General features: G+C 38.4%; 2 protein-coding genes across 6 annotated transcripts; both read right to left on the bottom strand.

Moving 5' to 3' along the window:
- Nucleotides 1-39,641: 39,641 nt before the first annotated feature.
- LOC308527660 (cytochrome P450 1A4-like) lies at nt 39,642-95,530 on the bottom strand. 5 transcript variants are annotated; one of them, XR_013996636.1, is made up of 8 exons: nt 94,919-95,497; nt 71,989-72,827; nt 70,592-70,715; nt 70,033-70,122; nt 69,830-69,950; nt 67,779-67,865; nt 45,432-45,518; nt 39,642-43,854 (listed from the first exon to the last, which is right to left on the bottom strand). XR_013996636.1 is itself a non-coding variant. In XM_081103063.1 (7 exons), the coding sequence occupies exons 1-7, from the start codon at nt 94,920-94,922 to the stop codon at nt 43,839-43,841; spliced, it is 1,281 nt and encodes a 426-aa protein (XP_080959189.1). In that variant the 5' UTR covers nt 94,923-95,530; the 3' UTR covers nt 39,642-43,838. The 5 variants fall into 5 exon arrangements, 3 of the variants coding, with proteins under 3 accessions (XP_080959189.1, XP_080959187.1, XP_080959188.1); XR_013996637.1 differs by lacking the exon at nt 94,919-95,497 and adding an exon at nt 75,823-75,994; XM_081103063.1 differs by lacking the exon at nt 45,432-45,518 and having other exon boundaries at nt 94,919-95,530.
- Nucleotides 95,531-113,230: 17,700 nt separating this feature from the next.
- Nucleotides 113,231-113,988, bottom strand: LOC308527999 (ferritin heavy chain-like). The gene has a single exon (XM_081103451.1). The coding sequence runs from the start codon at nt 113,932-113,934 to the stop codon at nt 113,386-113,388; it is 549 nt and encodes a 182-aa protein (XP_080959577.1). The 5' UTR covers nt 113,935-113,988; the 3' UTR covers nt 113,231-113,385.
- Nucleotides 113,989-119,494: the final 5,506 nt, after the last annotated feature.

Genomic DNA, 119,494 nt, shown 5'->3' with positions numbered 1-119,494 from the left:
GGTTCACCAGTTATAACAAATGAATCACACCAATTCAAAATAATAATAGGAAATCAGAGGTCAGGGGGAGGGGGAATATATTGGAACTCTGTACTTTCTACTCAGTTTTTCTGTAAAAATTCTATTAATAAAATAATCCCAGTAGACTATATAATTTCTAAGATTGATAGGCTAATTCAAAAAGTATTATATAATTAAGCCACATGAGTATTTTAAAGTACAGCATGTTCCCCATTAACATTTTTAACCCTCAAGGGTTTTATGGCATGAAGAGCGAGATCCACATCCTTACTTTTAGTAATGATGTTATTTTCATCTTCTATTTGAACTCAATAGATTAGAAACATAATTTAAAACATTTTTTAAATGGAAACAATTAGAAAAACTGGATCTCCATTTTATATCATATAAAAAATATGTGCTGACAGATCTAAGATTTAAATGAAAATTAATATATGAAACAAGAAAAACTTTTTTAAATGTTCTAGAAATAAGATATATAATCTTTGGGTTGGAGGCTGCTCTCCATAATTAAAAGAGAGATATTTTTAATATACACAAATACAAATCCACATGTAAAAAATATAAACAAAATCATTAGGTTCTCACTAAAAATTCAAAATTTATTTTTATGCATTAACAAATGGTTGATCTCTGCCTTATAGCAGAAGCTTTAATAAATTGTTTGGGGTAAGGGAGGAAGCAAGCAACCTAAACCACAACAAAAATGGGTGAAAAATATGAAGATTCAGAGAAGCAAATCCAATGGCCAAATAAAAGGAAAAGTTCAACTTTATAGGAGTGAGGGAAGTTTGTTTAAAGAAACAAAGAATATCTCTGTATAGCCATCGGACTGGTAATGGCTTTAAACTTTCTATAACAACATATTGACAAGACTATTAGAAAATGACACTCTCATACATTGCTGGTGCTTGATTGTTTTTAATGCAATTTGGCAACAACTATGAAAATAAAGTGGATACCGAAGAGGATATTTCAGTGGGGCAAGAAGAAAACCAAGAGAGTGTAATCCTGATGAAGCAACAGCAGAGAAAATTTTCAGGAAGGAAGATGTGAAAAGCACAGCAGCTTGCCAAAGCTTTAGATGGCCGTTTCCAGTAGATGAGGTTTCCTCACAAACCTCAGAAAAAAACAACCCTGATAAGACTTTGATTTTGGACTTGTAGCCTCCAGAACTCTGAGAAATTAAATTTCTGTTGGTTAAGCCACCCAGGCTGTGGTACTTCATCTTGGCAGTCCCAGCCGACTAATACAAACTTATTATCAACTAAGAACATCCTTGGTTAAATCCCCTTGTACGGACTTAGAGCCCAACTAACACTCCCTATATAATTGATATTTCCCTGCAGAGAGTGAAATGAATTAGCAAATTGTGAGTGTTGGCTATTGTCTTTTGTAATTCCCACTAAATTTGTAGGTCCAGTTTCCAGAGATAAAGTACTAGGTGTACCGGTTAATAATAGCAGATTTTTTGCCCTAACCACTTTGGCTCAGTGGATAAAGCATTGGCCTGGGGACTGAAAGGTCCCAGGTTCGATTCCTGTCAAGGGCATGTAACTTGGTGGCAGGCACATCCCCAGTAGGGAGTGTGCAGGAGGCAGCTGAATTGATGTTTCTCTTTCATCAATGTTTCTAACTCTCTATCCCTCTCCCTTCCTCTCTGTAAAAAGTCAATAAAATATATTTTTTAAAAAATAATGGCATATTTTGTAATCAAAGAAAACATGATAATTTCAAGAGAAACATCAAAAGCGCTTTATTCAAAGTAATGTCCATTGCTGGCTATACATTACCCCGTCTTTCAGGGAATTTGTAGATACTGTCCCAATAGAACTTTTCTTGTTTTGAGGCAAACCATTCAGAGACCCAATTTTCTACTTCTTCATATGTTTTGAAGTCCTGCTCAGAAAGTGTGTGTGCCATCAATCAGAACAAGTGGTAATCTGAAGGAGCAAGGTCTGGAGAATATGGCGGGTGGATTAATACTTCCCAGGCAAGATCTTTTAACATGTCTTTAACTGGTTTTGAAGTGTGTGATGATGCATTATCATGAAGCAAAATTACTTTGCCATGTCTTCTGGCACATTCTGGTCATTTCATGATCAAAGCATGGTTCAAATTGATTATTTGTTGTCGGTAGCTATCAGTATTAATGGCTTCACCTGGTTTTAGAAGCTCATAATACACCACACCTTCCTGATCCCACCAAACGCAGAGCATTGTCTTCTTTCTGAAGCAATTTGGCCTTGCAGTCGATGTTGATGGTTGACCTGGATCAACCCATGATTTTGTGCATTTGAGACTCTCAAAATAAATCCACTTTTCATTGCCAGTCACAATTCGATGCAAAAAAGATTTTCTTTCGTGACACTGAAGCAACATTTTACTGATGACTTTTCAGTTTTCCATTTGTCTTTCGTTCAGTTGATGTGGCACCCATTTTCCTTCCTTTAAAATCTTTCCCGTTGCTTGTAAATGATCAGAAATTGTGTGCTGAGCAATGTTTAATCTTTCTGCAAGTTGTTTTTGAGTTTAATACGCATCTTCATCCAATAATGCTTGTAATTGTTGGTCTTCAAACTTTTTCAGTTGAACTGGACTTTCTTTGTCTTTCACATCAAAATCATCACTTTTAAAGAATTTAAACCAGCGTCCACAAGTATCTTGAGATGGAGCATGTTCACCATAAGCTTCCCAATGTATATGAAAACTTTTTTTTCAAAAGAAAGTAATGAATTAAAACTTCCCGCAAATGCTCTTTTTTTGGCATGAAATTCGACATTTTTAAGCATAAAAATATCTATGATGTTAACACTTTCAGCAAATTTGACATATGAAGTTTTGAAGCTTGTTTTCAATACAACAAAATAGCATACATATCAAATCGCATCTATATCAACATATATGTAACTCCATCTATTGAAAAAAATCCGCATTGTTAACTGGTACACCTAGTATACATCTATACTAATAAAAGCCTACATGGTCCTCGTGCCCTTGCACAACATCCTCATGTCATCACAAGATGGCCACCACAAGATGGCCATCAGGGGAGGGCAGTTGTGGGTGATCAGGCCTGCAGGAGAGGGCAGTTGGGGGTCATTGGGCTGGCAGGGGAGAGCAGTTGGGGGTGATTGGGCCAGCATGGAAGCAGTTAGGCATCAATCAGGCCAACAGGGGAATGGTTATGGGACGATCAGGCTGTCAGGCAGAAGTAGTTAGGGGCAATCAGGCAGGCAGGCAGGCGAGCAGTTAGGAGCCAGCAGTCCCAGATTGTGAGAAGGATGTCCGACTGCTGGTTTAGGCCTGATCCCTGCAGTCCGACATCCCCCGAGGGGTCCCAGATTAAAGAAGATGTAGGCTGGGCTGAGGGACACCCCTCTCCCCCATGCATGAATTTTGTGCACTAGGCCTCTAGTCTATATATATAAAAATCCAGCAACAATAACACCATAACGACCATAATGACCAGTCGCTATGATATTCACTGTGGCCAGCAAACTACCTGATCAGGGGGTGGTGCCACCAGCCAACCTCCCGTGGCCCCTCTCCCAGCTGGCCCGCCCCTGATTGTACTCTCTTACCCTGATCAAGGGCATGGCCGGCCAGCCAAACAACCCCTCCCTTACCCCCAGCCAGCCCTGCCCCCAATCAGTAGCCCCACCACAGTAGGTCTGCAGCCCCTCCCCCCCGGCTGGCCCCACCCCTGATCTTACCCCCCACCCCTATAGGGGCTGGGGCCAGCCAGCCAATCTCCTGCAACTCCTCCCCCTGGCCGCCCTGCCCCTGATCATACCCCCCACCCCAATATGGGATGGCACTGACCAGCCAACCTCATGAGCCCCTCCTCCCAGCTGGCCCGACCCAGATGGGCCCCCACCACTTCTCCCCCCAACCAGCCCACAACTCCTCCCCTTGGCCGGCTCTGCCCCTGATTGACCCCCCCGCCCCATCAGGGGCAGGGCCAGCTGGCCAACCACCCATGGCCCCTCTTGCAGGCCACTGGCCCCCAATCAGCACCCCCAACTCCATTTGGGGGCGGGACCGGCCGGCCCACCACCCACAGGCTCTCCCCATGTCCAGCCCCACCCCCAATCGGCTTCCTGACCCCAATTCAGGGTGGGGCCCACCAGCCAATTGCCCCCAGCCAGCCCAGCCCTGATCTGCCCCAATTGGGGCCAGTCCAGCCAGACCCCACTCTTGCATGAATTCATGCATTGGGCCTCTAGTATATTATAAAAGAGAGAAGATATGATGTATGATGGATTTGTGTGAAAAATCTGTATTTGTCCAAAAGGTATTCCTCTTTGCCTCCTACTTACTCCTCTCCATTGACCCTCCGTCCATGATATAACAGAGTTGGACTAGATGTTCACCTGGTCTTACAGGAGCCAACCTAGATGTGTCAGAATGCCCCCTCCCCCATGAAGCAGTTGTCTGGCATGCCTATAGAACTTTAGATAAAGCCCATCAACAAATCCCTTGGTGTGCAGGCCTAGAACTGCTTGCAGTGAAAAAAGAATGTTATCTCAGCAATGGAGAGTAAAGACGAATTCACTTTGCTCTATTTTGGATAAAGAATAGATGCATAGTAGAATAACCCTTTCACTGATCTTTGTTGCTTCATATTCTGAAGTATTTATTATTATGAAGAGTTTTTAAGATATTTTGCCCAGAGTATATGGTTATCTCTGCTTTTGCAATACCAGATGCAACCAGGGTTTTGCAACAACACACCACAGTTTTTCTGCATGTGTAATGATGACTTGGAATTTAAGAACAATTTAAAAAATGGAATGATTTGAAATGTCTTGCAATGCCATAATTGTACAATAATTGTGACTACTGTGTAGCTAGAATATAAAATGATTCTACTAATTTTTTATAGATGTTTTGTATTTATTATACAGCCTTCCAAATGTGGAAGGTCATGAGACTATTGTAGAATAAGCATCAAAAAGTAAGCCAAAAACAGGGGGCCAGGGAGGAAAGCAACATGTTTTATAACCAAGATCATGTGTAAGCTCAACGCCAAACATGCAAATTCTAACATTTCCCCTAAATCTGCTATGTAACAAGGAGTCTTTTGAAGAGACTAAAATAAGCAAAATATGAAAAGGAAATAATTCTAAATTCTCCATGTGATAGCTGGGTTCAGAAGAACCCCAAGAAATTCAAAATTAGCCAATGGATTTACAGTGGTAACCCAGAGAATTAAAGATCCTTAGGCTTCATCAGCAGCCCTTCTTCATATTTTAAACTATATCCTGTTGCCTATAAGGTTTTGCATTTTTAAGAGGCTGAGGCAGGTGCTTGCAATATGCACATTGCAGTTTGATTTCCATCTGGCTGAACAAGAAGTCAGCTGCCTGGAGCTGGGTTATATTTGCTCTGGACACAGGTAAATTTGTTTAAAGTACTCTAAGTGTAAAGAGAAAAAGGCTTAGTTGGAGAAAGAGGGAGCACACAAAAACTCATTGGGATTAGAAATGATGGGTTAGGCAAATACTCTTTGTAGCATTTGATATTTGCAATATGGAAATGAATGCAGATCGGAAGAACTGTCTCATGGACTTCTTAAAATGCATTGTCTCTTAAACTTCCTTTAAACCGAAACATCTAAGTTACATTTTTATGCAGCTTGAGTGTACCAAGTTTAATGTCACTGGGAGATATTTTTTAAAAACTCTATAGATGGGGTTTTGTGGAAACAAGTGCTGCATTGAAGAGAACTATTGTATAGTGAATGTCACGGCCAATGAAAGAGACTTTCTGAGAAAATGAAGAAGGATTTATTTTGTGAAGAAACCTGCTTTGCAGAAGGAGTTACCAATTTCAGGATGTCTAACTATGGTTTCATGAATCATGACTTTAAAGTTTGCCTCAGAGTGAGGAAGAGGAAGAGGAAGAGGGAGCTTTGCAGGGGACTGCCTAGTCCTGTCAGAACCTAAGTAAAGGGAAGATACCACCGTTCCTTTTCTTGAAATAGCTGTATCCCCCCAACCCTCATGGGAAGTTCCGTTTTAACACGGCAGATGCTTAAAAGTGACATGTGAACTGAAACAACAAACAACAACAACAACAACAAAACACAGAAAGCTTTTTTAAAAAATTACTCATTTCACTTTAAGGAGAAGTGGTAGAAAAGCCACAGATTTCCCCATTGGAAGGCACTCAGAGCTGCTTAAAATACTTGTATCTTGAAGACGCTGCAGTTCTTATTAAATTATAGTGAAATTATTTCAGCTCTCTAAACATGTTAGTCTTTATTTCTGAGAAGACTTTAAGACTGATGTCTAGGGCAAGGCATTCTCTGACTTTGAACTGCTCTTTATTGAAATCTAGTCATAGTTTAAAATCCAGCTCAAAAGCCAATCCTCTACAGCAACATTTTCAACCAGTGTGCTGTGGCACACCAATATGCTGCAAGCATTTTTCAACATGCAATATCTACTTAGTCAGGGGCCACTGACCTCTTTTCCCTTATATTGTCAAATAAAAAAAAAAATGACAGCAGGCAACACAGCAATAGCTGTCTGGGGTGAATGAATTGAAATTATACCTATTTTCTTTTGTCAGATCGGCAAAAAAATATATTTTTGGGTGTGCTGCAGAATTTTAGCAATTAGTTGAAGTGTGCTGTGACATAAAAAAGTTGAAAATCACGGCTCTACAGCATAACTTCAAGTCTCTACAGAAAGGGGTGAGGCTTCTCTGGAAAGCAAACAGCTCATTGGTTGGATCTGGAACACAGATTCAGGCAACTTGAATTTTAATACACCTGTTTTCATATTGTCTCTCTCCCCTTCCCCAACTAAATGGCACTTCTTCAGGATGCATTCTTATACCCAGACTGTCCAAGGGCTTCGCACATTGTAAGGGTGCGCACACATAAAACGAAGCATTTATTCAATTATTTGGCAAAATGATTCAGCTCCAACCAGTCTCTATGTGTTAGTTCTCCTAAAAATGTTAGCAATCATAAGTGCTATTCTAGGCCCTGGGGAACTCAGTGAAAAACAGGCCAAAAAATCTACCACCCTCACAGAATCTACATTCTAATGGTGCGAGTAGTTAGGATATGTCAGAGAATCTACTCTGAAAAAAAGGCTTACTTTTTTTCCTCCTGATGGAATTTCCAAATAGTCTACTCTTAAATAATACAGGCTGTCATTCCTACTTTTAAAAAGTTGGTGTTTTTTTTAATAATCCTCACTGAGGATATCTTTTTCCATTGATTTTTAGAGACAATGGAAGGGAGGGGGGGAGGGAGAAAGAAAAGGAAGGAGAGAGAGAGAGAGAGAGAGAGAGAGAGAGAGAGAGAGAGAGAGAGAGAGAGAGAGAGAGAGAGAGAGAAAGAGAAAGAGAGAAAGAGAGAAAGAGAGAGAGAAACATGGATGTGAGACACATCAATTGGTTGCCTCCTGAATGCACCCGGACCGAGCTGGGATCAAACCTGCAACCCAGGTACGTGGTAATCAAATTTGAGACCCTTAGGTGAGAGGGTAGGGCGGAGGGAGGAGAGAGGCTCTCTAACCATTCAGCAACACTGGCTAGAGCAAAACCACTCCTATTTCTAACTGATCAGTTTAAGCAACTACAGTATGATGTTCATTAAGAGCCTGTTGCCCTATCCTTCAACTGAAATACTATTTTGCAGGTTCAGGGAGAAACTCTCCCTTAGTACCATTTCTGTGGAAAAACACAAAACATGTTTTTATAAAGTAAGACTATCTGAGTTTAATCTCTTGACTTAATGTAGAAAAAACACACAACAATAACCAAGAAACTAAAAATGGGACGATAACAATGGTCAAATATTTTGTTTGTTTTATTTTGTTTTGTATTTTCCCTTCTCATCCACAGTTAAGAGCTAAGACCATGATGACTTGCCCCTTCCTCTCCCATTCTCTGCCTCATCCTCACATGTATCTTGAGCCTAACAAGTCCAATTTATCTACCACTTCTCACATAATCTTGAGTCCTCTTGTGCGCATTTGCTCTTCCTGTTCCCAGTAAAGACACTTCCCCTTTTCCCTAAAATCTTTGCATCCTTTAAAGTCCAGCTGCAACATGTACTATATACTCCTTAACTTTCAAACTCAGTCTTTTAAATAATTGATCATATTCTTGTTTTTATTAGTACTTAATAGTTCCATAATCTCAGAAAAAAACTCCTTTTAGAACATCCACTGTGTTTTAATGTCTCTTTAATTTAAACCTAAAAAAATGTCCTGTTAGAAATTATTACCGTCTCCATTTTTCTGTTGATAAAAATGAGATCAAGCTCACAGAATTTCAGACATTTTTTTTTCCTTAAAGGAAAAGTGAATTAAGTGATAAGATTTGAACTCATGTCAATTTAATACTATAAATGACACATCTATCTACCCTATAGAACTGGGGTCAATATATAGTAAGTGTTTAGATTAATTTCTATTCACACAGTCTTATTCATAATCAGAAGAAAAGTTAGAAGCCTATAGTTATGGCTTAAGAGGTTGATTATGCTGAACTACTTTTTAATGAATTAGGTGTGAATATATAGTGATATAGTGATGTATGAGGTTGTCTGTGTAATTATGTGTTTGATATCTATCTCTCCGAACAAACTCTAAGTATCTTGATTTATTTCTTATTCATTCCATTTCCTAGCACAGTGCCTGGCACATAGGAGGTACTTAATAAATACTTGTTAAATGAATAATGAATGATGAGATATCTCTATTAGAATGAGCTCATTTGTTCAAGAAATTCTTTAATAAGTAATCATACAGGACAGTCTGACCTATCCTCCACCACTGGGAAGCTGACAATGTTGTCTTACAGGAATTCAGAGGAAATCTACCAGGAGTGCTTGGACAGGATAAAGGTGAGCTGATACTGACCTGTTACACAAGCCCTGTGATTGAGCAACAGATATGGAAACTATATCTGTGAAATTAATTCTAGTTTCAGTTTCAGCATCCTATCCTTTTTCTCCCTTTCATCTTAAAATGAAATCCATCACTGATAATTAATGAGAGGTTGACAATAATGAAGACTGGCTTTCTTGCTTAATAACCCCTTGCAGACATGTTATTAACTAACAGAATTTGGAGTCACCAGAATGGGATTTAGAATGAACTCATTGTAAGGAAAAATAAGTATTATTTGACTATAATTTTAAAAAACAGGTCTGGGAGGTGGAGGTGGGGTAGGTGGAGAGGAACATATTAAGGGTGAAGGGAAGAAAATCAGAGATAAGGGAAGCACTGTTAACACTGCCTGACTTTGATAAGTTCCTGAGCAAATAAATACTTTACAAGGGACAAGTGCGGAACTCTGAAATTAAATGAGTAAGGAGGGAATTCAGTCCTTCATGGTAAATCTGATTTAACACCCTTGGTTTCTTTAGTGCTCTGGCTATGGTTGATACAATGTATCTCTCCAATCAGTCAACAGTCTTTACTCATGATTCTGACACATAAAACTCTGCAGGGCTTCGAGGGCATGTGGCAAGGAATGATGTGATTGTGTTTGTTTATGGTCGACTAGCTGACTCCTTGTGATTTAAGACTGAAATCCAACAGATCCCACCTCCGAGTGTACTTAGCAACATATTGAGATTCCTGAGGCAGAGTGAGCTTTCCTCAAACAGGCAAATGGAAGCCAAGGCAGGCCAAGAGGGATGTCAGCAGCCCATGCCCGTCCTTGGTAACTTTTAGAGTATAAGCAGCTGTCATGCTCCAGGATTTTTACATTGAGTGATCTACCTTGCAGTAGTAGAAATGCATTAGCTCTTATAACCAGGGTTAATCATTTAAGTTACAAAACTGAATTTGTTCTGTTCTGCTCTAGTATGGATGTGTGTGTGTGTGTGTGTGTGTGTGTGTGTGTGTGTGTGTTCAACATTCCCTCAATGTCAAGGTTCTTACATAGCAATAACTTAAATTCTTAAAATATTTTTTACCAAATAATATTTGGCAGTATTTCATTTGGAAAAGCTTAAAAACACTCGAGTAGTGGATTCTGTTACGGGATCTGGATCAAAGGGGACCACAGATATCACCTTATGTTCATTTTACTCTAGTTTCTGCATAGAAGCATTATTGGAAATTTACTAAACAACATGGTATACTAGTAAGTTTTTTCAAGAATAAGAAATCAAATAATAATTCAAAAAGGTACAGCTAATCATGGTCACTATTTATTTGAAGACCATTTTATATGAAAAATACAACACCAGTACTGTTCTTACTAAAAGTAGAAACAGTTGTTTTTTAGTAATTCTCTATATTTAGAAGACATCTGAGAGTGCTTCAAGCTATGTTGTTGAATGGAATGTATAGTATATCCTATCTAATAATAGACAAAGATTGAAATTGACTGTATCTTCGCTACGCCTCCCATTGGCTAATCAGAGAGATATGCAAATTAGCCGCCAACAAAGTTGTCGGCTAATTTGCATACGTAGGCACAAAGAGGTGGAGCGAAGACTTGAAGGTGCCTCTGGCTGCCAGAGCTGCGAGAGGCTTGAAGGCGCCTCCAGCCGGAGCGAAGGCCTGGGTCCCGGGTGCTGGAGGAAAACCGGTGCCAGCAGCCACGGGAAGGGAAGGCCTATTGCATGAATCTTTTTGTGCAACGGGCCTCTAGTATATATATAAATGTAAGCTTACTTTTGAGTATAGATGGTAAGGTTTTCCTTATGCCAAGAATTATGTCACTGTGCCAATGAAATATATCAATGATCATCTGTAACTTTACCTTCTGATTACCTGATTCTTGAGCTGGGACAGAGCCACCAGAAAGGGCAGGGGCGATAAAAAGTGCCTAGCATTTTCTTCTCAGACATGTAACTATGAAGCCCTTTAAATCCCAGAGATAGAAGTGACATCCTGTCTGCTACATCAGTCAATGGGGAAACCTTCTATTTGTTTAACACTTTAGTGCTTGTAACCTTTTTCACATGGATTTATTGCATCCTCACAAATAATAATGTGGGAAAGGGAGGGCAGGTGATATTATCATTGTACATATTTTAAAAGTGAAACCCAGCGAAGTTCAGACTTAGATAAAGGTAGTGATGAATAAATAGGGGAATTGAATTTCAATCTTTTACCTTCTTTGATTTCAGACCATGGTACCCACATTAGTTTAAATATTTGGAGGCATAAAGTTATCTAAAATTCTAAATTATGGATTGAAAAAACATTATAGAAAGCAAAATTATTGATTAACAATAAAATACAAAATGAGACCAGAATATGATGACTTTAGTGACTATGAACTTATACATGTACTGAAAAGTCACCCAGTAAACTCTTGGCTCTATTGTCCCATTCTCAGAGGATATAGAATCACAGGTATCTACTAGTATTTTGGGAGGGTGTGGGAACCTCAAAAGAACACTGTGTTTCTAACAACTATATCATTATTCCATTTCCTGTATGATTCTTGAAAAACCAGCTTTTCTGGAGTTAGCACTCACAGTGTGTTCATGAACAAATAACTTTTCAAAGTTTTCTTTCTTTTTGAAACTTTTGTGCTTCTCAGTAATTTTTCATACCTGACAGTTGAAACCAAACTCAGTGATGAAATAATGAGACAGTTTGATTTATTCATTGTCTTTACAGCGAAAGAAATGAGTGCAAAGTCATCGTGCACACCTAGTTTTTGTCCACTTAAATCTTTCTCTGGGTTGCTTGTCCTTGAATTCCACTGCTTTTCATAAACAGTAGAATTGACATCGTCTCTGAAATTCTCACCCCTGCATTATTTTTTACCCTTTGGTTCCTATGTTGAAATCTTCATTTATTATTATTATTTTTAAAAAATATATTTTTATTGATTTCAAGAGGAAGAGGGGGAGAGAAACATCAATGATGAGAGAGGATCATTGATTGGCTGCTTCCTGCATGCCCCCTCCTGGGCATGTTCCCTGACCAGGAATCAACTGTAACCTACTGGTTCATAGGTCAATTGGCCCCCTTCCTGCATGCCCCAAACTGGGCATGTTCCCTGACCAGGAATCAACTGTAACCTACTGGTTCATAGGTCAATACTCAACCACTGAGCCACACTGGCTGGGCTTCATTTATCATTTATTTGCTTTTATGCACTGAAATCATCCTTGACTATAAACAACTGCTTAGTTTCCAATTTTCTTAGAATTCTTCAGAAAAAAAAGGTGACTCTCCAGAGAACTTTATTTGTATTTTTGGTTTCAAATAAGTCAGAACCCCTACAAAATTTCCAAGAATAAGTTCTATTGATTACAGAAAATGTAATACAAAATGCCATTATTCCATCTTCAAAACAAACCAAGCAGAAAAATTCTAAAGCATAAACTAAGTCAGATAGTTAAATCAGATATCACATATGTTGGAAAGTAATCCAATTAAATGAACTTCTAAATATTGTTACTCTGTATCTGATATGTATTTAAATAATTATAATACTATTGATTTGAATTCATATTTTAGTCATATTTCTAGAAATTTACAAATTTATAATGTAAAATACTTTATTGCATCAATGACATGAAAGATATAATTTGGAGGAAGTAATAAAAATGCTATCTTTCCCTGCCATTGTGGTTCAGTGGTTGAGCATCGACCCAAAAGTTTCAATTCCTAGTCAGGGCATATGCCCACGTTGCAGGGTTGGTCCTTGGTGAGGGGCATACAGTAGGTAGCTGATCAATGATGTTTCTCTCTCATTGGTGTTCTAGATCTCTATCTTTCTCCCTTCCTCTCTCTCTAAAAATCAATAATAATAAAAAAATTCCATCTTAAAGATCTCACTAATTTTTGAAGAGCAAAAATAAATTATTTGATGGTCATATTTCTCAAACTACTACTCTTACATTAGAAAAACACACCATCAATTGGATTGAGCACATAAGAAATTAAAAAGAGAGAGAACTCATGGACATGGACAACAGTGTGGTGATTGTGGGGGAGAGGGGGGGCAGTGGGGAGAGGTAGAAGAGGGCATGGAGGGGATAAATAGTGATGGAAAAAGTAAAATAAAAATTATCAATATGATGACTCCAAAAGAAAAATATCTTACAATTTCTACAGATTCTGGACTTAAATTATAGGAATATTTTTAAAGAAAGCAACAAAATTTAGGAAACTCCTTGTCTTCTTAAAGAAGTAAATTAGGGAAAGAAAACAAAACAACACTAACCAATCTACCATGAGTTTATCACTCTCAAATAAGTGTTGGAAACTCCTGATGGGTCATTGAAAGAGTGTGGTCACTGGTTTACATTTCAGCACAGTTTCAAATAGAGGAGTGATGCAATTAAATGTTCCAGTAAATATTCTGTGCTGTTTCACATGATGCATGGCTGATGCTAGGATGACCTAAGTCCTCTTCGTGCTAAGGGCAGGACATGTGCGGACACACAGGGAGTATCAGTCTGGAAGTACATTTTGAAAGTATCTGGCTTTCTCAGGTGTCATGAACGGAGGAACGCTGCTTTGGTGAGCAAGAGGCAGAACATATTTTGAATATAAATGATGGGGCTTGTTTCAACTAGCTCATCAGGGTGGGGCCATAATAGTCAACCCAGACAAAAACTAAGTCACACACAGAATACAAACATCAAGCCAGTTGTTGGTCCAAGTCCTGAATATGTGACTCAATTTTCCATCTGTGAAATGTATGTAACAATTAACATTCCATGTACTTCTTAGTGGATCACATGAGACAGTCTATGTAGAAAGCTTAGCATAATATCTAGTACATAGATATTAATATATATTTGCTTTTTTCCCCTTACAACAAAGAAACTACAGACCCAGGGGTCCTCAAACTACGGCCCACGGGCCACATGCAATTACAAATATTGTATTTGTTCCCGTTTTGTTTTTTTACTTCAAAATAAGATATGTGCAGTGTGCATAGGAATTTGTTCATAGTTGGTTTTTTTTAAACTATAGTCCAGCCCTCCAACGATCTGAGGGACAGTGAACTGGCCCCCTGTTTAAAAAGTTTGAGGACCCCTGGCACTAGACTGTAAAAATAAGGATGAAACTTGTCCCTAATTAGACCATATTAAGGAAAATAATGTACTAAGGTAAAAGTGAGTTTTAAAATAAAAAGAGCTGAGGTTTTCTATTGGAAATGATTATTTTACCACTTTTATTTTTTTTTATATAATAACAATGAAGTTATTTTGAAGAATGGAGTCTTTTGTGTGTGTGTGCTTTTTTAAAGTTCTCTGAACTTCCTGCATTTTTAAAGACACATGATCCAATTTCCCTAAGAGTTGGGCCCCTAAGGAAAGTAGATTGAAAGAAATCTTAAGAAGCTGAAATATAAACAGTGACTTATTCATTATTGCATTTCTTCTGATTGTGTTTATGAGCTACCATTCAAAACAAGCAAATGTTTATCAAATAAAAAGTTTATCATTTTATTATCAGAAGACTATATGTATAAAAGTCTAAGCAACTGTTATGGCCAGACGACCAGACAGTAGCTGTGACATGCACTGACCACCAAGGGGACAGATGCTCAATACAGGAGCTGTACCCAGGTGGTCAGTGCGCTCCCAAAGCCAACCTCCCATGGCCAGCCAATCTCCTGTTGTCCCACCCCCCAATCGGCCCTGATCGGGACTGGGCGAGATGGCCTCTATCGGCTGGGAGGGACCCCACCTGTGCACGAATTTGTGCACTGGGCCTCTAGTATGTCATAAAACAGGAACAAGGGGAGTATTATAAGCTATCCAATGAAAAACACTGAAGAAAAAGAAGCAGCATGTTAGAAAAAAGTGCCAGTGCTGCTATAAGATCAGAAATATTACCAATACTAGAAACCAAGGAGGAGAGGAGGACAACAGCGAGGGCCTCTGCGTCTGTAGTGCTTAATACTGGAAACTCAAGGAGATACGGAGCCCTGTGGCTGAGCTCTCAGCACCTCCCCCAGCATGTGCGAGGCTGTGTGCTGCCAAGACACTTCCTCAGCTGGTTGCTATAGAAATAATTATACCACAGAACTTTGAGGCTGCAAAGCAGCTGGGCATTCAAGTAGAAGACATGTGATCTTTGTGTGTTTGTTCTAATAGCCTCAGGATTAAAAAGGAGATGAAATGGAAAATAAAAGGCATTGTTATTTGAATTGAAAATTTCGAAATGTTCATAGTTCAAGCAAGTGTTCCATCTGAACACAACAAAACAGTTGTGAGGGCTGTTTGCTGACACCCTCGCCCTCGGAGTCATCAGAAAATACTAAAGGAAACAGGAAGTAAGAGCTCCTGGCAAATGAAAGACTGATTTTAATCAAGAAACTGAAGATAAGTATATCTTCCAAAGGGTGATATTATCCTATAAATGATGTCTTTTTAAGTTTGTGGCTTATGCTGGGATGCCACTACCATGCAGAAAAAAAGTTAAAAATATCAAAGCCTTTTTTTTTTTTTCTGCAAAAAGCTTTATTTTTTTCATTTGGTCCAATGCATGGTAGAGGGCCTCAAGGTGGCTAAAAAAATGGCTGGTAGTTTCGGGGAGAAGCTCAGGTAAAAGCCAGACACCAGAGGAATGCAGCGGGGACCCTCAAAGGCCTCTGGGCTCCACAGGCTCCTAGTCTTCTTGAGGGGGAGCCTTTCGAAGAGATACCCGCCCCGCCCAGCCTGGGGGCCTCCATCCAGCTGAGGTGAGTCAGGTGTCGCCCATCCTCTTGATGAGTTTCACCTCCTCACCCCGGAAGTGGTTCTCCAGGAAGCCACAGAGTTGAGGGTCTGCGCAGGTAGAACCAGGGCTCCAAAAGGGCCTGGTTCCGTTCCTCCCAAGGCCAGGGCGGCTTCCATGGCCCTGAGTTCTGCCCACTCACCTTGGGGAGGCTTCAGCAGGTCCTGGGAGAGAATGCGGCCACCGCACTGGTTTTGCAACTTTAAGAGAAGCTCAGCGCCCTCGCGCTTCTTCTCCACCAACCCGCCCTCCAGAGCCACATCTTCACGGGGGAAATAGAAGCCCAGAGAGAGGTAGGTGTAGGGGGCCCACAGATGCAGGTTGACCGCAGCCTCCACCTGGGTGGAATAATTCTGACGAATTTGGGAGCTCACGGTTGTTCGACCATCAGGAGTTAAGGTAGAAAACAAACCAGTGTGTTGGCTGGTCTCAGAGGTGGTTCGGAAGGTGGTGACTGGATGAGATGCAGGAGCGTGGCCAGAGGCTGGAAGAAGGGGTGTCCCCAGGGTGTTCCGTCCAAAGACAGATCCGGGACCGCTGAGGGCACTGCACAGAGCCATTTTTTTTTTTTTTTTTTTGCTAATAACACATTCACTTTCTTTTTTCTTTTCAATTTTTTTCTTGCAACATTTTTTTATAAAGAAGATTTAATAAGCTACATACATATGTGTGTATATATGTATTTGTGCATATGTGTGTTTGCATGTGGGTATATAAATAGACAAATATCTTTCTAATTTTTCTATTCTGTTCCATCTATCTTTTGATCTATCACAGAATCTTAATTTCTAAAGTTATATAATATATTTTGATATTGGATAGGAAAATCCCAACATCTTCTTCAAGTCTCCCTGAGCCAAGACACTTTGATAATTTTTAGCAATTAGAAATCAGTCACATTTCCCATTTTGGAATGGCAATGTATGGAAAGATTTTATGATAGAAATTGTGTTTTTAGTTGTTATCACATAATAAATAGAGTTACAAAGGGGCCTAAATTGTAAGACTGTTTATCTTTTCTACAGTGGCTATTAATTTTCCATTGACTTATCTGGTGTTAAAAACTTATAATTCCATCTTACAAAAACCCTGACTTTAATTTACATTATACTCAAGTTAAGCATTCCATATTAAGGTGTCCTATCTAAGTTTATCTCAATAAGTTCAAGTAATTCTGCCAATTAGTCAAAGATAAATATATGGGTGTAATAATACTTGCATGTTTAAAGCACTGATAAACAGGTTCATTGCTAGTTCAAGAGGAAAGAATTAATGCTAAATTAAAAATTCTAATTATGAATTTTTTAAACATAGAGCATTGTCATAAGATCTGGTGTAAAAGATTAATCCTATTGCAAGGGTCTAAGAATCCAGTTGGAAAAATGGACTTTTCTTCATATAGAAAAATTTCAACAACCAATCAAGGCCAAATATACTAAATGTTAAATGAACAGGGTAGTGTTTAGAGGAAGGGGTCATTACCTAGAGATGGAGGTCATTGGGAGAGGCTTTACTGAAGCCTTAAAACAGAGTAGCCCTCAGAAAGAGAAGGTCCAAAAGTATCTTCTGGGAGATGAGAAGCATTATTAGCCAATATAAAGAGGTTAGATGTGCATAGTGTGCTTGCTGATTGTAACTTCAAATTATAAGTGAATTATATGCAAAACTAGAGGCTTGGTGCATAAAATTTATTCACAGGGTGGGGGAGGGGAGGTGGGTCCCTTAGCTTGGCCTGCACCCTCAGGGGATGTCCGACTGTTGGTTTGTGGGAAGTGACCCGCGGGGTGCTTGCCAGCCGGCCCCGCCACCCAATCGCCACTGCCAGTCGCCTCTCTCTTTCGGGGCAGACGCTCAATGCAGGAGCTGCCCCAGACCAGGGGTAGTTCCCGCATTGAGCGTCTGCCCCCTAGTGGTCAGTGTACATCATAGTGATTGGTTGTTCCACTGGTTGTTCCGCAGTTCGGTTAATTTCCATATTAGGGTTTTATTATATAGGACTAGTGGTGTGGTGCATGAAATTCGTGCACATTAAAAGGGAATTAATTAGAGGAATATTTTAATATTGCTATTTGCCCTTTCTCTATAATAGAAGTGTCAGAGATAAAAGAAAAATAGTAAAATGTATATGAAAATCTCCCTCCTGTCAGAGTCTGGGGCAAGCCGCAGGACCCAGAGTCAAGTCCCCACCCACCTGCGCACACCTTGAAATCACACGCGACCCAGACCCAGCCATCCCCACGCTCGTCGAGCCTCGCCGGGTGTGGGGGGGCGGCCTCAGTTTCCCCAGTGCAGTCTCAGGTCCCCCGGCCTGGTGCCAGGGTGGGGGGTGCAGCCTCAGGTCCCCCGGCCCCATCTCAGGTTGATATTTTTAACTTTTTCTGTGCGTGAGGGCACAATGGTGTGAGTGTGTGATGACCATTTGCATATTATCTCTTTTTTTAAATTTTTGTTTTATTGCTTAAAGTATTACAAAGAGTATTACATATGTCTCCTTTTTTTTCCCCCTTGACCTTCCCCCAGCCTCCCATACCCACCTGTGTCTTGTGTCCATTGGTTATGCTTATATGCATGCATACAAGTCCTTCGGTTGATCTCTTACTTCCCACCCTCCAACCCCCCACAACCCTCCCCGGCCTTCCTGCTGTAGTTTGACAGAGTGTTCGATGCTGTTCTGCCTCTGTATCTATTTTTGTTCATCAGTTTATAATGGTCTTTATTATTCATAAATGAGTGAGATCATGTGGGATTTTTCTTTCATTGACTGGCTTATTTCACTTAGCATAATGCTCTCCAGTTCCATCCATGCTGTTGCAAATGGTAAGAATTCCTTCTTTTTTACAGCAGCATAGTATTCCATCGTGTAGATGTACCACAGTTTTCTAATCCATTCATCTGCTGATGGGCACTTAGGCTGTTTCCAAATCTTAGCTCTTTATTATATAGGATATGTAAAATTAAAGAAATCTCTACAGCATATACTTGTGGCATTGTAGGGCCCTCTGTGGGTATGAGGGCTAGCTTAGGTTTTTAAACAAAATAAGGAAGTGATATTCCATGGGTACTAATGATATCAGGCTTTTGCTCATCCAGTTTAATAATTTCATATTATGTATATCAACCCATGCTGTTATCATCTGTCCATATGTTAATTCTTAGAAGCATTTTGGTGTATTAACCATCCTCATAGATGAGCGGTTTTCAACCTGTGTGCTGCAAGAATTTTTAAAACATGCAATACCTGATTATTTAGTCAGGGGCACTGACCTCTTTTCCCTTAGATTGTCAAATAAAAAATGACAACAGCTCATACAACAGTAGCTGTTTGGTGTGAATGAATCAAAATTATACCTATTTTTTGTCAGATTGGCAAAAAATATATATTTTTGATGTGCCGCAGAATTTTAGTAATTAGTGTATATGTTCCATGAGATGAAAAAGGTTGAAAATAGCTCCCATAGCTCCTAATGGTTAAGGATTGCCACTAGACTTCTGCTATTCCCACTGTCAACAGAGAGCCCGGTTCTCTAACAATATTGCTTATCATCAAGCCTAGTGCCGCCACCACTGAGATGCTCCAATTTGCCAGTACCTCCATCACTAGTGCATTTCTCGTAAGCTTAGTGATGAGAGCATTCTCTGGTCCTTCCAGAAATATAGCCAGCTGGTAGGATCTCAAATGTCATAGCATAGAATCATGCTAGCATGCTCACTTCTCTGAGTCTTTTGATCCCTTCCTCAAAACGCTGCCAAGGCAGTTCTGTCATTTCTGTGTAATTTAATCCGAGCCTTTTGTTCCTTAAAGCTCCTAGGAACAATTCCACCAGTATATTAAGACCCTTTTCAGGTGCTCTGGCCAGCAAGTTTTCAGTCATGGGAAAATGCTTCCTTATTGGCCAATTCCCTTTTATTGCACTTCTCTTATCCCACCACCACCCTAAACACTACCAAGATCTACTTCTTAGCATACTCTCTCCCCAGTTTCTTTTGCTACAATTAATCATGTTGTGAGGTTCCTTTGGTGAACAATTCCTTTTTATCTTTAGCTGGGAAGTACTTCCTTGGTTGGTCCATGCTGAAACATGACCCTGATTACAGAACTAGAAGACAGGAGAGGAGTTGGGGTCAGATCTTGAAGAAGAAAACTATTATCCTCCCAGGCACCTATCTCAGCTGAGGTTTTGGCATGGTCTTCTGGCAAGAGGAAGTGGCCATCCTCTAGCAAAATCAAGTAGGCCACTCCTGTAGGCCTCGGGGTCCAGAGGGTTCTGGGAATCCCATGTTCCTAAGCATATGCACGCATGTGTTCCCATTCAATATAGGCCTACTCTTTCCATATCAGGGTTCTGATTTTAGCATAAAAGACTAGCCAAGATGATGAATTCAGCCCTCGTTGTAGTTTTACTATTTTTACAATAAATTGCATCCGCCAGTCCACAGTTCATGCTGCCTTCTAGCTGCAGAAATTTGGGGATCTCTTTAAATGCTTTCCTGCAGGCCTTCAAACTTTCATACAGGGTCCCAGGTTGGTAATTGACTGATTTAGCTTGTCAGTTTTCTTCTCCAAAATAAGAGTGGCGCTTAGCAACAAACAACCCACCAACACAGTCCTTGTCAGTATGAATCCCTCCATATCTCTGAAATGCTCTGAATATCATGCAAGTCATTCCATCTCCTATCACCTGTATCCCATCCCAGTTCACCAGTGGTGAAAGTTATAGTAATCATAATGCTATAGTGAGAGGGAACCTTTTAATAGTTTATCTCTAGCAATAGGATTTCTACTGCTATCCAGATGTCAAATGATCTAATTCCAGAATTACATCCTAAGAATATGCTTCCTAGGACCACTTCTGAAACTACTTAGTGTCAGTTGGGTTCCTGCATTAGTTTCCCAAGGCTGTCATTACAATGTATCACGAAGTTGGTGGCAGAAATTTATTGCCTCACACTTCTGGAGGCTAGAAGTCCAAAACCAAAATGTCAGCAGAGATGGTCCCTTTTGGGCACTCCAAGGGAGAATGTCTCTCTCCTGGCTTCTTACGGGCAATCACGGGCATTCCATGGCTTATAGGTATATCACTCTAATCTCTGACTCTATTCACATGACATTCTCCCTGTGTGTCTCTATCTCTGTGTCCAAATTTCCTGTTCTTCTAAGGGCACTGCTTACATTGCATTTAGGGCTCAGTTTAATACAGTTAAAACCTCATCTTGCCTGGCCTGCGTGGCTCAATGGTTGAGCGTTGACTTATGAACCAGGAGGTCACGGTTCAATTCCCGGTCAGGGAACATGCCCAGGTTGCTGGCTCAGTCCCCAGTGTGGGGCATTCGGAAAGCAGCCAATCAATGATTCTCTGTTATCATTGATATTTCTATTTCTCTCTCCCCGTCTCCCTTCCTCTCTGAAATCAATAAATATATATATATATTTTTTTAAAAAACAACACCTTGTCTTAATGTGAGTACATCTACAAACACCCTATTTCCAAGTAAGGTTACATTTACACATTATGATTTCAACATACCTTTTTGGAAGACACAATTCAACCCATAACCATTTCACAAAGACAGATCCTGCAATGGGAATTTATGTGTAAGTGATGTATTAGTATGTAGTCCCAAGAAAAATACAGTAGGAGAGAGGGGGAGTGGGAGTGGTAAGGAAGTAGACCAATCAAGGGTGTATTATCAGGCGGCATCCAACTGAGGATACTTTTGCTCAACCCAGCCACAGAGTTCTGGGGACAGAAAGGTCACAAAGCCGAGTTGGAAACCAAGCCTGCCAGGCCCTTGATCTGGGGCTCTTAGGCTCCAGAACTGTAAGAAAATAAATTTTTGTTGTATAAGCCACCCACTCTGTGATCCTTAGTTTTGGCAATCCTAACAAACTAATGCAGTACCCACTGACAAGCACACAGGTGCTGTTCGCTTAGGAATAAACTCAGAGTCCTTTTCTTCCTTTTCCTTTAGCAAGGAGTTTTCTCTGCAGCTGCTTGTCTCAGGCTGATGTTAAAGTTGGCTTTACTCACTGACTCTAAACCTAATGCAAAGCTTGTTTCTCCCACATTCCCTCATAAGCAAGTTTTGAAGTGAAAATGAGATAATGCATGCAGGACCGTCTGCACACTACCTCGTATATATAGTAAATGCTCAATAAATATTAGCTACTATTATTATCTAATCGCTTTCTCTATCCTCAATAGGCCTCATAATTTTGAATCTTAATAGTGTTTGCCTTGTTATATTTGCAGTAGCTTCCTGAAAGGCTTTCCCATAACTAATGTAACCTTACCCCACCTTTTATACATATGATGTATCGCCACCAGATGAAATGTCCTCATTAGCCACTCTGGAACATTCAGGGTTCTGATCAAACAGCTTTAATGTGTTCACATCTTAATAAGAAAATTGAGACCTGCCACTGCCTAGATCCTCTTTTCCATTCTAATTTTAGTTCCTTTTATGCTCAGTACTGAACACTGTATTCTGGTTAAAATAACTCATTTGCTGTTCTTTTAAGTGATTCAATATTTTCTTTCTATTTGAAATGCCTCACTCCCAACAGGACCTTATCCACACTCCCCTCCTCCAAAAGTCTCTTCATAATCCTTTCAGCTGAGAAGGCATTTTCTCCCTCCTCTCGCTTTTTTCATAGTCTTTATCACTTTCTACCTTCTAGCACTGTTATTGTGTACCTGCCTTATCTATCCTAGTAGAGTGTGAATCCTTAAGGGAAAAATCCATATCTGGTTCATATTTTTATTCCAAAGTATCCACACTGAATAAATATGTGTTGACTAAATGAATGAATTGACTTTTCAACTCTGCAGACAAGTAAAGTGAGAAAGTACAAGTAATATTTAACTACAAGGCTGGTTCCTTAACCAGAGAGGTCCTGACTTAATTTATGATATGATTTCTGGAGATAACGCTGCTCCAAAATATCTCCCAAAACCCATTATTCTACCAGGAGCAAGCCGCTGGAATTTGATTATCTTAGTCTTCCTAAGGGATTTAGGTCAGTGTAGGTTCCAAAAGACAGGTGCTTCCTAAATAAAGTTGCTTATTCAATTACAGAATATGAACGAGACACGGAAGGGCAAGATAGCACTGGAGGTGGATGCAGAATGGTGCAGAAGACACACTTGGCCTACACTGAATTTATAAACACACGCTTCTCCTTTAGTATTTGCCAGCTATCTCATTTCTCAGTAGAATGTGTCATAATTGACCCAGCATGAGGCAGACCATCGGCAAGTTCCAAGAACCTGCCTGGAGACAGAATTAGTGGATGTGGCTGAATCTGGAGATAATTAGAGGGAGTACAAAGGCAGGCAACAGTCTGTATGAAGCTGGGAATGGCAAGCCTGGGAAATAGAAGACGGGTTCCAGCAATTTCTGTTACCTCACCCAAGCAAATGCAGAAGGCACTGTTGAGTCAAACCAGGCATGAGCAGTCACATGGTGCCCTGAGAAAATCCAGACAAGACAAGGAAATAATTAGGTTAAATCAGGAAGAGAGAGTCACTAGAGCAGGTTCAAAAGGGAAACAACCCATGTCCAGCCAGGATGAATCCTGGTAGTGGCACAGCAGCAAAGGAGAGGAATGAATAGAACCCACATGACCTTGTGTTCGACGTCACATCGCTCCATCCCATTTGTATTCTTCTTCGTTCCACACTTAAAGGTCTTCAGCATGCCTTCAGGAATTTTTACAAATATGAAATATTCTCACTTTCCAGATAGCTCAGATTTCACTGACCTGAGGCCATAGGGAGAATATTTAAGTAATACTTTCTTTTTTGTTCCTAAATCACAATGGCAGCAGTCCCTTCACTCGATTGGTAGGGAGTAATGACCATTAAAGTGTAAAGTCACCTAAGTTGTCTCACATGCACCCTAAGTCAGATTTCAGCTATGGATAGGTTCCATCGCATGAACAGTACCTTGGGTTCAGTTACATTAAAGTGAAAATCTTGGGATGGAATTAGTTTTGATATAGGGATGTGTTAGAAAACCCACTCTCGTGTTAGCAGGATCTTGAGTTGCACATTATGTGGTTGAGTAGATTCCAGAAAAAATATTTTCCTACTCATTTATTTTCAGAAATCCAATACTTGGGATATTTCAAATCAGGAATCAACCAGGATATATTTAGGCTGTCTAACCCTCTGCCCCCAGGCCATCCTGAGTCAGTCATCAAACTAAGGTGCAGCTCGAAAGCTAAAGCAGGCTCCAGACTGAGAAAGGCCACCCTTGCTCTGACCTGCAACCGGATACCGGGGGGAAGATTATGTGGCCTGACTCACTCCTTGTGAAAATGTGGGAAGGAAATGTTTCCTTTTATTGTATCCTGATGACTGCATAGTATGTACAACCTATGTATTCAACTGAATAAGGGTTCTGTTAGTTTAGAATTTCCTCTCTTTCTTATTTTACTCACCTTACTTTATTTACAATTTCTACTTGTTTTGCTTACTGGCTCTAAAGAATGTGATCTTGTAATCCTTTGTTTAAATCTAGTTAAAAAATAATATGATAAAATGCAAACAAAACAAATAAGAACAAAAAATTAAAAAAGATAAAACAAGAGCCCTAGCTGGTTCGCTCCATGGTTATTGTTGGCCAGTGGACTGAGGGATCTTGGGTTTGATTCTGTTCCAAGGAACATACCTCAGTTGCAGGCTCCATCTCCTGCCCCAGTAGGGGCAAGTGCAGGAGGCAACCAGTCTGTGTGTCCCTCTTGCATTGATATTTCTGTCTCTTCTTCTCCCTTCCATTCTCTCTAAAAAACAAATAGAAAAAAATATCCTTGGGTGAGGATTAACAGGAAAAAAAAGATAGAAAAAAATGTATTTACAAGCAATAATGTGAGTACATTAAGGGAAAGAGAACTAAGTTATTACCTTACCCCAACCCCCAGAGGCCCTACCATAATAATTTGAAAATATTAGGATCTCAGTACCTGTTCACTGAATTTAATACAAGTATTCAAAATAAAGTTAAAATCAGAATGGCTATTTCTGATGAACCTCCAAACTTAAACATTTAGTTTTCTTTACACATACCTGAAAATTTAATCTTCTCACAGAACCTTGGTAACTCCAGGAAATACAATGATTCTCTCAAGGATCTGAAGATTACCTAGACAGGATTGTCATCAGAACCATGAAATAGGTAGTCATTGCCCTTGATGCTTCCTTGCCCGGAATTGTTCCTGATGAAATGCAAGCTTATCCACCCGGTGTGACTAAAGGTATTAAAAGCATTGAAGAATATGGACAGAGTAAGCCATGATTAATGGCTTAGTGTGATGAAACTAATTCAAAATGTACACAAATCCTAGTATTTAATGCTCATATAAGAAAAAAAAACAACATCAAAGTTTCAACATACCTTCAAACCATTAATTCAAATATATTATTTTACCTTCCTAAAAATGTCCACTCATGAGCTCTCAACTCAATAATAATAGTTATTCTAGAGAAATTAAACAATCTAAGTTGACCAGGTATAAATTTTCCCAGGTTGTCATATTTATCTGGCATGACCAGTTTTGCTGAGCTAATTATATTACTATTTAGTTAGAACTTTCTATAGTTTAAGTCATTTAAAATATTTCCTGGCTTCTCTTTAGCAAGCAGGAGAACATGTTCCCAGATAGAAGTCAAAACATTAAAGAGCATTGAACTGAGAAGTGACAAGAAAGCTGAGAGTCAGTACCAAGCAAAGTTGTAGCAATAGTTTCTGACAAAAATGAAAGGCGATTTGACGATAGAAATGGTAGAATTTGTACAGAATTGGTCATTGGGATCAGCAAAGTGAGGCAGAAGACATTTTCAATCCACTGGTGTTCTTCAGGATAGGACAGGAAATATGGTAGTAATAAAGTGATCCTGAAACCTGACCCGCTTAATATATCAAAGTTTACGTTGGCTGTAATCTGGTAGCTCTCTCCCTCTACAGCACTGCCCTTCACAGTGGTACCACAGTTATTCAGGCTATTTCTGTCTTCAAATTCTTGCTTTTTCAGTGTGACTGTGTCTGGGAAGAAAAGATCTGGGATTGTCTGCACTTTTGACTACAGAGGCTCAAAAGAGGCACAAACCTTAGGACACATAGGCTATGTGGATAGACAGGTGTCTGTCCAGTTTAGAAACAGTGATACGTTTTACCTATGACAGCTCATTCTCCTAAAAACAGATTTTTATCTTACTCCTAATCAGGTTTGGTTTGGTTTTGTTTTACTTTCCTTCAGGATCTATAAAAACCCAGCTAATATTTTTAATTGATGGCCAACAGATATTTTCATAATAGATCTGAGTGGCTATTTCCTCACAGTAAAGAATAATAAACTTTCATGCACTCAGCTATTTTATTAAAATAGGTCTGCCTAGTTGTCTATTTTTTAAATATATTTTATTGATTGCAGAGAGGAAGGGCGAGGGATAGAGAGATAGAAACATCAATGATGAGAGAATCCTTGATCAGCTGCCTTCTGCACACCCCACACTGGGGATCGAGCCTGCAACCTGGGCATGTGCCCTGACCCAGAATCGAACTGTGACCTCCTGGTTCATCTGTCAACATTCAACCACTGAGCCACGCCAGCTGGGCCCAGTTGACTATTCTATATTTTTAATTGAGCATGATATAGATTACAGAATTGTTGACTCATAATTTCACTCACTGTATAAAAGACACTGTTAGCATTTTTTTTCCTTTTTATTGAATTTGTTGGTGCTACATTGATTAATAGAAGTTTACAGGTTACACTTTTTTCTACAACACATCATCTGTACACTGTATTGTGTGTTCACCATCCCAAGTCAAGTCGCTGTCCATCATCATTTATCCCCCCTTTATCTTATTCCACCTTCCCCACCCCCCTTTCCTTCTGGTTATCACCATACTCTTGTCCATGTCCATAAGTTATAATGTGTTGGCTTCAGATGAGTTTTCAAATATCAGAAGTATAAAGGGCCTGACCCTCTCTAAAATTTGGAAGCAATCCATATCTCCATATCAGATTTTCCTAGCAGAAGCAAGGCCATAAAACTATTTTTGTAACCCTTCAGATTTTAGTTTAAATATAAATTATACATAGTTTGAAATTACTTAAGGAGAGACAGACATCCTTGCCTCTGGGAGGGCCAAACCTTATGACTGGAAAATGTGCAGTCAGAGAAACCATGAAGTGCATTTATAATTTTGCTTTGAGTTTTAAATCCCTTGGTTTCAGTCAAGACCTATGAAGTCAGGGTTATGAGTAAGAAAGCCACCTTTTCCCTCTCATGCAATGAGTCAGAGGCAATGGGCAGTTAGTTAGCGCTAAGCATAGATTAGCAGAGAGAATTAGGAAACTCTCAAGTACTCTCCTTTAAACCTACTAACAGGAAACAAATGTCCAAGTGCTACTTTACGTGTACAGGACTACTACAGACCTACGGGTTTTCAGCACCCAAAACAAAATAAAAGAGAAACCTTAAAGGTCTCTCTTATAGAAGAATATGGAAAATCAGTCACCTTCAAAGTGATTGATAATAATAAAATATTTCTCCCATTATTTATATTTCCTTAATAATTGCTTTTAAATATACAAGTGTTTTAAACATGTTATCCTTTGTGATGATACAGATAAAAAGGACAGATGAGTATTCAGAACCTCTTACATTTCTCACATACCAGGAGGGTGTTTTTGTCCCCATAATTTGGGACTTGGTTGTACAGCCTGGAATAATGAAGGCGAAAGGAAACAGTAAGAATAGGGAGCTGAAACCCATCTGATTAACTTGCATTGCTCAGGGCCAGGAATTATAAGGAGAAAAATTCAAAAGGAGAGGAACAGGACAGGCAAGAGATTGGGCTTGGTTAAAGGAAGAGATTTCAGAAAATTTTGGAAACTGAGGGAGAAAACTGGGACTAAGATGCTATACTATGACGTGAGGGTCTTTGGGGCAAGTGAAGGTGAAGAGGATTTTTGATCTTGGGTTATGTGCTATGAATGGACACCTCCTTTCAGAGAGGATTCAATAAAGATTAAAGAATATCTTTCTGTGTGTGTCTCTCTCATTTCCTTTCTCAATATGAAATGATTTTCCTCAAAGTAATAGATTACTAAAATGGGCCAATCAGTGAGCAGCTTCATAAGTTGTTCTGACTTTTAACAAGATATTTTAATTTTCTAGAAAAAATACAGTTAACCAGACATCATTTTGCTATACTAAACCAATAGGAAAAAAGAAAAAAGAAAAGGTAGATCAACATGGTCAAATCACTTCATGAAAATTCTCAGAATAACAGGCTGAGATTAGGACGTATATTTAAGCAAGAAATGCTTCTACTTGGGAGTAACAGAAAATGTGTCTAACAGAACTTAACAAGAGAGAGATGCTTTTCTCACCTAACAAGAAATCTGAAAATGGGTCTCTGTTGGCATGCGTCCAGCAGAGTAATGAGGGCATGCCTCTCATCTCTGTTACTTTCTTTACCTGTCTCTCACGATTGAAAAGTGTCTGCCACTTGTTTCCAGTGACAAGGCCTTGAGATGAGAGAAAAACTAGTTGGGCCCTTACACCTCATGACAAAGGGAGAGGATAACATAGAAAGTGGAGAGGCCCCAAGAAGGAGGCATGGGGAAGATAGATAGAGGAAAGGCTTTGTGTCATCCAGTATTACCTATGTCACGTTTGATTTCTAGGGGTATCCCACAGAGAGCAATAGTCTTGGCTTTTTATGATCTTCCTGTGAAGATCCGTACCATTCAGATGTTGTCACTAGACTGGTGAATACCAGGCTGAAAACAGAGTCATGGAATAAGGATGTATCTGGGCCTGAGGCATCACTTATCCCTTGCGTCCACGCTCTTCTCAAAATAAAAATCTTTTCACAAACAGTTTTGATATAAGCAATTTGGCACATATTTGTACCACTAAAAAAATAAGGTTCTTTATTCTCAGAATGAACTGCCTCTTGGATAGTAAGAGAGGAGATGCTGTATCACGAAAGACTTCGTTGGCAATATGAAGTATTTTATAATCCTAAAATGTCTAACAAAATTTTTAAAAAAGAAGTTCTGTTGGCATAAATAGAGCTTAGTTTGGTCATGACTCAGACCTTTATATTTCCATCTACATGACAAAGATCCGAAGACTTGAGAGGTTTCTAGCAAAACGGCATAGAGTCAACATAACCTATGCCACCTACTAACTAAATGTGCTTCGGGCACATTTGAAATAATGCCATAGGTTATTGCTTTCAACAGCCTTCCTTTTGTCCAGCGGCACTTTTTTCTAGTGCTGTTGTGGTAGAGTCTACTCCTGTCCAATGGATATGAGACCTTTCATATGAGACATTAAAAGCCTGGGCCATAATGAGGAAGCGTTCGTTAGAGGAACATTTTCTCTTCCTTACTGTGTGGGGTTTATTGCCACATCTGTCACTTAGGGTTGGTTTGAGGTTAGACGTTGATCACTTCCAGATACATTCCCATGAATGTTTATCACCTGAGTTTACTGGTCTCTTGACTTTGAAGAGCTGGGAGTGCCCTGAATGGGTAGGCTTAGCATCAACAGAAAGCTGAGATTTTTTTCAGGTGGCTCATCAGATGGGAGAAAAGTATCCCACTGTGAAAAAAAGTATCTGATTACACAACATGCAAAAACTCGTATTAACTTGTGTAGAACAAGTTTGATAAAACACACCCAAACCAAGATACATAACATACAATTACCCTATTCTTACTACTAATTCTATCTAACACCCTAAAGAATGTGTTTCAGTTTCCTTAGCATTACAGAAGGTATTGAAAAAACAGTTTTTGGTGTTGTATTGATAAAATCAAAATGTGGCAAGAATTTAAATAGTCTAAAGGTGGTAATAGGTATAAATCATATACAAAGAGGTATTCCACTGATCTAGTAAGCCAATTAAATATAATATATTTAAAAAAACACATATATTCTTTTACCTATTAATGATAATGATAATAATATCTGCTTTTTATTAAATAGCTTAATCAATATCAGATAAAAATAAATTTTAGTTCTTTATTTTTTAAATTAATTTATTGCAATATAATTAGCATACAAAAAGCTGTACATATTTAATGAGCACAACTTGATGAATTTGGGAATAAGTATCCACTTATGAAAGCATCAACATAATCTATGCCATAAACATACCTATCACCATCAATAGCTTCTTTTTTTTTTCTTTTTTTTTTTTCTTTTTAGTTAAGGTATTACAAATGTGTCCTCATCCCCCCCTTTAACCCCCAACCTCCCCCCCACACACAAACTCATGCTCCCATCCCCCCGTTGTCCATGTCCATTGGTTTGGCTTATATACATGTATACAAGTCCTTCTGTTGATCTCTTCCCCTTATCCCCGCCCTCCCCTACTTTCCTTCTGGGGATTGATAGCCTGATCGCTGTTTCTCAGTCTTTAGGTCTGTCCTTTTTCATCAGTCTATGTTGTTCTCTATAATCCACAAATGAGTGAGATCATGTGGTATTTATCTTTCTCTGACTGGCTTATTTCACTTAGCATAATGCTCTCCAGTTCCATCCATGCTGTTGCAAAAGGCAAGAGTTCCTTTTTTTTTACCGCAGCATAGTATTCCATTGTGTATATGTACCACAGTTTTCTAATCCACTCATCTGCTGATGGGCACTTAGGCTGTTTCCAAATCTTAGCTATGGTGAATTGTGCTGCTATGAACATAGGGGTGCATATATCCTTTCTAATTGGCGTTTCTGGTTTCTTGGGATATATTCCTAGGAGTGGGAACACAGGGTCAAATGGGAGTTCCATTTTTAGTCTTCTGAGGTAGCTCCATACTGTTCTCCACAGTGGCTGCACCAGTCTGCATTCCCACCAGCAGTGCGGAAGGGTTCCTTTTTCTCCACATCCTCTCCAACACTTGTTGTTTGTTGATTTGTTGATGATAGCCATTCTGACAGGTGTGAGATGATAACGCATTGTCGTTTTGATTTGCATCTCTCGTATAATTAGTGACTTTGAGCAGGTTTTCATATGTCTTTCTGCCTTCTGTATGTCCTCTTTCGAAAAGTGTCTATCTAGGTCCGTTGCCCATTTTTTTATTGGATTGTTTATCTTCCTTTTGTTAAGTTTCATGAGATCCCTGTATATGTTGGAAATTAAACCCTTATCGGTGGTATCATTGGTAAATATGTTCTCCCATATAGTGGGTCTTCTTGTTGTTTTTTTGATGGTTTCCTTTGCTGTGCAAAAGCTTTTTATTTTGATGTAGTCCCATTTGTTTATTTTCTCTTTAGTTTCCATTGCCCTAGGAGCATTATCAGAGAAGAAATTTCTTCGGCATATGTTTGCGATTTCGTTGCCTGTGGATTCCTCTAGTATTTTTATGGTTTCCCGTCTTACGTTTAAGTCTTTTATCCATTTTGAGTTTATTTTTGTGTATGGTGTGAGTTGGTGATCTAGTTTCATCCTTTTGCATGTATCTGTCCAATTTTCCCAACACCATTTATTGAAAAGACTGTCTTGACTCCATTGAATGCTCTTGCCTCCTTTGTCGAATATTAATTGGGCATAGTGGTTTGGGTTGATTTCTGGGGTCTCTATTCTATTCCATTGATCTATATGTCTGTTCTTGTGCCAGTACCAAGCTGTTTTAAGAACAGTGGCTTTGTAATACAGTTTGATATCTGGTATTGAGATCCCACCTACTTTGTGTTTTCTCAGGATTGCTGCAGCTATTCGGGGTCTTTTTTTATTCCAGATGAATTTTTGGAACGTTCGTTCTAGATTTGTGAAATATGCCGTTGGTAATTTAATGGGGATTGCATTGAATCTATAAATTGCTTTGGGTAGTATGGACATTTTGATGATGTTGATTCTACCAATCCATGAACACGGTATATTCTTCCATCTGTTTATGTCTTCCTCTATCTCTTTTTTCAGTGTCCTGTAGTTTTCAGCATATAAGTCTTTTACCTCCTTAGTTAAGTTTATTCCTAGGTATTTTAATTTTTTTGGTGCAATGGTAAATGGGATTGCTTCTGTAGTTTCACTTTCTGTAAGTTCACTATTGGTGTAAAGAAATGCCATGGATTTCTTAGCATTAATTTTGTATCCTGCTACATTGCCGAATTCATTTATTAAGTCTAATAATTTTTTGATGGAGTCTTTAGGGTTCTGTATGTACAGTATCATGTCATCTGCAAATAAGGACAGTTTTACTTCTTCTTTTCCAATCTGGATGCCTTTTATTTCTTCTTCGTGTCTGATCGCAATGGCTAGTACTTCCAGTACTATGTTGAACAGGAGTGGTGAGAGGGGGCATCCCTGTCTTGTTCCTGTTTTTAGGGGGAATGGTTTTAGTTTTTGCCCATTGATTATGATGTTGGCTGTGGGTTTGTCATATATGGCTTTTATTATGTTGAGGTATGATCCCTCAATTCCTATCTTGCTGAGAGTTTTTATCAAGAAAGGATGTTGGATTTTGTCAAATGCTTTTTCCGCATCAATTGATATGACTATGTGGTTTTTTTTCTCTCAATTTGTTTATGTGATGTATCACGTTTATTGATTTGCGGATATTGTACCATCCTTGCATCCCTGGGATAAATCCTACTTGGTCATGGTGTATGATCTTTTTGATGTACTGCTGGATCCGATTTGCTAGGATTTTGTTGAGGATTTTGGCATCTATGTTCATGAGGGATATTGGCCTATAATTCTCTTTCATTGTATTGTCTTTATCTGGTTTTGGGATTAGGGTGATGTTGGCTTCATAGAATGAGCTGGGAAGTGTTCCTTCCTCTTGGATCTTTTGACATAGTCTGAGGAGGATAGGTTTTAGGTCTTCCTTGAATGTTTGGTAAAACTCCCCTGTGAAGCCATCTGGCCCCGGGCTTTTGTTTGCTGGAAGCTTTTTGATTACTGCTTCGATTTCCTCCATAGTTATTGGCCTATTGAGATTTTTAGATTCTTCCTGGTTAAGTTTTGGAAGGTTGTATTTATCTAGGAATATGTCCATTTCCTCCAGGTTGTCTAGTGTGTTGGAGTAGAGTTGTTCATAGTATTTTCTAACAATCCTTTGTATTTCTATGGGGTCTGTTGTTATTTCTCCTCTTTCATTTCTGATTTTGTTTATTTGGGTCCTCTCTCTTTGTTTCTTGGTGAGCCTGGCTAGAGGTGTATCAATCTTGTTTATCCTTTCAAAGAACCAGCTCTTGGTTTTGTTGATCTTTCGTATTGTTTTTTTGGTCTCTATGTCGTTTATCTCCGCTCTGATCTTTGTTATTTCCTTCCTTCTGCTTACAGTGGGCTTTTTTTGTTGCTCAATAGCTTCTTATATATATTTTAATTTTACTTTAGCCCATTTCATCCCCACATTAACCCTAGTAGGTATTGCTTTCATCAATTTACAAAAGGGAAAAATGAGCCCTGAAAGGAGCAATCATTTGCCTAAACTCAAACTGATGGAATGTTGACTAGGAATGGATCTCAGGTTTATAATACTTCAAAGCCTACTATTTAACTACTATTATTTTCCTTCTCAACCTTTAGAATGTATCCAAAGAAACTAGTGAAACCCTGGCTGGGTAGCTCAGTTGGTTGGAGCATCATCCCATACACCAAAAATTTGTTTCTTGGTCAGGGCACATACCTAGGTTGCAGGTCAATCCTTGGTCAGGGCAAGTACAGGAGGCAACTGATTGATGTTTCTCTCTCACATTGATATTTTGCTCTCTCTCTTTCCCCCTTCCTCTCTCTCTCTAAAATCAATGAAAACATATCCTTGGGTAAGGATTAAATACTAGGCTAAGAATATGGCATTAACTAAACATTAACTATCACTGTACTTGACAAAAATGTATGAAGTGAGCATTGGGTTCAGAGATGTAACCAATTTCTGCAACTAGACACATCAGTTACTAAGATTAAAAAGCCAAAATCCTGAACTAGCGAATGTGTTTTTTAAAATAAATTGGAATACTGTAGAAGCACCCATATACTATTATCATGAGTAAAAAGTCAAGGCATAAATCCTGTCTGTTTTATTCCTGGATATAGCCTTCAAATCTAGTGTAGCTCCTGGAATGTCATTGAGACTAAAAGCATAAATGTTTAGTGACTCTCTGAGCTGCTCAGAATTTTATAAAGTTGTAAATATTTGAGTCAAACTAGATAGTAACAGCACATACAAATATAGCTCTTATTTTGTGCCAGGCCAAGTTATATGCCTTATTCATGCTAACTATTTTAACTTGTCAACCTTATGACAAGTTGTTTTTAGTCCCATTTGATAGGGGAGGAAAGAGAAGGTTTAAGCAACCTGACCAAGTTCACAGAGCTAGTAAGTATTGGATCTGGGATTTAAACTCAAGTGAACCATTTCTGAGCTCTGTGCTCTTTAACAGTGTTCTACACAGCCTCTGTGGAATCCTAGGAATTATCTAATCTCAATTCAAACCTCATCTGGTATTTCAAAACATCAGTGACAGACTTTGTTAGATTAGATCCTCCTTCTTCCAATTCCCAGCCTCACATTCCTGCCCACTCTGTGTTATACCCAAAGGAGAGGCTAGCAATTCAATCCTGCAGGAATGTGGTGTGATGTTTGGCAGTTTAAAATAAATAATAAAATTAATATAATACTATTTAACTATCCTTAAGGAATTGGTCATTCTGCCTGTTGGACATGATGTGGGTCTGGTCAAGCAAGAATTGTTGACCAAAACAAAATGATATTATTTTGGAGATTAGTACATGTTAAAAGTAGGACAAGAATCCACCTATAATAAACAACATCAAAGTACAAGGGTTGCCAATATAGATAGGAGAATCTTTGAGATCAGTTTGTTATGAAATGATGAGTCCTTGGCCAACAATTATATAAATATACACAAAAAACAACCTTATGAACAATGACTTCATTTAAACAGCTTTCATGCTTCTTATTAAAATGTATTTTGTGTGCAATATCCATGAATTAAATGAAATTATTCAATAACTTACTTTCCATTTTGATAATAGAATGTTAATAAGTAAGACCCAACTTAGCTTTTAAATAACATATATTGCTGGTAAACTTGATTAATAAAAGTTTTAGTTATAAAACATCTTTCCTTATACCCCCAAATGCAATCACAAGGCACTTTGTGTTAAACATTGTAGTAAATGCAGAATCAATAATATTAACAAAACCACAGTGGAGATACATGGGTAGATTTTATTTATTGTTCCCTAGTCAGCGTTTTGATGAATCAACTCTTAGCCTATGACAGTTTCCCCATATTCTAGACAGGTGACAAACCACTGGCAACCTCGGGTTCCCAGAGCATTCTGCTGTAAGCCAGGTCAGATCAGATCAGAGCAGAACACAGGGTCTCCTTAGAAAATCTTAACATAAAGACAATAGATATTTTGAGTGATAGCATATGGTGAAATTTAACAAGATTTTTATCTTGAGTACAGGCCTCGAGAGAGGAAGAGAAAATGTATCTCTAAAGAGAGAGTGATCCCATATACTTGGCATATACCAGAGATTAGGTGAATAGTTGATCAGAGGAATATGAGAAGAGATAATTACATGGTAATTACAATCAAAAGACTAGGGTTCAATTGTCAACTTAATGACTTATTAGTAGTATAAGCCTTAAGAAGTATCCTACCTTCTTTGAGTAGTAATTTCCTTACCTGTAAAATGTGATTAGTAAGACTAGTTGTGAAGATGATTTTTGAGACTGATATAAGATAAGGTCAATAAGTGATTAACATAGAAACTTTACATAGTAGATGATAAAAATTTTTGAGATGAATGCTGAAAACATTGTTACATTTTTAAAAGTTGGTTTGTATGTCATATGAGCTTTTCTTTTCCTACATTTTAATTTTTCTCTGAAATGTTTCAGATGGCAAAAGCATGCACCAAATGCAACACAAACGCATACAAATAACCAAGCAAATGGAGTTTATGAGAAAAAAAGAATGTGACGAATGATAAACATTGTCTACATTAGCAATGCTATGTTACATAAGTGTTAATGATTTTCCACTGATCCAAATTATTGCCTATCATTATAGCTTTCTTTTTAAAAAAACATAATATACAATATGATGTGTCTTGTGTTACTCCTTCCTAGGCCTTAATTTGTCTGGCCTGTTGACATGTTTACCAATCAAAGTCTATAGTTTTTATTTCAATAAAACATATCACTGAGGTACATACAGATCTTCACAGAAAATGATTCTGCACCTAAGTCATGCCTGCAGTGGTAGGCGACAGCTCCCCCTACTGACCAACAGTATAGAGGAAAGTATGTGTAGCTGATCCTACCCCTAAAAGCATTTAAAAATTAGCTTCCTTCACTATGTCTATACTTTTGCCAATACCTCACTGTATTAATTACTGTAACTTTATAATCTTGAAATCAGAAACATTTTGTGGGTCTATAAGTGGGACAATATCTAGATAAATACATACACAACCATGCGCGCGCACACACACACACACACACACACACACACACACGCTACTTATCCACATTTTAACTCCTGACTCGCATATATAAGCTTGACAAATGCTGAGCATATGGATGGCAAGAAAGGTACACTTTTGCCCGGCTGGCGTGGTTGAGTGTTGACCTATGAACAAGGGGTCACGGTTCAATCCATTGTCCTGCTCTTTTCCCTTTACCTTCTCCAATGTATTTAGGCTCTGATAAGAAAAAATGATTAACTGATGAGAGAAAAGCAAAATCTCCTTCATCAAGCGAGAGAGAGAGAGGGGGAGAGAGAGAGGAGAGAGAGTGAGAGAGAGAGAGAAGAGAGAACCATAGGTTAAAAATGTGTACTTTACTTTTAATAATTTAGACCTGGTAGAGTTCCTGATAGGGCTTTTATTATATCCTTGCTATGTCATGACTCAAAAGTTCCATTTGCAGTTTTTGTGAATAATAACACTTATTTTTTTCAACCACAATTTAGAAGACAAAGTGCTAGATTCTAGTATTAAGAAGAGGAATGAGACAGGTGTTCCGTGCAATAAAGGAAGTGTGTTCAGAGAGATATTTATGGCTTACTAGGGAAGCATGATGAAAGGGTATCTAATATCCTGGAGAAGAAACAACATAAAGATTGGGGAATAACTTCATAGTAGATTGATGCCTGAGCTGACCACTAAAGCAGAAGAGAGTGTGAGTCAGGCTGTGGGGTAGAAGTGGAGCAGATAAGCCGGGCATAAGGAAAACCATGAGCCAAGGAACAGAGATGTGAGGGAGCCGTTGTGTACTTGTAACTTCAACCTTCCCATCTCAGCTGGTCAATTTCTTTTTATTCTTCATCATTTCAAATACTGATACCACCTCCTCTGAGCAATCTTCCTTAATCAGACTTACCTAATCCAGCCTGCCCAGTAATTCATTACTATGGCACCCTGTTGACTTCTTTATTGGTATTGGTATCCTATATAATAAAGAGGTGATGAATTGACCATCACTCCAACACACAAGATGGCCACCCCCATGTGGACACAAGATGGCCAGCTGGGGAGGGCAGTTAGGGGGGACCAGGCCAGCAGAGGAGGTCAGTTGGGGGGGACCAGGCCTGCAGGGGTGGGCAGTTGGGGGGGACCAGGCCTGCAGGGGAGGGCAGTTGGGGGGGGACCAGGCCTGTAGCAGATGGCAGTTGTGGGCAATCAGGCCAGCAGGGGAGGGCAGTTGGGGGCAACCAGGCCAGCAGGGGAGGGCAGTTAGGGGCAACTAGGCCTACAGGGGAGGGCACTTGGGGGGGACCAGGCCTGTAGCAGAGGGCAGTTGTGGGAAATCAGGCCAGCAGGGGAGGGCAGTTAGGGGTGAACAGGCCAGCAGGGGAGGGCAGTTGAGGGTGATCGGGCTGGCAGGGGAGCAGTTAGGTGTCGGTCAGGCTGGCAGGGGAGTGGTTAGTGGGTGACCAGCCTGGCAGGCAGAAGCGGTTAGGGGCAATCAGGCAGGCAGGCAGGCAAGCGGTTGGGAGCCAGCAGTCCTAGATTGTGAGAGGGATGTCTGACTGCTCATTTAGGCCCGATCCTGGTGGGCAGTCGGACATCCCCCGAGGGGTTCCAGATTGGGGAGGGTACAGGCTGGGCTGAGGGACACCCCTTGCCCCCTGTGCATGAATTTCATGCACTGGGCCTCTAGTTTATTATAAGTTTCAATTATGTTAGTGTTTGTGTTCAGTTATTTGCTTCTCTTCTCCCTCACTATTAGACACATTATCATTGCATGTTTTGGCTCTAATCTAAGCATTCTTCCTGTAGAAAATATTCAATAAATATCAAATGAATGAGCTAAACAATGAATAAGCAAATGGATAACATATACTCTTGATCAAGTCTGTGTTTGTACTAAATTTTTTCATTAATGTTCAGGGATTTTTAATTATAATTTCTTGTAATGTTCTTCCCAATTCTTCTGCTTATTCCAGTTGCCCATAAACTGTAAGAATTCACAGTGAGGCTGGGAAAAATCCAGAAAGATTAGAAACATGCATGTGGCCATCCAAAAGCCACAATGTCCCCAGGGAGGATGATATTCTGGGATTTGGATGTGGAAGCAGAACAAGAATATAAACAAGCTTGGAAATGTAATCCTTTCTCAGGGCTTTGGAATAACTAAAGTAATTTTAACAGCATTAATCTGGTCAAATATACTTCTCATATTTGAATTTGTAATATAAGACAGTGTATTAAAAAGCTGAAACCTTCGTATTGCTTGATATGCATAGGGAATATATTTGAAGGTCTTTATCTCGTGGATATACAAATGTATATATGTCATTTTCTTTCATGGGTTTTTTTTTTCCCTCCTCACAAAGAGCTTTGAAAAATCATTTCACCATGTCATGTGGAGATACAGGCTCTGGCTGTTGAGTAAAGCACACTCTCTAGATTCATTATCATACCACAGTTTGAGGATCTTCAAAACTATGTCTTTGAAAGCAGAGATCTATTCTCTCTCTGAGTTTTGGAGAAAATAGCCAGACATGTCTTCCAATTTAGAATTCTACCAAATCACTGGTTATAACTTAGGCAAAGCTTATCTTGGATGATTAATGATCCAGATGGGATTTTAGGGTAAAACAGCAGAGGAATAATACATTGAAATAAATAAGACACCAAGACCATAATTATCTTCATAAAGGTCTTGAGTTACAAATTGATGAATTAGTAACCTGCATTCAAAGCTCAAGTAATCCATAAATATGTTCTAAGAAACATCACTTAACTTTGACTTTGTAAACCTTGGGAGATAATTAATCTTGTGACAAAAATTAAACAAGTATGCAATTATAAATATGAACTTTTGTGCATTTACCTCCCCCAACCCATGCTCTTATTCTATACTTTTAAAAAACACTAATAATTTATAGCATCATAGCAAGTTAAACATGAGAACAGTTGGTTAAAATCATTTGAATTTAGCATAAGACAATATCAACTATAAATGTAAATTGTGACTTAGAGTATATATAAAAATATGAGTACCACTAGTTGTAATATTAATTGCTGAAAATCTTACTACTGTAGATCTTAAAGGTATATGTTTTCATCATAATAAAAAATAAATTAAAAAGTCTATACAACTAAAATTTAAAGTGATACAGTGATATTCTTATAGCAATTAGACCATTAGTTAAAATAATTGTGTCTTTTTTCATTGGAGAATAATTATATATATATATATATATATATATATATATATAGAGAGAGAGAGAGAGAGAGAGAGAGAGAGAGAGAAGAAAATGGATAATTCAATGGTAGATGTGGTATATATTTTGCTTTTATGAAACTTGTGGACAGACAAGATTCAGGGAAAGAATACAGTGGAAGAGTGTCTTGGAATTATGACTGAATGCAAAATATTTAAAGCCATTTTTTTAATATATTTTATTGGTTTTTTTACAGAAAGGAAGGGAGAAGGATAGAGAGTTAGAAACATCGATGAGAGAGAAACATTGATCAGCTGCCTCCTGCACACCTCCTACGGGGGATGTGCCCACAACCAAGGTACATGCCCTTTATCGGAATCAAACTTGGGACCTTTCAGTCCGCAGGCCGACGCTCTATCCACTGAGCCAAACCAGTTAGGGCCATGATTCTTTTTTATAAGTACATTTTATTGCTGCTTCTTAGGAAATAATGACATAATAGTGTCTGCCTCTACTTCATAGATCAAAAAACATTGTTAGCTAGAAATTAAAACTAACCTTTTTTTTTTTTCAGGTGATTAGCACAGTGGAGGAACAACACACAGCAAGGGCCTTAGTCACATCAGAAAAAATGGAACCATCCTTATCCAAATGAGAAAGAGTGATTAAAGAGATTTTACAAAGTGAAGGTGAACGGGCTATAGGATTCCAGAGCAGGAAGAATAGGGAACCTGATACAGGAAAGTTAGAACAAGGCCAAACAGTGTGGGCAGTTTGCAGCCAGCTTGTAACTAACAAGCCATTATCTTCCGCAGCCAAGGACACTTGTGAGCAAATGGTTACAAGCCTCCCTAATGAGAGAATGTAGAAAGGGAGGGGGAAAGGGGAAAGGAAAAAAGAACAATTTTACTCCCTAGGCAGAGACACCAGCAGTCTCAAGGCTTTGATTTTTGTTTATTTCTTTTGGGTTGCTAGCCAAAAGTTATTTAAATATGTTTAAGTCCACTCTTAGATGTTTCCTGCATAAATAATATTGCTCTCCTTTAGAATAAGACAAATATCATGAGACACCACTCGTTCTAGATGACCCGTAAAACTGCAGAAGAAAAAACAGAGGAGCCAAAAGGAGAATCCTATATAATAAGAAGCTAATATGGAAATTGTTCCCTCAACTGGTAATTTGACCAAGAGTTCAAGCAGGAGTTTGACCAGGGGGCAGGGCTGTCTAGCCAACCACCCGGGGCACCTCCCCCCGGCTGGCCTGGCCCGATCAGCCCTGATCAGGGCAAGCCAGCTAGACCCCACCCCTGCACAAATTTGTGCACCAGGCCTCTAGTCTATATATATAAAAGCCTAAGAGACCGGAATGACGAAATAAGCAGAATGACCGGTTGCTATGATTCGCGCTGACCACCAGGGGGCAGACGCTCAACGCAGGAGCTTCGCCCTGGTGGTCAGTGCGCTCCGACAGTGGGAGCACTGTTCAGCCAGAAGCCGGCTCATGGCTGGTGAGCACAGTGGCAGTGGTGGGAGCCTCTCCCGCCTCTGCGGCAGCGCTAAGGAGTGGTGAGCCGAGTGGTAAGGAGCAAGCAGGTGGGCAGTAAGGAGTGAGCAGACAGGCAGTTAGGAGCAAGCGGCAAATGGTTAGAAGTGAGGGGTCCCAGATTGTGAGAAGGCACAGACCAGGCTGAGGAACCACCCCCACCTCCTTGCACGAATTTCATGCACCGGGCCTCTAGTAGAACAATGAAACAATAAAGAATTCTCTCTTGCAATACTAATTGTAAACTAGGCTAAATTCCTCTTAATTTGGAATGAAATGAGATGGTATAGTCCATAAGCAAAGTTCTTGATACCACTTGGTTAAGCACATAAATAAAACTCAAAAACCTGTTTAGTCAGTTCACATCAGATCCTAGAGATATAATTTATTCCAAGCAAATTCTCCACATTGTTGGGATTTTGGAATTGCTTCTCTAATCTATTTAGCTAACTAAATGCCATACTAGATCTTAATTTTGGACTGTAGCATTCAAACTCTTCAAAACGGAAATAAATGTTATTTGTAATTTTCTGTGCCAAATGCATAAAAAGGAAAAGATCCTATTTCTTTTCTTCTCATCATTTATTTAAAATATTTTTAAGTTTTACAACATGATAATTTACTATATGCATACATTGTGAAATAATTACCACACTGCGGTTAATTAATATACCCATCAGAAAATACATCCATCATCTCACATAGTTACCATTTCATTTTATTCTATTGGAAAATATTTTGTGACTTCCCAAGGAGAAAATATAAAGTCAGAAATCTAGATGAATGCATTTGTAGAAAATTCTAAGTTAACTATATTACTAAAAGAAAATAATTGTATATGTTATTGAACATAATATTATACAAAAAGCATTTGTGCTTGATTATAGAATACTTTGTATTTATAATATAATACTGACAAAAAAATGAAGTGTAAAATATTTTTAAATTATATTACCAGGATCCAATCTCCCTGGTTTAAAAAAAAAAATCCAATTAAAACAGCAATAGAAAACTATAAATGTGTATAACCTTTTGCAAAGTCAAATAATATAATTTCAGCAAGGGTAAAATATTCCACTATGGTGGGGCAGGAGGAGTGCTGGCTCCCCCTCCCTGCAGGCCTGTTCCATCTGACTCCATGCATGCCCCATCCTACCCATTCTCTCACAAAGGCTCTTTCTGCACTTTATGAATTTGGCCCAAGATGAGGCCAAGAAAAAAAAAAAACACAAGTATTTTTATATTTATTTTTATCCTTTCTGACTATTGCATGAAAAATAGTCATTGGGCAAACTAAGATATCAGTAATAAAGTAAAACAAAAGAAAACAAATGAAGAATACGACAACAATAATGCCTAAAAGCAAAGCAGAGTTATCCTAACTGAACTAGTCAGATCTTAGAGGACTTTTCAAAGGAATGCCTATGGATGATTAAAATTTTATTTCAATTATGCTAATTGTCAAATACCTAGAAATTAAGCCTTAAAAATAAAAACGCATACACTGCATCTAAAATGTGCTTTTGAAAACCAGTGCACCCACTTACTAATGTGACTTTGAATGAGTTAACACTTCTGTGTTACAATCTTCTCATGTTAAAATGAGGAAAAAAGAACACCTACATCACAGAGTTGCTACTAGATGACCCATAAAGCGATCTTAGGGGAGCTCCTGGTTGAAAGTGTATGTCCAATATATTTTAGCTATAACCATTATTGTTTTAACTATAAGCTTGCAACTGTATTAAAAACTTCCTAAGGCTTGTCAAAAGTTGGCTTTAATACATTTTCAGAGGTTAGCAATAGTTGTGTTTGTGTGTTCATGACCATTTATTGCCTTTCTTAATCAATAAACATATTTCTAATTAAAATTTTGTTAAAAATTCAGGCATTATTTTATACTTATATTTTTGCAAGGTAAAGACATATGATCTGTCATGGATCTCTTTTTTCTTATCTTTAATCTGTCTTCATATCATAAAGTGCTTGTTTTAGACAGATGTTTATGAGAATTATATTGTAAAAGTCAGAGTATTTTTCTTTTTTCTTTTCTTTCTTTTTGCTGCAAAAAAGCTTTATTGTTTCATTTGGTCCAATGCATGGGAGAGGGCTCCAGGGAGGCTAAAAGAATGGCTGGTAGTTTCGGGGAGAGGCTCAGGTAAAAGCCAGACCCAGGGGGATGCAGAGGGGCCCCTCAAAGGCCTCTGGGCCCCACAGGCTCCTAGTCCGCTTGAGGGGGAGCCTTTCGAAGAGATACCGCCCCCCCCCGCCCCGCCCAGCCTGGGGGCCGCCAGCCTGCAGAGGTGAGTCAGGTGTCGCCCATCCTCTTGATGAGTTTCACCTCCTCACCCCGGAAGTGGTTCTCCAGGAAGCCTCAGAGCTGAGGGTCTGCGTGGGTAGAACCAGTGCCTGCAGCTCCAAAAGGGCCTGGTTCCGTTCCTCCCAAGGCCAGGGCGGCTTCCATGGCCCTGAGTTCTGCCCACTCACCTTGGGGAGGCTTCAGCAGGTCCTGGGAGAGAATGCGGCCACCGCGCTTTTTGCAACTTTAAGAGAAGCTCAGCGCCCTCGCGCTTCTTCTCCACCAACTCGCCCTCCAGAGCCACATCTTCACGGGGAAATAGAAGCCCAGAGAGAGGTAGGTGTTCGCAGCCCGCAGGTGCAGGGTGGCCAGGCGGTTGACTGCAGCCTTCAGCTGGGTGGAATAATTCTGACGAATTTGGGAGCTCACGGTTGTTCGGCAATCAGGAATTAAGGTAGAAAAACAAAACAAAACAGTGTGTTGGCTGGTCTCAGAGGTGGTTTGCAAGGTGGTGAGCAGATAAAACGTGGAGGCTGGAAGAAGGGGTATCCCTGGTTCTGTTCAGTCCAAACATTGTTGAAGCAAGAGACAGTTCTGAGACCACTGAGGACACTCAAGTCAGAGTATTTCTAATAGGTAAAAGGAAATAAAGAAAAATGAATAGAGGAACAACAGGAAATAATACAAGAAGGAGAAAAAGCAAGAAGATAAATGAAAGTTTTGGAGAAAGAATCAGATTGGTGTTTTAATTTCTTGTAATTTGGGACACTATAACCCTATTCCCAGTAGGTGGTGCTGGAGTATATGTATTTTAATCCAAAAAAGGCTGACTGGGTTCCTTTTCTCCACATACAAAAAAAAAAAAAGAACAAAACAAAAGTAACCCACAGCCAATCAAATACTGTGTGTTGAGCATTAAATTAAATTATATCTTTAGCCATATTATTAAAAAAGAGACTGTTTGGAAAATGGTGCTGTTGTGAGGAAATGCTGGAATGCCAACATGCATTACGATCCTCTCAGTACATTCCTCTGAGGTTTAGATCCCTATTTGTAAGAGATGCTCTCCGTGGCCACTTCATAAGTGCAAAGACATTCTCAGTTCCACATAATAAATGCAACATGAAAGGAGCTATATGGAGGCTCACTTCCCCAATCGATTTCTCAGACTGACATACAAAAATGAGAACAATAACATTTCAATGTAATATGCTTTTAGTTAAAAACGCACAGACAGGCCCTGGCCCATGGTGGAGCATTGGCCTGTGCCTGGAGAGGTTTCAGGTTCCATTCCAGGTCAGGGCATATGCCTGGATCGCCGGCTCGAACCCCAGTAGGGGGCGACATTTCTCTTCTCAATGACCTTTCTCTCACGCTCCCTCTCTCTCTCTCAAATCGATAAAAACATATTAAAAAATAAAAACAAAACACCAACAGTTTAAGAACAAACTTCTACATATCTCAACTAATTAGTACAATTATACCTCCCCAAGAAACTAAAGTCCTGATAGAACTAACAGCCATTCCATTACTGCCAGATTTAGTCTCCAAGAAACACTGATTCCTTAAAGTGTCATCTGTGTGCAATCCATGATGCTACACAATAGACTTTCTAGTATGTTGAGAAATGATTGTAATTTTTCAGTACAATAACTTTAATTATAAATGAATATTTGACTGGCATTTATAAAAAGTAAACACAACTCTCCATTGGTTTCTTAGCAGAAGCAACATTCATCTCCCTATATTGTTCCTGGCAAGGTCTTTTCATTTGAGTCTCATGTGCCTATGGAAGTCAAGAGATGATTTCATTTCTAGAATGTCCTGAAGGCCACAGCTGGGTAAAGGGCTTAGAAAGATTGTCAGGGAACATAAGCATCTGCATGTGTAGCAAAGCATAATTTTTAAATAAATGTGTGGGGGCATTTGTAATTTGAATTTCCTTTCTTCTTCCGGTTTCAGATTTCAGGAATAAAACACTGTGGTTGTACACTAATAAGATTATGAAGGTTAGGCCACTGATGGGAGGATTAGGGCACTCCTCAGTCACCCACAGATTGGCTGGTGTGTTAGTGCTGGGCCTTTTCCTCCTTTATCAGGTATTTCTGGTTATGAGGGAAGGGTACTCCCGTAAAAGCTGTGAGACAGCATAATGGGTTGAGATATTAATTTGTCTTTTGTCCTCAGTGCACTTTTTCCCACTTACCTGTTGCACTCTCTTGCCTCCTAGGAGGCTTTTGCTGTAGGACAGTAAAGATAATTGTTTTCCTGGTATTACTGGAAGGAATTATGCCTGGAAGGAGAAAAGGAGATAAGCACTTTGTAGAAAAGAGGAGGAGGGAGGGAAGGCATCCTCCAGGAAATTGGGAATGGGAAGGAAGATCTGGAAATTTCCCAGCAGAAACTCAAGGCTCTCAGATTTCAGTAACCCTTAGAAGCCAAGACAGGGTGTCTCAGAGGTAACTGATGAGTGAAAGATCAAAAGGCTTCCCCAGAATGCCTTGTTTTTGATAAGACAGATGTGAGTGAGAGAGGACCCACGTCTATTCAGAGTGAATTATCATGGGGTTGGACCTCAGAGAAACATTTACGTTTCTTTTTAAAATAAATATTCTTTCTGAGATTATGGAGTAAGATTTTTAGTACAAGTTTGGTTTCCCATTTTGAGATTTTTTTTTTAATATATTTTATTGATTTTTTACAGAGAGGAAGGGAGAGAGATAGAGAGTTAGAAACATCAATGAGAGAGAAACATCGATCAGCTGCCTCCTGCACATCTCCCACTGGGGATGTGCCCACAACCCTGGTACATGCCCTCGACCGGAATCGAACCTGGGACCCTTCAGTCCACAGGCCGACGCTCTATCCACTGAGCCAAACCGGTTTTGGCCCATTTTGAGATTTATTATTAATGTAACTAACTATCCCTCTCAACAAAGGAAAATAATGTTTCAAAGAAAATAAAAAATGTGAGGAGAGGAAATAAAAACAACTATTTTTCTTTTTTTAATGTTCTTGCCTGGGGAAACATACTGACTAGTGGATCAAATGAGAAAATAAAAATTCGAGTAAGTATCATCATTATGTAACAAACCAATTCTTGTGAGATGGGAATTGGAGAGGAGTAGAATCTGTGGATTTTCTTCTTCTTGTTACCTGCATGTGTGCACTGCAACAACAAGTCAGGTTTGGGCTCTTATAATGTGAGTCAAAAAACACCCTCATAGCTGAGCGATGCCATGAAATAGAGAAGTTAGCATTTGCAACTTTCTGTGTCAGGGTAACAAGGAGGTGACGAATAAGAACAGAGACAAGAACCTACTCCTTTAGCTCATTAAATTCTCCCCAAACCTGCCTTATTTCAGTTCCTTAAACAAAGAAGGTGTGTGTAGCTTGTGGTCGAAATCCTCAGTAGTTAACTTTTGCTTCTTTCATTCTGCCTCAACTGGAGCTAAGGCCAAACGGGCAAGTACTTTCACCATCTCCTTTTTAAAGGCAAGGCAGGTGTTTTCCCTTGCGGTTTGCCCTTTGAAGAACCCCAGCATTATTCTATGGGGTCCTCCCTCCCACCCCGTTCTGGTCTCAGACTTTGTTTCATGTCCCAAGAGTGGGTGCAGTACTCACCTCTCTGGATTGCTTTCTCATCGTGTCAAGCCTCTTCTCGCCTCTCATGCTTAAAAACGATGATTGTTAAATTGTATTGACATTTTTCAATGCGCTTCACTAAGAAAAGATTTTTCTGAATACCAAATCAGCTATCTTGATCCTGCTTTCCATTAAACACACTTGATTCAGCTTTTTGCCCACATCCCTACACCCAAACTAACATTAAAAGATAATGTTCAGAAAAAAGTAAAATCTTGACTCTTATATAATATGAAATGAATATGTAGTAAAGAATGCATTTTATTCATATGAGATGTTAGACAACAAACTTTCAACCGAGGCAATTTAAAGACCTAATTTACTGTACTAAGGGATTCATGAATCAGGCAGCTTCAGTCCAGCAACCAAAAGGGTGTTCCTGAGGGGTTAGTCCTTAAGGGCCATATGCAAGCTTCCTGCCACCTGAGAACAAAAGACCAGGAAAACTTGCTAGATACCAAGAATCAGACCATATAAGGAATGGAAACTGTCCTGAAGACACCTGATCACATACCTGCATTCCATCCTCATACATCCTCATTCCATCCATATTCCAAGCCCATGGACTCAACCCCCAGACCCACTGAGGACAACAGCTTCCCGCTAGTGACTGCAAATAAGGATGAAATTCCAGCTCCTTCATCGACTCAATGTCCCCTTGCCTCGAGATTCTGTGCAAAGGATATCCAATCTCCACCCCCTTTCCTTAAATGAATTTAATGCTTTATCCACTGTCTGAGATGGCTATTCAGCCTTCCCATGTACCACCATGTTAACCTTTCACAAGAGTTGTCCAAAATATAAGGTCTTTATAGGAAGAAGGATGGGACAAAATAAAATATTATTTTCAGACCAAGACATATTTTGGGAAGAAGGGAATGTCAAGACCTTTTATCGTGCAGATTGCATCTTCTTTCTATGGTGAGGTACCAGAATGGTTGATTAAAATTATATTTTGGGGATAGAAATAGCAATTAGCCTCAGGTATTAAATCTAGCTTTAGTATCATGGGCTTTAGCACCAGTGACACCATTTGGGCCTGTGGTTTTCTCTTAAACAGAGAGAACCAAGGATATAACCGGTTCAGAGAAAGGCCAAAACACACATTTCTAAGGAATAATGAAATGTTGCAATAGAGAATTCTAATATCATAATTTTGTGACCAAACATATGGAACCTTCTTCCATCTGGTCTCTGACCCTGCTCAGGGGTGGGCAAACTTTTTGACTCAAGGGCCACAATGGGTTCTTAAACTGGACCGGAGGGCCGGAACAAAAGCATGGATGGAGTGTTTGTGTGAACTAATATAAATTCAAAGTAAACATCATTACATAAAAGGGTACGGTCTTTTATTTCAATAGTTTTATTAATTTCAAATGGGCCGGATCCGGCCCGCGGGCTGTAGTTTGCCCACGGCTGTATTAAACCATTTTGCAGTTTAAACTCTTACCCTGTCTACCTGAAGAACTGCATTCTTTGCATTGTCCATTTCCCTACAAAACTTGTTTTACTAGTTTATTTTGCAGACTCCAAGGGAAACTGAGGTATTGGCCCCTGCCTGCCACCCCCTTCCCTCCTAACCATGTCTTATGACTTCAACTGTTGGCCACATCCAGTTGATGCCAAAATTTCGGTTTGGGTCTGAGTTCCAACCTCTCAAAATCAAAAAATGAGTTTGCGGACAAATATGGTTGGCAGATGTAAAGTTTAGTGAGAGAAACCAGTCCTGGAAAAGGTGCAGCCGGGGTTTCAAAAGCAGGCCAGTGTCCAGAGCTCCCATTCCATATTGCAGTTGGATGTAGTTCAGCATCCAAGCTAATTAAAGTCCATTCGTCTGTGTGTGCAGTCCCACATGGCCATAAGCCACATGGGCACAGGGGAGCACATCCCCCACCACAGAAACCAGGAATCCAGTGCACCAGAGAGAGGGAGAGAGAGAGAAAACAGCCTGCTTTTTTTTTTTTTTTTTTGTCTAGGGGTAGATACATGTCTTGCTAGCTCCTGATTGGTTCTTTCAAAGAATTCTGCCTTAGTAACATTCTTGGGATTGGTTATACACCTCTCTGCCTTGTGATTAGTTCTCTCTGCAAGCTGCCTGTCTTAGTAACATCCCTACATTTTATTTTATTTTATTTTTTAAAATCTTTATTGTTGAAAGTATTACACATGTCCTCTTTTTCCCTCATTGACCCTCCTCCAGCCCACCTCTGCCCCAGGCCTTCATTTTAAAGCTCAAGGCTCCAGCACGTGCCCTTCTTTCCCCGCCCAGCTGGGTCTAGTTCTAGGTCATTCTGTCTGTCTCTGTGGTTTTTCTTGGAACAGGGCACGGTCAGCAAGTTGTATTCTGCCTGCATCTGCAATGCTCCAGTTCCCAGCCCCCATAATCCTGTCCCTCTCTACCTAGCCCTCTTCTATATCCTCACAGTGACTCTACCTGCTGACCAGGCGTCAAACAAAACTACTCATTGTTCTCATCTCACAACCCCAGTTCCTGACCACTGAGTCAGCAGAACCCTCAAAATCCAGTTACTCCCACCAATGAATAATGAATAATGCAAGTTTATGGTCTTGTTTTCCCAGCAACTCCACCTCACAACTCTTGCTTTTACCAGTGGTTCTCAACCTTCTGGCCTTTTAAATACAGTTCCTTATGTTGTGACCCAACCATAAAATTATTTTCATTGCTACTTCCTATCTGTAATGTTGCTACTGTTATGAATCATAATGTAAATATCTGATATGCAGGATGGTCTTAGGCGACCCCTGTGAAAGGGTCGTTTGACCGCCAAAGGGGTTGCAACCCACAGGTTGAGAACCACTGCTTTAAACCCTTTCCATATCCTTCCTACCCTACAGTGAGTCTTTGGTTCATGCCAAAAAGACTTCTCATTCTCCAATTTGCAAATCATATTACAATAAAACTCTCAGAAGAGTCCTGTGGAACTTTCATTACAAAATGAATTGCAATGGAGACAAAACTGTGGTTTTTTCCATAACCCATTACATCACTACCAAACCAGACAGAAAATGTCAATTAAATGCTACCAGGGAAGTCAGAATTTATTTATTAGTTACCTACATTTATGAAGAGTTGCAACATAGCTCAAACACAATGAACTGGACTAAAATCTGATAACCCAGAAGGCCAGGAAATCCAGTTGTCTACTGAAACACATTTTTCTATACTAATCTTTTCACGGTTATTTAATGACTTCTACACTAAAAAATTTAATGTTATTTCTCAGTAATCATCTTGCTACCACTATTAAAAGTTTTGACATAACTAATGACTCACTCCTTTTAAAAAAATTCTTTGCTGTCTCCTTTGCTGATTCCTTTTTATTATTTTAATAAACTCTTCTCTATACTCATTGCCTAGGTAATTTCATCTAGTTCCAAGGGTATAAATAGCAACTACCTCCTTAAAATTCCTAATATTACATCTTCAGTCCATTTTCTCCTGTGTACTCCTGACATACATTTAAAAAATTCACATCTGTCAATTTGCCATTTTATAACTTTGTTGTTCAAAACTGAATTTTGATTTCTTTCAATCTATCCCTTTTTACACACACACACACACATACACACACACACACACACACACACACACCTTCTTGCAGTTCTATTATTCAACCCAAGTCTGTAGAGCAGTGATTTTCAACCTTTTCATCTCATGGCACACACAAACTAATTACTAAAATTCTGCAGGACACCAAAAAATACATTATATATTTTTTTGCTGATCTGACAAAAAATATAGGTATAATTTTGATTCATTCACACTGGATGGCTATTGTTGAGTTGGCTGTTGTCACTTTTTTATTTGACAATCTAAAGGAAAAGAGGTCAGTGCCCCTGACTAAATAGTCAGGTATTGCATGTTTCACAAATTCTTTCCACACACCAGTTCAAAATTGCTGCTATAGAGTCATCCTGAATATCTCCCATTGTCCCCTAGGCCCATTCCTCACCCTTCTATACTTTGATTAATGACAATGAAAGCTGACCTGTGCCATAAGACGAGAACTAAATCAAGGTTCTCCCTGTCCTTTGTCTTGCACTTGGTTCCAGTTAATGGGGAGCCTTTGCTGAAGATTGGAGGGAGGGAGAAGAGTGAAGTCAAAGTATTGATCCCCTTGTCTATGTCCTTATGGGGTAGCTTTGAGCTGGATGCTTTCCTTAAGGCTGGTCTTAATTCCACTGAACACAGGTTTTTGTTTTGATATACTAAACTTTCAGCTTCCAAATTTGAATACCTACATTTTCTCTTCATTCTTCGGGGCATTGTACTGTTCTGTGGGGTTTCTTATACCTTGCCCATGTCTTTCTAAATAATTCTTTTATTAAAAACTAGAGGCCCGGTACACAAAAATTTGTGCACTCGGGGGGGGGGGGGATGGTCCCTCAGCCCCACTGTGCCCTCTAGCAGTCTGGGACCCTTCGGGGGATGTCCACCTACCAGCAGGGAGCAGGCCTAAGCTGCAGTCGGACATCCTTAGTGCTGCTGAGGAGGCAGGAGAGGCTCCCACCACCAACGCTGTACTGGCAGCCATCAGCCTGGCTTGTGGCTGAGCAGAGCTCCTCCCATGGGAGTGCACTGACCACCAGGGGGCAGCTCCTGCATTGAGCATCTGCCCCCTGGTGGTCAGTGTGTGTCATAGTGTCCAGTCATTCCCAGTTGTTCTGCTGTTAGGGTCAATTTGCATATTACCCTTTTATTATATAGGAATGCCTGGCCAGCCTGGGTGAGGGGCTGATGCTGTTTTCAGGCTGGCCACAGCCCCTTCAGTGTGGGGGTTCCTACTGAAGTGCCTGGCCAGCCTGGGTGTGGGGCTGATGGCTGTTTGCAAGCTGGCCACAGCCCCTTCAGTGTAGGAGTCCCCACTGGGGTGCCTGGCCAGCCTGGGTGAGAGGCTGAGGGCCATTTTCAGGCTGGCTAATCCCCCCGTGGGTACCCTCACCCCATGAGGGTGTGGCCAGCCTGGGTGAGGGGCTGATGGCTGTTTTCAGGCTGGCCACGGCCCCCAGCCACCCAAGCTCTCAGTGGAGGCTGGCTGGAAGCAGATATCTGGGATTTATTTATCTTCTATAATTGAAACTTTGTTGCCATGAGCAGAGGCCACAGCTGGCTCAGGGAAGGCGGGAAGCTTGGCTTCCTCCGTCACCCGGGCAACCAAGCCACCTGCTTGCTCCAGCTCCGTGGCTGCTGGCCGCCATCTTGGTTGGGTTAATTTGCATATAGTCACTCTGATTGGCTGGTGGGCATGGCTTGGGGCATAGCGAATGTATGGTCAATTAGCATCTTTGTCTTTTATTAGTGTAGATACCTCTAATTATCTTAATTTAATGTGCCATATCTTTTCTGATGGGACAATGACTGATACAAGCTATCTGTTTCACATCCAGCAAATTCTTTTCTTCTATTTTCAAAATATATTAAGTGTTTAACCACTTCTCACTGGAAGTTCCCTGGTCTACCACCATTATTTCTCTTCTGGTTTTGCCCTAGAATTTGAAAAATTAGAAAAGTGTGCTAGAGAAAATGTATAATTATCTGTTGAAATACAATAGTTATTTTTTTCCTACACTGATTTTATCAAAGATTTTGGCTATTTTATCTGATATGCTTCTGCTGTGTCTGGAAAAATGCCTGGACCATAGTCACAATTAAACATTAATGAAGTGAAATGAAAGAACAAATAAGGGAATTAATAAATGATACGGAAATTATGTTTTGAAACCCAGAGTGATAAAAAGTCCTAATCCTACTTGAGTCTCAACTATTTTTCAACAGAAAGCAAAGGTATCCCCTAAATATAATTTCATATGTAGTCAATTATTTGTAAGCTGTGGATTGGCCTCAGTGCCATTTTAAAAGTGAAACACAAACAAAATATGAGTTGTGCAATGATTTTCTAGGAAGCCAATAATGAAAAAAAACATAAGTCAGCTGAATAAACAAGATGGATAGAAAAAGAAACCTCAAAAACACCATAGTGGGTTCAGGCAATGTTTTCTTTAAGTGAAAGAGCATAATTATGCTATTGATATTATAATTAGTGTTGGTTTTTAATTAACAAAATTTTCTTGAATAAAATTGTGATTGTCAAGTGAATTTCTAAATTCTACAAATTTATATTGTACAGGCAATAAAACATAGGTATGCCTCATCATCATTTCACAGAACTGGATTACTTTATATGTACAATTTTGTACTTAGACTCCTCCTATTTTTTATTGTATTAGTATCTCTTTTTTTTTAAAATATATTTTATTGATTTTTTTACAGAGAGGAAGGGAGAGAGAGAGAGAGTTAGAAACATCGATCAGCTGCCTCCTGCACATCTCCCACTGGGGACGTGCCCGCAACCCAGGCACATGCCCTTGACCGGAATCGAACCTGGGACCCTTCAGTCCGCAGGCCGACGCTCTATCCATTGAGCCAAACCGGTTTTGGCGTATTAGTATCTCTTAAAACTCAACTCTTAAATGAAGCAATCTCAGCTTCAGCCTACACATCTTTGATAACATTTAAGCACTCTTTTAGGTTCAATTCTACATTAATTTTTTTCTCATGATAGTAGCAGAGTGTAACCTGGCATTTTTCTGGAGATTCCCAGCATCAGTATCAGCTTAGAGAATCAAATTCAAATTTCCATATCCACCTAATTTAATAAAAAAAATAAAAATAAGATCTACCTAAACCAAATGGAAATAGGAGAAATGGTGAGTATCCCTTCCCAGTAGCTCCTGAAAAATCCTAAGATTAACTCTGACTGGACACCTTCTGAAAATCAATAGCTTTTCCTCTACCCTAATAATAATAAATTTGAAACTAAAGTGTAAAGGACATATCTGTCTATAATAGAGATAAAACAATACAATTCTGAGAACAAAATATAGCAAGATTAGTACAAGACATAAAAGCTAAGTTATGAAACCCAAATGAAGTGTATAAAGTGATTCTGGAATGTTAAGAATCTCTAAGAATAGCCAAAAATTTGTGAACATTGAATAAGAACAATTAAGAAGGCTAAGTAGGAGACTTCCAAATAGATAACAAAAAAGTCACTGTAGTCAAAAGTGTATGATATTGGCACAGAACTAGATAAATAATTAGTTACATATGGTTGAGCACCCACAGAAAGATCATTACATGGGGGGGAGGGGTAATCTAACTTAGTAAAAAAAAGTGGTTAGTTTAATAAAGTGTTGATATGATTGATTATCCATCTGGAAGCAAACAGAATTGGATCTCTATCATTTTTTTATAAGAAAAACTAGAGGCCCAGTGCATGAATTCGTGCATGGGTTGGTCCAGTTGGCTGGCCCTGATCAGGGCCAATCGGGCCAGGCCAGGCCATCTGGGGGGAGGGGCCTAAAGTGGTTGGTCGTACTCCAGGTCGAACTCTCAGTCGAACTAACTCCTAGTAGAGGGGACAATTTGCATATTACCCTTTTATTAGGTAGGATAATGGAAGAAAATGTAAGGGGCTATTAATAGAAATCCAGGGTGGGACTTTCCTAAGTATGACAGGAATTTCAAAACCATAAAGGAAAACACTATATTTGGCAGCTTAAAAATTACATATATTTGCATGGCAAAAGATACTATAGACAAAATGAAGTTATAAATTCAACTGTGTCTATAAATTAAGTGTAGAAAAGGTTCTATTTTTCTTAGAGACTAGTTATTAAAGGATCATTGTATATAAAATCCGCTTTTGGAGTTCATAACAGCTGAAAGAGGAATTTCAAACTTTCTCAATAAAAAATTGGAAGAATTTTACTATTAAAACTTAAGATTTTTTATTGCCAGTAATACCTTGCTAATATTACTCCAATTCTTTATAAATAAATAAATAAATAAATAAATAACAGATAGTATTAGTTGAAAAATACATAGAGTGAAATAGAGCAAATGAAACACAAAAGCAATGGAAAATAATAAATAAGATTTCAAAGTGTTCTCCCCAGGATTTTCTTTTCTCCTCAGAAAGACAAAAGTTTGGAAGGGTCAAGAGACTTACACTTTTGACCAAGAAGGAATTCTAGAAATGTGATAATAGAGAGAACATCCTGTTTTTTAATCTCAGCTGTTGTAATGAAAAATTGAATTCTGAAAATAAAAAAAAAAATAACAGACACACACCACACAAGACAGATATAAATAACCACTTCTAGATCATCCCTAAACTATGAACAAAACATAGACATTGTAATAACTGGGATATATTTTGAAGGCAAAAATGGTTTTTATTAATTCTATAGAGTATCTTCCCAAGGAAATTAGAAAAAGATTGTCTTGGCAAAAACTGCTTTCTCAGGAGGCCATGGTAACTGTGAGGTAAGATCATTTGTAGCATTTGAGGGGCGGGAGCAGAGGGTTGGGAGATCATCCACTTTTGAAGGACTTCGGTGGACGAATACACGCAGTCTTGTCCTAGATTCATTTCATTAAGAGAGAATGAGCTAAGTAACATTGCCAAAACCAAGTTCACTTAAGGTAATAGGCCAGGGATGTTTCTGACCATCTGTCTCTTTAATGAGGGCATGTTTGCCATCACAGCGGCTAAAACAAAAATGCAAAAAATAACACAGAAAATACCAGCTGTTGAAAAGGATGTGAAAAAACAAGAGAACCCTTTTACCTTGCTTGTGAAACAATCAGTTGGTACAGCCATGCTGAAAAACCAGTTGGAAGGTCTAAAGTTAAACATGTGAATGTTTCATGACCCAGCAATTCCAATCTGACATTTACATGGCGAACAGAAAGATGGACATACATTCACCAAAAAATGGGCACTGGAATGTTCATAGCAGCGCAATGAGAATGGGTGAAATATAATTATGCACAATGTGGATCGATCTTGCAGATAGAATGTGGATAAATCTTACAAGCACAATGTGTTACAAAAGAAGTCAAGCACAAAAGTGCACATACTGTTTCATTTCCTTATTTAAAATTCAAAACAGGCAGACCAAACTATGGCATCGGAGGTCAGGAAAACAGTCATCTCTGGGGCACAGAGATTGGAGACGGAAAGTGGTCACGAAAAGATGGGCGGAGGGTGGGTTATGGGATGTTGATGGTGTTCAGTTTGTAAAAATTCGTCATTTTAAACTTCTGTTTTGTGCACTTTTCTGTATGTATATTTTAATAAAAAGTTCCCTGACAAACTTTTGTTTGTAGGATAGAACAGAAAGCAGTGGGAAGGAGAAGTGAGCAAGTTAACTTTCTTTAAATGGAGGGAAGATTTATACAATTTTTTAACTAAAAAGCAAACAGCAGCTTTTCATATCTAAAATAATTGGGCTCATATTTATCTTGCCCAATAGCCTGGGAAAAACACCACCTTTGATTCTTATTTCAAAACCAAAAGCCATTATTGCTCTTGTTCCAAAGAGTTTTCATGTACTTGACTTCCTTTCCCAATTTGCTGCAATAAGTAGAGTAAAAATATTAACTAAAAAGAGATCATCTTGTAAAACCACTTCACCGCCCAAAGCAACTTAAACTTTGGAAAAGCCTTTATACACGATACTGTTCCATTGCCCACAGAAGCCCGATGAAGTGGATTACCAATAAATATTTTCAGTGGGAATGAGTCATCTGAGCACATGTTGAATGACTTCCCATTCCAGACACTGAAGAAGCTAAGTAGGCACTGCTGAAACCTTCTATCCTCCGAGGGTGTCAAACTCTCTTCCCAAGGTGCTGAATTTCTAAACTGCTCTGCTCTCACCTCCTCTGAGATGGCAAAACCCCTTGGGAATTCCAGACCACTGAAAGTCAAAAGGTCAGGCATAACAGTAGGAGACCTGAAACCCAGTGAAGCCCAGTAAGTATGGAATGCTAGAAAATTATACAAAACAGGCCAAGCAGGCTCAGAAGAGTCAGAGTATAAAAACTCCTTAGCAGAGCGACCAGCTGTGCAAAGAGGTATTGGCAGAACTACACAAATATATACTTGCTCCAAAAAAAGCATTCAACCTGTTAAAGACGTTTCACAAACAGAGAAAATTGCATATTATGTACACACACACACACACACACACACACACACATCATAATTTGCCTCTACCTTTAAAGAGCTTCTAAAGTTAGAAGTCATATTTTAGTCATTTTTTTATGTTTGGCATCTAAAGTCCTGGCTTATAGTAGGCACCTTAAAACATTCATTAAAAATGAAATTGTGTTATGGAGGTGTGTAGAGCTTCTTAACCAATCAATGAATAGTCCCAGACTTTTAACATTTTATACAGTTTTTTTCTCTTTCCTTGTTCTCAGTTGTCAGCTTTTGTTTTAATTTCAATAACTCAGAACTCACATACCTCATGTTTTAACTCAGTTTGTCTAGTTGAAGATTCACTTCTCTCTAGACCAAACCCCTGAATTTTATGATTCTTGCCATCCTTAAACTTTTCTTCATCTTTTATATGAGTTCACAGAAGAAGAAGGAATTTATAAGCTCAAATGAATGCAATGCTATAGTTAGAGCATAAACCTAAACTGAAATTTTTAAAAAATAATTTTTGGTCAGCATTCTATTTACATATAACATACTTTTCATGTCAGCATATATATATAAATTCTTTATTGTTTAAAGCATTACATATAGTATTACATATGTCTCCTTTTTCCCCCATTGACCTCTCCCCAGCCACCCCCACCCCCCAGCACATGCCCTTACCCTCCCCCCTCCCCCCGCCCAGTGTCTGTGTCCATTGGTTATGCTTATATGCATGAATACAAGTCCTTTGGTTGATCTCTTACCCTTCCCTCCCCCCCACACCTGCCTTCCCTGTGAAGTTTGACTGTCTGTTCCATTCTTCTCTGCCTCTGAATCTATTTTTGTTCATCAGTCTATGTTGTTCATTACATTCCACAAATTAGTGAGATCATGTGATATTTATCTTTCTCTGATAATATTATTCACTTAGCATAATGCTCTCCAAGTCCATCCATGTTGTTTCGAATCATAAGAGTTCTTTCTTTTTACATCAGCGTAGTATTCCATCATGTAGATGTACCACAGTTTTCTAATCCATTCATCTGCTTATGGGCACTTAGGCTGTTTCCAGATCTTAGCTATGGTGAATTGTGCTGCTATGAACATAGGGGTGCATATATCCTTTCTGATTGGTGTTTCTGTTTTCTTGGGATATATTCCTAGAAGTGGGATTACCAGGTCAAATGGCAGTTCCATTTTTAAGTTTTTGAGGAAACTCCATACAATTCTCCACAGTGGCTGCACCAGTCTGCATTCCCACCAGCAGTGCACGAGTGTTCCTTTTCTCCACATCCTCCGCAGCACTTGTTTGTTAATTTGTTGATGATAGCCATTCTGACAGGTGTGAGATGGTACCTCATTGTCATTTCGATTTGCATTTCTCGGATGATTAGTGACTTTGGGCATGTTTTCATATGTCTCTTGGCTTTCTGTATGTCTACTTTTGAAAAGTATCTATTTGAACATAATCATTGAAAGCATACATGTATGATTCACAGAATAACGAATTTTGTGTTTGTTAGTCCCATGTATGTGTTTATTCTGTGACTATACATATGTATGTATATACATATATACTGGTATACACATATATACATATATGCATGTATCCACAGCAGTACTTTTCATTTATTAAAAATATTTATATAAATAATGTCTTCAGCACATGCATTCCTATGAGGCACTCTTTTTTTGCTGAACGTGATTTGGAGTTTTAGCCATGTAAATTCATGTTACACTAGTATATTTGTTTATACTAGTGTAGAACATTCCATTATATGACTACAACATAATTACATTTATCTAGTATGTTGTTTATGAACATTCAGTTGTCTCCAATTTTTTAGTATTCCAAAAATAACACCACAAAAGCTATAGTGGACAATGTGTGCTTTCTTATGAATGTGCATCTTCAAGTTTAATAAAAATTTCCAAATGGTTTATTAAAAATTTCCAAATTTTATATTGGTTTTACCACTTACACTGCAAACAAGAGTGCATATTCTCATTTCTCCAAATACTCACCAGCATTTGTATTGTCAGACTTTTAAAATGTTACCAGTTTCCTATGTGTGAAACGGTATTTTAGTTTGATTTAATACGTACGTTATTACTAAGGTGGGTAACATTTCATGTTTGTTGGCTCTTCATGTTTCTGCCTGTCCATAAACTTTGCCTGTTTTGAAGAGGGGAACTGCTGATTATCTTTTTCATATTGATTTGAATAAATTCTTTTTAATTCTGGATACTACTTTGTTTTCTGTTACAGGTTTTGCCAATATTCTTTCCTATTCCATGGGTTGTTTTTACTTTTGTTTATTGAGCCTTTTATTGAGCAGAAATTTTAAATTTCAATGCAGTAAAATGGATTAAGATTTTTCTTGTGAATTGTTATGTTCTGTATTTTGCTTAAAAATCTTTTCTTACTGTTCTAAACATTTTCTTCTAAACATTTCAATGTTTAGTTTTTCTCATTTAGGTATTTAATATATCTGAAATTGATTTCCTGAAGGGAACATATTTCAATTACTTCTTATAAAGGTAGCTGATTTCATAGATCCATCCTGCTGATTGATATATATCACCTTTAGATTTCTGGTGCGGGCGGGGGGTAGGGAGGGGGGCAGACAAAGAGGCAAACTTCTAAACTCTTCATCCTTACTTCAACTAGGAGAACAATTTTACATGTTCAGATGCCATACAAATTTCCTTTGAATTAAGGAATATACTCTGAAGCCACTGCCATCATGGAAACTATACAAGCTCTGAATTGAGTTCGATAGAGATTTTCATCCTAGATTAAATTCTTTTCAGCAGAGTGATCTTGGCTATATTATTTATCTTTCTGGGCCTCCTTTTCTATAAAAAGATATTCATCCCTAGTCCATGGTTTGTGTCAAAATTAATCATTTCAAAATACGTACTACATTGCCTGACGCACAGAAAATATTCAAAGACTTTATGGCTTTTGTCTTTGGCAGTGAAACAGCAGTACCTTGAGAGAACTGCAACAAATCAAGATGAATGCTTGTTTCTCTAATTTTAGCATAACACAGGGAAGATAAAGAAGGATAAATAGCCCAGATTTTGGAAAACAACAATGAATATCTGTTATATTACAAGATCAGGCTTTTCCCCCATTAGGTCCTAAGATTAGCCCTGAATGAAGTTAAAGTTTTTACTTTTGTCATCCTTAGTAAAGTTGAATCCTACGGTAGGAAGTGAAGACCCAGGAGTTATATCCGGGGCAAGGGTCAGAAGCTAAACAACATCTCTCTAGGACTGTGAGAAGGTTTCTTTGTTTTACTAGCCTCAGAGTTTGCAAACGTTGGAGTGAACAGTTCTAGTGGGGACTGGAACAGTGCTGTGGGTACAGGATGGAGGAACCACACCTGTTCACAGGGAGTGGATGAGGTCCTGGGACAGTGTGGGCCAGGCAGGAAATGACAGGACATTATTTTCTGGTGTGTGTGTGTGTGTGTGTGTGTGTGTGTGTGTGTGTGTTCCTTTTCAATATGCCTAAACCTTCAAGCAAGCCTTCTTCAAAATTACTACTCTCAGTTACACGATTGAAAAATAGGTAAATCCCTGAAACCCATCCTTGGGTGTAAACATTACAGGGTGAAAGCGGGAATCCCTTCTCTCCATCAGAGTGGCCAGAAGTGACAGCTGCCATTGGACGACAAATGTTCCTGGTGAGCCAATGACAAGGTCAGCTGCTGTGTGTGTTGGCAAGATGAAGAGGTCAAACTGGGAGAGGCAGTGACTTTTGGGACACAGTTGAGATGTTGCCCTTGGAAAATTTACTAAGTGCCTAGGGCACACTTGAGCAGTGGTCCTGGGGAGAGAGTTAGGGGGCCAATTTCTAGCTGGAATCTGGTGCCATCAAAATGTTCGTTAAGAAAAAAAAACAGAATGAAGGGCTGATTTGAGACCTGGAGTTACAGTTTAAAGAAGTATGAGAAGATGGGACAAATTTTCAACCTGAGATGTAGGTAACAAGGTAAAAGTCAAAATATAAGCAGAGATGCCACACATACTACCCATACTAGAAAATCTCAGACACTTGCTTTTGCAAAGATTTTCCTGCCCTCCCACTAGATCCATTCATTTAATCATGAATTCATTTCCACATTTACTGGACAAACATTTATGGATTTTCTGCTATATGCCTGACACAGTACTGGGGACTGGAGATACTGGGGAAGCCGAACAGACTTGGCCCTGCGTTTGTGGAGCTCGCAGGGAGTAGGGATGTTCACATTAACATAATGAGTGAAACCAGGCACTGGGGCAGGGATGGAGGGTGCGGTCAAGGGTCCATCAAGGAGGACAGCCCTGGTAGTAAATTTAGAAATAAATGTCACAATAAAGCCCGAGAAAGATAAAATTATGTTTAGCAAAGGCATTTGGAAACATCAGCAACTCAGAAATACTTTTCTTAAGATCCATTAATATGAGCGTGTTGGAACTCAATCATCTCACTTAGCTGGAAAATTCGTTCATGTAACATGTTTCTGTCCATAAGGTTAGCAGATAAAGGCAACAGTGTTGTGTACATGTGTGGAGTTTACTGTTGGTGGGGCTTGATCGTCATACTGAATTCAAGTAAATGGTAAACTGTCCTTTGTAAACAACATGATGAAGGGTGGAAGGAGACCTATCAACTTCTATGATGTTTATTTATTTAGGTTTTCTCAATGTTAAAAATGTGTCATAGAGAATCAGTTGCCTGAATCCTGCATTTCATTCATATCTAAAGAGAAAGCCAATGGTGTATTCCTCTCAGGGAATTTGTTTCTATATCTTGTTAAGCCATAAAACAGCTCTTGTTCAGCTATTTCTAATTCACAGTATACACAGATTTTTTGTTTGTTTAAACTATGAATCTTAGATTTTCTGGGAAAGTGCGTGTGAATCCAAAAAATCATATTGTGTATCCACCCCTGTGGAGGCCTGGAATACCTGTAGATTTTATAGTCTAATTAATAATTATGTAGATAGTAAAATCCCCAAAGACCTCTTCTGCCTCTCAAAAATGGTTATGATTTCTTATTCTCTCATGCGGATTGATAGCACACCTGCATCATAGGTTTAGCAGGAAAGCAGTTAGAGAACTGCAATGTGGGAATATATAAATGCTTTTATAAATTTTGGTGCAAGTTTTCTTTTTTGAAGAGCCCCTCATTTGCATCATTCATCCGGTAATTCTCTAGGCTGGTCTTGTCTGTCGGATGTAACCAAGAGCCCCAGGGAACTGTAGCTACAAGGAGGACACTGAGTAATAAGTAGCCATATACACTTGTGTGTAGCAAGCTATCTAATTCCTATACCTCTGTTCAGTTTTTGGACTTCATATACAATGACTTTAAGGACTTTATTCATCTTGCTTTATCACTGGTGCACATATCCACATATTATCAACAGCTCTATAGTCACAGTGCATTTTTGTGTCATTTCCAGCTGATAATTTAAAGTGTTTATGTTAATAGAAATTATTTTTTTAAATATATTTCTTTATTGATTTTAGAGAGGAAGAAAGAGGGAGAGAGAGGCAGAAACATCAATGATGAGAGAGAATCATCGATCGGCTTCCTCCTGCACGCCCCCCCACTGGGGATCGAGCCCGCAACCCAGGCACGTGCCCCCAGCTGGAATTGAACCCAGGACCACTCAGTCCGCAGGCCGACGCTCTGTCCACTGAGCCAAACTGGCCAGGGCAATAGAAATTATTTTGATATAATATTTTGGTACACTGCATTACTCCTGATTATATTTCATAAATTATCACTTCAGGATAAGCAAACACATATAATTAAAAATAATTTGTCTTTCTATATTAAATGACAAAAAAAGTCATTCCTACTTTGCTTTTACACTTTTCCTATTTTATTCTTGTCCATGTTTCTAAAAAGACATATAAAGCAAACTTATGAATTGTACAAAAAGCCCAGTAGTACACCATTTAATTATGCCTCAGCAGCATAGTAAAAGTGAAAATTAGCATTTTACAATACAGTGTGTTAAAATAAAAGTACTCGATCATATATGCTTGCTGTTAAAAAAAGAAGTTAGAAAAATACAATTCTTTAAAGAAAATAACCAGATAAACTGAAGATTCTTGTAGTGTTCTGGTCATCCCATTATTGTTGAGTAAACAGAAGATTTGACAGTTTCTTTCAGAAAAAAAGGCAAAATAGTTTCTATTTGACACACTGTCATGACGACAATATAAATAATTTCAAAAGCTTTCACAAAAAAAGAGACAAGCAACCCAATTTGTTTATTCCCAAGGATAATGCTGAGTTTATTTATATTTGAAAAGAAAGACTAAGTCCCGACTGTAATCCTCCATGTCTCTGAATTGTTTGACTGTGCTTCTATTGCAGCAATCCGGTCAGCAGGGTCATTATCTAGAGGCGATCCCGCCCTAAGGGCCTCCCATTTAATCAGACACCAGCCGGGTTTCTAAAGTCCTTTAGCATGCAAATCCCCTTACAGCTTTACTCTGGTTTTCACTGCTTCTGCTCCTTATATGCCTTAGTTCGTTAACATTTTTAATTAAAGAAGCACACACATAAGCTGGGTAACTACACTGAAAGGTATTTGTAAGTAATTGCTATCTTTTCTTTCATGTTATTGTGGGTTCATTGTGCCCCTCTCCCCGCCCAGAATTCATATGTTGAAATACCAACCCTCAGTACCTCAGAATGAAATTGTATTTGAATGTAAGGTCTTTAAAGAGATAAGTTCAAATGAGGCCGTAGGAGGAGGCTCTAATATAGTATGACTGTTGTCCTTATAAGATAAAGGACAGACACAAGGGGTGTTTGCACACAGAGAAAGGCCATGTGAGGACATGATGAAAAGGTGGCCATCTACAAAAGAAGAGAGGCCTTGAGAGAAAGCAACCCTGCCAAGACCTCTAGGACTGTGAGAAAATAAGTTTCTGTGTTGAAGCCACTCACACTGTGGTATTTTGTTATAGCAGCTCTAGCACACTAATACACACATGTATTTAGTAGGTAGCAAAAAAAAACAAAAAAATGGATAGCATTATAAAAACATCAGTTTGCTCTGATGTTAAATTCTTAATACAGAAAACATAAGAGCTGATATAAAAATGGATTTTGAATAAATGACTTCTTATGACCTTTTTTCCACCTCTCTAAAGCTAGCTCAGCTCTTCTAGCCGGCATGGCTCAGTGGTTGAGTGTCAACCTATGAACCAGGAGGTCATGGTTCCCAGTCAGGGCAAATGCCTGGGTTGTGGGCTCAATCCCAAGTGTGGGACATGCAGGAGGCAGCCAATCAATGATTCTCTCTCATCATTGATATTTCTCTCTCTCTCTCTCTCTCTCTCTCTCTCTCTCTCTCTCTCTCTCTCTCTCTCTTTCCCTTCCTTCCTGAAATCAATAAAAATATATTAAAAAAAAATAAAATTAGCTCAGCTCATCTATCCCCACCACAAAATGTTCTCTGCTCTTCTAGGCCACTCTAGCTCCTTTTTCTGGACCCCTTCAGCACCTTTTCCCTAGACCACTGGGAAAAGACATATGTAACATCAGAACCTTGTTCTTATTGTGAACCTTACATTTAAAACTAATGAAAACATACCCGTCTATTTGAAGCTGGTGTAAAGGAAGGAAGACAGGTCCTCCTAACCTCCTTGTCCAATCCACCACTCATTTTTTCCTTCCTTTCTTGTTCACAGTGGCCCCTGGGACACCATCACATGAGACATAGGTTTAAAATTCCTGAGTGACATCACACTTTATTATTATCTTAAAATAACCTTAGGAGACTTGATCTCTCATATTAGAACTGAGGCTACACCACACTTTAAAAAAGACTTCCTATATTATGATGATAGAAAAAAAGAACTGAACTAATAGCAAAGCATAGGGTGCAACCTTTAAATTGCTTATTAAATGAATATGAATCACATAATATTTCTGACTTGCATCAGAAAGCCGCCACCAGTCTGAGAATCTAAGATGCACTATCAGCGGAGCGGGGCTCTGCTTGGAGCTGGTACGGTTTGGGCTTCATGGCCAAGCCATACGTGGGCGTCAAGTCCAGCTCGGCCCTGGGGCATTTGTTCAGCTTGAGCTGTTGCAGAACCATGGTGATGAAAAGGAATACCTCATTCCGAGCAACGTCTTCCCCCAGACACTTCCGGATTCCCATTCCAAATATCAGGACCTTGTCCACAAGACTCTTATTCAGTTCCCTGTTTTCATTTAGAAATCTCTCAGGACTAAATACATTGGGATTATCCCAGATAGTTCTGTATAAAATAGACAAAAGTTACATTTTATAAAGGAATCGTTTTATCATTTTGCCATTCTTGCCAACTTCCCCACAATAACTTTGTTTTGCATAAAATGTTTTATTTATGTTTGGAATAGTGTAAATATTCATACATATGTACATATAGGTACATATATATAATTATAGAGGTATATCATTATTATGAATTTATGTATATATACTCTTTAAATTTATTGAGAAGTTTAGTTACCTTAAAGAATTAATACAATTTTTCCTAATTTATATTAAAATGACTTCTGCTTCATTAAATAGTGAATAAAATACTTGGAAATTTATTTCAATTTTTTTAATGAAGAATTCTACAAAATTCTCATCTGAATATTCCAAAATTTGGGTATAAATAACAAGGAATAAATATTCAATCTCCTTTGTTTTAGGTGGTACCTCTCACTCTGGTACCAATAGGTTTAGGAAAAGGCCTTCGCCCATCATCACAGAGCAGCCAGGTCACCTGCCAGCAGCTCTGACTGAGGGTTGCCCAGAGTCCCCAACTGCTGTGCATCTGGTGCTCTCTTCTCCCCCACTCTTGTCTCAGGCACCATATCTGCCTTGTCTATGACAACTCCTGCTAGTACGTTTCCTAACACACCCTCAGCCATACATCAGGGACCCACTTGACTTTACCAAGAACCGGACCTTTTTGTGTATTGATGTCATTCTCTTTCTAGCAAAACATTTGTTTTTTTTCTGCGCCAAAGGTCATAGCCCTGAAGACCTACAAGTCGTACTCAGTCCTCCAGTAAATTTTGTTTGCTCTCATAATCTTTCAAAAATAATTCATTGCTGCGGACATTTAAACATCAGAAGACTCCACGTGAAAATTTCCATTTCCAAGTTCTGTCTTATCGAACGAGCTGACAATGCTGGGACAAGGTCCTGCTTGTCTTCAGTTTACTGAGCGGAATGAGGGTTTAGCAGGTAACTGCTCCTCACGGCTCCAACAAGGGCGATTCTCTCATTGTTAGTGTTTTCCACTGCTCAGTAGGTGCCTAAGTTTGTGAGCTTTGTTTAAGCTAAATAGGAATAATTTCCCCATGACATCAGTCTTCAACCACATACTCATTTAGTTCAATAAGTGCCTCAATACAAACAATATTTCTTTATAAGCACCTGTGTTAACACAGCTTGTTTGAACATTACTCAATATTCAATATAATCACAGGTTCCTAGGCTACTAGAACACTTCAGGCACTTGGGATAGTGCTAACTGAGAACAAATGCCATTAAATTTACATTGACTATATTTTTCTGGTAGTGGGTTTTTAAATGCTTAATTTTTATTTAGCATGATCACTGGATGTGAACAGTGGAGGTGTCAACCTTTCTGACAATAGATTTTGCAGTGGGACAGCCTATGCCGTGAATGTGCTATTAGGTCTACATGGTAATCAACCTCTCTCCCAAATAGCCTGGAGCATGAGACATCAGTCAGAGGAAATCTTGGGTGAAGACAAAGAAGTTGTACCGAGTGCTCTGTATACCGCCCACTGAGTGCATAAGAATGCAATCTCTACCAGTTTACTGGAGACAGTAAGCCCCAACCACATGGAGCATCCAATTTCCATTAATCAGGATATACACACTGAATGTGGGCCCTGTTTCTGCTACTTGCTGCACGTGTGACGTTAGGCAATTCATTTCACTGGATTGAGTTTCTTCAGTTGTCAAATTGGGATCATGGTAGCACCATGCAGAGGGTTATTGTGGAGGTTCAGAGGAGGTACTTAAAGGTTTTGTGCCCAACACACAGTAGGGTCTATAGATATTAGATGCCATCATCATCATTCCCATCACTGCTAACACCACTACCATCATCTTCTTTTAAAACAGGTGAGGTATCTTCATCCATGTTCTCCCTTTTAAGGCTAATATGGATGAGACTCTAGCTGTATTTTACTTGCAAATATTTATTGAGTGGCTACTATGTGCCAGGCATTGGTCTAGGTGCTGAGGTAGAGGAAAACCAAACAAAAGAAGGAAAAATCCCTGCTTGGTCCTTCTAATTCTATTGGGGATTTCACGCTACATTTCAAACATCAGCTAGCCATAACCTTGCAGAGGGTGAGCCCTTAAAGTCTTTGGCCCACATCTCCCCAAAAAGCTCACTTTTGACATTGAATTTGCCCTGAATGAATTTGTATTAAGATATCATCTTTCCTGCCGGGCTGGCGTGGCTCAGTGGTTGAGCGTCAACCTATGAACCAGGAGGTCATGGTTCAATTCCTAGTCAGTGCACATGCCTGGGTTGCAGGCTTGATCCCCAGTGGGTGGCATGCAGAAGGCAGCCGATTAATGATTCTCTCTCATCATTGATGTATATCTCTCTCTCTCCTTCCTTCCTCTCTGAAATCAATAAAAATATATTTTAAAAAACATATCACCCTTCCTATTATCAGTGAGAATAGAAAACTGAATTTCCTTGTCATTTATTTCAAGAGAAATAGAAGTAATGAACTTTGGCTAAGAATGTGTATCTTTTTCTGATTAATAAATAGCAAACAAACAGCCAAACAAATTTAACCCCCCCCCCCCAAAAAAAAATAATTTTGGTGACTTACTCATCATGATTTACTTGATACATGTTAATAAAGGTGCACGTATTCTTGGGAATGAAATAGCCATTCAGAGTAGTGTCTGCTGTGGTACTGGGAAAGCAAAATACATCCTTATCATTACAGCACATCCTGTAGTTCAAATGACCCACCCCTAAACTGCTACCCACAATTAACAGACTATATTTATTGTCTTTTTAAAAACTATAATGATATGAAATCTTTATAAATCTTCATTCTTTCATCTTCCATCTTCCACCTATTGTCAAGTTAGTAATTTATTCTTTTTCTTGTATTTGTGAAACATATTGAGCATTTAACATATTTAAGGCATTGCTATGAGCTAAAATCTCAGTGGAAAATTATCTCAATATTTCTATGACAAAGTTGCTCATATGTAGACACATCAAATTATATCAGGAGCCCTGGTTAGTGTGGCTTAGTTGGTTGGGCATTGTCCTGTGCACCAAAAGGTTGCTCGTTCGATTCTCAGTCAGGGCACATGCCTGTATTGTGGGCTTAATCCCCCAGTAGGGGACCTGTAGGAGGCAGCTGATGAATGATACACTCTTGCATGGATGTTTCTCTCTCTACTTCTACCTTCCTCTCTCTCTAAAAAAAAAAATCAATTAAAAATTATAGCAGGGAACTAAAAGGAAATTACAAAGCACTTTCTGCATGTCCAATGTGATTTGACTTTTATTAATAAATAAAGAAAAAATCCAAGGAGCAATGGAATTGGAACTAGGAAATCTGAACTCTAAACACTGCTTACAGGGAACTACTGGGCAAATCTCATATAGACTCTATGATTTCATTTCCTAGCTGTGAAATGGTATTATTTGTGTAGGATGATCTCTAAGTTGTCTCTAGATGAATAATCTATTTTCTAGTTCCATACTCAGTTATGCAAACTGTATACTTTTGTCCTTTATACTTCTGTAATTACGCATGGATCATGGTATATCTCCATATGGCATTAAATCATGGTATGGTTCCATATGGCACTCACTAACTGCCTAGATGGCCCCAACACTCACTTCTGCCCCAGAGGAGCAGCAGTGACATTTCAATTTGACGAGTTTGAGAGGAGATACTAAACACATTTGGCTTAGCTACTTCTGGGCTCTCTCTTCTGATGAACCAACCTGTAGAAATGTACATTTCATCTATAATCAGTAATGGCCTGAGCTTGGAGAAGCAGACATGCAGTCTCCCCTGCAGTTGTCCACCCTTGCCGGAGACTGAGCGGCAAAATATGTCTAAGTGAGGTGAGAAGTATGAGCAAGCCTATTGGGTCCAGCTCTAGGCTGAAGGCACTACCTACTGCTGTGCCAAGAACCATAACTGCATCAGCTTCCTGAGGTGAGAGACATCCCCACTCCCTCACTGTTTAAGGATGGGAAAAGGAAAAGCATCAAGAACTGCATTTTTCTTTTTAATTGTGTAGAATGGTAATAGTTCAAACTACCAGAACTTTGCTTGTCCATATTCCTATTTAATAAAGCGTATCTACTTAATCTATACTGGCATGCATTTGTGCACTAAAGAGTGTGGTATGAGATTCAATAAGCTTCCAAATATCTGTAAACGGAAACTCTGTTTAATTTATCTGTGGCAACACTGGCCTCCTGAGTCAATTGGCCAGCAAAATTCTAAGCTACTAAAAATGAAGCCACATCAGCAGGTGGCTAAGACGGCTCAGAGAAGAAGTTAAGTGAGTGTGTATGACACTTCATGTCCAAACGTATATTATGTTTGTATTATCCATTGTTTGGAACTTCTATAGCCTTCTTTCCCCTTAAACAGTACATATAAGATGAAAAATAGCGACATCATAGTTTGGTTATGAAAACATTCGCAACATATGCTGTTTTTCTATGTAAGAATTTCATTAGAGAATTTAAAAATAAAAAGAATTAAGATTTAAAATAATAGCAAAGTAATACTAACATAATATGTATTTTAAAGGACCGAAAGTATTCTAAGGCCTTAGATTCCTCATTCCCCCTCAACCTGCCATTGGTTGCTGCTTCGAAGGAGAATCGTTTGCTTACCAATGTGGAATAGTAAAAGGAATAAAGGAGGCATGTCTGAACACTTCATTTATGAAAGCTTCTGTGTAGGGTAACATTTTCCTGTCCTCAAATCTTGGTGGCTTTAGACCAATGTTTCCATCTGAAAGAAGAGGTGGTTTTTATAAAAACTTAATAAAAATGACAATTGTAAGAATTATATTTTTCATCTGAAAATATGTTACCAATTTCTTCTTGAATTCTGGCTTGAATTTCTGGGTAGTGTATCAAATAAAGAAAGCTCCAGTACAGGCATGTTGATACAGTTTCAAACCCTGAAAAAGGAATGAGACAAAATGCCCTGAAGAAAATCATTAGCAAAATTTGTATCTTCAATTTGCTTCATATTTGAATATTATGAATCTAGAGAAAAGAATCTAAATATAACTGAAAATCAGTAAACTCACAATAAAGTAATTATTATACATTAAAAGTTTTTTTCAGAATATAGGCTTAACCTCTCATCGATTAGTATACTCACTATCAGGACAGAAAACAATAAGTGCTGGTGAGAATGTAGAAAATTGGAATTCTCATGCACTATGAAAAGTAGTATGGAGGTTACTCAAAAAATTAAAAGAAATTATCATATGATCCAGGGACCCCATTTCTAGGTATACAGAGTGAGATAACTATACAAAATGGCCTACATCAAAAGGAGGAAATACTCTAAACTGTAGAACACACACAAAAATTGCAATTAGACCTTATTCGTCTTACATACTGACAAATACTTTCACATACCAGCTCCAAAGATGTCATTCACAGTGCTTATGATTTCATCGTCATTTAAGGTGGCTGTTTTGGTAGTGGCATATTTTTTATGGCATGTATTAATCAGAGCATCAGTAATGTCTCGCATATGGTTCTGAGGAGACAATTTTTAGTATAATTATTGATCCCTACCTACATTTCATATCACAGATGAATCTCATGTACCATGTTATGTAAAATGAACTCAATTCACTTAGGAATATAGAGACTATAGTACACCATTTCAAAACTTGCAGTTTTGCTTGTCAATGGTAATGCTCAATTTTAAAAGTATGTAGAATTAAAAAAAAAGTTATCAAACTCAATTTTCTTCTTAAAATTTCTTTCAATAAATAAAAAAGTCCTTATGCTGGAAGCACAGTTACAAAAATTAAATATTAACTTACTCTAGGGAAATTGCCAGGCAATGAATACAATACGAGGTTTCCAAGCCCATTCTAAGAATTTTACTGTAATCGCCATGCAAGAAGAGATGAGGCTAAAGTAGGTTAGGGAACAGGAAGAAAATTTATGACTCTATAAATTCTTTTACTTACTGTATTTTTTCTAAGATTCTGATGGGTACCTTGAAACCGATTGTTTACTGCCTTTTCTTTTTCATTGGAGGGTCTTAATTCCTTACATCTCTTCATTTGTTCAACTATCCACCTTTTCTTTTTAATTTTTTTTTTCATGATGCCATCATCTCAGCAAATTGGCCTCCAAGAGCTAGGATACTTTCTAGTACACACCTATTTCATGAGAGAAACTTACTCTTCTCTGGACCATCAAATTTAGCCAAAAAGATTGAGTGGCCTCACAAAGGTCCACTTCTGTCACCTCAAGAAATTTTCTATCTACATGTATTTGATCTCAAAGTTCATTTCCATATATTAAAAGGACTTAAATAGGAAAAGAGGGTAACTTGGAAGCTTCCAATACAATCTTCTTTGTAATTATTCAAAACACTCTCTGAAAAAAAATATGCTGATACTTTTAAGACCTCATAATTTCAGATGTAAAATGAAAGAGACAAAATCATTAGTTCATTTCTTCAAGGAACTCACCTCCATGCTCATCATTCATCAGCCAACTATAGATTTATAATTCAAGTATGTACCTTATCCACACACTAGGGATATTTCTAAGGTCTCAAAGAATTAAAAACTCTTCTTAAGGTCTCTACATGAGAACTAAATAATGCTGCCCTATAATCTCACTGACTGGAGCTCACATTTCCTAATAGTTTTGGTAAGGGTCATTATGGCAAAATTACAGTGAAAGAGCCAGGGAAGAATACATATAACTTTCTGGGTACTCAACACATCTCATCATTATCTTTTGCTTCTCAACAAATCCCTCGTTCTGGCATGGATTTAAATTCTTACCTTATCATACGTAGTGAGATGATCTTGTACGTGTCGTGTAATAAACTCATTCAGGGCCCGATAAAACACTCGAGGAGCATTTATAATCCGCAGTGGAAGGTAGCGAAAACATGGTATGAAATCGGCGGGATTAGCTACACTGGAAGCCTTGAGTAAGTCATCATTAGTTTTAACTATCCTAATAAACTCCTCATCGCTATGGTCATACCTCTTGCCAAAGCAAAGGGCACAGACAACATTGGCCACGGCACATGTGATGGCATTTCTGGGATCAAAGCTACCCTTCTTCGAAGTCAACTCTGCAAAGACTTGCACCAGCTCAGAAACTTCCTCGATGACCTGTTCCTCAAGCAAGCAAGAGCAGGTGGAGGATTTTGCTTCTGCTTTAGAAAAAGTTCGTAAAGCACTGGACGCTATTTTCTTATGAAGCTTCCAACTCTCTCCATAATTGACTGAAAATGAAAAACTCTTCCCTTCTGCCAGAAAAGAAAACGTATGCATGTTAGGTCTGCCTGCAAAATGCTCTCCATCCTTCAGGAGCACGTGCTTCACCATTTCCATTCCATTCACCACCACGACAGGCACCACGCCAAGTTTGATGAGAAAGACATCTCCATATTTCTTCCTCATCTCTGTGAATGTCAGGAAAGGATGGTCTCCAAGCTGAAGAAGATTTCCTATGAGGGGGAAGGACCACGGGCCAGGAGGAGATACCTGCCTTCTCCGCTTACTCATGAGGGCTCTCACAAAAACAAAAACTATCACCAAAATGATGAGAGAAGTAGTTACCTCTTCAGGAGTGATTGCCTTGTCCAATATCATTTTCAAAAATAGATACCCTAAAATAGAAACATATAAACATTATTTTTGCCATGTCAAGCATAGACTAAGAGTCTTTCCCCCTTTGAACGTTTAAATGAAAAATACAGACTCTGTAGTTATTTGGAAACTATTCTTAAACAATGTACTAAGAGGGCAAAATCAAATTCTTATAAAATGCATTGTACCTTTATTCCAGTTCTATTATTTTTACAATTCTAAACACCAGATCAAATCTTTTCCTGTCAGTCATTGACATGATAGACAGGAGAAGAGGACAATTTGATGTAGAAAGCACCCTAGTTTTGGGGAAAGGGATTGAGACTATAGAAGTTGATCTCATGCTCGTTATTAGCTGATGATCTTCCTCCTGTCACTTAATCGACGTTTGTCCCAGGCTTCTTATCAAAGTATCCTACCCATGCATTCTTTCAACCTACATTTATTGACCCTACTGCATGCCCCCCTCCACCAATGTCAGGCACTAAAAATACAAAATTTCACCTACTAATGAGGAAACTAGGTAGACAAAGATAAAATTACAAAGTAGAAAATGCTATAGAGTTGAGTACAGAGTTGTCATTGTTTGAGGATCAAATTAAATAATTATTAAAAATAAGTGCTTAGTGAGTTACAGCCATTTAGTAGATATCTACTTGGTTGTCTGCCAAGCCTGTCCTTGGACTTCCTAGCCAACTTGTAAACATGGCCTGTTGGTGCTATCCTGCTCCAGAACTTGCCCATGTAGCCACTGGTGGTTGATCCAAGAATGGGCCACTGATCCAAAATGAACCTTCTTTGGGAATATGGAATTGGAACTGTGAAAAATCATCCTCTTTTTGGCAGCTATATCTACAAAATCTAAGTCTGAAGATATGATTTGGGGACCTTTAACCCACTAGGACAGTGGTCGGCAAACTCATTAGTCAACAGAGCCAAATATCGACAGTACAACGATTGAAATTTCTTTTGAGAGCCAAATATTTTAAACTTAAGCTATATAGGTCGGTACATTGTTATTAACTTAATTAGGGTACTCCTAAGGCTTAGGAAGAGCCACACTCAAGGGGCCAAAGAGCCACATGTGGCTCGCGAGCCTCAGTTTGTCGACCACTACACTAGGAGGACATGAAGAACTTTGGAAGCAGATCTTAAAAATAAATGGAGTAGAAAAGAAAAGAAATAATAGACTGAGGGAGGTCTCATGACCTTGCATGCATGACTTCTTGCACCTTCATGAGATCTTATTCTTGGACTGAGTTCTTTCCTTTTTAAACTAACTACCATTTGTTTCTATTACTTCATCAAAGAGGGTCCTAACAAAAGAAAAAGTTTCATGCACATGAGAATGTATTTGTTAACTATTGCATTTTATAGTAACTATAGAAGGAATAAAAAACTTTCCCTTAAAAGCATACATAACTGAACTGTTCACCTTTCTCAAATTATTTATGGGGCAAATAGGCTATATACTCGTTGTACAATGTAAATGCCCGGTTCTCACTTGGTTTTCTAGACAATTTAAATGAACATGCAAGCAAACTGTTTTTACCTGTCTTACCTGATTGCTTCACTTTTCCAGCTCACAGACAAAATGTGGTTCCTTTTTTAGTAATCAGTGCCACTCCACTACACCACCTGGATTGGCCCTGATTACTAAAAAATGAACTTTGGAGTTAAAAGTGAGAGATCAACTTCTTTTATGGAAAAAAGAACCTGAATACACATTTAAATTAAAAATAAAAATGCAACAGAAACAAACCTGAATCTATAATCAATGCAACAGCCATAGTTTGAACATTTCATTTTCTCTGTGCAGAATGGAAAGAGTGGGGGCTCATTGTGTTTCTGCTTTGCAGAGTGCTGATTTTGCAAAGCCTCTTCCATTAAAAATAACTGTGACCATGTATCACACACTTACCATGTGCCAGACCCAGAACTCAGCATTAAATCTACATTGTCTTTCGAAACTCATACTTCTGTGAGAGTTATAAAGAAGCTTAGAGAGAGAAAGTCATTTCCCCCATTTATTTCCCTTGTTTTTTGAGCTGAATAATGAATCATCAATTACCTCTAGCACTTGCTTTTTTACAAAATTTAATTTCTCTTGGGCATTCATCAAACTGCCAGTTTGCACATTGAGAACTATCAGTAGCATTTCCAAAGCAGACTGCTAAATAGGTGAGAAGTGGGTGTATCTGGAAGAATTCTGGATCCTCATAAAGATGACTAGGTTTCCTGCTTCACTCCTCCCCTGTTTAGCTGTGGGACTTCTGTTAAATTACATCTTCCTTTTCCTCATTTTCCTCATCTATAAAATGACTACTTTAGACTGGAAGACTTTGAAGGCCCACTGTAGGGAACATGGGGCAGAAGCACTAGTGTGAGTACAGGGTTAATTGCGCACCAATATTATGTTGCCAGAGTTTCCAGGCAGTTTACCATTCATCAACAAACGTAAACAACTGTGATCACCCTGAGTTCTTTTTCAGCCTGGGCTCTTCTAGCTTCTTTCATTAAACTCTCTTTGGCAGCTTACCAGGCCCAGAAGCATTGCCAACTTTCCCAGCAACTTTCTTGGAAAACTCTGAAGGCACATTCTGTTCCTGTTGTTTTGGGAGTGGATTAGGGCTGAGGACAGAGAGTAAAGGGTTCCCCAAGGGTGGGCTGCTACATCATCAAAGATTCAAGGGGAACTCTAGAACGACCCAGGTAAGAAAAGCTTACGTAGGTTGGGGGGAGTTCGTACTGATTCTCAAACTTGAACACACACATTAGACTTCCCCCCTTTCCCTCCCCCTACCGCAACCCCACCCCAAAAGCTATTAAACTATTGCAGTGGCCATATCCAACCAATTAAATTCAATCTCTAGAGGTAGATGCATTTTTTAAAAGCTCCTTAATATGACTAAGGGGCATTCTAAGCAGAGGACATTTTTTTTTTGGAGGAAAAACAACCTGCTATGACATCAACAAATCCATTTAGCCAAATTACAGTGATGCTGGAAGGCTCACCTGTGCCAAGAGATCTTGCAGGTCAGTGTGAGGAATCTAGTGGAAGGATCTAATGACGGAGAAAGTTTTGGGGAAAGTTGATGGTATCCTGAGAAACAGAACAGTCTGGTTGCAGCAGCGGCAGCAGCAGCAACAGCCGCAGGCCTCGGGAAAGGCTGGGAGAGAACATTCTGGGAAGAGAACAGGAGGAGAGGACCTTGGACCCATGTGGGGAGGAGTTTGGAACTGGATTAGGGCATTTGAGAGCTGAGGGAGGGATGAAGCAGCCTCTGTAGCCAGAACTGGATCCAGGAAGCTGTAGGATTCTAGTCTGAGTGGGAGAGGGACACAATGGAGCAAGGGGTTCTGAAAAAGAGGATGAGATAGAAATTGATCTTGGAAACAAGCAAGATCAATTGGGAAAGGGAGAATGGAAAAGCTGTCATTTTTAAATTGCTGGTGAGCAGCAGAGGTAAGGGCAAAAGATAGGCAGTAAGGAAGCAATAAGCAGGAAGGAAAAAGACAGTGGTACAGAGGCATTGCTTTGCTTTGAGTTTCAGGAAACCAGGAAAATGCACTGCACTCTAGGCAAGGAATGGGAGGAGGAGAGAGCTGGACTTAAAAATCTAGGAAACTTAGGTTCCCTTTCTCAGGTGGATTTGGTAGATTTATCAGGAGTCTTCAACATCCGGATTTGTATTTACACAACTAGCACAGTCAGCTTCTGAGTTTGATATTCATAGCTTTGATTTAAGAATATAGTCTTACCTACCTCACAGCACTTTTTTCATCTAAAGGCTAGTTTTTCTACCTGTTACTAGGAAAATGATCTGTGTCCTGTCAAGATGTCTGCAACTGATTATATAACAAACACTTTAAGCTTTGGAATCTTTGGTACATAAATATTTGAGGTTTCAAGGTCATCGTTTAATGGGAATATCCAAGAATGATCATTGTTAGTCAGAATGTGCTCACGTAGGGAAGAAAGCAATCCCCAAAGTGCAAGCTAAACCTAATATATTTCCTCAATGATAAACCTTCAGGCCCTGAGCTATAGTGTCATATGCATAAAATATCTTGATTTCTAAATATTTAAACTCTAAAAATTCAATGAGACTTGGGTTGCTCTAAAACAGCGGTTCTCAACCTGTGGGTCGCGATCCCTTTGGCAGTCGAAAGACCCTTCCACAGGGGTCGCCTAAGACCATCCTGCATATCAGATATTTACATTACAATTCATAACAGTAGCAACATTACAGTTGTGAAGTAGCAATGAAAATAATTTTATGGTTGGGTCACAACATGAGGAACTGTATTGGAAGGGCCAGAAGGTTGAGAACCACTGCTCTAAAGAGTCTTGAAACAATCAATGTCTACCACATTAACAGAATGAAGAGATCAAAACCACACGATTATCTCAACTGACATAAGAAAGATTTGATAAAATCCAACACTTAAGATAAAACACTCAAAAAACTAGGAATAGATAAGAACTACATCAACATAATGAAATCCATATGTGAAAAATCCATAACTAATATCACACTCAGTGATGGAAGACAAAACTTTTCCTCTAAGATCAAGAATAGGACAATGATGCCCATTTGCATTCAACATAGCACTTTAAGTTCTAGCCAGAGCAACTAGACAAGAAAAAGAAATAAAAGGCACCCAAATTAGAAAGGAAGAAAGTCATAGACAGTATAATCTTATATTTAGAAAACTTAAACAATTGTTTCAAAAAAATTAGATCTAGTCAATATATTCAGCAAAGGTGCAGAATACAAAATCAGTACACAAAAATTAGTTGGTTTCTATACATTAAAAATGAACAATCTGTAAAAGAAATTAAGAAAACAATTTAATCAAGACAACATCATCAAAAAGTACAATATTTAGGAATAAAATTAACCAAGAAAGTAAAAGGCTTATACACCGAAAACTAGAAAAAATTGCTGAAAGAAATTAAATAAAACACAAGTAAATGGAAAGACATTTATATTTTGATTCATGTTTATGAAACAAAATTTCTATGGCTTTTTTTGCAGAAAAAGAAAAAATCATCTAAAAATTCATATGGAATTTCAAGGGGCTCTAAATAATCAGAACAATCTTGAAGAAAAACAAAGCTGTAGTGCTCACACTTTCTGATTTCAAAACTTACTACAAAACTATAGGAATCAAAAGTAAGACACATAGACCAATAGAATAGAATAGATGGCCAAATGATCAAATGTTATTGGCAGTAAAAAATCATTTGACCATATCTGTGACCATCAAAATTAAAATCTTTTGTACAATAAAGGTCACTGTCAACAGATCGTGATAAGGCAACCACAAAATGGGAGAAAATATTTGCACATCGTGTATCTGACAAGGGATAATGTCCAGAAGAGAGAAAAAAAAATTCCTATAACTGACCAGCAATAACCTAAGAAAAAAACACAGGCAAAGAACTTCAATAGGTATTTTCAAAACTATACAAGTAGCCAAAAAACACATGAAAAATGCTTAGTATTACTAATATGTACATGCAGTGAAATATTATTTAATTTTAAAAAGGAAAGAAGTTATGACATATACAGCAACATGAATAAATTTTGAGGACATTATGCTAAGTGAAATAAGCCAGTCACAGAAGAAAAATATTGTATAATTCCATTTATATTAAGTACCAAGAGTAGTCAAAGTCATAGAGACAAAAAGTAGAATAGTAGTTTTTAGGGGTTGGGGAGGGAAAGAATGGAAAGTTACTCTTTAGTGCTTAATATCACTAAACTGTGTACTTAAAAATGATTAAAATGATTAAAATTGTATATATATATATATATACACACACAATTTGTCACAACAAAAAAGGTATGACCAAAATTCTCAGGTGAAAAACTATAATTCTCAACATATTAGGCTTCTTTTTTCAGTTAGTAGTACCCAACTTATTTAGCATGCATTTCTCATTCTCATGCCATGGTATATAAATTTTAAAAATGAACATGTGGTCAAAGTTCTCTTTCAAGCATTGCCTTGTGTTGATTTTTAAAAATGTTTTTAGTTTAATTCTTTATTCATGTATCACTTCTAACCACTTCAGAGATAAGTGAGCTGGGATTATCTTTTTACCCTTTATTTTAATATTGCAGTGTTTGAATACTTGAACTTTTCTTAAATAAATATAAAAGCCACTCTTTCTTTATAAAAAATAATTTCAAAGAGTACTTGACCCCCAGGAGTAATAGCGATGACTGTATTACTAGGTCTAGATTTGACTTGAGATTACAGTGAATCCATTTAGAGGACTGAAAACAAACTCAAGAATGTATCTAGTTCATCTGTTCTACGAAGGACCCATCCATTCCAGGAAGATGGCCCTTTGTTATTTTATTCACTTTTCTAAGACACTCAGTAGAGCCTATTCTATTTCTCCATAATACTATTCCTGGTTCAAATTGCCCATGCTTAACAACATACTCTTTATAAAATTCATTCCCTCTTATTTTTCCTTCTTAGGAAATAATACAGTCTGTTCCTACAATGCATGCTTCTGTAAAAGAAATGTACTCATATCTGTTAGGGGATTTGTGTTATTTTAAAGAGGAAGTCGGGTTTATTCAGTCTGTGATTTCCCCTAGTATATGAATGTTTTGAAGTCAGCAGGAGCAAACTTTCTCTCAAAGAGCATCATTATCAATAGATGAAGAACTAAGTGGGGGTGGGGGAGGCTTAAATTCTGAGATATTCTTCTTCGATGGCTGGTTTAGTGGCTATGCTTCCGTACATTTAGCTATCTGGTGAAACTGAAAATGTCGATGGAAAATATCCAAAAATATTTACTGTTGTGGTTTAAAAACTAAAAGGTGGTTGATTAAGAATTCTATACCCCAGATCATTTCTTTTTTATGAAACTGGTCTTTTTAAATATAAAGACCCTCCTTAAAGATCTCTGTGAGAAAAAAGTCTGAGCTGAGAGTGAAAGGGCAAAGTGTGGATTGCCAATGGCGATGTAAGGTGTTGAGATTTTATTAGGGTTTTAATGATTTTTATTAGTGCACTGGTTGAAAATAAGAATGCCTTTGAGTGGCCTGCTGCTAACCCTATTTTTCCAATAAGCCTTATTGCAGTCCCTTTGGCAGAAATCTAGGTATTTTTGGAAAAGATATATTTTGTTGTTGTAGAAACATCTAGTTCCTAACATTTTTTAGCATTATTTGCAGCTTCATATAAATGATCTCATTTAATCCTGAATATAAGTTGTTGTTGTTGTTTTCAGTTCAGTATAATTATGCCCATTTTTTAGAATATTTCACTGTGGTTCAATGGTGTTTTTTGCAAGAATAAAATGGTGACATTTATCACCTTGGCTTTATTATTCTCTCTGTTTTTACAAGTAAGTTGCAGACATGATTGATGCCCCTTTATCTCTGGATATTTTGGAGTGTGTTTCTTAAACCAAGACAGTTTCTTACATAACTACAGTACAAGTAAAGCCAGGAAATCAACCATGATACAATAATATTGTCTTATTCAAATTACCCGATAATAGCAGAAGAAAAACACATTGCATGTAGTTGTCATGTTTTTATAAGCGCTCTCAGTCTAGAATTGTTACACAGCTTTCTTTTGTCTTTTGTGCTTTTAACACATTAGAAGAATACAGGCTTAAAGCAAAGAGAGAGAGAGAGAGAGAGAGAGAGAGAGAGAGAGAGAGAGAGAGAGAGAGAGAGAGAAAGGAGGAAGGAAGGAAGGAAGGAAGGAAGGAAGGAAGGAAGGAAGGAAGGAAGGAAGGAAGAGAGAGAGAGAGAAAAAGAAAGAAAGAGAGAGAGAGAGAGAGAGAGAGAGAGAGAGAGAGAGAGAGAGAGAGAACGGAAGGAAGGAAGGAAGGAAGGAAGGAAGGAAGGAAGGAAGGAAGAGAGAGAGAAGAGAGAGAAAAAGAAAGAAAGAGAGAGAGGAAGGAAGGAAGGAGGGAAGGAAGAGAGAGAGAGAGAGAGAGAGAGAGAGAGAGAGAGAGAGAGAGAGAGAAAGGAAGAAGGAAGGAAGGAAGGAAGGAAGGAGGGAAGGAAGGAAGGAAGAAAGGAAGGAAGAGAGAGAAGAGAGAGAAAAAGAAAGAAAGAGAGAGAGGAAGGAAGGAAGGAGGGAAGGAAGAGAGAGAGAGAGAGAGAGAGAGAGAGAGAGAGAGAGAGAGAGAGAAAGGAGGAAGGAAGGAAGGAAGGAAGGAAGGAAGGAAGGAAGGAAGGAAGGAAGGAAGAAAAGAAAAAGAAAAATAGTAGTACAGGCTGATTCTTTCTTCAGATGTCATTATAAACATAAATTCATCTGACTTCTCCTCATGATTATGTTCAGATTATGCATTTTTTTCCAGAAAGTTCCAGTGATAGTTTGTTTCTCTAAGTACACAGCTTATTAACATTGGGACCAGCATTTAAACCTGAGCAAAAGACCCAAAGCCTCCATCCTCAACCTCCATTCATAACATCATGAATAATTATGGAATTTCTCATACAATAGCTTTAACAGAGGCCCATGACTTTTATAATTATCACTGAAGATTTACTCTAGCCTCTGCCCCATAACATGTAAGAGCAGGGAAATTAAATGGTATCATAATATAGGCCTATTTATAGGAAGCACATGTTCATTTTCTATTATGTGGGAAATGCGATCCAAACATCTGGATTAATAGAAAACTTTATCAAAGTCTATTTTGTGTGTCTTGGACAATCAGTTTTATGCTTCTTTTCCTTACTTACTTTTTGGTGCCTGCCTTGTTTTCTTGCCCTAAAATTTTGTTACATAATATGAAAGTGTCGGTTTGAGTCTCCAGTATCTCAATTTACATTGGTGTATTTCTAAATAACATAAGTTAAACACTATGATCAAACTCCATTGCATCCGAGAAATTCAATTCCTAAAAGTTTAGTACAAAGATGGTGATTTCCATGTGATATCCTACTCTTCTAATTATTTCAAAATTCAACTAATTATCAAAATAGATTGAAAAAATAGTCGCATGAATCAACATTAATAAATAAACCTCCATATTTTCAAGACACTACACATCTAATGTCACTATTATAATGTAAATTGAAACTTAAATTAATGATTAAATAATACTGTGATTTATCACTGACTTTTTTTTGGTCATTGGTATCTTTAAAATAAACTTTACAAATTGAAACCTAAATTTATCCTGGATATCCTTTATTTAAGAATTTCAGTTTTCATACACTTTCAAAATCACACTGGTAAAAGTAAAAAGTCCCTGAAATGAGCATGCAAAAGAATAAATACATAGTAAAATTATTTAAATCTACTAACTTAATAGTGTAGAATTGTACCACATCTCAGATATCACCATTTACTCTCAACACTGAAGTCCTGGAAAATCTATGGCTCGTTGAGAAGAATTAAGGACTACTTGATTTAGCATTTTCAAAGATATGGATTTAGCCTATTAGTAGGTCATAATCAGTGAAACTTGTGCTTAAATGTGTGTGAAGACATCTAAGTGTGTGTCTCTTTTGTGGACTGTGTAGAAATGGAAAATAATTTATTTAACTATGGCACAGTCAAATAAAGCTTAAAAACCACTGTTTAATCAGTATTCAATTTCAACTTATCCTATTTTCTACTAATGTGATGTATTTTGTTCTTCATTAATTTTCTTTTCTCCTGCCCATGCTAGATGTTTCTAGGGCCTTTTTCACAGTCTCTACCAGTATTGTACGCAGATAAACTCTTTACCTAGGAATAGGACCTCCCCTTTACCTTCAGCTTTCTCATAAAAATTAAAGCATTTACAGCAGCATGCCAGGGTGCCCTTTATTTCAGCTATTAGCATTTTTCTTCCTTCCATTGGTAACTATTTTAAGTCCTTTCCCACCTGATGAAATTTGCCTAAACAATATGTCAATCTGTCTAATTTGTTCATCATTATATACTGAGTGCCTAATCCATAGTATAACTCTGTAAGTATTTGTTAAATAAGTAAACATACATTACAAACTTACTAAGAAGAGTGACTCTATCTTTCACTAGAGGCCTAGTGCATGAAATTCGTGCATGGGTAGGGTCCCTAGTGGCTGCTGGCCGGGGCCTCCCTTTGCACCCACCTTGGCCTGGCGCTGCCTGCTCACCTGCTCCACCATCCCACTATGGTCCCACTCGTCAGGGCCCATTGGGGCCAGCAGCGCCTCCACTGCTGCCCACTGCCAGCACCACGTTGCCAACGCCCGCCATGTTCTGCGCTACCCCCCTGGTGGTCAGCGCACATCTAACTCCTGCTCGTAGGGACAATTTGCATATTAGCCTTTTATTATATAGGATTATAAAATGGACCTCCTGTAACATCTCTCAAGCAAATTGTTTAATCTGCTTCTCAAATGACTAAACCATCCTCCCCTGAGACTGTACAACAAGCATGTCAAACTCAAAGGCTAGCAGGGGCCAAATAAACAAGGTTTAAGTTCATGTGGCTGCAAAAAACAAAGGCTTCAATTTTCCTAGAAATGTAGGTTTATTTCAGTAGAGACATGCTGAATACCAAGGGCTGAAGTAAATGACTAATCGTTAACATAAAATAATACATATAAATAAAAATTAACATTTTTTCTTGAACATTAACTTACCAGACACTGAATAACTGCACAAATTAATAAGCATAACGCAATAAAAAACAACAACTATTTTTCTTGTTCTCCAAAAGCAAAATATTTCCTGTTGCACACACCAAACAAGTTAGTACAAGACTAATGATGTGTCCATTGGCTGCTAAAATATTCGCTGCTAGTATTAGCGGAGAGAAATAGTGCGCCTGCGCGTAAGGTGCGTAAGGGAAATGAATGCAACATGATTATAGTAATCAGTCATTAGCGAACATTGCAGTTCATTATTAATAATTATGTATAACAGGATATTATAAAAATTAAGTTACAAATTTTTAATTAAAAATTTTCTTACATACCATTACATTGGCTGAGCCACAAAAATATTCATTGTGGCCCACATGCGGACCCTCAGGCCATAAGTTTGACATGCTTGCTGTACAATTAAGGGAGATAGAGGAATTTCTTCTTGAATGAGATTGCAATAGGACTGATACAAATTAAATTCAGCCAGCAAAATGTTTTGGTCGGCTTCACATATTTTAAGCAATGTCCTATATGTTTTGGCATTAGAAATTCTCACAGAAAACCTCACTTGTCTTGAAAGATCAATAGATTTAGCAACACCAGAACCATAGTTGGCGGGACCTGGGATGACTGATTCACTTGGACGTGTAAATCTTTTCTTTTCGTTTGTCTCCCTTACCAGATTGTGAGTTCCCCAGAATCCTCATATCATAGTGTTTTTGTTTGTTTGTTGGTCAGGACTCAATAGATATATGTGAGAAGAGTACATACATTATAAATGGGCCGTCCTAACTGGTTTGGCTCAGTGGCTTGAGCGTCCGCCTGCTGAGTAAAGGGTCCCAGGTTCGATTCCGGTCAAGGGCATGTCCCTGGGTTGCAGACACATCCCCAGTAGTGGGTGTGCAGGACGCAGCTGATCGATGTTTCTCTCTCATCGATGTTTCTAACTCTCTATTCCTCTCCCTTCCTCTCTGTAAAACATCAATAATATATATATATTTAAAGAATAACATAATGTAAAACAAATTATAAACAGGCCCATCTCTTAAGGTTATTTGTGATGATGGTTTAAAGAACGGTAAGGATCGGTCCTTTGTTCTCCTCGCCACTGCAGCTAGAGTTTGCCCCACAGGAATCTCATCTAAGCTCATGTGTCAGCTATCATCTCCACAATAAAGCTAAACTTGCAAGCCTGGCCTGCCTCCTGGATTTTAATCACAAATATCTAACTGTCCCTCAACAACTCAGTCTGTGTCAAGAGCTTGCTCTGTTATCTAGCCAAAACATACTTTTCAACTGACTACCCCGTATTTTCAATGCTACCATTATCCTTCCATGCATGTAACCTTGAAGCCTCAGCAATTTTAGACACCTCTTTCTCCCTCGCCAGCCACATCCAGTGAGTTATTAAGTCTAGTTTATTCATTCTTCAAAATATTAAATGTCTCCATTTTTTCTTCTCCTGCTTCTATTCAAGGTCAAGTTTTATCATCAGTGTCAACACTTTAATTGCTCTCCTTGCCTCAAGCCTTTCAATATAAATTTATTTATAATGTCAACAAATACCTACCAAGTGCTCACCAGTCTTAGAAGTTAGGGAGTACAGCAGTGAACAAAAGTGACCAAGTCCCTACTCGCATGAAATTTGCATCCAGGGAAGGAGACAGCAAATAAACACACACATACACACACAGCCCTATACAGTCAGGTAGTAATCAATTACATGAAAAAGAGTAAAAGAATATGAAATGATGAATTAGGTGAATATTTTAATATAATTTTTTAGTATTTATATTTACATACAATTAAAGAAAACTCATTGCTTATAGTTTCCCAGATTAAACTTCCTGAAACATTTCACATTATGGCTTTTCTCTATTCAAACACATTACATAATTATTCATCTACAAAACAAGTGGAGTATGGTCCAAAGTAGTTAGCCCAGAGTTGCTTAATCTGACCCCAAGTGTTCTTTCTTGCCTTTAGTTTATAAACACAAAACTCCAGAACTATGGTTAACTTTCTGGCCTCATGCTTTTCTACTTTATTGGCCTAATAGGTTCTACATCTCTCTGAAGCACCCGACCTTTCAGATCCCAGCACAAAAACCCTTCTCCTTTCTCCCTGCTCTAGGATCTACCACCTTGTAATTGTTTCCTTGTGGTCATTTTTTATCTTCCTAGGTGGAGGGCACACTTCTGAAAGACAACTGTTCTATATTACTTTGCACTCTTTTTAGTACCTTGCCAAGTGGTTGGCATAGAAACATACTTGGGAAATAAGGGTTGATCAACCAATTTCCTGGGTTGATTACAGTCAGCCTCTGGGGCTTTATCTGGGCACATGCCCACATCATTGGCTCTGTTATCTTGGTGACATTAAGCCTATACCTGAGACAGAATCATTACTTGAGTGGTCCATTTGAATATGTCCTTCATTTTCCCTTGAAAGCAGTATGCCATTTTAATCCAAATAGATCTTCATATCATTTTGAGTTTAGGATGAAATGCTTTGTTTTATCAGGTTAGGTTTCCACACTTGACACAAGGGGGAGCAGCAGCTCTTTTCAAGGAACCAGAATGACCACATTTTCATTCTTACAGTTGTCATCCCAATATTTTGCTCTCCCCCATATTTGTTCCCATAAAGTTTTATTTTTTGTTTTGTTCTTTTGCATGTATTTTTACAACTAAGGGAAGATTCCTTCTACACCTTAAAAAATAAAATTTTATTTTTGTTTCCTTCATTCTATTCCTCCAGTCACTATAGTTTAATTTCTACACAGATTTCTAATGCCCTATTTTTATTTATGTTTTAAATATATTTTTATTGATTTCAGAGAGGAAGGGAGAAGGAGAGAGAGATAGAAACAACAATGATGAGAGAGAATCATTGATTGACTGCCTCTGCATACCCCACACTGAGGATGGAGACCACAACCCAGGCATGTGCCCTGACAGGGAATTGAACCATGACCTACTGGTTCATAGGTCAACACTCAACCACTAAACCACGCTGGCTGGGTCCTAACTCCTTTTTAAAGAAGTGGATAGCTAATGTGGCCCCAGACTCTTGGAAAATGTTTTTTGTTGGAAATAACAATTTAAGGGCAAGCCAGAAAATATCTTTCAATTGATATCTGACATGGACAGCAGGTACCATACATTTTTGTCCATCTGGTTATCTAGAGTATTGAGTGAAGATAGATATTTAATAGCTGCCAAATATGAAAAGTTTTTAACTAAGACTGACTGTTCCAATCCTGTACACATATAGAAGTGTATGTACGTATGTATACATATAAAATAGAGCTAGCAGGAATATTGGAAATCATCTGGACCAAAGTCTTTCAGTTTACAGATAAGGGCATCAAATCCCAGAGAGGTCAAATGATAAGATTGCTTCAAGGGCTCATCAAGTCCAACTCTTTTTCCATGAAGTTCTGTCATCTCTCTTGTGGTCATAATGTAAAACCTGTAGCTAAAATAGTTTCTTTTTCACAAGTCTGACATTATTATGCTAAAGATCATTAAAACAATATTGCTTTAGGTTCTGAATACTATGAAACACCTTATGTCCACACATAGTACTGTTACCTTGCAGTTGTTAAAGTTATTCAAATAGATTTATCTGTGCTGAATTGGAGGCTCAGATTAATCAAGGAAAGCAAGTTACATAACAGTCATAACAACAACAACAACAATATGTAATATAATTTATATAAAGAAAACCACATGTGTAAATTCATGGGTAAAGTTCTGTAAGTGTATATAGTTGAAATTGTTAACCATGATATTATGAGAAGAGAGGGGGAAAGGAGCAGGTAAAATGTTTTCCAACAAGGAAAACACTTTATTCTGCAATTTTTCTATAATATTTGAGTTTTTGCAACAAAGGTGCATAATTTTTGAATTGATGAACACTTAAAGGCAAAACTTTAAATTATGAAAGGGAACATGGCATTAACTATGAGAAAAAATATTATCTTTATGAAAGGTCTTTGAACTTAATTATAAAAAAAGAAACAAAGACATCCATTATTTTCCCACTGAAAATATAGTCTGTTAGTGATTAACCAGCATAATAATAAGAGCTCAAAATTCACTCCTAATGCTAGTTCTGTTTTAAATTATGGCTGACAAACAATGGACTTGTTTGATACGAATTATTAAAAAATTTTCATGAGCTACTTCCTACATCAATCAACTACTCACCACAGTGAGTGTCTTGAAGAGATAAAGACATCTAGGATTTAATGCTGCTCAAAGTTCAGGCTCAAGAGATTTTTACCCTCCACTAATACTTGGCCCATGAAAATGGCCAAACTCTGGGAAGCTACTTCTAAGCAGCCTTCTATCAACTTCTTACTAGTGTCTCTTTATGTTCACTAATCCCTTGTCAGCTTTGCTTATTAAAATGTAATTATATTAGTAAATTTCATTTATTTAAATTTAGCTTCCTAGTTCCTTCTTCCCTAAAATTAGAACATAAAGTTTGGGGGGGTGCAAACACAATACAATATACAGATGATGTATTATAGAATTGCACCCCTGAAACCTATATTTTTTTTAAAAAATATGTTTTTATTGATTTCAAAGAGAGGAAGGGAGAGAGAAATAGAAACATCATTGAGAGACAATCATCAGTTGGCTGCCTCCTGCATGCCCCCCACTGGTACAGAGCCCAAAACCCAGGCATGTCCCCTAACCGGAAATCAAACTGTGACTTCATGGTTCATGAGTCGTCACTCAACCACAGGGCCAGACTGGCCAGGTGAAACCTATCAATTTTATTAACCAATACATTCAATTTAAAAAAAAAATTAAAGAACATAAATAAATTTTTAACTCTTTACAGGTTTTTTGTCCTTTATATGATTTTGATATTTTTCTTAAAGAGGAATATTTATTCAAACCCTTCCTGAACTCCTCACATTGCCATAAAGGAACTTTCTGACTTAGAACAATGTTAGAAAAACACTCCAAGTCCCTCTCTCTGCTTGGCCATATCTCTCTTGGATAAAGGAGTAGCTAGTCTCATTGGTGAACTTTGTGAGAATCTGGTGTTCCTCAGTGTCAGGTTTCTCTACTGGATGAGATGATTGATGCTGAATTCCTTGTCCATGAATGGCCCTGCCCCTTGTCTATTGTTCTTTTCCTCTTGGAATGGGTTGCCCCAAATGGAACATGCTTTCCTCCTCCAGCTCTTTTGTGTCCATATGGTAGCTACCAGTCCGGGGTGACTGCCATTCTCTAGTTTCCTCCACCTTAGATTGGGGGGATCAAATCCCAGTGAGATGAAGCCCTACAATGTACTCAAATCCCGTATTTTCAGAATAATCTTGACTCTGGACTTGGATCCTCATTTATCTCCTTGGGTTATGTATAAACCATAGGGGAGGCTGTGCATGTAATTAGCATTCTTCTTTGCGCTCCAGCATTGTATATCTAAATTGTCTAATGTGTATCTTCTCTTGGGCATCTCAAAGTGAACTTAAAATTGACATGCCCTTGCCCTAACCAGTTTGGCTCAGTGGATAGAGCTTCGGCCTGCAGACTCAAGGGTCCCAGGTTCGATTCCGGTCAAGGGCATGTACTTTGGTTGTGGGCACATCCCCAGTAGGGAGTGTGCAGGAAGCAGCTGGTCGATATTTCTCTCTCATCTCATTGATGTTTCTAACTCTCTATCCCTCTCCCTTCCTCTCTGTAAAAAAATCAATAAAATATATTTTTTAAAAAATTGACACACCCAAACTTAACTCATATTCTTGGGTAAAAATCATCAAAACACTAGTCCTGCCTGGCCGGCCGGCATGATTCAGTGGTTGAGTGTCCACCTATGAACCAGGAGGTCATGGTTCGATTCCTGGTCAGGGCACATGTGTGGCTTGTGGGATCAATGCCCCCAGTGTGGGGCATGCTGGAGGCAGCCATTCAATGATTCTCTCTCATCACTGATGTTTCTATCTCTCTCTCCCTCTCCCTTCCTCTCTGAAATCAATAAAAATATTTTTAAAAAACAAAAACAAACAAACACTAGTCCTCTTTTGAGCACCCTCTGCCTCAGCAAATGACATGACCTTCTCTCTTATTTCATGTATCCAGCCCATTACACTTCTCTCCATCTTCACCACCACCACCCTCATCTGCTATTGTCTCATAATTCTTCTACCCACATGTTATTGAGACTCTGTTCAATGCGCTCACCATGTTCTAATCACAAGGCATGTTTTCCATGCCACCGATGGCATTCTATTCTCTTTCAACAAAGACAAAACTCCTAGCATTGCCTGTCAAAGGGCTCAGCCAACTTTTTTCTTCTAAGAGGATAGATAATAAATATTTAGGCTCTGTGGGCCATACCGTCTCTGTTGCAGCTTTTCAACACTGTTGTTGTAATGAAAAAGCAGCCATAGACAACGTGTAAACAAATATGCGGCTGTTTTCCAATAAAACTTCATACTGATTATACTGATAATATTCTTTCCCACGATAGGGCATTCACACTATCTTTCTCCATGCCTGGCTATTTACCTGGTTAGCTCTTAATCTGTCTTCAGATCTTGGCTCAAAGCCACTTACTCAAGGAAGTCCTCTGTGGCCTTCCACCTTAGCATAGTCTCTCATAGCCTTACACAGCCTTCCTCCAGAGCACCAGTAACTGTGACAATACTTATCTTGCAATGATTTGAATAAAACTGGTTTCCTCCACCTCTTAACCACTAAACTGTAGTAGGGCAAGAGCAGTATCTTTCTTTGTTTACACTGCCCAGCATAGAGCTGGCACTCAGTATATTGTTGTTGACTAACTGAATAAGTGAATGAGTGCCTAGGTGAATTATTCTCCTCCCACCACACCCCCACGCCCCCACACCCTCCCACACCCACTTCCAACATCACATTGCAACCCTGTGCCTGTTTTCTCAAGTCCTCTCTTCATAAATTGTTTCTAGCACTGTTTCTCTCTGCCTTTTCCCATATCAATCTCCCTTTTCTGTGCATTTGGAGGAATTCCTATCGCTGCTAGCTTACCTCTCTGTCCTTTGCACATGTCTGTCTTTTCTAGTAAGCGTTCCTCTAGCTTTCCTTTGGCTCCCAAATGCTCATGTCACAGATTGGTCAAATCCCTCCAGCTAAAAGCCTCCTGGAACACACCAATGCTTTTATGGACATGTTGCGTTGAGGGAGACCCTGCCTTCTGGGAAACGAGTAGAAGGGTGTGAAAAAGGACTTACAAGATTTGAACATATGGTTGGCAATCTGAAAGGGTTCCAAGAAGCAGGGCTTTTGCTCTGGATTGGTTGCTACTGTCAGGAAGTGAGGCTAATTCATTGATTGGGCACGTGAATAATTATTTTCTAGGAGGTGGCGAAGAATGGGGTACAGCTAAACTTGTAATTGGTATAAAGGCAGTGGTTACTCCTATGAGCCAGATTAAGGTGATATTTGCGTGTGCGTTTAATTGCTTGGACAACAGTCTTGTTTTTATCTGTTAAGACATAATTACAGAATATTATTCTTTTGCCTTGATCCAAAAAAGTCACAGGACCTTGTCTGGCGTTGTCATTGTTTGAAGTTGTTTATATTTGGTAGGAGGAGACCGAGGATACAGTGGCCCAGCTGAGAGTGGCAGGCCAGTTCCTAGCAGCACCAAGCCAGTCCTTGGCTTTCAGAAGCTGCTGTGCCTTTTCTCAGAGAGTCCTCCCGGAGAAGAGGGGGTGCACATGAAGGGTGTCCACACACAAAGGCTCTCTGTGCCCAGTTCTGTGTCTGGTAGTCTGTGTCCAGGCAGGCCAACCTTGGCCAGCATGTAATAGAATTTCAAGAGTGAATACTTGTATTTATCTTTTTTTTTCTTTCATTTTGTCCTAGTTGAAAAGTCACATTAACTTATGAAGTCAGATAAATAAAATTCCTCACTTATTGAAAAATGCATGGCATTCTTTGGCCTGTGCTCACCATTATAATCACAGATAAGAACTGGAAAGCACAACAGCCTTCAATAATGTCCCTCAAATACACCCTCTAAAAAAAACATCTCTTGGGGAATTTTGCCAACATTCTCTATATGTTATCAACTGAGAAGACAAACAACTAAATTTTGGAGAAGAGCCAATCCACCAGGGTTAATTATTGGCTGTAGCCATTGCCCCTGAGTATGACATGTGAAATGGATTTATGAGAAGAAGCCAATCGTAATGTACAGCCTGGGGGCTTTGATAAGGAAGTGTCTGTATCCTGTAGGCAGAGTTTGAGGTTTCAGGTTAATTCAAGACCGTTTGGTGATACAGCGTTGCCTTTATGGAGCATAAAGACCCGATTCACCCCAATTGCTTTGGGATCAGTGAAGCACAAGTTATGGAGGTTTTGGAAGTCTCTGTTCTGTACCTATTTCTGGAAGAAGAGTTTTTATTCTGAGGCTATGCAAAGGCAGCGATTGGTCACTAGGCCAAAGCTGACCAGAGTGAAATGCTAAACCATTGATTGGACATACAGCTTCTTGGTTGGGGCAAATGGTGTTGAACTTGAAATAATTTGGTAAATTTCAAGTATCACACATATATAATTAATATGCATTAATAGCATTATTATTTATAATTTGATCATATAAAGTAACCTACAGGTATGTAAGTATAGAATTTGTGTAATTACCTGGAAGAGAGAATATTGGAAATGTCATATTGAGGAGGAAATGCTCAGAAATACAGAAATAAAAGAATTTAAAATGAGACCTAAGAAATATCCCACATTCTGAGCCTTCACACCACTTTTAATTATTTTACTGAGCAGGTTGCTTATCCCACTCCCCAAAATATTTACTACTTTTCTTTAGTTCTGTCACTTTCTTTTTCTTCACAAACATACTGACCTTGAATTTGGCAAAGGACATTAGAATCAGTGGGGAGGACTACTTGAGTCACCTACAACAAGCAAATCTGCAGCTAGTAACATTTGACCTCACTTGGTGAGGACCCCCTTGTATGTGTGGTTAATGCTTCTACTGTGCCGTAGATTCTCTACTTCTCTATCTTCCTGGGGGATTTTTTAAACTCCCTCCCTATCTCTCTCTTTTTCTCTCTCTCTCTCTCTCTCTCTCTCTCTCTCTCTCTCTCTCTCTCTCACACATCTTCAACATTCTCCTGTCTCTATTAGCTCTTTTATTTCAGCATACAACCTAATCAAGCCTTTCCTATGAAAAAGAAATGCTTTCCAATATCTCGATTTCTTACTAGCTATTCTCTATTTAGGCAATGAGAAGTAGGGGTATCTTGTTTCCCCAACAAATTGATTTCTTGAAAGAGTCACCTAAGCTCACTGTCTCTCCCACCTAAATGCTCATTTACTCATCAGCCCACTGGAATTTTCCATCTCTTCCCATTCTACCAGTCCAAGTATGATATACAAATTGCATAGCCAATTTCTCCAAAACACCAATGTGGCTTAACAGAATGATAATTTTTATCTCTCTTGGTTTCTATTTGTCAGAAAGCTGGTCAGGGCACAATGGGGACAGCTTGTCTCTGCTCCACAATGTCCGGAACACTCAAAGCCTGGGGACTGAAATCACCTGCAGGTGTGTTCATGCACATTTCCAGAGGGTGATGATGGCTGACACTGAGATTTGGCGGGGTCTCTCAACTGAAACACTTTATGTGGCTTCTCCATACAACCTGGGCTTCTTCCCTACATGGGGGCTGTATTCCAAAGGGAAACATCCTGAGAGAGAGCGCCAACTGGAAGTTTTTTATGGCCTGGACTTGGAAGTCCCAAAGCATCACTTCCGCCATATTCCATTGGTTGGGCAGTCACAGGTCCCCTCTCAGACTCACTTGTATCACTCTGCTTCCTGTTGACTGTATAAAGTGTCTACCTCAAAGAGATAGTGTTGACAAAAGCTTATTATTTTTTAAAAAATCACAATATTTCCTTAAACATCAAATGTCTCTTAAGAAACAGCTCGGATAGTAAAATATAAATTAATTAAACACCCTAATATTGGGTTTCCTTTTTAAAAATATGTACAAGGCCAGAAAAATGAAGACCTGAATTTAATAATTCTTTTGAAGGAGCATGGCAGATTTGTATACTCCATTCCATTCTAGCCCAGCCTGCCACCCTGAAGAACATTGCTGCTTATACTCCATCAGAGAATTAGCTTGATTAGACTCAAACTGGGAACTCTGTCTTGCCTGTGTTGGGCAGCAGGTAGGCTCTCACTTCAGTTACCTTTTGGTTCATTCCATATAAGCATAGTTCAGAAATCAGCCAAAGACGCGGGCAGAGTTTATACACAGAATTGGGTGTTTCCTTCTCTGGCTGTTTTTGTCATTTCCTTCTCACTCTCCAGCCACTCTGGCTGTCTCCCATTGTCCCTCTAGGAAACAGATGGATGTTTCATTCTCACATCGATGTTTTTCTCTCTCTCTCTCTCCCTATCCCATCCTCTCTCTCTCTCTAAAAAAAAAAAAAAAAAATCAGTTAAAAAATAAAGCATATACTCAGGTGAGGATTAAAAAACCCCAAATTAGTTTCTTTTCCAAATAATTAAAAATATATAGTATTTTATATACATTATATACACTGTATAAAAAATATTGCATAGAAGTATATGGTAATCATAGAGTATGAAAGAAAGGGGATATAAAAAAAACTGCCATAAGGGACAAAGAAGGACATTTTATTGTGATAAAAACATTTAGTAAGAGTTAAAAAGGGGAAGGAAATTAACCATTGAATGCTAAGAATGCATAGGATGTTTTCCCTCTTCTTAAGTGTTTCTTGTGTTTCCATATTTTCCAAAATCAGTTAGTATTACTTTTAAATCATTTAAAAGTGTTATAAAATTCTACCAAAAAATAAGGGAAATAATTATTGGAGAGCAGTAACAATTTAAAACAGTAAACATATGACCTGAAAACCATAATAATCCTTATGATTTTAAGATGAGTAGTTACTTTAGCATTAAATAGCAGTAGTCAGTTCAGCAGCTCAATAAAATAAATAATAAGCCCATAGTTCCTCCATTGAAATGTTTCTATAAAATTCAAAAGCATTCCAAATTATATCTCGAATTCTTACTAGCTATCCTCTATTTAGGTGACGGTACTATTTATATAATTTGCCATAACAATAACAACAGTAACAGGCTATGAAACCTATGTAGTTAATGAAGTCACCCACATTTATTATAACTAACCCAAATAACATAACTTATCAACATAAGAAGTTACAGATATTCAAATAAGAAAGAATAATTAAAAGGAGAGGGAACTGCTTTCTCAAACCCTAAAACCCCAAAGTATTTTCCACTTTAACTAAACTTAACTAAAAATGTTTGTTAGGTAGCAGAGAGTCCCTCCAGGGTCTAAATCCAACCACAGTTTTTCAGGCCAACAATTATCACGTTCTGCATCTTCACTCAAGAACAGCTAGAAAAGGTGCATGCATTTTGGAGAAAAAAATAAATCAGTGCATAGATGTGAGTTTCATTACCCATGCTTGGCTTCTCATTCTTGCCAGTCTTATGTCAGAGAAGAGGACGTTCTTCCAGGTCATTTTTCTCAATCAGGAAATCAAGGGTTAAATTTCTTGAGCTCATAGTGGGGGGAAACCCCAGCTAACAATTTTGAATCATTTCCTTAAAATTCCAGAGCTTCCAGTTGACCAGACTCATTATACAGAAAATAGCAAGTCCTTATCTTCAACAAAACTCCATTCCAAAGCAGTAGTTTGGGGGGAAAGCAAGCAAACAAACAAACAAAATGACAGGTGGAACCGATGTTGGGCAAACAAGAAAGAGATCATCTGAGTTTAAATGGTACATTTCCAGGAGCAAGAACACAGGCAAGCCGTCTCATCCTGTTCCTGCTCTTCTGTCTGATACCACGTTGTGGATGAGACTCCTGCTTCCCAGTCAGTAGACTCCAGCCACGGGCTTCTGTCCTCTGAGTAAGGGTATGGGCTCCTAGCCTCTGCATATCGAGGCAATTCTCTCATTTCATAGTGAGGACCTTCATAGGGGGAAACAGGGTACATGTTAGCTCTGTGACTGTATCTGATCTGGGCACCAGTGAGTTGAGGTATAAGGGTTTGCATTGTGAAGGAAAGACAAAACAGCTCGAAGACAATTTTATCCTTATTGGAGACTTTTTTGGGCTCCCTACAATGTCCTCCTGAAATAGCTGGTGCTGACTCACTTCCTTGTGGGGGCACATTTATTGTAGCCAAAATTTTATGCCACTTTATTGAGAGATCTTAGATTAGCAGCGTTGCTTGGCAACACAACACCACCTCTCCCCAAGACTTTTTCACTTTGACTTACCTACATTTAAAATTTAAACTTTCAGAATGAGCACAGATGGTTTTAAGATTTAGCATTTAATATTTGCAAAGAAAAAAACACCCACTCAATTCCAATTTATTCTCCTAGCACAAAACATTCTAAGTTTTTTTTGTGCTAAGCAGTTCCATTTATATCTATGTAAAATATCCTTGCCATTTCATTCTGTCTCCATCCAAGCTGTTCTCAACACTACCCACACTAAAAAAATCTCTCCCTAGATCAGTGGTTCTCAACCTTCCTAATGCTACGACCCTTTAATACAGTTCCTCATGTTGTGGTGACCCCCAACCATAAAATTATTTGCGTTGCTACTTCATAACTGTAATGTTGCTACTGTTATGAATCGTAATGAAAATATCTGATATGCAGGATGGTCTTAGGCGGCCCCTGTGAAAAGGGTCATTTGACCGCCAAAGAGGTCGCGACCCACAGGTTGAGAACCACTGCCCTAGATGCATTTTTGAATGTGCAGTAATCCAAGTAAGCCTCAGCCTAACATCATAATCCCACTGACCAAAGAGAGAGAGAGGAAGAAAGAAACGACAGGGAGGGAGGGATAAAGGGCAGGAGGAAAGAGCAGGAAGGGAGTTGCATCTGACCTACCATTCAAGAAATGGCTTTACTCTATGTGACAAACCCTATTTTCAGGGACTTATATACAGACACAGTATCATTAAGATTCAAACACTAGTAATGTGAACACTTCTCCCAAGTATAGTGTATCAACACATTCTTGTAAAGAATTCAGAAGAAAGATATTTATCACAGTACTAAATAAAAGTTATTTAAAACATCCAAAACAAGGAAACGATTTCTAATGTATTACTGCATGTGATAGAGATACACTGATAACCCATGTGGACAATTGATGTTGTGAATTATTTAAAGACAAGTAAAGATGCTAACAGTATATTATATTGCTAAGTGTTAAAGTAGGTTTTAAAAATTGCATGTAGAGCATGGTCCCCTTTTTTGCAAATATAAAGGTGTGTGTGTGTGTGTGTGTGTGTGTGTGTGTGTGTAATAAAGGCGATAGGGGTACCAACATTTTTCTTTAAATGGTCAGATTATGGGTGATTTTTATTTTATTCTTTTTCTAAATTTTTTTCATGTAATTAATACATATTAGTTTTATTATAAAGAAAATAAGCCAATTCAAGTTGCTTTTATACATGTTGTTCTGTAGACTAAATTGATTATCAATTTCATACTGTGCTGAGTACTAGCCTACTGCAGATTCATCTCCAAACCCATCCTCCTATACTTGATTTGAGGTGCTGAGGTTGCAAATACTCTGGTTTTTTTTTTCCAGCTGGATTACCATTAGATTCTACCAATAGGGGCACTACAAGAGACTGGCAGGCAAAAACAGGGGCAAGGAGCATGCTCTTTCTACATGTTTGGTTCTGTGGGTGTCATCATCCCAGCCATGGCTGTCATGCTGAGGGCAACCACAATTTGTTTCACTCGCTAGCTGCTTTCAGCATTCCCTTTGTAGTACCAGCATGAAGCAGGCAGTGTCCCCTCCCAGCTACTACCCCAATTTACAGTTACCCTTCAAATGGCCAAGTTTGAGTGGGGACCAGAGCAAGGGCAGGCTCTGCAGCAAGTCCAGGGCCTAAGATCCTCAGCATCTCTGACAGCGCATGGTGTCTCCACAGGCTCCAATAGCAGGGTCACAGCGCAGGCCTCTGGGGTGTGGGAGCAAACCTATGTTCTCCGTGGGGAAATCAATGTCAGTTGTCCACACGGCACTTGAGTAGTTTCTAAACTGTGAGCACAGGCAGGAGCACACTGACTGGATTCTCAGAGCATGCATGAATACTTTCCTGTGCAAAAATAAAAGTCTATAAAAACTACAGCAACCATGAAAAGGCAGATTTCTGAGGATTCAGATCCTTCAGAAACAAAAATTCAGATAAGATCACTAAAGAAATCTGGTCACCTGAGGACAAATGGCCCACTTCAGACTGGATATCCTGTATATGAGATGTATGAGGGGGTGACTCTATTACAATGTAGACTTCATGTTTATCTCCAGGTAAAACTAACAAAATTTGAGGAGTAATTAACATCACCGAGAGATGGATACCATGACTTCCTGGAGATGGACACACTATTGGGACTCTGTGTCTCCCTTTTTCCAGAGAGAGGGGAGAGCAAAGAACTATTACAGATGTGCATCATCTTCTAGACAAGAGCACACCTTTGCTTTATGGGAATTCAAAAATATATACAGATGTGTATAGATGCAGAGGAGTCAAAGGGTAGACTATACGAGTTTATTAAGTTCAAAAATATATACAAGACCTGGCCAGGTAACTCAGTTGGTTAGAGCACCTTTTTGATATGCCAAGGTTGGGGTTCAATCCACAGTCAGGGCACTACAAGAATCAACCAATGAAGTAGAACAACAAATTGATGTGGGTTTTTTTCTTTCTCAAATTAATAATAATAAAAAGGAGGAGGAGGACGAGGAGGAGGAGGAGGAGAAGGTAGTCTAAATATAATCAACTCAATCACTTAAAACAATTCAGTTGTGTTTCTGTTTGGCATCTAAATCTTTAAAATAAATAGTACAGTGGGGCCTTTACTTATGACTGTCTCGACTAACGAGTTTTTCGAGATACGAGCCGCCTCTCGGCCAATTTTTTGCTTTGAGTTGCGAGCTAAAATTCGGGTTACGAGCCAGCTTCAGATACCCCACCGCTAGTTGGCACAGCAAATGTCACAGTGAATGCCACAACATCAGCTCAGCATCACGTGTCTCACTTGTTCACTTTTTGATTTGATATACGAGTAATTTGAGTTACGAGCTCCATCACGGAACGAATTAAACTCGTAAGTCAAGGCCCCACTGTATTTTCAAGATAAACAGTCTTTGTGTGTGATGTCCACAATAGGAAAATCCGTAGAGAGACTGAAAATAGAGTAGTGATTACAAGGGACTGGGGGAGAGGGAATAGGAAGTGACCACTAATGAATACAGGTTTTTCTTTATGGAGTGATAAAAATCTTCTAATATTAGATAGTGATGATAGTGGCACAACTCTGATTCTACCAAAAACCACTGAATCACACACTTTAAAAGGATGGATTTTAAGGTTTTCAAATTTCCTCTCAAATAATCTATTCCAAAAATTGTAATTAAAACCAAATAATGAAACAAGGATATGAATATCTTCATTAATTTCTGCTACAGGAAAATGGTTATTTTATCTTTGTCAATCAACCTAAAATAAATCCAGAGAATGACTTTATGTATTTTGTGACTAAATCACTATTCTGTGTGTGTGTGCATTTCCCTAAAAAGGCTCTCTCACTTAAACGGAGCACTTTAATTTTTCATGTATTGCTATCTGTTGATCTTTGAGACTTTAAAAAGTATTTGTGATTATGGAATAAAAAAAGAGAGAGGGAGTTTGAATTGCCAATACTATGAGCATGATGCCCAACTTATGTATATGAATTTAACAATGAGAACTTGTTACTTTCTAACTCTCATAGAGCTGAAAATATGTGATCAATTAAATATTCATTGCCAGTGATTAGCCATTAGAGAATCTACCTTTTCATATATTTTATACTTTTATGACCAGTTTCAATATGTAAAAATTAAGGGGTGTGTAGTCTGTTTTAAAAAAATTAATTTCTACCATTCTAAAACTATAATGCCAAAACAAACAGCGTGATATGTGTGGGGTATTAATTCTATTCATCTTTTTATTCATTAAATATCTTTAATTAAGAACCTATGATGCACCAAGCATTGTGTGAGGTGCTGGAAATTCCAGGATGAACATTTTCCTAGATCTTTGATTCAGTTGGAGTACTGGCCACTTAAACAAAGAACTGTGATAAAATGTGATAAAATGGCCACATTAAGAGGACATAAAAAGGCATAAAAACCTTTCAGCTCATTTATAATTTCCCATTTTCATTACCCATTAATATAATAAAGTACAATGATATATTTAAAAGCTTTGATATGTTTGTATGCCTTTACTCACCAAATAATATGTATTTTAAGCCTGTTTTTAATCTTAATAAAAGGTAGCTTATAAAATGGCAAGATTACAATGAATTGCCCGCTAATTTATAAATATCAGTGTTTTAAAATGGAAAAATAATGTATAAAATCTATGTATATATTTAATATGATCAAAGAATCAGATATATTTAATATACTCATCATAAATGTCAAGTTACATTATTGTCCTATTGAAAAATCTTTTTAAAAATGTTCTGTGGATTTTTTTCCCTTTTTCCTCACTCTTCTTTCTTTCTTTCTTTGGGGTCAGAATTATATTGTTAGAGCAAATAAGGTTTTAATTTTTTAAAAAATATAGTATCAACAATAACAAAAAGGGGAAGAAAGAAAGTCAGAAACACAACATTAGGAAAATGCATATTTAACCGAATCTGGGAGATCAAGCCAGACAGCACTTGGTAAATACTCTTTGGAGACAGTAAGGCTCAAAGGTTGTGTTTGCTGTTGTGCTTGAAGTTTGCTTTGCATGGGATCTAAGACACCAGATGACCAGTAATCTCACTTGCCCTTTCTTTTTCTACTCTCTGCGGGCTCTGTATACAGTTCCTTTCCCCCCGCAACCCTGTCTGCCCCTGCCCATCGCCCAGCTCACTTGTTCTTCTAAAGATGTCTGGGATGGTTAGGATTCAGCAGGTCACACCTTAGCCTGTCAGGACCTGGCGCCTCTGATGCCCAGCATTTGTTCATCGCTTCATTTCCCCTCTAAAGGGTCTAGTGACAAGTCTGCCCTGTTAGACACATGTCTCCGTGAGCCCAGGGCAGCCATCAGTTTCCCATTTGGTTACCTGTCATAGCTCCTTAAGGTCTAGGAGTCTGACACTCATGGTTCTCAACCTCAGCAAGGGTCTCGACAAGGAGGGTGAGGTGTAAGATAGACAACATCACTCCAGGGCTTTTAGATTTAATCTGCACAAGGTCAGCATTTATAGAGGTCTGGTCAGGCACAGATTCATGACAAATGTCTTAACGATTTGTTTAGTTTAATTTTAACTCACCAATCATTTCTTAAAGCTTTGCAAGCTGAGGGAAACTGTACGTGCTACTTAAGTTTTAAAAATTTAACTTATCACACACACACATTACTAGTTTTGATCTTCACAGCAACCTTGCAAAATCAATGAGTAAATATTTCTTTCATTCCATTGCATTCCCTTCATTTATTTAACTTTTTTTTTGTTTATCTACCCTGTAACTAGCACTGCTCTTTTACTGGCTGCAGAAACTAATAAAATATTGTCCTTATTCTCCGTGGGCTACCTAGGTTATGGGAGAGGCATAAAATTCGGCAGATACTGCATAGAGTAAATGCAATGACAGAGATAAACAAAGGTGAGTATATCCAATAAGGTGAGTTCAGAGGGTATATGCAAGGGCTGGATGTTCAAAGGAGGGGATGCCTGAGTTGAAGCACAAAGAAGCAAGAATCTGTCAGGAAAACAAAAACACTGACATATTTGCCTTTTTTATACTTTCATAAAACACTATGAGGTTCTCAGATTACTGCCCCTCCTCCTCCATTTCATTCCAGATTTAGTAGAAACAAGGCAAAGTCAATTAGCAAGTAATGGGCAGAAATAGGACAAAGCAAACTCATTCTGTCTGACTCATAATTAGTGCTGTTTTCATGAAGCAACATTATTTCCTTAGAAGGAGCTAATTTTGTTTCCAAGAAAATATTGATAATGGAGAGCTGAATTATAGATGAGACATATTTGATCTAATGATTAGCTGAAGAACAAAAATGCGTTTACGAATTTTGTCTGAAATACTCCAATTTTCTAATTCCTCCCAAATAAGCAGACAAAAATTTCCATTTATATATAAATTAGGCTTATTATGTGGTAAATATTTTGTGACTTATGTGAAGCACAGGCTACCATTCAAACTTTGCTAAATAATACTAGAGTTCAATTTACAGTTAAATTCCATATTGAAGAAGTTGGGTATGTTTTTTATTTTATTTTTCAGGAATCATCAGAGAACTTAAAAACATACTCCTACACAGACAAAGAGAATGTTTGAAAATCATTTTATTGAATAACTAGAGAAGGTGAAATAGGTGAAAGAACAGGAGTTCACTTCTCTTGTAAGCTTTCCTGGAAAAACAACGGAGGAACATTAAAACAGATCACTTAGAAAAAGTTCACAATGGAAAACCACAAGACCGGCAAGGCCAGCTCTGCCAAGACTCGCTGTGTGACTCTGAATACTTCACTTTACAAAGGTGAGCCCTTCTGTTTTCTTTTGTATGATGGAGATAATGGTCACTATTGTATTCCAATTTACAAGGTTTCAGTGGATTAATTAAATGATATATGGGAAATAATTTTGAAACAAAAACACTATGCATAAGGTACTAAAGAGAATAATGCTTATATTTATTCTAACAAATTGAACACAGGGTGGGGCAAAAGTAGGTTTAGAGTTGTTCAAATGGAAAATAATGCAATAAATAAGAATAAACTCTGTCTCATATACTCACAACTATAAACCTATTTTTTTGTTGTTGTTAATCCTCACCCAAGGATATTTTTTGAACAACACCGGCCAGGGCTATAGATTCACCATGTATTTGTTGTATATTAATAAAGAAGAATGTTGTATTAGCAGATATTCAAGGGAAAATCATCTTAGTAAAAGCCTGAATCTTCTGATGAGTAGATTGTGACAATTCCTGTTATGCTATTTACAATTTATTTTATTTATTTATTTATTTATTTTTAAATATATTTTTATTGATTTTTTACAGAGAGGAAGAGAGAGGGATAGAGAGTTAGAAACATCGATGAGAGAGAAACATCGATCAGCTGCCTCCTGCACACCCACTACTGGAGATGTGCCCGCAACCAAGGTACATGCCCTTGACCGGAATCGAACCTGGGACCCTTCAGTCCGCAGGCAGACGCTCTATCCACTGAGCCAAATCAGTTAGGGCTACAATTTATTTTAAATACGTCAGCATAGATAGTGTGCTATGTGGGTAGATAAGTTAACTATAATCTACATGCAAGAATGGATTATTAGCATTATTTTAATTAGTGTAAATAGATGGCATTTGAAAGACCCTAATCGGTATTGTATGACTTCCAATAACAATGACTTCTAATATTGCCATCTCCATCTGTGATAGAACAGAAGAAATGTTTGACATACATTTTCCCATTGTAAAGATGATATGAGAACCTGGAGAGCCTGCCCTGCCCCCACCCCTGTCCTTCAAAGCAGTGCCCTAGTCCTAGGACTCCTGTTCTTGCCCATAGCCCCTGGGCAACATAGAGGACTCACCTAATTTCAACAAAATCCTCAGCACTGTTGTCACAGGGGCCTCCAGAAGGATAGAAAGCTAGAATTTAACCAGACTTAAGGAACAGGTTGTCTGAATGTTTTTGTACCTTCTTGGTAATCAATCTGTTTATGCTGGCCTGTATCTGCGGCTGGCTTTTGATTTCACATACCTCTTGGTGTGTTGGAGAAGAGACCTAGAGCTCACTGCTACTTCTGTGGGCAAAGGAGAGAGGAAGGCAGGGATTAGAAACCAACCAAAAAGAGCCTAATAATCATGAAGGGACAAATTGGACTAAGACACTACACCAAAACTCTCTTTTTTAGTATTATTTGGGATATCAATCCAAATTTTTCTTAAAAATGTAGCAAACATCTACTATAAACTGCAGACTTGTTGAGGAAATCATTGCTTGATGAGCCACAGTATGAGTTCCTAATCAAAAGACTTCAAAGACTTTAGTTCTTGAAAACATTGCTTCCTTTGAGGAACTGATGTGATTCCATCTTTTTTAATAATGCGAGTCATGCAGCCCACCTTATCTCCCTTTTCACTTTGGTTTGCAGAAAACTCTGAGCATAATATTTGATTAAATGTACCCTGGTCTGATCCATACAGCCTTCATTTTAGTTTTCTTTTTCTTTTCTTTTAAATATATTTTTATTGATTTCAGAGAAGAAGGGAGAAGGAGAGAGAGATAGAAATATCAATGATGAGAGAGAACCATTGATCGGCTGCCTCCTGCATGCCCCCTACTGGGGATCAAGCCCGCAAGCTGTGCATGTGCCCTTGACCAGAATGAACCCGGGACCTTTCAGTCCACAGGCCTATGCTTTATCCACTAAGCTTAGGGCTAGTTTTCTTCCTTTACAGTGGGGCCTTGACTTATGAGTATCCCGACTAATGAGTTTTTCGAGATATGAGCCGTCTCTCGGTCGATTTTTTGCTTTGAGTTGCGAGTTAAAATTCGGGTTACGAGCCAGCTTCAGATACCCCACCGCTAGTTGGCACAATGAACGTCACAGTGAATGCCACAACATCAGCCCAGCACCACGTGTCTCACTCGTTCACTTTTTGATTTGACATACGAGTAATTTGAGTTATGAGCTCCGTCACGGAACGAATTAAACTTGTAAGTCAAGGCCCCACTATATATGGTTTTGACTTTTAAATTTTAATCAGATTGCTCTGTATTTTAATTTTGTATTGATATTTAGAGAAAGGAAGGGAGCGAGAGAGAGAAACATTGATGTGAGAGAGACACATCCACTGGCTGCCCCCCCTCCAGAACCTCCCATCCCCTCCACTCACCCCGACTGGGACTCAAACCCGCCCCTTCTAGTGTATGAGATGACTTTCCAATCGAGTTATACCAGCCAGGTTGCTCTATATTTTATTATGGTGAATTTTTATTTTATTTTATTTTATTTGCTATCTTAAATCCTTTATATAACAAACATTAGCATTACAAACTCATACTAATGAATCATTTTATCACACTATGATTTCAAACAATGTGCCGGCTAGAGGAGAATCTGCAACACTAAAAAAGTTCACCTTTATCTACAGACTATTTTCTTTTTTTAAATTATTTATTGTTGAAAGTATTACATATTTCTCCTTTTCCCCCCATTTACCTCTCTCAGCCTGCTCCCACCTCCCAGCACAGGCCCTCACCCCCTATTGTCTGTGTCCATTGGTTATGCTTGCATACAAGTCTTCTGGTTGATCTCTTACACCTTCTTCCCATCCTTTCCTGCCTTCCCTCTGAGGTTTGAAGATCAGTCTCTCTGAAGCCTATTTTCATAGTAAACAACTGAGAATGCAGAGAAATTAGTGAACATTAGGAACAACACTTTTTGAAAAAGTAAAACATTTAGTATAAAAGTAACATTTTAATGAGATGTAAATTATGGAAAAATAGAAAGTTTGCACCTTTTCAATAAGGAATTTCATTAATAAACATCTATAATAAATGTTTTTCTCAAACAATATAATTAATATTAAAGTTCTCATTATATGTTTTTCAAAGTGGCTCTAATAATATGTTGTAACACTAAACTTTCAAAAATATGCCAAGCAAGTTTTTAAATCGATGAATGTTTAAATCAACAAAGTATTTTCCTATTTCCACCATTTCCACCCTTCCTATCCCCAAACTAATGATAAACGCAGAATCAGGCGCAAGAAAGGACTTAATGCCATTTTGAAATGTGGTCTCTTATCCTTTAGGTGCTGCTATCCTTCCTTGCAGACAGTGAGAAGCATGCTTTCAAATTGGTTAAAGCCATTGACTGGTTACTGCTAACTTCTAACATCTGTAGTGAGCGGCCCAATTTGTTCCTTTAACATCTATTTCCTTGTCCCCAACATCGTTGAGGTTTGAAATTAGGATTAATGTTTAAATCTTCATGTTGTAGTACTTATCATCTCTCTCATGAGTCTAATTTGAGTTAATTAGAATCTGTAGTTAGTTCTGAATCTTTGTTATAGGAGAACAATTACAAAGAGGGGCGCAGATGTAATTATGTTGTTTTATTGTCTGGAGGAGACAGAAAGTCAGTGGGGCTCCCCTTACTAAGTTAATATCAACCTGACTTCAAAATGATCCGATGATACAAGTAGTAGTCATCGCGCGTTCCAAATTCCACCCCTCTTTCCCTTGCCCTACCCTCTACAACCCAATTAATTCAAAGGTGATGGAAGAAGAGAAACGTGCTACGTGTCAAAATGACAATGTCCATTACATGACTTACAGACTGAGTAGTGTGTGTGATAGTTCTGGGAGAATTCGTGATGTTACTTTTAAAATAAATTCCCTTTTTGTCATGTTTTATTAAAGTTGCCCTCAAATCAATGTAGATAGAATGTGTGCCTGAGTAATTTCATTTGATGACCACAATGATTTGATAAACATGAGAAGAAATAAATATAAAATGTATGGATCCATTACCTCCAATTCCTTCATAACCTGGAAGCTGTGGCGTGGTTTGATATTCCAAAAGGAAACTTTGTTTTTGAGTATAGGTAGTGATGCCAACTTTTGTTATGAAGGTAAAAAACATTGCATTCTTCAAATCTTTGTGGTTTATTATGCTAAGTGAAATAAGTCAGTTAGAGAAAGACAAAGAGCATATGATTTCACTTATATGTGGAGTCTAAAGAACAAAGTAAACAAACAAAATCAAAACAGACTCATAGACACAGGACAAACTGACTGGTTGCCAGAGGAGAGAGGGTGGGAGAACTGGGTGAAAAAGGTAAGGGTTTAAGAAGTACAAATTGGTAGTTACAAAATAGTTACAGGGATATAAAGTACAAAATAGGAAATATAGTCAGTAATATTGTAATAACTAAGTATGGTGCCAGGTCGGTCCTTGAAATATTGGGGGGAACACCTTGCAAAGTATATGATTATATAAACACTATGCTATACAACTGAAACTAATATAAAATAATATTGAATGTAAACTGTAATTGAAAAATAAAATTTTAAGTGATTTTTTTTAATCTATGTGGTGTAGACCTGGCCTTAATTTCAATGAACAAATATTCTATCTATAAAAGCATCTAAAGAGAGGCATATTCTTTCTTATAATTAAATATACATACCACTTACTGTATTCAGGGGAACTTTAAGCCAATTCAATGGTTACAATTAGTAACAGTTAAGAATATAATCAATCGAGTGATTCATTACTGTTTAACAAATAGAATTTTTTAAAAAAACAAAATCAATACAAACAATACTCAATATGTAGAAAGATCTTAGAACTCACTCCTTAGGAAAATTCTAGTTGAAAATCACTAGGAGCCATTAAAACATGAATAAATGTAAAACAAATGAAAAACAGATTTTAAGGTACCAAGATCAGGTGGTAAGAAACAAAATAAATGTCAGCTACTTAAGAAATCTACATTGAATAAGAAATGACTAATACTCTTCCAAAAGGGATATTAAGGAATTACCTTAAAGATATTCTCCTTAGAGCCCTCTAACTTTATAAAAGCATTAGCTAAGTTGTTTTTTTCCTATGTTTAAATAAAATATATAGCATGAAAACAGTGTTTATCAGTAACTAAGAATTGATTTTAATTGACTGCAATGTAAAGTTGTTTCGCAAAGGTGTTCTAATTTACAGGAATATTTTCAAGGGAGAACTTTTTTTCATAGGCTTACTGAAATAAGTTGTATAGGACTAACAATTATAATAAATAAATTAAATTTTGGTGGGAGTAAACTACATTGCCATTAAGGTTTGGCTCTTTTGAAACATATAAATTGAATAATAAAACATGATTGAATTTTTTTATTTTGGTTGAATTTTAGAAATCAAAAATTGGTTGAATTATTTTTTCACATTATAATCTGTTCTTAGCCTATAAGTGTTCTATATAATTTTAGTTGCAGTGTTTATGTCTGTGAGGCTGCCTCCCAAGTTACCAGGCTATAATTTTGCAAGGGGAAAAATGTGGTAATTCTGTGTTCTATACCAATCCAAGGAGGAAATTCAATTTCATTCTTTTTGGGGTTGTAAAAGGAGGACAATGCCTGCTTTACTTATCTCCTAGCATTACTATGAAAATACTGATAGAATATATGTGAAAGTTGGGAGAATAATAAAACCTTTGGCAAGTGTCAGATGATAGCAGTATTCTTCCTGCCCATCACTTAGGAAGATCAATGCACTCTACCTATATAATTTGAGCAGGAAACAATTTTCTGAGAATGCACTTTATAATATTGCAATATTTTATTTTGATACAAACATACAGAGCTAGCCTGCTCATGCTGTCTTTGTGCCACTTAGAAAGGAGCCGCATTGTCCAGACAAATGCAGGCCATTCCCAGGGCCAAGGCTAGGTGAGTGGAGTACACACTGAGTCTTTTATTTAGGAGCCCTTGTGTTGTCAGCAAGCTTTATAACTGTACACTGTGAGCCAGCAATGTCCTTTAATTTTAAAACTCAGATTTTCATTAAAAAATTTAACCTAATATGGCCTGTGAACACTTACTAACATTGGAAATGGCCTCACAAGTAACAGGAAACTTATACCTTCTGTGGTTAGATTGGTGGTGGTTATACAAAATAGATTTGCTCAAAATATACATGTAGTAATAATTGACCATAGGCTTCATAAACTGCAAAAATTAAGTTTTAATTGCTATTTACTATGTAGATCAGTGCTGTTCCATTGAAAACCTAATGCGAGCTATGTATGTAATTTTAATTTTTTCTAATAGTCATATTAAAGGTATTAAAGCAGGTGAACTTTTGAAATTCCAGAAATGTAATTTATTTAAACCAGTATATCCAAAACATTATTAATTCAACATGTAAACAACATAAAAATCATTACTTTTCTATTTTTTCTTTATTTTATACTGTCTTTGAAATCCAGTGTGTATCTTACACTTCAAACAAATCTCAATTCAGAGATTTTAATTTTCATCAGAAATACTTCATCTGTATTTGATTTCATAAAATTTATCGTTGATAAAGTTGTTCCCAGTATATTTAACATCTTTTAAGACTAAAATTTAAAAACCAATTCTTCAGTCACGCTGGCCATATTTTAAGTGCTTGCTGGCCACATATAACCAGTGGCTAGTGTGTTGGGCAGCATGGTTATATTTAATAGCCACTATAAAATTTGTAAGTATGTGTTTATTATACATCAGATATGCTTTTGGATATTTTAAAGGTATAGCACCTGAATATATAACCAACTTTAGAAAATAATATTCAAATAAAGAAGTAAATTATTAATCAAATTTTAAAAAGGTAATATTTTTACAAAATACAAAGGTCTATAAAAAAGATTTTATAGAGTACTGCATGTCTACTTTGTTAGAATGTTCATTTCCTCTACTTGTTTATTAACTTTGTTGATTGTAATTTTTTCACAAAATGATTTTTATATCTGCAATAGGCACATTTATACATTTCTGTTTAAAAATGAAAAACTCAAATTTAATTGCCTCTATTAAAAATAAAAAGTATCCTCATCTATGTGTCTTCTAACTTGATTAGAAGGTGTATATTTTTACTTTCAAGGAAGGAAGGGGAAAACTCAGTTCATTTCATTGTGAATAAGAGTGTCCTTTCAATATAGAGGAAGGATTTGGAGAAAACCAGCTTTATATTATTTTTTTAAAGTTGCAACTTGGAATATAAAATTATGAACAAAATTCTAAATATTCACATTCAACTATGTATTTTCCTAGTCCCTGGAATGATCCAAGAATTGCAAAGCTCTATAAAGCATTAAAAAAAAAAGCACAATTTTTACTGCAAGTTTATTGCACTATTATTTTATGTTCCTCAGAACTCTTCTGAAGAACGTTCATTTTTTGGAGATAAGCTTTATTATCTTGATGTGGGGGGGGGGGATGGAACAAACTTGTTCTAGGTTCACAAATTGTTCTCCCTCCCATTGGAAATTACAGAGTGCTCATGTAATTTTCTTCAGAGAAAGCAGATGCCTTGTTACATTCCTGCTCCTGAGGTCCTTTGAATAGAGAAGCATTGTAATATTTATTTCAGCAGTGTAATTCATGCCTCTATAAATATGCGGAACTATCTAGTAACTCCGTGAAGAGGCAATGAATTGCAGCAACAAAGGAGTGTTCTATTCAGAGAATGATGTGCCAATAAGAAAAGCATGCAGCCTCCTCTCTTTAAAAGAAAATAGCTTTTACAAGACAAATCCCATGACAGGAAGTTCATTAATGCACCTGACAACGTTTTACTGGCATTTTATTGCGTGTAATTCTGCTTGTTATAAGTCATACATCAGTTAGGGTATATAAAAACCTTCTGTTTCACATATTTTTATTTTAATGGCAATAGTTATAATGGGATTTGGGTTTCAGAATATAAAAAGGAAGCTTCATCCTGATTTGCTTCCCAAGTTTATGAGCTAACTAAATCTTTTGTGTTTAGGTGTTTCTACCAGAAAATGTTTTTCATCGATGTATGATTCCACAGTTAACCATATAAATGTGAGTATTCATTCAGATGTATCACAAAGAACATGTCTATTCATGTTTAAATTTAAAAATATTCTAAAGCATAATAATTCTTCATAATTCTTTATTTAAAAAATATATCCAACCTTGTTTTTTTCTGAACATGAAGCTGTTGAGAGTTTTCACGATGTATGTAAGGGAACATCTTCATATTCGTACCAACAGGATAAGTGCAGATCAGCTTTGCCTCTTTTCAACTGTGTATAATATTGGAATTTGTAGCTCCCGGATACAGTACAGGGAAGGGCAAAGATGGACAGCTAGAGAATATATTGGACATTTCTGGTACATTCTTCACTCTTCTGTAGACTCTGGGTTTTTTGCCTGCCAATCCTAGGCTCATCTCTTTGTTGATGGAATAATGAAAGTAAGAATATTAGGAGCTGGATCCAAAGATGTGCGTCTTCCTCCTCCCTTTCCTGCTTCCCTTCCTGTGAATGCACATGACTCCCACAGTGTCATCTAAAGGCCATAACACACTCTGCCGTGATGCATTCCATTGTGACCCTCTGCTTCCCTCCTCAGTAAAGAGAAGCAGATTGGGAGGTGTGTGCATTGTATGGGTTCTCCAAGCCTGTCCCATATCAGAAGCATTAGTAATACCTGGGAACTTGGTAGGAAATGCAAATTTTGGGGGCCTGTCTTGACCTATTAAATTAGAAACTCTAGGATTTGGGAGCAGCAATTTGTGCCTAATAAATCCTGCAGGTGATCCTGTAGTGAAAGGCAACACAGAATTGCTCAAAGTCATACAGTCAGAGGTAGAACCAGCCTTAAAAGCATGTGCCCACCTAACTCCCAGCTCAGACTCACTTGCCCAAGACTTGACATATCTGTGCACATGAGCTTCCATTTGCATCTGTATTTAAGACTATTTGAATAATTATTGAAACAGGACTTCTCCGAGACTTACTGAAATTGAAAACATAATTAGCATGGATTTTCATATTTTAATAAAAAAGAAATTATAATGAGTAATGAATATTTTTATTAACTGTTTTTGTTTTTAAATAATTTTCTACTTTTCAATTACAGTTGGCATACAATAGTATATTAGTTTCAGGTATACAACATATTGATTAGACATTTATATAACTTACAAAGTGATCACCCTGTTTATTAACTATTATTTGACGTGGAGATCATATTGGAAATAATGACTTTCTGATTAGACTCACTTGTTTCTGTTTCTAACAACATGCTCTTACAAATGGGAAAACCTGAATCTCTAAAAGTATAGTTAACCTTTGATCAACACAGGTTTGAACTGCAGGTCCACTTAAATGCACGGATTTTTTTCCCAATAAATATGCACTGTATGCATCATTCCACACCATTTTTTAAAAGGGACTTGAGGATCTTTAGATTTTTGTATTTGTGGGTGTCCTGGAACCAATCTCTCATGGACACTGAGGGAGGGATATTGAACATTTTAGGGAAGGAAAATGTTACATGAGAATTTCTTAACCCCCATGTTGCTCAAGGGTCAACTGTACTCAATAAATCTTTGTAAGTCTGCTTAGTGCTTCTATTTGAGAAGTAAAAAGTCTCTTGTAGAACAACGTTGATGTACTAAACCACTTGACGTACTAATTCCTTTCTTCTCTTCATCTTGGTATCAGAAGATGTATTTAGAGCACCAGTAAAATGGTAATGAGTTCTCTTGACATATTTAAGGCATGCTAATGTTCTAATACTGTTTTGTTTTATGAACCTATAAGCTTGTAAACATATAAATGAACTATGGGAACCACCATAATTGTTTTACTATTTTCACCAAGATTTACTCTGAGTCCCTCTACTCATAAATAGCTTCTTTCCCAATTCACTTGTGCTAATATCTATGAATTTACATTTTATATATTTTAAAATGTTAATATTGTGGCTCATTGTATCCTTCAACATATTTAGAGATCTAACAAACTGCATAATTTGGGCAAAATAGGAATTATCATCCCTCTCGAAGTTAATATTTCACAAATTATCACAGTACAATAGTTTGGCATGAGTATAAAGTTTTCAAAGGGGGCTGGCATTGAAACCATTTGATTATAACATCCAGTTTTAAGTATGCCGTATGCTAATATATTTCTAAAATCACAGATTGTGGAAAGAAGACAAGTTATTAAGGGTGATTATGCTGACCAGTCTTGATTTCCCTGTACCTCCGGTATCCCACTGTTTCTAGGGAAATCTTGTGTTAAGTACAATGACATGATCTCCACTCGGGGACCAGCTCTGCCATACATAATCCAGGTAAAACACATTTGTATGAGGCAGCCAAGTATATGGCTTAGTACACCGATAATGGGATTCCTTTTGGTCTGTAAATTGATCAGCACAGCCAGAGGGATTATGTAAATAATCAAGGATATGAAATGTAATGCAGAGGGTGTAACTCTAGCCCAGGCTGCAAAGCAAGAGACAGCATGTACCTGGCAGCACACTGGACTGAAGCTAGGTGTCTAAAAATGGAAGCAGATACTTTTTATAGACATGTTCTAAGGGGACCTATGCTACATAGTTATGTTAAACAATCTCCTTACACTCCCAATGCTACTGTGGGAGATTCTAAATCATTCTGGAATTTGCTGTCCACAGCTCTCTTAGAACAAACTTTAGGCTTCTGAATTTAGTGTGCTCTGTCTTCATAACATTAAAAAAAAACCTGTTATGTACCTAGTACATAAATGGATTTTTTTTGTATCATCCCTGAAGGTCATGATAAATGTTTATTCATGTAATTAATAATTCTTTATTGAATACATCTACTTTAGGCCATGTGCTATACTAGTTTCTGGCAATATAAGGCTAGCAAGACACAGTCCCATTATAACTGAGTGGATGTGACAAATTCATGGACACCCTAATGTGGTTGGAAGACATTAAGTGCTGTGAGAGTCCAAATAGTCTTAAGGAGTCTGGGGAAGTTTCTTAGAATAAAGGTATAGTAAGGCTAAGACCTGAGATAGTAATTAACTGAGTGAAGAGAAAGGGGAAAGATGAGAGAGAGAGAGAGAGAGAGAGAGAGAGAGAGAGAGAGAGAGAGAGAAAAGGAAGGAAGGTAGGAAGGAAGGATTTTTTTTTGGGGGGGGGGGTACCAAATTACTTTATTGGAAGGAACGGTACAAATGACAGACATGAGTGGATGATCTGGTACAAGTTATAGAAAAGGTAAAGGTCGCGCCAACATGCATTACTGCTTGGGGGACCAGGAAGTCTCCCCGAGGCCACAGGAAGCAGCCAAGGCTTAGCTCTCGTCGCTGTCCCCCAGGGTGTGCTTGTCAAAGAGGTACTCGGCCATCCCCGCTTCAGGGGCCCCCAACCTGCGCAAGTTGGTGACGTGGTCGCCCAGTTCTTTGATGGATTTCACCTGCTCATTCAGGTAGTGAGTCTCAAGGAAGTCACACAAATGAGGGTCATTTTTCTCAGTGGCCAGTTTGTGCAAGTCCAGTAGTGACTGATTCACACTTTTTTCCAAGTGCAGCGCACCCTCCATTGCGTTCAGCCCGTTCTCCCAGTCGTCGCGGTCTGGTTTCTTGATGTCCTGGAGGAAGATGCGGCCGCCGCGCTGGTTCTGCAGCTTCATCAGCTTCTCCGGGTGCTCCCTCTCCTCGTGCGATTGGTGGAGGAAGTATTTGGCAAAGTTCTTCAAAGCCACATCGTCGCGGTCAAAGTAGTAAGACATGGACAGGTAGACGTAGGACGCGTACAGCTCCAGGTTGATCTGGCGGTTGATGGCGGCCTCCGAGTCCTGGTGGTAGTTCTGGCGCAGCTGCGAGGCGGGCGCGGTGGACATGGCGGCGGCGGCGGAGAGGCGACGGCGTGGAGCTGCAGCGGAGGCGGGGGCCTTGGGTGGTCGGGGTCCGGGGCGCTGCGAGGAGGAGGCGGAGGTGGAGGCGGTGGAGGCGGCGGTGGCGGCGGAAGGAAGGAAGGAAGGAAGGAAGGAAGGAAGGAAGGAAGGAAGGAAGGAAGGAAGGAAGGGAGGGAGGGAGGGAGGGAGGGAGGGAGGGAGGGAGGGAGGGAGGGAGGGAGGAAGGAAGGAAAGGAGGGAGAGCTTTATAGTTAGAGCATTTTAATATTCTAATTTTCAGAAGCAAGAGAGCAAGTTACGTTCAGGGAAATAAAGTAATATGATGAAGCTCAATGTTTGGGACAGGGAAGTGGTAGGTGAGGCTGGGAAGTAAACACAATCTACACCATGGAGCACGTCTAACACCCCATACTGAGGACCTTGAAGTTTAGAATCCCGCAGGCAAAGGAGAGCCATCGCCAGGTTTTAGCAGTGCAGCGACACCAGATCTGTGCTTCCAAAAGGTTTGCCTGGCTCTGTGGAGATAGGACTAGAAGGCCCAACACTGACAAAACACTTCAGAATGACCAACCTTGAGGTAGCCCTGTCTGTCTGTATTTATTTCTAGTTTCTTTCTAGTGAAGAAAAAATATATTTTGAGTGTTCATTCATTCAACTGTGATGGGGATTTTTTCATCAAATAATTACCATAGAAACACAACTTAGAGAACTCTCTCATAATTATATGGCAGCAAATTACTAAAGTCTTAAGGTCTAATCCCTGCCTTCAAAACAAACCAATGTCTTCAAAGTTGAGAACATTTACCTAATCACCATTTCTCTAGTATGTTGCAATCTTTGAGTGACGTATTCCAGTATTTTATTGCCGTTATAAATTATTCCACGTCAGCGTGCCTGGAACATCGTAGATGCTCAATAAGTATCTGATAACTTGTTAATTGAAATAATCTCCTCTTGCATCATGTAGTATCGTATGGGTATAGAACAACAATAGAATTCTTTTTCTAACAATTTTTTGTACATTACTTATCTTTAACTTTGTCTTAAGGCTAAAATAGCTTTGCTTTGGAAACTCAGTCATATCAATACTATGCTATCTCCAAGTATTCCATAGGAGTTGGGATGGGGGAGCACAGTGGAGGATTCCAGAGAGAAAGTCTTTTAAAGAATAACTTTTATCTTCACTATGAACTTTAGCATCAAACTAAGTTAACCCCAATCATTATATAATGGCAGAGCACTTTGGACAGGGTCAATCCCAACAGAGGAGAAAGCACTTCAGCATTGAGCGACCAGTCCTTGTTCTCACATATTACTACACTTATGGAGGCAGTCCTCTATACATGCCTCAGAATGCACTGTTATTAATGGGATGCCTAGTAGCAAAAATACCTACAGCTTTACTTTCCCCATGTCAAGCATGTAAAAATCAAGAGGCTGTCTGAATCTTGGCTTGGGAACCAAGTTTGCTGCAGGGAAAGTTGAAAGCTGCCTACCTCCAATTGCTTATCCTAGGCTGATCCTTAGTGACTGTATCTGCAACCTGGTGTGGAGACGAGGACCTATTTGTCTATTCACCTTATATCCAACAGAGAAAACTTCAGTCAGTGATTCCTGTTAAACACCTGCACACAAAACTTTATTTTTTAAGATAGGAAAAGCCCATGTTAATGTTTAATTTGCTTTCCTTAGATATGTCATTTCAGTCAGACTGCTATCATTCATGACAAATAAGAAACTTAACAAGCCGTTTAGGAGTATAAAGTGCACGTGGAATCACGCAGGGCACAGTTTGAAAGGCAGGCCCGTCTGGTCCCAGCAGTGTTCCCAGTTGGCAGCACAGAGGCCTTGCGAGCCCAAGTGCCCACACCTGTCCAGGCTCACCTTGCTTCTGCAGGGGTTGCAAATGGGACCCTCGGCTCCCAAGTCAGGGCTCTCGTCACTCAATCCAGCATCTCAATTTTATGTTAAGTTTTTCCAAAATTGAGTGATTAATAGGTATTGAGCCACTGAGTCAAAAACAGTCAGTGGCAAGAAATATCTTTAAATGTTGATCACCTGTTAGACATTAATCTCTATGAGGGATATTTTAGTTTATGAGCCTGCTTTTTGCTTCTCACTGCCAGCAAATAGCTAACATTTCACAAATGCATGTGAATTCTATGCATGATTTTGTATTTCCTAGTAGGTATATATATCCAAATTAACCCTTTTTAAAAAAAAGTTTTGAGGATAATTATTTATTTGTTTATTTGTTTGTTTTGCTGCTAAAAGCTTTATTGCTTCATTTGGTTCAATGCATGGGAGAGGGCTTCAGGGTGGTCAAAGGAATGGCTAGTAGTTCAGGTAAAAGCCGGACCCAGGGGGATGCAGAGGGGCCCCTCAAAGGCCTCTGGGCCCCACAGGCTCCTAGTCTGCTTGATGGGGAGCCTTTCGAAGAGATACCCGCCCCCCCCCCCCCCCAGCCTGGGGGCCGCCAGCCTGCGGAGGTGAGTCAGGTGTCCCCCATCCTCTTGATGAGTTTCACCTCCTCACCCGGAAGTGGTTCTCCAGGAAGCCTCAGAGCTGAGGGTCTGCGAGGGTAGAACCAGGGCCTGCGGCTCCAAAAGGGCCTGGTTCCGTTCCTCTCCAAGGCCAACGCGGCTTCCATGGCGCCCTGAGTTCTGCCCACTCACCTTGGGGAGGCTTCAGCAGGTCCTGGGAGAGAATGCGGCCACCGTGCTTTTTGCAACTTTAAGAGAAGCTCAGCGCCCTCGCGCTTCTTCTCCACCAACCCGCCCTCCAGAGCCACATCTTCACGGGGAAATAGAAGCCCAGAGAGAGGTAGGTGTCAGGCCCGCAGGTGCAGGGTGGCCAGGCGGTTGACTGCAGCCTCCACCTGGGTGGAATAATTGTCGAATCTGGGAGCTTATGGTTGTTCGGCAATAAGGAGTTAAGGTAGAAAACACACTGGTGTGTTGGCTGGTCTTGGAGGTGGTTCGGAAGGTGGTGACTGGATGAGACGCAGGAGAGCGGTCAGAGGCTGGAAGAAGGAGTGTCCCCGGCTCTGTTTAGTCCAAACACTGTTGAAGTAAGAGACAGATCCGGGACCACCAAGGGCACTCGATAATTCTTAAATAATCATTGACTAGCTTTCACAGACCGGTAACTCTTATGATATATTAACTCAAGTTGCCTTGTCAGTCATTTCCTGACCCAGAAAAGATATCTAAATTAGGGATGAATTGTATTTTCTCTCAAAGCTTTTTTCCTTCAGTAGGTTGACTTGGTTCAGAACAGGCTCAGAGAATATAATTTATGGTTCACAGACTCCAAAAACATAGGGGAAAAGATATCCCAATGGATCTTAGAATATCATACAGGAGCCCAGGGCAAAGATATACCATTAAGTAGAAGGCTATATCCTCCACTACATCACTAAGAAGTGCATCAGAGTAAAAAACTGCAAAGGGCTTGTGATTCTGAACTTGGGAGAGAATTATAATGAGAATTCGCTTCATGAATGCTTTTGTGGTTAGACGCTGGACCCAATGGGTCATGTTCCAACCATGACCATGAGAGTCAGATTTGGAAAGATACCCAGAAAGAGCACCCTGCTGATGACAGCCCTGTCATTCCTCCCCAAAAACGTGTTCTTTGTCTGTCATGCTGCTTCTCTTTCAAGATTCTCCTATTAGGATGTCTATCCCTGTGACAATTATTTCTCAGGGATAATTACTTTTGGCAACTTTCCTTTTAGGAAAATACTTGAAAGGAATAATATATAATTATTCCTTGAAATATAATCATACAAAGTATGCTTATAATGTATGATGTGATATGTTTTATATCATATTTAATGTAGTATGTATCTTACACATAAGCATAATTGAAAAATTTTTTTCAAATAACATTGACTCTTACTATATATATTTATGTATTATATTCTAATATATTATATTCTACCGCATTTTAATGTTTAAAATGCTGGCCTCAACACACTAAATTGATAGCATTATGTTTTAGTTTGACAGTTAATTTGATTATTTGATTTATCATTTGAAAAATATTATTTTAAGCCATAGTAAAAATATTTTTTTCAAAAAGCCATGTTAAAATAATTTATAAGCCTGATTAATGATTTTGTGCTTTATAAGTACCAGAAAGCTGTAGAACAGTTTTAAGAAAAGAAACAGAGTAATCCTTTGGTATTTTATTTTGTACTCAACATTTTAATTAAGGGTAAAAACAATAATTACACACATGCCATTTTAATTAATTTCTCACCTATGAATAGCTAGATGGAAATTATTGTTAAATCTGATTTAAAAAATTTTTCCGTACAAAAACTTCAAATTATCCATGATTAGAAATTTTCCCCACCTTCTCTTCTAGCTTTATTAAAATATTATTGACTACTATAGTGTGTAAGTTTAACATGAATAAAAGACTCTCCATTATTCATGAACATCTCCCTAAATGTATTTTAGCTATCAGCAAGTAATGCTGGCAACAGCTGAAACAGGTTTACAAAATACTAAGGGACATAAGATAAAGATCTGAGCCGTAACATAGAACAGAAGTAGGGTTATTCAAAGCACACTTTCCCCCAAACTCCAGCACACACAATAACTCTCTCTGTGAGTAGCAAGCTTCGGTGGGAGATCAAAGAACTAACACTTGAGACCATATCAAGAAATCTAGTCATTAAGGAGCCAAAAATGTAGATCAGAATCTTCTTTCAGATTAGTTTAGGATAGGGAGCAGAAGAAAATGGGCAAAATATCTTCCCAATGAAGTAAAGAAGAAAAAGTAAAAGAAAAGAAAGTAGTAATCAAAGTGAACCCTTAAAATATGGCCACTCAAATTTTGTACCTATTCTGGATACATGTAGACTGTCTCGTCCCCCAACAGAATGCTGATTATTTGTCCCACATTCCTGAAAATTATAAAACTGCTATCGAAAATTTAAAGTGTTAACTGAGAAACAACGAAGGCCTGAAAACTGCTCATTAATCCTCATAATTATCACCGCAGGGGGACTGGGTTCAATGGCAAACTATTCTTGGGTTCCCACTTGGCCCAAATAATGGTATTCAGTATTTTTATAGAGTTTGTAATACCTAATGAATTTATTTTTACTACTCCTTTAGCTTGCAAAATAATATAGTAAAACAAAATGAACTCTAAGGCACTTTCCAGCCTTAACACCTTACACATTCAAACCTTTTGAAAGGATACACTTACTTGGTTAATTTATATATTTATATGAAAAAATATATGTAAGAAAGAAAGATTGTGTCAATAGAGAACACACTGAAACTGTGGCATTTCTGATAGATGTGACTACAAGGTAGGTCTTGGGGAGCTCTGAATGCTACCACCATCTTGATGAATAATTTCATATGTTACATAAAAGCCCCAAGTGGCATTCGACTCCATGTAAATTTGTTGACAAAAAAAAACATGCCTTTCACCTGGGGCAAATGCAGCTTTCCCTTGATTTAATCTACTTTGTTAGGGTTTGTCTTTTAATTTTTTGCACCGTGAGTCAGCATTATCTGGT

This window comes from Myotis nattereri, assembly GCF_964212035.1.
Source record: "Myotis nattereri genome assembly, chromosome: 12".
NCBI lineage: Eukaryota > Metazoa > Chordata > Mammalia > Chiroptera > Vespertilionidae > Myotis > Myotis nattereri.
This window is presented reverse-complemented; position numbering and strand designations above follow the sequence as displayed.

Coding starts and splice junctions, on each gene's coding strand:
- LOC308527660 (XM_081103061.1), bottom strand. Junction 70,716..71,988: donor ATCTCACTACGTATGATAAG/GTAAGAATTTAA, acceptor TTGTCTCCTCAG/AACCATATGCGAGACATTAC. Junction 65,177..67,778: donor TATCAAGTAAATCATGATGA/GTAAGTCACCAA, acceptor TATTTTATACAG/AACTATCTGGGATAATCCCA.
- LOC308527999 (XM_081103451.1), bottom strand. CDS start 113,934: ATGTCCACCGCGCCCGCCTCGCAGCTGCGCCAGAACTACCACCAGGAC.